The 119,650-nt window shown below is 44.9% G+C and overlaps 1 protein-coding gene across 1 annotated transcript; it reads left to right on the top strand.

The window, feature by feature from the left end:
- Positions 1 to 9,632: 9,632 nt before the first annotated feature.
- On the top strand, positions 9,633 to 111,336 carry LOC132780136 (spectrin beta chain, non-erythrocytic 4). Its single transcript, XM_067461474.1, has 37 exons — positions 9,633 to 9,906; positions 17,940 to 18,245; positions 20,336 to 20,487; positions 20,780 to 20,953; positions 21,193 to 21,284; positions 22,124 to 22,204; positions 22,901 to 23,016; positions 27,188 to 27,300; positions 28,650 to 28,837; positions 30,474 to 30,591; positions 30,761 to 30,919; positions 31,146 to 31,448; positions 33,101 to 33,251; positions 34,499 to 35,372; positions 37,942 to 38,079; positions 40,426 to 40,806; positions 42,898 to 43,273; positions 52,066 to 52,268; positions 55,936 to 56,026; positions 61,391 to 61,603; positions 80,006 to 80,269; positions 86,140 to 86,364; positions 87,805 to 87,894; positions 88,599 to 88,877; positions 90,269 to 90,399; positions 90,487 to 90,691; positions 94,124 to 94,501; positions 95,976 to 96,220; positions 97,356 to 97,494; positions 97,662 to 97,746; positions 99,677 to 99,873; positions 102,337 to 102,977; positions 103,887 to 103,974; positions 104,571 to 104,854; positions 106,147 to 106,320; positions 106,894 to 106,936; positions 108,403 to 111,336. Exons 2-37 carry the CDS (start codon positions 18,059 to 18,061, stop codon positions 108,562 to 108,564), a joined length of 7,740 nt encoding a protein of 2,579 aa, XP_067317575.1. The 5' UTR covers positions 9,633 to 9,906; positions 17,940 to 18,058; the 3' UTR covers positions 108,565 to 111,336.
- Positions 111,337 to 119,650: the final 8,314 nt, after the last annotated feature.

Below are 119,650 nucleotides of genomic sequence, written 5' to 3'. Positions count from 1 at the left end.
TGGAAGAGATATTATTATTATTTTACTGACACAAAAGCACAGTATGTCACAGCAAACGAGATCTATATGCCGGATTTCGTATAAAAAAGAAACAACAATTGAACACTTCCCAAGCATTTAGGACTGTGTGATGTATTTTCGAATGATGCATGCCGATCCAAGTAAGGTGGCCTTTTGCAGTTGACAGATTGTGATTTTGTCAATGTTTATTGTTTCCAAATGCTAGCTGAGATCTTTTGACATGGCATTGTTATTATTATTATTAGGAGCCCCCGGTGGGGCAGTGGGTTAAAGCACTGTGCCGGCAGGACTGAAGACCGACAGGTCGCAGGTTCGAATCCGGGGAGAGGCGGATAATCTCCCTCTATCAGCTCCAGCTCCTCATGCGGGGACATGAGAGAAGCCTCCCACAAGGATAATAAAAACATCAAATCATCCAGGCGTCCCCTGGGCAACGTCCTTGCAGATGGCCAGTTCTCTCACACCAGAAGCAACTTGCAGTTTCTCAAGTCGCTCCTGACACGACAAAAAATATTATTATTATTATTATTATTATTAGTCACTGAGCAACACAGTTAGAATCTTCAACATTGACATCAGTATGGAGTTCGGCATCTGCCAGCTACAGAAGGCCACCTTACTGGGATCTGCACACATTATTCACCGATACATCACACAGTCCTAGACACTTGGGAAGTGTCCGATGTGTGATGGAATACAACAGCCAGCAGAGTGATCTTGTCTGCTGTGGACTCATCTTGTTGTGTTTCGCTCTCTGGAATGGGGAGATGACCAGGGCAATAGACACGATCGCTCCAGAACGTCCCCTCTCAAGTAGCCGATCTAAACCGGCCCCTTGGTTTACTGAGGAGCTGGCGGTGTTGAAGCGAAAGAAGAGGGAACTAGAGAGCGTGTGGCGTTCGGATCCGAGCGAGTCAAACCGAACACGGTTTGTGGCCTTTTTAAGGTCATATGCCGCGGCAATAAGAGCCGCTAAGAAAACTTTCTTCGCGGCCACTATTGCGTCTGCAAAGAACCGTCCGGCTGAACTGTTCCGAGTTGTCAGAGGCCTTTTAAAACCCACCACTCAGGATGGGTGCCCTGATGACTCGGCTGCTCGCTGTGAAGCTTTTGCTCGGTTCTTTGCAGACAAAGTCGCTTTGATCCGCTCTGGACTGGACGCCGCATTAACGGCAGTCTCTGAGGATGTAACACGAGCATCTGCTTGTCCGATTTTGATGGATTCATTTCAATTGGTTCAAACTGAGGATGTGGACAAGGTGCTTGGAGGAATGAGAGCTACGACATGCATCCTAGACCCCTGCCCATCCTGGCTTCTAAAGGAGGCCAGAGGGGGATTGGCCGAGTGGGTTAAGGTGGTGGTTAATGCCTCCCTTCGGGAAGGCATTTTTCCAGCCAGCTTAAAGCAAGCTGTGATAAAACCGCTGTTGAAGAAGCCATCACTGGACCCCACTCAATTGGTAAACTATCGGCCTGTTTCCAATCTTCCCTTTTTGGGCAAAGTCATGGAACGTGTGGTGGCCTCACAACTCCAGGCATTCTTGGTAGACACGGATTATCTAGATCCGGCACAGTCTGGCTTTAGGCCGGGACATGGTACCGAGACAGCCTTGGTCGCCTTAGTGGATGATCTCCGTCGGGAGCTCGACAGGGGGAGTGTGTCCCTGTTGGTGCTACTCGACCTCTCAGCGGCCTTCGATACCGTCGACCACGGTATCCTTCTGGGACGCCTCGCGGGAATGGGTCTCGGAGGTACTGTTCTGCAGTGGCTCCGGTCATTCCTCGAGGGTCGGTCTCAGAAGGTGTCACTGGGGGACTCCTGCTCTACCCCACAACCTTTGTCTTGCGGGGTTCCTCAGGGTTCAATACTGTCCCCCATGTTGTTTAACATCTACATGAAGCCGCTGGGTGAGATCATCCGGAGTTTCGGAGTGCGGTGTCATCTGTACGCAGATGATGTCCAACTCTGTCACTCCTTCCCACCTGCTACTAAGGAGGCTGTCGAAGTCCTGAACCGGTGCTTAGCCGCTGTGACGGTCTGGATGGGGGCGAACAAATTGAAATTGAATCCAGACAAGACAGAGGTGCTCCTGGTCAGTCGCAAGGCCGAACAGGGTATAGGGTTACAGCCTGTGTTAGACGGGGTCGCACTCCCCCTGAAGACACAGGTTCGCAGTTTGGGTGTGATCCTGGACTCATCGCTGAGCCTGGAGCCCCAGGTTTCGGCGGTGACCAGGGGAGCATTCGCACAGTTAAGACTCGTGCGCCAACTGCGACCGTACCTTGGGAAGTCTGACTTGGCCACGGTAGTCCACGCTCTGGTTACATCCCGTCTTGATTACTGCAACGCTCTCTACGTGGGGTTGCCTTTGAAGACGGCCCGGAAGCTCCAACTAGTCCAACGGGCGGCAGCCATGGTATTAACAGGGGCTGGGCGCAGGGAGCACACAACTCCTCTGCTGTACCAGCTTCACTGGCTACCGATTAGCTACCGAGCCCAATTCAAAGTGCTGGTTTTGACCTTTAAAGCCCTAAACGGTTCTGGCCCTACATACCTATCCGAACGTATCTCGGCCTATCAGCCCACCAGGACCCTTAGATCTTCAGGAGAAGCCCTTCTCTCTATCCCACCTGCTTCACAGGTGCGGCTCGTGGGAACGAGAGATAGGGCCTTTTCTGTGGTGGCCCCCCGGCTTTGGAATGCCCTCCCTACTGAATTAAGATCAGCCACCTCGCTAATGGCATTTAGGAAAAAACTAAAAACCTGGATGTTTGAGCAAGTCTTCAATTGATCTTCGATGTGATGTTTTATCTGACCATGGATTAGCAATCAAGATAACGAATTGGATGACGATTTTAACTATGAGATGTCCCGATCTGTATTGGTGGCCCAATACTGTGTATGTTTTTTGTATGTATTTTTAATTTTAATTTTATATGCTTAAGTGAATTGTATATTTTAACATGTTGTAAACCGCAATGAGTCGCCGTACTGGCTGAGATATTAGCGGTATACAAGCATACCAAATAAATAAATAAATAAATAAGTAATAATAATAATAATAATAATAATAATAATAATAATAGTAATAATAAGATATTTAAGTTTCCATAGTTGGTACATCCGTTTTTGGTATCCACGTTTTTATGGTTCTGATCTATAATAGCAGTTCATGACAGTTCAGCTCTGTGGCACAGAAAATTTCTGCTGCTTCTGTACTTGTTTTGCTTCCAGTTGCCCTCCAGGCCCATTCCCTGGTTGGTAAGCAGTGGGTCCTGGTTCCAGTAGCCCACTTGTCGACGGGTGCCCAGGAGAAGCACTCGCCACGGTCCTTATTATCCTGGGCAACGACCGAGCCAGTAGAGACTTCTTTAGAGTCTGTTTTGCCATATTTAAATGGGTTGGGTGCACTTAGTTCTACTTCTCGGTTGAGACCACTCTGGCTTGGTTGAACCTACTGGTAGTTTACACTATCGCCATCACAGTTCTCAACATTATAGAAGCAGTTAAGCCCACCCCTGACAACGACAAGGTGGCACCCGATGGGGGGTGATGCCATGATTCAGATCGAGGTGATTGGCACACTGGGTGCAGTGCCTAAAGACCTTGGTCTGCACTTAAACACAACAGGCGCTGACAAAATTACCATCTGCCAGCTACAGAAGGCCATCTTATACTGGGATCTGCATGCATCATACGCCGATACATCACACAGTCCTAGACACTTAGAAAGTGTCTGATGTGTGATGGAATACAACAGCCAGCGGAGTGATCTTGTCTGCTATGGACTCATCTTGTTATGTTTCTAATAATAATAATAATAATAATAATAATAATAATAATAATAATGTGGGACTTTCGAATCCAGACTTATAATGTTTTGGAACACAGTGCACCAGACATCACGATTGTGGAAAAGAAAAAAGTTTCAATTATTGATGTTGCCATACCAGATGACAGTGACATTGAGGACAAACAACAGGGAAAACTCAGCCATTATCAGGACCTCAAAATCAAACTGCAAAGGCTCTGGCATAAACCAGTACAGGTGGTCCCAGTGGTCTTCAGCACACTGGGTGCCATGCCAAAAGATCTTAGCTGGCATTTAGAAACAATAAACATCGACAAAACCACAATCTGTCAACTGCAAAAGGCCACCTGACTTGTATCTACACGCATCTTTTGAAAATATATCACACAGTCCTAGACGCTTGGGAAGTGTTTGACTTGTGATTTTGTGATACGAAATCCAGCATATATCTCATTTGCTATGTCATATTGTGTTTTTGTGTCAGTGAAGAAATAATAATAATAATAATAATAATAATAATAATAATAATGGTAATAATAGGCAATACATCACACAGTCCTAGACACTTGGGAAGTTTCCAATGTGTGATCGAATACAAAAGCCAACAAAGTGATCTTGTTTGCTGTGTATCTAATAATAATAATAATAACAATAACAATAACAATAGGTTGTTGTGAGTTTTCTGGGCTCTCTGGCTATGTTCCAGAAGCATTCTCTCCTGACGTTTTGCCTGCATCTATGTCAGGCATCCTCAGAGGTTGTGAGGTCTGTTGGAAACTAGGAAAATTGGGTTTATATATCTGTGGAATATCCAGGGTGGGAGAAATAACTCCTGTCTGTGAGGTAGGTGTGAATGTTTCAATTGGTCACCTTGATTAGTATTTAATGGCCTAGCAGTTTCACAGTCTGGCTTCTTACTGTCTTACTATGGCAGAGGTTTGTTCAGAGGTCTGTGAGATTAAGGCAAGTGGGATGTATATATATCTCTTGAGTATCCAAGGTGCAAGAAAGAACCCTTTCTGATGTGTTGTCGAAGTTCCATCATCAACACAAAATACTGGAAGCGTTTGATGGGCATTATATCTGTAGCCTCAACTTGCTTCTGACACAATAAATAAATAGTGCTCAAACTACTACATTACGCTGGATTACACACACACACTTAACTGGTTAGTTACGGCACACTGAACACAATGAGAAATAATCTTGTTTTTGAGTAGACATCGCTCTTGCTCATGGTTAGACATGTAAAATGACTGGAAAAGTCATGCAGAGATGGGAGAAGACTTTTTTGGAGTAAAGTGGAAACTGAAATATTATTTCATAGCTTGCCATATAAAATATTAATATCTGGCAACCTGATGAAAATTAAATATACAAAGCTTTAAAGTTGTGAATTTCTAGTTTTAAAAACAAGACAAATTGGGCACATAATCTGTACCAAAGAGTGTTACAAACTGTTGTATCCCATGGTATTGAAGCACAGGTATATGCTTTAATGTTTTTTTAACATTTTTTGTGTGTATTTGTGGTATTTTTACAATGTTTTAATTATTCTGTAACCCGCCTTGAGCCACAAGGAGAGGCAGGTAAAAAATAAAATTATTATTAATGGTTTTTAACTGGGAATTTTTAAATACTGTTTATATTTAATTCTGTTTTAATGTTTGCATATTTGTATATTTTAAATTGCATGCTAATGCTTTTATGTTAAGCCACTTTGAGGCTGTGTATTGTCGAAGGCTTTCATGGCTGGAATCACTGGGTTGCTGTGAGATTTCCAGGCTGTGTGGCCATGTTCCAGAAGCATTCTCTCCTGATGTTTTGCTCGCATCTATTGTAGGCATCCTCAGAGGTTTTGAGACCTCACAACATCTGAGGATGCCTGCCATAGATGCAGGTGAAACATCAGAAGAGAATGCTTCTGGAACATGGCCATACAGCCTGGAAAACTCACAGCAACCCAGAACCCTTGTCTGTTTAAAGCAAGTGTGAATGTGGCAATTAGCAAGCTTGAAGAGTATTGAGTAGCCATGAAGCTGCAAAGTAAATCAGTGAAGGTATCAGCATAGAGGTAGCCTGGCCTCTGTTGCCTGGAGGCATCCTCTGTTTGGGAGCTGTTAACTGGCACTTGCTTGTTTGCTGTATGGAGTTCTTCTGTTTCTGAGTGGTGTTCCTTATTTACTGTGTTCATTACTAGCATTTTTTAATACTGGTGACCAGATTTTGTTCATTTCCATTTCCATTTGTTTCACTTCCAACAGAATATTTGAAGATGCCATGAGCCACAGATGCAGGCAAAACATCAAGAGAGAATACTACTGGAACATGGCCATACAGCCCGAAAAACTCACAGCAACCCATTCGTTCTTTATTTCTTCTATTTTATCTTTTTGCGTATCATCCCATTAAATTAGTAATAATAATAATAACAATAATAATAACAATAATAATAATGGTCAGACCACATCTGGAATATTGTGTCCAATTCTGGGCAACACAATTGAAGAGAGATGTTGCCAAGCGGGAATGTGTCCAGAGAAGGGTGACCAAAATGATCAAGGGTCTGGAGAACAAGCCCTATGAGGAGCGGCTTAAAGAGATGGGTATGTTTAGCCTGCAGAAGAGAAGGCTGAGAGGAGACATGATGAGGGTCATGTATAAAGATGTGAGGGGAAGTCATAGGGAGGAGGGAGGGAGCTTGCTTTCTGCTGCCCTGGAGACTAGGATACAATAGAGCAATGGCTTCAAACTAGAAAGGAGATTCCACCTGAACATTAGGAAGAACTTCAAACTAGAAAGGAGATTCCACCTGAACATTAGGAAGAACTTCCTGACTGTGAGAGCTGTTCAGCAGAGGAACTCTCTGCCCTGGAGTGTGGTGGAGGCTCCTTCTTTGGAGGCTTTTAAGCAGAGGCTGGATGGCCATCTGTCGGGAATGCTTTGAATGCTATTTTCCTCCTTCTTGGCAGTGGGTTGGACTGGATGGTCCACAAGGTCTTTTCCAATTCTATGACTATGATTCTAATAATAATATTTTAGCTTTTGCCACCTAAAAAGTAAGAAACATGAAAACAGAAACAATATATCTTTTGTAATTTATTTACTGTATAATAAAATATATCTCAGTGGTGGCTCCTTGGCTGTGGAATTCCTTCCTTAGGAAGATTAGATCAGCCCCTTCTCTCCTGACCTTCCACAAAAAGTGAAAACGTGGCTTTTTGAACAAGTCTTTGAGAACCAAGTGCAATAGATAAACACGGAACTGTATGAAACTGAATACTGGAATGGCTTAGATGATGTTTTTGGATGACAAAACTAATAGTGAAGGTAGTGGTTTTATCTATATAAATAAACACGTAATGTTCGTTTGTGGGATTAACATAACTCAAAAACCACTGGAAAAATTGACACCAAATTTTGACAGCACACACCTATTATTATTATTATTATTATTATTATTATTAACTTTATTTGTACCCCGCTAGCATCTCCCGGAGGACTCGATGCGGCTTACACAGGCCGAAGCCTCAAAACACAATACAGTAAAACAAACACAACAGTAGAAAACATAGCAAATCAATAAGTTAAGCAAGCAATAACGACAATAACAATACATCATGACACTTTAAAACTGGGCTGGCCAGCGCAATGGGGTACAGGGTTAAAAGTGCTAGAGTGGTAGGAGGAGCATGGGAATAAAATAGTACGGTGTGCAGTAATGTTAATTGTGCTAAAGTGCTTCTAGGACTTGGGTGGGGATTCCTAATCTGAGAAGGCACATTGGAACAGCCAAGTTTTTAGGTTCTTTCTGAAAGCTGCTAAAGTAGGGGCCTGGCGAAGATCTTTTGGATCTTCACCTAACAACCCAATATATGTCCTTCACTCAAAAAAAAAATAATTTTGTCATTTGGGAGTCGTAGTTGCTGGGATTTATAGTTCACCTACAATCAAAGAGCATTCTGACCTCCAACAATAATGGAATTGAACCAAACATGGCATACAGGACTCCCATGACCAACAGAAAACACTAGAAGGGTTTGGTGGTAGCTGATTTTGAGTTTGGGAGTTGTAGTTCACCTCCATCCAGAGAGCACTGTGGACTCAAACAATGATGGATCTGGACCAAACTCTACACAAATACTCAATATGCCCAAATGTGAACACTGGTGGAGTTTGGGGAAAATAGAATCTTGACATTTGGGAGTTGTAGTTGCTGGGATTGGTAGTTCACCTACAATCACAGAGCATTCTGAACCCCACCAACGATACAATTGGGCCAAACCTTCCACAAAGAACCCCCATGATTACCAGAGTGGGCCACAGCAAAGCGTGGCAGGGGACGGCTAGTCTATACAAATAAAAATGTATTTTTTTTTTGTGGGATTGACATAACTCAAAAATCACTGGGATTTTTCTGTTGGTCATGGGAGAACTGTGTGCCAGGTTTGGTCCACTTCTATTGTCGGTGAGGTTCAGAATGCTCTTTGATTGTAGATGAACTATAAATCCCAAGAACTACAATTCCCAAATGACAAAATCAAAACATTTTGAGTGAAGGCCATACATTGGATTGTCAGGTGTATTGTGTCCAAATTTGGTGTCAATTCCCCCAGTGGTTTTTGAGTTCTGTTAATCCCACAAACGAGCATTACATTTTTATTAGTATAGAGTAGCCAACCCCTGCCACGCATTGCTGTGGCCCAGTCTGCGTATATGTGTTTTTTGTGTGTATGTGTGTGTTTGCATTTATATATGTGGTTTTGCGCATGCGTTGTAATGTAATTTTTGTTTTTTGGCTTTTTAAGTCTCTTCTGTTGTGTTTTTCAGTGTTTTTATGAGTGATAGTCACTTGTTGGCCTGAGAGGTGTCTTGTGTCCAAATTTGGTGTCAATTCGTCCAGTGGTTTTTGTGTTCCTTATCTGCCTTCCTTCCTTATCTGCCTTTCTTTTTTTCTTTTTTTCTTTCTTTCTTTCTTTCTTTCTTTCCTACCTACCTTCCTTCCTTCCTTCTCTCTTTTGTTCCTTCTCTCCTTCCTTCCCTTTCACTTTTTTATTTCCTTCTCTCCTTCCTTTCTTCTCTACCTTTCTTTCTCTCCTTCCCTCCTTCTTTCCCTCTTTCTCTCTCTCCTTCCTTCCCCATTTCTGTGTATGTTTTGTGTGTGCATATATGTGGTTTTGTGCTTGTGTTGTAATGTTTTTTGTTTTGTTTTTTGGCTTCTTAATTCCCTTCTGCTGTGTTTTTCAGTGTTTTTATGAGTGATAGTCACTTGTTGGCCTGAGAGGTGTCTTGTGTCCAAATTTGGTGTCAATTCGTCCAGTGGTTTTTGAGTTATGCTAATCCCACAAACAAACATTACATTTTTATTTATATAGATTGTTGTATGATGTTTTAACTTGTATTAGTAGCATTGAATCCTTGTAAGCTGGTCTGAGTCCCTCTATAGAGGTGAGAAAATCGGGATATACAAGTTTTTAATAAATAAATAAACCTGGAGGGCTTAAGTTTGCTTATGCCTGGACTAGATGCTCTTTGGGGTGTCTTTTCCAACTCTATAATTCTGCTTGGGCAATGTTGGGAGGCACCCAAAAGGGACTGAAGGTGTTCCAAAATCATTTTCAAAAGAACTGATCCAAAAAAAAAAACCTTTGAAAGAAAGGTTGTGTTGTGTACTTTCCATAAAGAAGAGACTGTTAAGGGTGGCTGGAAGGAAGACAAAGATGTTCCCCTTAACTTCCAGGCCAGAGATGGTTAGAGCCCTCCTCCTCCTCCTGCTGCCATCCTTCCAGCATCCCTAGAGAAGAGAGGCGGTGCGCCTCGCCTGTCTCTCCTCCATCCTTCCTGGAAAGCGCGCCTCCTCCTCCTCCTCTTCCTCCTCCTCCTCCTCCTCTTCTTCCTCCTCCTCCTCCTCTTCCTCCTCTTCCTCCTCCTTCCTCCGTTCTCCGGGGCTGGGCTGGGCTAGGCGGGGATTGGCTGCCAAGGCTGCCTTAGCCGGAGCGCAAAGGACCGCTGCTCTGCCTCCTTCCTCCTCCCTTTCCTCCTGCATCTCTTGGCCAGCCTTGGAGAAGGCGAGGTGAGTGCATAAGAGGGGGGCTTTCTCCACCCTTCCTCAACCCTTTCTCCCCATAGATGTGAGTGTGTACGTGCGTGGTGGGCACCTGGCCTTGGCACCTCCCTCTCCCCTTGTGCCCCTGCCCAAAGAGAGAGGAGACCCAGCTACTAAATAAACAGGGAGGGGCAGACCTCTTCCTTCTTCCCTCTTCCCTCTCCCCTCTTGATGTCTCCAGCTTTGGAATTGGGGATTCTTGGACTTGGCACCCATCATGCCAACTGGGCATTGTTCCCTTCTGATAGACTGGGTGGCGAGTCTCAGCATTTCCCCCATTGCCAACCCTCACCAGCCGGCGCTGTCCATGGTTGTTTTCTCCCTCCCTGGAAAGGTCATTGGAGGCCTTCCTCATCCCATCTGGACCAGGCCTGCTTTGCCTTTGGGTCTCTCCTCACCCTCCTCCTTGAGCACCACCCCCAATGGGCTGATGTTCAGGTGCTTTTAGGCCATGCCAGGCCCAAAGATGGTGACCGGGTGCAGCAAGGAAGGACACATGGCATCTCCGAAAGAAGGTCTCCTTGGCCTTTCTGGAGTCGAAGGAGAATGAGAGAAGCAGGAATCGTGGGAAAGCCTTCTCCTATTTGCATATGCCGCTGTGTCTCTTTCACCTATAGTCCTAGCCGGTGATTTTATGCATCATTGCATTGACTGGTAAAGCATGAGGGGCTTATCCATGTTTTGCCAAAGCCCCCCACGAACAGAGCTGGAATGCCTGCAGTTCCTTTGTGTGTATCATCATTGCAGAAGAGATTCTCAGGGAATCGGGTCCCCAGCTTCCCTTCCCCTTAAGGGAACTATATATGAGCATGTCGGAACACAAAGTGCTGAGCTTCCCGTTCGGAACGTTCCAGTTGTTTGCAAATTAGGTTTCTGTAACGCCGGGAAAGAGAGATTGAGTACACCAAGGAGCAGCCTTGGTGTGGTGATGACTTATTGGCATCCATTGTTTAATTAACTGGGCTGGCAAATGAAGATAAGGGAAAACTAGGCCTTCTGTGGAATTCTCCCCTCTTTTCCCCTCCTGGACCCTGCCCTTGCAAATGTCTGGATTGCTTTCAATGTGCATTCACAGTCAGGGAAACTTTTGGGGGGATCTGGTCACCCCAACGTAGTGTGGACCAAAGTAAGCAAATATTTGCTCTTTTTCGTCAGGACAGAATGCTTCTGGAACATAGCCATACAGCCCAAAAAACTTACAGCAACCCATTTGCTCCTTTAATTTGGGGCTGCCGGTTAATGCGCTGAGCTGCTGAACTTCCAGACCAAACAGTCAGCAGTTCAAATCCGGGGAACAGGGTAAGCTCCCACAGTTAGCCCCAGCTTCTGCCAACCTAGCAGATCAAAAACATGCAAATGTGAGTAGATCAATAGGTACTGTTTCATCGGGAAGGTAACGGCACTCCATGCAGTCATGCCGGCCACATGACTTAGGAGGCGTCTACGGACAATGCTGGTTCTTTGGCTTAGAAATGAAGATGAGCACCATCCCCAGAGTCAGACACGACTAGATTTAATGTCAGGGGAAACCTTTACCTTCACCTTTAACCTTTTTGGCAGTAATATTGCAGTCATGCCGGCCACATGACCAAGGAGGTGTCTACAGACAATGCCAGCTCTTTGGCTTAGAAATGGAGATGAGCACCACCCCCATTGTCAGACACAACTGGATTTAATGTCAGGGGAAACCTTTACCTTTACCTTTAACATTTTTGGCACTAATATTGGAGAGTGGCTCCTGGCCAAGTGGTCCCTGGTCAAAAAAGGTTAGGAACCACTGCATTAAAACTGCTGAGCTGCTGAACTTGCTGACTGAAAGGTTGGTGGTTCGAATCCGGGGAGTGGGGTGAGCTCCCACTGTTAACCCCAGCTTCTGTCAACCTAGCAGTTTGAAAACATGTGCATGTGAGTAGATCAATAGGTACTCCTTCGGCAGGAAGGTAACAGCACTCCATGAAGTCATGCTGCCCACATGACCTTGGAGGTGTCTATGGACAATGCCGGTTCTTCAGCTTCAAAATGGAGATGAGCACCAATGCTCAGAGATAATGTTAATGATTAGACTTAATGTCAAGGGGGAATATTTACTTTTATAAGGAAAGAGCGATATTGATCCACACCTGTTCAGAAGTCTGAAGTAGGGCTTGGTGGGAAAGGGACTACAAGAAAGAAGATTCCATCTGAATATTAGGATGAACTTCCTGACTGTGAGAGCTGTTCAGCAGTGGAACTCTCTGCCCCAGAGTGTGGTGGAGGCTCCTTCTTTGGAAGCTTTTAAACAGAGGCTGGATGGCCTTCTGTTGGGGGTGCTTTGAATGCAATTTTCCTGCTTCTTGGCAGGGGGTTGGACTGGATGGCCCATGAGGTTTCTTCCAACTATGATTCTGTGACTGAGAATGTGTGTGCCTTTCTGCTTGGCATCATGGTATTTGTGGGTACTTTCCTTGGTTACATGTGGCTCTCCATAAACACAATGAACAGCAACAGTGGTGATGATGGAGAATGGTCACTTTGTGCCCTTCTTGAGAGCTTCCCAGTAGCTCCTACAATGGGAAAGCGGATATTGTTATCCTTTGGTGTGCTTCTGTAGAGCCTATGCCAAAGGTCTTCTGCTCAAGATTATCTGTAGACCGCATGGGCTGCAAAAAATAATAATAACCAGCTTCCCCAAATACATAACCAACCAGGAGGCCAGTTTCCAATACAGGCATTTGGGGGTTGTTAAGTCAATGGAAAGGTGAGCACCACAAGAGCTAAAAAATGGGTTAGCAGAATCATCCGCTTCAGAGTCAAAATCACAAGAGAATGCACAAATAAGGTATAGAGTTCCTACAAAAGAGACAAAACTTCAATTTCTGAGTATACTACAGCTATCAAATATTAGAATGTTAGGCCAGACCCTGCTTTCCTGCAGCCTGCCAACGTATAATTCCATAACACCAAAACTTCAAAACACCAAAATCTCAAAACTTCTTTGCTTAAGAACAATGCCAAGGCACAGATCTCTGTTTTCCATACAGCAGATCTGACTCCCTGCACAAAATCTAAGACTCCAAAAGCACACTTCTTCCTCTTCCCTTGAGAAAGAAGCCCCAAAGTGACCAGACTGCTCCCGTGCAAATCTGCCACTATCCATAGGTACACTATCTCTCTCCTTCCCATGGAGCAGAGCATAGTAGATGAACCAGACTCCTCAGGTCTGTCACACTTTGAGCATTATTAGACCGAGTCTTTTATAGGAATATTCTGTTGATGCAGTCCCAAAGTTGAAAATTAATAATAAACATCTTCTATCCTGGATCCATCTCAGTTTCCTGGCCAGATGTTGATCTTCTTGATTGGTGTTGACAAACACAAGGCTTGTGTTGACTTCCTTCTTAACATAAGGAATGTTGTAAACATTTCTGTTATCACTGTCCCAGTAGTTATCAGAGTTTACTATTAGCAACTTTTAATTACAGTGCAGCAAGCAGGTAGTTAGTCATTGCAAGCCTTAATATTTTGCTGGTACTTCCAAAATTATTAGCTCCATCCATACATTCATCTTCCATTCTTCCATTCATTCCCACACATCATTATTAAATTCACATTTGTCAAATATTTTCATGACATGAGGATGCCTGTCATAAATGTGGGTGAAAAGTCAGGAGAGAATGCTTCTGGAACATGTCCATACAGCCCAGAAAACTCACAGCAACTCAGTGATTCTGGCCATGAAAGTCTTCGACAACAAACCACTGAATATGTCAAAAGTCCCATCTGCTTTTGGTTATGACTGGCATTGGTTCCAGATTACCTTCCAGATTTCATAGAAGCTGCTTGACTTGAAGACATTCACCAATTCAAGGGGGTTGTTTTTTTTCTCAGTGTTGCCTTCGAGAGGGAAGTGTGGGACTTCTCAGAAAGCGGACTGGAGGTAGAACAATCCATTGGGATGTTTGTCCTGCACACATTTCATTGAAATGAGTTCCCAATTGATTGTGCTTATTGTACTGAGAGTATGAAACATTTTGCAGCCATATAAATGTCTTTCACGCTTTGATGGCCTCTTGTTCTCAATTTATATTACTAAAGCAGGTCCTTGGGTAAGTCACTGGATAAGGCAAATGGCTTTCTGTAATTCCAATCCTAAAACCATGGATTGCTTCTTCCAAACTCTATAACAGGCATTGGCCAAGTTGGGTCCTGTGGGTGCTTTGGACTTCAACTCCCACCATTCCTAACAGCCTCAGGCCCCTTCCTTTTCAGGAAAGGGCCTGAAGCTGTTAGGAATGGTGGGAGTTGAAGTCCAAAGCACCCACAGGACCCAACTTGGCCTATGTCTGTTCTACAAGAGATATGACTGATCAGGCTATTGTCTCTATTGTGAAGGAGACGCCGAGGTTCAACTCACCTGGAGTTCCTCCAGAGTTGGATTGGATCCTTTTTCGGATTTTTATTTGGTTAGGAACTGCGCTGGCTGGAGGCCAATAATGCAGTGGGTGTCTTATCAAGATCTGCGACGTGATGGACGGCCCCAGCTGGGCACTCATCACCTTATTGCAACCGTGAGCCTGGGGTGGGGTTAGGACGCTTAGATTGGGGTGAACTGCTTTCCAGACTAGGCCAGGCATGAGAAGGAATCACATTCAGTCTGGAAGAAAGCAGAAAAATGAGGTTTGCAATTGCAAGGAGCCAATGTCCTAGTGTTTTTTTTACAGAGCTAGCCCCACCCAAAGCCAAGACAAAAGCTGCATTTTGTCTTCAAGACCTGAGATACTTTCCTGGGATGCTGCCCTACATGGGTTTATCAAGGGTGGGAGGACTGGTAACATATTCCCAGGGTTCTAGATAAGGGAAAGAGCTTTCCCAGTCAGGGACTTTGTTTTCCAACTTGAGAAACTGCAAGTCGCTTCTGGCGTGAGAGAATTGGCTGTCTGCAAGAACATTGACTAAAGGAAGCCCTGATGTTTTGATGTTCTTCCATCCTTGTGGGAGGCTTCTCTCATGTCCCGACATGGGGAGCTGGAGCTGACAGAGGGAGCTCATCCACACTCTGCCCAAATTCGAATGTCCAATCTGTCAGCCTTCAGGCCGGCCAGCACAAGGGTTTAACCCAGTGGTTCTCAACCTGGGGTCTCCAGATGTTTTTGGCCTTCAACTCCCAGAAATCCTAACAGCTGGTAAACTGGCTGGGATTTCTGGGAGTTGTAGGCCAAAAACATCTGGGGACCCCAGGTTGAGAACCACTAGTTTAACCCATTGCACCGCTGGGAGCTCCAATGATTAACTGACATATTGCATGTGTGTTGTCAAAGACTTTCATGGCTGGAATCACTGCCTTGCTGTGAGTTTTCCAGGCTGTATGGCCATGTTCCAGAAGCATTCTCTCCTGATGTTTTGCCCACAACTAGCCAGGGACTGAACTTGCAAGGGATTTTTGTATGCAAAGCAGTGGCCCTTCCTTTTCTGTCTTGTTGTGATGCATGGCTTTTCCAGAGCACCAATTCTGCAAATGGATTGCAAGAATGATATAATCATGGAAGAGACTACATTGGCCATCTAGTCCAACCCCTGCCATGCAGGAAAAGCACAATCAAAGTACCTCCGACAGATGGCTATCCAGCCGCTGTTTAATATCCTCCAAGGAAGGAATTTCCACCACAGGATGACCATTTATTTTGGAACTTCCCTAGGGGTGCTTGGTAATTTACTTATGTTAGAAAGAAGGACCCTGCCCCAAGAAGGTTCCAGTCAGAAAGTAGGTAAAAGGTAAAGGTTTTCCCCTGACATTAAGTCCAGTCGTGTCCAACTCTTGGAGTTGATGCTCATCTTCATTTCTAAGCTGAAGAGCCAGTGTTGCCTGTAGACACCTCCAAGGTCATGTGGCCGAAATGACTATATGGAGAGCCGTCACCACCCCTATTGATCTACTCACATTTGCATGTTTTTGAACTGCTAGGTTGGTAGAAGCTGGGGCTAATAGTGGGAGCTCACCCCGCTCTCTGGAATTGAACCTGCAACCTTTCAGTCAGCAAGTTCAGCAGCTCAGTGGTTTAACCCACTCACCTCCAGGGACTTCAGTTAGAAAGTAGAAAGTAAACAATGGGATTTTTTTTCATGTCAGGAGCGACTTGAGAAACTGCGACTTGAGACCTGGCCATCTGCAAAGACATTGCCTGAGGATGTTTTACCAACCTGTGGGAGTCCTCTCTCATGTCCTCACATAAGAAGCTGGAGCTGAGAGACGGGAGCTCACCTGCTCCCTGGATTTAAACTGCCCACCTTTTGGTCAGCAGTCCTGCCAGCAGAAGGGTTTAACCCATTGCACCACCTGAACCAAGTAGTTGGGAGCTGAGGAAAAGTGTGTAATTGTTTGGCTCCATACATATTAAGACATAGTTCCAGGCTTCATGATATCTGTCATGTGAAGAAATGTGGGAAATGGGCCCAAGGATGAGTTTGGGGTAAGGATTGGAAGAAAGCAAAGGATGGGATGGTAAAGTCTCTGAAAATCAGGAATAGGAGTAAACATTTCTAGGCTGAGAACCATATCTAGGGAGACAGGATTGTCCATCAACAGTTGGCACATCTGGGTAGCAAACCAAGCAGGCAAGCATACAGGGCACCTTATCACAGTTTGCTCCTCCTATGCTCCTCCTAGCTGAATTATAGCAATTCTTTATACAGGTTTTCAAATCCCCACTCAACCATGAAAACTTGCCAGGTGATCTTGGGCAAGTCGTGCAGTCCTAACCTCAGAAAACCTCTTGCATTCAGCTCAGCATTAAGCCAGAAACAGCCGTGCAGGCAAACAAGAACAACAATGAATAGAACAATTTAAAATCATTAAAGACAACAAAACTGCACAGTACACCATTAAAAGCCCATCAGGTCCATTCCTAAAAGCCTGACAAAGCAGGGATGCTTCTATTTGACAATGGCAAAATAGTAATCAGGGAACCATCCTAGAATCTCTAGAGCAATGGTTCCCATCCTTTTTTTGACCAGGGATCAATTGACCAGAACCATTTGACCAGGGACCACTTTGATCAGGGACCACTTTGACCAGGGACCACTTTGATCAGGGACCACTTCACCAGGGACAGTTTTGACCAGGGAGAACTTTGACCAGGGATCACTTTGACCAGGGATCACTTGACCAGGGACCACTTGACCAGGGACCACTTGACCAGGGACCATTTTGACCAGGGACCACTTTGACCAGGGATCATTTGACCAGGAACAGTTGATCAGGGACCACTTGACCGGGGACCATTTGACCAGGGACCACTTGACCAGGGACCACTTTGACCAGGGACCCCTTGGACCAGGAACCACTTAACCAGGGACTACTTGACTAGGGACCACTTTGACCAGGGACCACTTGACCGGGGACCATTTGACCAGGGACTACTTGACCAGGGACCACTTTGACCAGAAACCACATGACCAGGGACCACTCTCAAACATTAGTACCAAAAGGATTACTAATCAGTTTTTGGTCAACTTCAGTTTGGTTATTTGGGTTGCTGATTCAGAAAATTGAATTGGATAGACCACATCAGCTCTAGTTTCTGATACACAGCATATACCATCCAGTAGTCGCCATCTCTTCACCCACAGAAAACCATATTTAATAAGTCTTGGCACTAAAAGAGAGTTTCACAGTACCAGTTGCTCTTGTTGCAATGATGTCGTAATGGTGAGACTGCAGACCATATTTTAGTTCTTGCGAACCGCTGGTGGTCCATAGATCACAGGTTGGGATCCACTGCTCTAGAGAATGAATACTAAAGTCTTGGAGCAGCCACTGAGAAGGCCCTCTCCCTTGTTTCCACCAAACAAGCTTGAAAAGCTAGTAGGGGGGAGAGAAATCTGTAGTTCTTCTGTGAGCTAGGACATTTCTGGAATCCTATGTAGATAGGAGGCTTGTTTTTGTTTTACAAGGATGTTACCTTGTTGGCTGCAACTTATAAACAAGGCTTCTCCTGAACCTTTCTTTCTCTGGTATGATTTAGTTCTCTCTGAAATCTTCAACCCAACAAGAATTTCCAGCAGTCTCTTGCAGCTTCAAGAATTCATGAAGTCCCCGCATGTGGATCTGTGACGGGATCTGCTTCTCTGCCACGACAGCAAGATGGCAAACGTTTCTCCAGCTAAGCTGGATAACATGGAAGCCCAGCAACAGCAACAGCAGCAGCAGCAACAACAAAATAACAACACTCGGTGGGAAAATACAGAGCACCACCATCCCCACCGAACCTGGGATGAGACCACTGCCACTGCCAAACTCTTCGAATGCTCTCGGATCAAAGCATTAGCTGGTAGGTCGGTGTCTTGGGTCCAGATTATGCATGGACAAACTTTGGCCCTCCAGGTGTTTTGGACTCCAACTCCTACAGTTCCTAACAGCCTCAGGCCCTTTCCTTTTCCTCCTCAGCTGCTTAAGTGCTGTTAAGGATTGTGGGAGTTGAAATCCAAAACACCTGGAGGGCCCAAGTTTGCCCATGCCTGGTCCAGACACTCATGTGCTTATCAATATCAGATCTAATTGTGGTCTTTGCCTTATGGTGAGTAGAAGGGAGAAATCCTGAATAGCAGATTGAAAACATAGCAAACCATCATTACTATTATTATTACTTCCTGCCTTTCTCTCAGTCTGAGTCTTTAGGTGGCTTATAAAAGTTGAAAGAGATGGAGCTTTGAAATTTACAAAGTAGTGGCTGGCATTCTGTTAATCAGTTATGACATTGTAGATTGGGCTCACTACTTTGTAAATGGTTCCTGTTGACATTTATGATCATGGTTATTAATTTATCATATCAGAAGTGAACCAAGGTTACAGTTGTAATGTATTCAAAAACCCAAACAAAGTTTAAAAACTTGGCAGTATACTAAATGTCCTTTGACCAGAAGTTGGCTATTTGGAGTGCCTCTGGTGTTGCTATAAGAAGGCCCTCCATTGTGCATGTGGCAGGGCTCAGGCTGCATTGGAATAGGTGGTCTGTGGTTTGGTGCCGTTACCATAATTATGAATGCCTCATTAAAATACACACAGCCACAACAATGGACAGATTTTTGCAGTGCAGGATGCTGAAGGATGATGCACCTAGTTTTCTCCTACTAGCATGATTGTCCACTTGAACAATCAACCATCAAATTCTTGCTGAAATGTAAAGGTAAAGTTCCAGTTTAAGATCTCTAGAACAGTCACCAAGAATGTCCTCTCAGACGTCCTCACCAGATGTACCTGTAAAGGTGGCATGATAGCAAGAAGGGCTTGCCTGAAAGACCTAAAAATGTGGGTGGGCTCAAAATGTGGGCAACTTAATCAATCTGTGAGATCAACAGAATCCAGGATGTATGTGACTGTAGAGGTCATAAACTATCCCTTTAAGCCACTGTTTCTCAACCTGGGAGTCAGGACCTCGGGGGGGGGGGGGGGTTGCGAGGGGGTTTCAGAGGGGTCACCAAAGACAATCACAAAACAATATTTTCTGTTGGTCATGGAGGTTCTGCATGGGAAGTTTGGCCCAATTCTGTTGTTGGTGGGGTTCAGAATGCTATTTGATTGTAGGTGAACTATAAATCCCAGCAACTACAACTTCCAAATGTCAAGGTCTATTTTTACCAAACTCCACCAGTGTTCACATTTGGGCATATTGAATATTCGTGCCAAGTTTCCTCCAGATCCATCATTGTTTGAGTCCACAGTACTCTCTGGATGTAGGTGAACTACAAATCCAAAACTCAAAGTCAATGCCCACCAAACCCTTCCAGTATTTTCTGTTGCCCATGGTAGTTCTGTGTACCAAGTTTCCATCATTGGTGAAGTTCAGAATCCTCTTTGATTGTAGGTGAACTATAAATCCCAGAAAATACAACTCCCAAATGACAAATTTATTTATTTATTTATTCCATACATTTCTATCCCGCCCTTCTCCCCACAAGGGGGACTCAAAATCAAATATTTGTGCCAAATTTCATCCAGTGAATGAAAATACATCTTGCATTACAGATATTTACAATATGATTCATAACAGTAGCAAAACTACAGTTATGAAGTAGCAACAAAAATAATTTTATGGCTGGGGGTCACCACAACATGAGGAACTGTATTAAGGAGTTGTGGCATTTGGAAGGTTGAGAAACACTGTCAACCGTGAGGCTTTATAGGTTATAACTATAAGACATCCTTCCAGGGGAAAACAAAAACCAGGAAGTAGGTGGCACTCTAATTCTCATTGGATTAGAGACAGCATTTTAATCCAGTGAGGGTTTCCGTTGTCTCCTCCGATGCATTTCAAAGGAAAGCCGTGAGTGTTTCACAAGAGAGCTGCATTCTGGACACCTGGATTCTCCCTGGTGTTCTTAAGGGTGTGGGGTGTCACCTAACAAGCTGAAATTCTGGCAGATGAACGAGATGCTGTCCAGAAGAAGACTTTCACCAAGTGGGTCAACTCTCACCTGAGCCAAGTCTCCTGTCGAATCAATGACCTCTACACAGACCTGCGGGATGGCTACATGTTGACAAAGCTGCTGGAAGTTCTGTCTGGAGAGCAGTTGGTAAGTGGTGTATGTGTTTGTGTCGTTATATACCCTTGGCTGCTGGAGAAGACATCTAGCACTTACTTCTAAGGGAGAAGGGGCCACTTCCATAAAGCCAGATACATAGCTTAGTCTGCGTAGTATTAGGAAGAACTATCCAACAATAGAGTGGACTTCTTCAGAAGGTGATAAGTTCTCCTTCATTGGAGAAGGCTGGGTGGAGTCAAGGGTAGAGTCAAGATGAGAAATTACCATGAGATATGCTTCCTTGGGTACACTTCACTCCTGTTTTTCTTGTACTTCCTGGAAGCCCAAGCCAACACGTGGCCGGATGCGTATCCACTCCCTGGAAAATGTGGACAAGGCACTGCAGTTTCTGAAGGAGCAGCGAGTCCACCTGGAGAACGTGGGCTCCCATGACATTGTTGATGGCAACCATCGTCTGACGCTGGGCCTGATCTGGACCATCATCTTGAGATTCCAGGTAAGGTTGAGAGGGACAAATGGGGAGCATGGTGTGGTGCTGCATGTGCCTTCCTGTCATTTGTTGAGCCCACAAAGAGAAACTCTGGAATGGACCAAGAGGTCCATGAGATCTGTGGCTATTATTTCCTCTCCTGGAGCCTGCACCAGTCCAGATTTTGATGGCAGGTTGTGGTGGGAAGGGAGGAGTGGTAGGCATGGACTCTTGCCATTCTGTCTTCCCCCATGGCTCCTTCTCAGATCCAGGTGATTAAAATTGAAACCGAAGACAACCGAGAGACCCGCTCAGCCAAGGATGCCTTGCTGCTCTGGTGCCAAATGAAGACAGCAGGGTAAGCAGGGGAGAGTTTTTAGGATGGTAGCGGTGACTGATTTGCCAACAGAAGCACAACTACAGATGTCTTTATTCAGTGGGCAGTTGAGTGAAACCCCTCTGGATCCCCTCTCCCATCATGATCAGAGTCACTTGCCTCTTTGTTCTATTTTACTTTATTAAAAATCCTTTCCCAGTTCATATTACAGTTTAGAAATAAAACACAAATGATACGACCAATGGTAATGGGCAGTTCCCATGTCAGTGGCATGGTAAATTCGTGCCATGTTTTCATCCAGGTTTGAAAGGAGTGCTCCAAGGTGCTGAAAAGTGGTCTTAACTAAGTTCAGAACTTTGGACAGCTCCTTTGATGGGATAGATTCACTACTTAAGAGCCACCAGCCACCATTTGGTACATCAACCTCCAAACCTTAATATTTCATGGTGAAAAGTTCTAGTTCTGCATCATACAGATTTCAGAAAACTACATCCAAAGTTGGTAAAAAGATTTTGCACTAATTCAATAAATTGGGGGCCCAGCAACAACTTTGGTGGGCATGAAAAGCAAAAGCAAAGGAATACTGATGTTTATTTATTTATATTGCACCTTTCCCCTAGTTTGGGACTCAAAATGGCTTGCCACAGGTAAAGCAAACAGAATTGAATATTAGAAGTGTTTTTGACCAAGGAACATTCTCCCATGTCAGTAGGGGCACTCATTTCCCTAAGCTCCCAATTACGTTGCTCCAAGTTACCTTTTGCCATTTGCTTTGAGTGAAATGGTGAAGGATGATCACTTCAATATAAAGTTGCAGGAATGCCTGCTTTGTTTTCTTGTAACTATCCTTCTCTTCTCAGGTACCCTGAAGTCAATATCCAGAACTTCACTACCAGTTGGAGGGACGGGCTAGCTTTCAATGCCCTCATCCACAAGCACAGGTATGAAGAAGGGCCAAGGCTGCTATGGCACAATTGAGTCAGGCTGGGTTTGGATTATCGATACTAGTAGTTCCTTAAGAACAGTGGTGCTCAACCTGTGGGTCCTAAGATGTTATGGCCTTCAACTCCCAGAAATCCTAAGAGCTGGTAAACTGGCTGGGATTTCTGGGAGTTGCAGGCCAAAACACCTAGCGACCCACAGGTTGAAAACCACTGCCTAAGAGGGACACAATATCTGCCTTTTAGCTAGTCTAGGGCAGAAACACCACTAGTGTCTTCGCAAGTAGCTCAGGTCTCCAGTTAATGGTGTGTTGGGAGTGTGGAGCAGAAATGTAACTTGTCACGTCAGTTTACCCTCTCCATAAAGTTGGTGTCATCAGAATGAGGGAGGAATTTGAAAGGCATGCATACACTAGACGCCTGGAGTTACAAACAGCAATTATACATAGTAAGATGTTTGTTTGATGCAGTTGTGACAATCATGGAACTCTCCAAATGCCATTGGAATGCATCTCCCAGCATCCCTCACTCTGTGCTACCAAGGGTCATGGGAGTTGTATTCCAGCATCTGGAAGTCCTTACCTCACCTGTGATTTAAAGTCATCCCTCTCTGTTATAACAAAGACAGAGGGAATATGGGCAGGAAGAGAACTGGGACCTTTTCTCTCAGGTATGGCCTTCTCATTCCCTCCACAGGCCGGACGTCATTGATTTCAGGAAGCTAACCAAATCCAATGCTGCCTACAACCTCCAGCAGGCCTTCAACACAGCAGAGCAACAGCTGGGCCTTGCCAAACTGCTGGATCCAGAAGGTAATGTCCTCAATTGACCTGCTGAGTGATGAACAGGAGGAGAACCTATCTATAGCTGCTTTGAGACAGGAGAACGTGTACTTGGGATGTTCCATTCTTGGCAGCAATTCCTATTTAAAGCCAGGAAGGTCCAATTCTGTTGGAGTTCCACTGCTTATAGAAATAGGATATAGTTATGAGTGAGGAAGAAATGGAGATTAACATTGGAGTATATTTTCTGTATGCTCACACCTGGAAGGCTGATATTTGAGGTCCATAAGTGTTCCAGAGGACAAGAATTGTGTTACACATGCAGGCTACTCTCTCTTCCTATAGTACAGTGTTTCTCAACCTGGGAGTCAGGACCCCTTGGGGGATTGCGAGGGGGGTGTCAGAGGGGTTGCCAAAGACCATCAGAAAACACAGTATTTTCTGTTGGTCAGGATGTTTTATGTGGGAAGTTTGGCCCAATTCTCTCATTGGTGGCGTTCAGGATGCTATTTGATTGTAGGTGAACTATAATCCCAGCAATTACAACTCCCAAATGTCAAGATCTATTTTCCCCAAACTCCACATTTGGGCATATTGAGTGTTTGTGACAAGTCTGGTCCAGATCCATTATTGTTTGAGTCCACAGTTCTCTCTGGATATAGATGAACTACAACTCCAAAACTCAAGGTCAATGCCCACCAGATCCTTCTAGCATTTTCTGTTGGTCATGGGAATTCTGTGTGCCAAGTTTAGTTCAATTCCATCATTGGAGGACTTCAGAATGCTCTTTGATTGTAGGTGAATGATAAATCCCAGCAACTACAACTCCCAAATGACAAAATCAATCCCCTCCCCTCCCACCTGCCAAACCCCACCAGTATTCCAATTTGGGCATATCGGGTATTTGTGCCAAATTTGATCCAGTGAAGGAAAATACATCCTGCAAATCAGATATTTGCATTATGATTCATAACAGTAGCAGAATTACAGTTATGAAGTAGCAATGAAAATAATATTATGGTTGGGGGTCACCACAACATGAGGAACTGTATTAAGGGGTTGCGGCATTAGGAAGGTTGAGAAACACTGCTATAGTGGTTTCTAGATGCTTTCTGTGTGACTAAGAATGGTTGCATTGGGGTCGAATTTATATTATGTGACCTAGGAAACTGTGGAAGGATCCTCAGACACATAAAGTCAAAGTGGGTCCAGAGTTTGGGAAATTTCCTCTCTCTTTTTGGACTACATGTCCCAGGGAGTGTGAATATGGTGCAGTGATTTAGATTTGGATTCCAGGAGATAAGAATTCGAATCCCTCTGCAACCACTGGGTGACCTCAAAAACGACAAATGCAAATATCAATGTATTGTCGAAGGCTTTCATGGCCGGAATCCATGGGTTGTTGTAGGTTTTTCTGGGCTATATGGCCATGTTCTGGAGGCAGTTTTTCTCCTTACGTTTCACCTGCATCTATGGCAAGCATCCTCAGAGGCACATGAAATCATTCTCAACAAAAGATTCCCCCCAGGCGCTGCCAAGCCATTGAATGCAAATCAAGGTGATCAGCTGAAACATTCACAGCTAGCCCCAGCAGACAAAAGTCCTTTGTCTCACCCTGGTCATTCCACAGATATATAAACCCATTTTTCCTAGTCCCAACAGACCTCATTACCTCTGAGGATGCTTGCCATAGATGCAGGCGAAACGTCAGGAGAAAAATTGCCTCCAGAACATGGCCATATAGCCCGGAAAAACCTACAACAACCCAAATGCAAATATCCTCTGAATACATCTTGTCAGGAAAATCCAATCATAGGTTCTCTGTAAGTCAGAGCACCGTTATAGAAATCTCCAGCACAAAAAGAGACTTTCAGATTTTGGGGAACACTCAGTTGCTTACCAAGGCTCAGTTGAGGAGTTCTCCTCTGTGTTTTCTTGCTTGCCTTTTGGCATTCTTGGTATGTTTGTGTGTATGTATGTGCGCAGCGCCTGCTGTGAGCTCCTTACTCTAATCACATCTCCCTGATCTGCCATGATCTGATTGGTTTTAATCTAATCATTCTAATCAGGCCGCCTTTTAATCTGCCTCGCTGGCTTTTAATTCCTCCTCCTGCCGCTGCCAGCCATTTCGCTCCCTCCTGCTTGCCCGCCTTGCCATCCTTTCCCTTCTTGAGCCGCCTTCTGGAATCCCTCCTTCGCTGGATGAAATGTGAGACGTGCAAACCGCCCAGCTGTGATGTGGAACTCCCTGTATCCAGGCCACGCTTTCCTCATTTGTAGGCGAGGGATTTGATCCGCTGTCTGCTGAACTAGACATCTGATAGAAAGAAACCCGCTCCTTCCACCCATCCATCTCTCTGCCTCCAGCTTCATTTTGATTTGCCACATTATCTCTACGCTTATCCACTTTTTTAAAATTTCCTGGCAGAAATCTCTAGAATCTTCACCCAAAAGTTAAGTCTAGTAAGCAACCACAGTATGACCTCTATTATTATTTATCGTGTGAGAAGCAAATTGGGAATACAGTGTTCCCTCGCTACTTCGCGGTTCGCTTTTAGCAGACTTGCAGTTTTGCGGGTTTTTGAAAAGATTAATCTATATAAATAAAAATGTAATGTTGGTTTGTGGGATTGTTGTTGTTCATTCGTTCAGTCGTCTCCAACTCTTCGTAACCTCATGGACCAGCCCACGCCAGAGCTCCCTGTCGGCCGTCACCACCCCCAGCTCCTTCAAGGTCAGTCCAGTCACTTCAAGGATGCCATCCATCCATCTTGCCCTTGGTTGGCCTCTCTTCCTTTTGCCTTCCACTTTCCCCAGCATAATTGTGGAATTAACATAACTCAAAAACCACTAGACGAATTGACACAAATGTGGGCACAATACACCTGTCAGGCCACCGAGTGACCATCACTCATAAAAACACTGAAAAACACAGCAGAAGAGACTTAAAAGGCCAAAAAACAAGAAATACATTACAATGCATGCACAAAACCACATACACATATATACAAACAAACAATAATAATAATAATAATAATAATAATAATTTGTACCCCACCACAATCTCCGCAAAGGGGACTTGGAGCGGCTAACATGAGGCCAAGCCCAAAATTACAGTTCAGCACAATAAAATACAAAGAAGCAGAAAATACCATCAAAATAAATACATGAAGTAACAAAATAAAATAAAGAATTACAAAATAACATGATAGAGAAATAGAACACAATGGGCGGGCCAAATGCACTAGGATAAAATTGATATACACATATACACAAATATATACACACACAAAACACATATACACAGACTGCGCCACAGCAACGCGTGGCAGGGGATAGCTAGTCTGTATATATAAAAATGCAATGTTCGTTTGTGGGATTAACATAACACAAAAACCACTAGATGAATTGACACCAAATTTGGGCACAATACACCTATCAGGCCAATGAGGGACCATCACTCATAAAAACATTGAAAAACACAGTAGAAGGATCTAAAAAGCCAAAAAAGCAAAAAGATGTTTCAGGGCATGTGCAGAAATGACTGCCCCAGCAAACAAAACACACAATAGCATATTCACACTCTCTTCCAGACTACTGTGCCCAGCATCTCCAGCATCCTCTTTTGAGGAGAGGAGGATGATACAAATGCACTGTTTCAAGCTGCGAGCTTTCTTCTCCTTTAATTTCTTTGAGAGCAAAGTTTGCCCATGACTGATCTATACTGTAGAATTTATGCTATTTGGCATCACTTTAGCAATCATGGCTCTAATGCTATGGACTCATGGGATTTGTAGTTTTACAAAGGTTCCTCCCCTCTCTGCCAATATGTGCTGGTGTCTCACCAACTTGCAACTCTTCTGACTCCATAGTACTGAGCCATGGCAGATAAAAAGTGGTGTTGTATTGTAATATTCTACAATGTACATGCATCCTGTGATGTGTTGCTCAGAGAGCACACTTTGCCCACCACTTCCCTCCACAAACCAAGATTCTGACCCAATAGAGAGCAGAATCGCCTTTCAAGGTAATTGGATATGCCAATCTTCTCAACTCTTTGCCTAATGTTCTCAGTCAAAAGTCTGTGGTTTCTTTCCATCTTCTACTTGACGTGCATTCCAGGGTGAACGCACCAAGCTCTCGTTTGTTGACTCCATATCTGCTCCCTTTCAAATCCTTCTCTCTCTGCCTGCAATTGCAGATGTTAACATGGAACATCCTGACGAGAAGTCCATCATCACTTATGTCGTCTCCTACTACCATTACTTCTCCAAGATGAAGGCCCTGGCTGTAGAAGGGAAGAGGATCGGAAAGGTGAGTTTCAAATGGGAGAAGAGTAGTCCCAACACTCTTTGCACAAGCAGGAGGTCTTTCTTTTTCTGTTGTTGAGAAAGCCATGCTATTTCTGCCTGGCATTATGGTGGCTCTCCAGGGTAGTTGTCTAGAACCAACAACCTGTAGGAAACTCAGCTGTCACTCAAGAAGGACCGAATGAATACAATATATGCTAATTTAGAATGCTTAGTCTAATTTATTTATTATTATTATTTACTGTATTTATATACCTCTTTTCTCACCCCAGGGGGGACTCAAAGCGGTCTACAACAAATAATGGCAAAATTCAATGCCAAATCATAAATCTAAACAAAGCATATAATAATGCATTAAAATCAATAAGACAATTAAACATAAAATAAAACAACATTTCAACACGAGGACATAAAAATTAAGGACATTTAAATTGCCTTAAGGACTCGGAGGGAGGAGGGAAAAGCAGAGCTTTAGTAACCTCAGTTTATAGTTTGCCTTTGAAGAAAGAAGGAAGGACGAGGCTCAAATGGGGGTGCGACTATTATGTGAGGAAACAAATGTATTATTTTTGGCACTCCAAAAATGCAACTATAGAATCATAGAATCAAAGAGTTGGAAGAGACCTCATGGGCCATCCAGTCCAACCCCATTCTGCCAAGAAGCAGGAATATTGCATTCAAATCACCCCTGATTATTGTTACGTGATGAAATTGGAGTTCAAAATGCACAATGGAGTATTTTTGGTTCAGATTCTGGAATTTTAGATCTTCTCATCCACCTACCGCCCCAAAAGCCCGCTCTTGATGTGTTATCTGTAAGACGCACACAAACATTTCAGTACCACCAACAGGGAAAAAAACTACTCATGATTCTATTGACTCATCCCATTTTTACAGATGTTTACATGGGGAAAATGTGTTTTAGAATTAAAGACAAACAGTATGTATGTATCCTTTGAGTCAACTTATAGCGATGCAGTAAATTTCATAGACACAGCTGAGAGAGTTGATTTCCAGCTAAAACTCATGTGGTGACAATAATATTTTTGGAAATAAATTGCTATCTTCTGTGATTAGCAGAGGAGGATTGCCATCCACCAAGGAACTGCTACTAATGGAGGAAGTTATCGTGATGTAAATAATTGAGGGAGCTTCGTTATTCCAGCTGAATGAATAAGAAGCTCAAGTTGGAGGATGCTGGGAGGATGGGTTTTGTAAGAAAAGCCTTGAGTCTATGAGCCCCTCTTTCCTTGGATCTTTCCATCCCCAACACCCCAACACCCTTAATTTTCCCATGTATGTCCCAGTCTGGCTGTGGATGTGCAACTTGCTCATGCCCTTCCTTTTATGCAGGTGCTAGATCAAGTCCTGGAGATTGAGAAGATCATTGAGCGCTATGAGTCTCTGGCCAGTGAGTTGCTGGAGTGGATCGAGCTCACCATTGCCATTATCAGCAACCAGAAGTTCGCCAACTCTCTCGCTGGGGTCCAACAGCAATTGCAAGCCTTCACCGCTTTCTGCACGTTAGAGAAGCCTGTGAAGTGAGTGGATGGGCAAGGAGTGCTGCAGCAAGACAGTGGGGAGATGCTGGCTTGGTGCTGGGAGGACTTACCTAAATGAGGCAGCAAAGAAAGTGATGAAGGGAAGATGCTTTCAGGAGTGCAAGAAGAGCATCATTGTTGTGTGCTTCCATGTTGTTTCTGATTTATTGTGGCCCTAAAGCAAAACTATGTGGAGCATAAAGTGCGTGGCTCAGCCAAGGTTACCCAGTGGATTTCTATGGCTGAGCAGTAACTTCATCTCCAGAAACATAGTCCAACATTACTTTAATATATATGTAAGCCCCCCCCCCCCCCAATGGAGAGGGGCCTCAATGGCACACTGAGCTGTTGAACTTGCTGACCAAAAGGTCAGCGGTTCGTATCCGGAGAGCACCATTAGCTCCCGTTGTTAACCTCAGCTCCTGCCAACCTAGCAGTTCAAAAACATGCAAATGTGAGTAGATCAATAGGTACTGCTGAGGTGGGAAGGTAACGGCGCTCCATGCAGTCTTGCTGGCCACATGACCTTGGAGGTGTCTACAGACAACATCGGCTTTTTGGCTTAGAAATGGAGAAGAGTACCAATCCCCAGAGTCGGACACAACTGGACTTAATGTCAGGGGAAAACCTTTACCTTTACCTTTATTTATTATAATGTAGTACAATATAACAGTACTACTAATAATACAATATAATAATTGTATATTCTATATTACATGTAATATTACTAATAATATTGCAGTATAGTGGTATATTATATAATACTAATATTGTGCCATGCCAATAATATAATATATTGTAGGTACATATAATATTGATCATAATATTATAATGTAATACAATATAATAATATAATAATTATATGTTATATAGTAAAGGTAAAGGTTTCCCCTGACATTTATTTATTTATTTATTTACAACATTTGTATCCTGCCCATATCAGCCCGAAGGCGACATTAAGTGTAGTCAGAGGCGGCCCAAGGTAATTTTCAACGGTAAGCAAACAGTATTTTGGCACCCCCTCCCCCAACCAATCATTGATATATATTTTCTGTTCGTCGTGGGAGTACTGTGTGCCATATTTGGTTCAATTCCATCATTGGTGGAGTTCAGAATGCTCTTTGATTGTAGGTGAACTATACATCCCAGTAACTACAACTCACATATGTCAAGGTCTATTTTCCGCCAAGAGCGCCCCTGGGCAAAATCAACTGTACTGCAAATGCTTACTTTTCCGTAATGGCTTGAGCCGCCCCTGAGTGTAGTCATGTCTGACTCAGGGGGTTGGTGCTCACCTCCATTTCTAAGCCGAAGAGCAGGCGTTGTTCATAGGCACTTTCAAGTTCATGTGGCCAGCATGACTGCGTGCCATGCCATTACTTTCCCAAAGAAGCACATTTGATCTACTCACATTTGCATGTTTTCAAACTGCTAGGTTGGCAGAAGCTTGCGCTAACAGCAGGAGCTCACCCTGCTCTCCAGATTCAAACCACTGACCTTTTGGTCAGCAAGTTCAACAGCTCAGCGGTTTAACCCACTGTGCCACCAGGGGCCCCCTGTATGAGTCTGATAATGGCACAAGCAGAAGCTGGCCTTCTGGAAGGCTGATCTTTTGTTCATTGCTTATTGCCTACAGGTTTCAAGAAAAGGGGAACCTGGAGGTCTTGTTGTTCTCCATCCAGAGCAAACTCCGAGCCAACAACCGCAAGCTCTACATCCCCAAGGAAGGAAGGAGCATCTCTGACATCAACAAGGTGGGAGATTGGATCAAAAGGCAGGGTTGGTATGTAGACAGTCAGCTCATCAGAGACATGAATGGAAAGCCTGCAAAGAAATGCCATAGCCTGCATTTCTCTTCCTCCCACCCCATTCCTCTCACCCCCCCCCCTCTCTCTCTTCTGCTATTCCCTCTCCTCTTGCCAGGCCTGGACCAGGCTGGAGAAGGCTGAACATGAGCGAGAGGTGGCCCTCCGCAATGAGCTGATCCGCCAAGAGAAGCTGGAGTTGCTGGCCCAGCGCTTTGACCACAAAGCTATCATGCGAGAAACCTGGCTGAATGAGAACCAGCGACTCGTCTCTCAGGTAACTGGAAGGCAAATGCTTGTTGTGCAGATGTGGAAGAAGTAAAGGAAAGAATTACAAAGGGTGGGAAGGGAACTTTGAATTCCAGCTCAGGATGAGGGTTTTTGTTGTTTTTCTAGCCAGTGAATGGAAAACAATGCAAATTCACCTGCTTCTCATCATGCTGTTACATGATCCTATCTGACAGACACGCCTCCTCACCCCTTTGTTTCACTTCGCTTCCCAGGACAACTTTGGTTATGACCTTCCTGCGGTGGAGGCCGCCATGAAGAAGCACGAGGCCATTGAGGCAGACATCTCCTCCTACCAGGAGCGCATCCAGGTGGTGGTGGAGTTGGCCCAAGAGATGGAGTCAGAGAGCTACTATGACAGCAAGCGGATCAATGCGCAGAAAGACAATGTGCTGCGCCAGTGGGGGCTCTTGACGGAGCTGGTCAGTGCCCGGCGAGCTCGGCTGGAGCAGAATTTGGCCCTTCAGAAGATCTTCCAGGAGATGGTCTACATGATTGACTGGATGGATGAAATGCAGGTGAGGGCATGGAGGGGAGTATTGGTGATCTACCCTATCCAGATCAAGGAACGCATCCCAACAATAATACACTGCAGGGTTGGTTTTTAAAAAGGTTTTTAAAATGATCATAACTCCTCAATCCCTCGCATAGCATGGTCAATGATCATGCTAGCAGTAGAATATTGGCAGTTGAAATCCAATGAGGTAACTTTCCAAAGTGTTGGTCTGGAGCAATGTTGGGACCCCTTGGGGGTGGTGGTGATGAGGGTTTGGAGGGGTCGCCAAAGACCATAAGGAAACACATATTTCTGATGGTCTTGGCTGAGAAAGCTGAAGATCTCTCCCCCTGTCCTTCTCTTCCTTTTTGGAAACAGACGGCGAATGCTCCTACCAAAAGCCCTTCTCTGCTGTGATTGGCCGGCCTTTTAGGTGGCCTCTCAGCCAATGGAAGGGCTGTTTCTGAGACTCCAAGTGGGGAGGGGAGAGCAGGCATGGCAGCGTAGTATGCATGCGTTGGCAAGGGAGAGTGTGCGAAGCTGGAGGGAGGCTCTCAGCAACGAGTCCCTTCAAGGCAGGGGAAAAAGCGCCTGCATGATGTGGTACTGAGAGTGGCCCAGCAGCATCCATTGTTGTTTGGGTTCACAGGGCTCTACAGATGTAGGTGAACTACATCTCCCCTAAATCACTGTCAATCCCTCCCAAATCCCTCCAGTATTTTCTGTTGATCATGGTGGTTCTGTGTGGGAAGTTTGGCCCAATTCTATCATTGGCGGAGTTCGAAATGCTCTTTGATTGGAGGTGAACTATAAATCCCAGCAACTACTACTCCCAGATGACAAAATCAACCCCCCCCCCCAACCCCATCAGTATTCAAATTTGGGTGTTGGGTATTTGTGCCAAATTTGGTCCATTGAATGAAAATACACCCTGCATATCAGACATTTACATTACAATTCGTAACAGTAACAAAATTACAGTTATGAAGTAGCAACGAAAATAATGTTATGGTTGGGGACACCACAACAGGAGTAACTGTATTAAGAGGTCACAGCATTAGGAAGGTTGAGAACCACTGCTCCAGTGTATGACAGAGGAAGGAGTGTGTTAGTTAGTTGGTTTAGAAACACTGGTCTGGAGGAACTTAACTAAGAGAGTTGGTCATGCCATTGTAATTTTTCTGGAACCACCTACCATGGCTGTTTGCACTGGTGTCCCTTTCAAAGGAAACCGGCTGGTTTTGCATCAACTTAACTGAGAAGTTGTATTTTCCTTCTCTTTTTGATGTTTCCAATCATAACTTCTTTCAAATAACAAAGCAGCAGACAGAAAAAGGGGGTAGATAGATACCTTCTTCACAGAAGGCCTAAACCTTTTGTTGGAAGTTCTTGGTGATGCCATATTTTAAAAGCCTGCCATTGGTCAAAAACAGTCATTTTCTTTTGTTTATTTTGACTCATTTTTTTACTGATTTTGCAAGGGTTCTTGTAATTTGGGAATCTGGGGGACAGGGAAGTAAAATGACACAGAACACATATTGAATATTCTGGGGGGGGGGGGGCATCTAGAATGCCCACACATTGCTCCTCACTGTCTCATGCCACAAGCTGCCTCTGAGAGTTGGGCGACCCTGGAAGGGTTCCTCATCCCTCTTTCTGCCCATTTCCTTCCAGGCCCAGCTGGCATCCAAGGACTTTGGGAAACACCTTCTGGAAGTGGAGGACTTGCTACAGAAGCATAGCCACCTGGAGGCTGACGTCTCTGCACAGAGTGACCGTGTGCAGGCCCTCAATGTCGCAGCCCTCAAATTCTCAGAGTTAGAAGGTAAATGTGAAGAATATGTCATCCTTTCAGCCATTTTGGCTTTACACTCCTCTGTTGCGCCAACTCCACTGGCTGCTATCGTGCACAATTCAAAGTACTGGCTTTAGCCTATAATGCCCTAAACGGTTCGTGCCCAGCTTACCTGTCCAAACGTATCTCCCCTCATGAACCATCTAGGAATTTAAAATCATCTGGGAAGGCCCTGCTTTCGATCCCGCCTTCCTCGCAAGCATGCCTGGCGGGGACGAGAGACAGGGTCTTCTCAGTGGTGGCCCCTCGGCTGTGGAACTCGCTTCTAGGGATATTAAATCAGCCCCCTCCCTATTGACCTTCAGAAAAAGAGTAAAAATATGGCTTTTTGAACAAGCATTTGGAAATGCAGCAGAACAAATAATTATGAAATTAGAAGAATGAATACGGAATGGCTAAACGATGCTGCTGGATAATGATTTTAACAGGATGACACCACCAAGTTTGGTGGTGATGATATGTTTATTTATTTATTTATTTAAAGTATTTATATTCCTTCCCTCTCACCCTGCAGGGGACTCAGGACGGATTACAATGTACATATATATGATAAACATTCAATGCCATAGACACACAACATATATAGACAGACACACAGAGGCTATTTAACTTTCCAGCTTTCATGAGGGTATTCTGGCCACCAGGGGAGCTGTTGCTTCACTGTCCATTTGAGACACTGATGGAGTACTTCCTCATTCTTTGCTTGTTTGCTTGCTGGAGATTTTTATGGCATCGTAAATGAGTTAAATTAGTAGCCTCCCTGCATAAGTGGTGCCTAAATTTTCTACCTGACAGATGCAACTGACTTTTGGGCTGCAAAGGTTGACAGAAAGCTACACAGAATGGTCGGAAGCTCACTGACTTTGAACTCATGATTTTTCGATCAGTAGTGATCTTAATGCAGCTGACTCCCAGCTAGCTGCTCCACAGTTTTTAATGTTTTTTATGGTTTTTATAATATCAGGTTGAATATTTGTAACTGTACTTTTATGAATGTATGGCATCAAATTCTGCCAATTCTGTAAGCCACCTTGAGTCGCCGTAAGGCTGAGAAAGGCGGGCTACAAATGCCGTAAATAAATAAATATGAAATCCTAGGAATGGAGGTTGTGTGTGTGTGCAAGTATAGGCTGTCCTGGGGTGTCCTTGCCTTCACCTTCTGTTATTCTCCCATTTCTGCCTCCTCCACCACCACTTTTTTCTCTCTTTCTGCCTAGGCTACCAGCCTTGTGACCCCCAGATCATCTGCAACCGGGTGAACCACGTCCAAAGCTGCCTAGAGCAGCTACAGGAGCTGGCAGCCAAGCGGCGGAAGGAGTTAGAGGCCTCCCGCCAACTGTGGTCCTTTTTCCAAGAGATGGAAGAGGCAGAAGCCTGGGCACGGGAGAAGGAGAGCATTCTGTCCTCCTCACAAGGCTACGGCAAGGACCTGAACAGTGTAGCCAAGCTGCTAAGCAAGCACAGCATCCTTTTGGGTGAGCTGGGTGGGCGGCGCTCCTTGCTACAGACGGCCATGAGGCGAGGGGAGCAGATCCTCCTGCGGAAACGCTTTGGCCCCATCAACATCCAGGAGAAGATCCGGGAGGTGCGCCTGCGCTGGAAGAAGCTGGAGGAACTCTCATCATCACACCTCCAGAAGCTGCAAGAGGCCCTGAGCTTTCACCAGTTCAGTGCCGATACTGAAGACCTAGTGGTCTGGCTGCAAGACACCTACCGCCTGGTGTCCAGCGATGACTTTGGCCATGATGAGTACTCCACCCAATCTCTGGTCAAGAAGCATAAAGGAGTGGTGGATGAGATTGACAAGCACCGAACAGCTGTCCTGGCCCTTCGCAAACAACTGGGTGCTCTGGCGCCTGAATACCATGAGTTGGTAGATGTGCAGATCCGTATTGTGGAGGTGGAGCAGTTGTATGGGGAAGTGGTTGAAGTGGCTGTGCTGCGACGCCAGTGGTTGCAAGATGCCCTGGCCGTCTACCACATGTTCAGTGAGGTTAACGCCTGCGAAGTTTGGATTGACGAAAAAGAGCAGTGGCTCAACCGGATGGACGTTCCCCAGAAATTGGAAGATGTTGAGGTGGTGCAGCACCGGTAAGTGGGCTCAGGATTCCTGGGTCCCATTCCAAGGGGATGCTATCCAGGAGGCCCTTAAGAGCAGGAACTTTAAAGTTTGGGTTGTGTACTTGACATTCTTGTAAATTGTCAGCATATAACAGTTTATGAGAACTGTGACAACCTGTGTTTTCTGTGTCTGTGTAATATGAATCTAAGGAAAAGGTAAAGGTCTCCCACTGACATTAAGTCCAACTCTGGAGGTTGGTGCTCATCTCCATTTCTAAGCTGAAGAGCCAGCGTTGTCCATAGACACCTCCGAGGTGATGTGGCCAGCATGACTGCATGGAGCACCGTTACTTTTCTGCTGGAGTGGTGGCTATTGATCTACTCAAATTTGCATGTTTTCGAACTGCTAGGTTGGCAGAAACTGGAGCCAACAGCGGGAGCTCATTCCACTCCCCAGATTTGAACCTGCGACCTTTCGGTAAGCAAGTTCAGTGGCTCAGAGCTTTAACCCACTGCGCCACAAGTAGATATGAATCTACTTTAGATTATACTGTAGATTTTAAAGGATCTATCCATGGTGCTTATCACATTTTGGCTTTAGGATTCAGCACCTTTGAGAGCGCTTTTAAAGCCAATAATAATGTGTGAAATAAAATATATTACGCTATGTTACTAAGTAGAGTCCCCAGTGACACAGTAGGTTAAAGCGCTGAGCTGCTAACTTGTTGAAAGGTCGCAGGTTCGAATCCAGGGAGAGATGTGAGCTTCCACTGTCAGCCCCAGCTTCTGCCAACCTAGCAGTTTGAAAACATGCAAATGTGAGTAGATCAATAGGTAGTGCTCCGGTGGGAAGGTAACGGCGTGCCATGCAGTCATGCTGGCCACATGACCTTGGAGGTGTCTATGGACAACCTCTTCAGCTTAGAAATGGAGATGAGCAGCACACCCCAGAGTCGGACACGACTGGACTTAATGTCAGGGGAAAACCTGTACCTTTACTATGTAACTAAGTGGCGCAGTGGGTTAGAAAGCTGAGCTGCTGAACTTGCTGACCGAAAGATCAGTCTTTCGAATCCGGGGAGCAGTGTGAGCTCCCACTGTTAGCCCCAGCTTCTGCCAACCTAGCAGTTCGAAACATGCAAATGTGAGTAGATCAATAGGTACTGCTTCAGTGGGAAGGTAACGACACTCCATGCAGTCATGCTGGCCACATGACCTTGGAGGTGTCTATAGACAACGCCGGCTCTTCGGGTTAGAATTGGAGATGAGCACCACCCTCGTAGTCAGACACAATTAGAGTTAATGTCAAAGGAAACCTTTACCATTTTATGTAAAAAAATTTAAAAGATTTCTGTTCCTAGTTTAAAAGTTTTATTTCCTGTTTAATTGTGCAGAACTTACTTTTAAAGTAGTTATTATGCCAGAAATTTTGGTTTTGTGGCTGCCACAAACTATGTCTAATTGGTTGAGACTTGATGAGATATTCATTGAAAAACTATCACAAAATGTGCTGCAGGATGTTCCACCAAACAAAGTTTTTGCAGTTGAATAAATTGATAGAACCAATTAGGAAATGGCATTTGTAACCCAGGAAGAAAAATCATGTTTCACATAGTGTTATCAGCATATTGGGTTGATAGGGCATTCAGTCTGCAGTGGATGGGGTTATATGATACTATTCATGAAATCCTAGGAACAGAGTTGAGTGTGTGTGCAGACACATGAGTCAGAAAAGGATTTCTTCTACATGAGATAAGGCTGGGCTTAACACAGCAGGTTAAATTACTGTGCTGCAGAAAAAAATCCTGCCAATCGGAAGCTTAGCAGTTCAACCGGGTTGGGGTGAACACCCATTCTTAGCCCCAGCTCACCTGCCCATCTAGCAGTTCAAAAGCAGAAATGCAAATAGATAAAATAGTAAAAGGTAAAGGTTGTCCCCTGACATTAAGTCCAGTCATGTCCAACTCTGGGATGTGGTGCTCATCTCCATTTCTAAGCCGAAGAGCCGGCATTGTCCATAGACACCTCCAAGGTGGCTGGCATGACTACATGGAGTACCGTTACCTTCCTGCCAGAGTGGTACCTCCTGATCTATTCACATTTTGTATTTTTGGAACTGCTAGGTTGGCAGAAGCTGGGGCTGACAGCAGAAGCTCACACCGCTCCCCAGATTTGAACCTGTGACCTTTCGGTCAACAAGCTTAGCAGCTCAGTGGTTTAACCCACTGTGCCACCGGGGTTCCCTGTAGATAAAACTTTTTGCAGTGAGGTATTTAAAGGCGTTCTTAAGGACATAAATCAGAGAAAAGCTCCTTGGCTTGAAAGATAGAGTGACAGCACCACCTGTGACCTGAGTTGAACACAGCCTCCAAGATGCCGGAAATATGATTGGAAAACTGCCTTTACCTCTGTTTCTGTTGTCTGTCCTTGTTAATTGTATAGTTGGCATTGAATGTATGTTCTGTAAGCTGCTCTGAGTCCCCTTTGGGGTGAGAAGGGCTGGATAGAAATACTGTAAATAAAAATAAATAACTAAATGTTGTTATTGGAGGTAAATGTAGTTGGAATGCTAACGTGCCAACATCTGCTTTCTACTCAGGTTTGAAAGTCTGGACCAAGAGATGAACAGCCTAATGGGTCGGATTTTAGATGTCAACCAGATTGTGCAGCAGTTGGTCGATGGGGGCCACCCAAGTTCTTCTGAAGTCCGGTCCTGCCAGGACCACCTGAACAGCAGGTATGGAGGGTCTGTCTAAAATCCCTTTTGATGTCTGTATTGAAGGAAGAAGGGGGTGCATTTGACCCAATGCAGGAAGTCTTTGCTTGTGCTGCTGAGCACCCCTTCAAATCAATGAGGGTCTCCTGTGGCTTTATAAACAGCAAGGTTCAGGGAATAGTAACATGGGCCTCCATACTCCCCAAGGGTCATTGCCATTTCTTGCCCCAGTGTCCCCTCTAGGAGCTTTGGGCAAATTTCATCACTTTTCTGGGATCCTCTGGCCCCACAGATCTTATTTTTTAGATTCTCACTGTGGAGCTGCTGTCCTCCAAGGGTTTCTGGTGGGCTTTTTGTGCTGGTGTCTGCTGCATTTTATATTTTACTAGCTATCCCCTACCACGCATTGCTGTGGCCCAGTCTGGTGATCTGGAAAATAAAGTAATTAGAAAACGTTGGTATCTAATATGTGTAATTTATTTATGCTTATGGGTAAACAGTATTTCTTGTTGTTTCTTTGTTAATGTTGATGTAGAGATTGTCTGGTTTGCCCACACTGGAACATGCAACATATAATTATCCTTCTTTAGGGGTCCCTTTCAAATCTATGAGACTATATCTGTGTGTGTGTGAATCATATCTATCTATCTATATCTATGGCTTGATGGCTCTTTGTCAGGAGGGCTTTGATTGCGTTTTCTTGCCCTGGTGAAGGGAGTTGGACTGGATGGCCTTAAGTATGGGAGTTCTGTGTGGGAAGTTTGCCCCACTTGTGTGAGTTCATCATGCTCTTTGATTGTAGGCGAACTATAAATCCCAGTAACTACAACTCCCAAATGTCAAGGTCTATTTCCCCCAAACTCCATCTGTGCATTTGGGCATATGGAATATTTGTGCCAAGTTTTGTGCAGATCCATCATTGTTTGAGTCCACAGTGCTCTCTGGATGTAGGTGAACTACAACTCCCAAACTCAAAGCCCACCAAACCCTTCTAGTGTTTTCTTTTGGTCATGGGAGTCCTGTGTGCCATGTTTGGTTCAATTCCATCATTGGTGGAGTTCAGAATGCTCTTTGTTTGTAAGTAAACTATAAATCCCAGCAACCACAACTCCCAAATGACAAAATCGATTTTTTTTTAGTGATGGTCACTCCGAGGGTTAATAGGTGTCTTGTGGCTAAATTTGACGGCAATTTGTCCAGTGGTTTTTGAGTTCTGTTAATCCCACAAATGATCATTACATTTTTATTTATATAGATGTATTGCATATGCATTCATTAAAATTTGATTAAAATCAGTAGGACTGGAAATGAAAAAAAAAAACCCAAAATGGATGCAAAATGAGCAGTGTGCTCAGGGCTACGTCGTTGAGAAGGGCAGGATATAAATATGGTAAACAATAATAATCCCAGGCTACAGCAAGATTGAAGAGACACAACTGGAAAAGCTGACACGATATGATTTACAGATCGAACTGCAAAGACTCTGGCATAAGCTGGTAAAGTGGTCCCAGTGGTGATCGGCACACTGTATGCAGTGTCTAAAGACCTTGGTGTGCACTTAAGCACAATCGGCGCTGACAAGATTACCATCTGCCAACTGCAAAAGGCCACCCTACTTAGAACTGCACGCATTATTCGCCAATACATCATACAGTCCTAGACACTTGCGAAGTGTCCGATGTGTGACCCAACACAACAGCCAGCATAGTGATCTTGTTTGCTGTGTACTAATGTTGTAATAATAATAATAATAATAATAATAATAATAACAACAACAACAACAATAATAATAATAATGGAGTAGAATAGAAAATTTAGATGTCACTACTTGCGGAGGAGTTCATACACATGCATATACATGCAATCAGGGAGCCCTCTTTTTGGCCTTGACCCCAGCATCATGGTACCAAATTGACCATTTGGGATCCTTGGGAAACCATCTCTCTGACTCACACTTTTTTTCTGAGTAGCCATGAGATCCCTCTGCCTCTGGCCAGGAAGGGATGGCACCCTGTTTGTGAGGAAGATGCTAAACATACTAGCTGTGAACAACTGCAGGTTCTTCCCCACTATGTATGCCATTACTTTCTTTCGGGGAGCTGAGATTGAAGTGGAACCAATGCCCAGGGTTGAGAAATCCAGAACCCAAACTCAGTAGGTTCTGCATTTCTCAACCTAGGGCAACTGAATGCTACCTGGAACAAAAGTCCTTGGAAGTGTCAAGGTGGCAAAAATGCTCAACTCTGATGGTATGTGCAGGATTTCCTGCTCTAGTTACCCCGAGGCAGGTCCAGCTTACCAGGAATAAGAGGCTGTTGGTGAACTTTACTTGACATTGTTTTGATGCGTCTTCCCATGGTTTCCTAGGTGGAACCGGGTGGTCGAGCTGGTGGAGCACAAGAAGGACCATCTCAACTCCATCCTAAAGATCCAGAACTACCTACTGGAATGCAATGAGATCAAGTCCCAGATCCGGGAGAAGCGCAAGGCTGTTGAGTCTACTCAGTACAACACCGGTGACTTGGGCAGCGTCCTCTCCCTCCAGAGACGCCTCTCCACCATGGAAGCTGCCCTGGTGGTCCTGGAGCCCCGGCTGATTGAGCTGCAACAGGAAGGAGAGCTGCTGGCAAACACACACCCGGCTCAGGCGATGGAGATCTTGATGCAGTTTGAGGAAATCAGTGAGGAATGGGACGCATTGAAGAGGACTCTGCAGGGCTGCGAGGACTCACTCACGGTAGCCAGCAGGTCAGGAGCAGGGGATGATCTGTTGCTCTCAAAAGCACCTGGACACAGGGATAGCGGGTCTAGTGCAGCATTTCTCAACCTGGGGGTCAAGACCCATGGGGGGGGGGGGGGGGGTTGTGAAGGGGTGTCAGAGGGGTTGCCAAAGACCATTCAAAAACACAGTATTTTATGTTGGTCATGGGGGTTCTGTGTGAGAAGTTTGGCTCAATACTATCATTGGTGGGATTCAGAATTCTCTTTGATTGTAGGTGAACTATAAATCCCAGTAGCTACCACTCCCAAACGTGAGGGTCTATTTTCCTCAAACTCCACCAGTGTTCACATTTGGGCATATTAAGTATTTGTGCAGTTTGGTCCAGCTCCATCATTGTTTGAGTCCACAGGGTTCTCTGGATGTAGGTGAACTACAACTCCAAAACTCAAGGTCAATGCCCACTAAACCCTTCCAGTATTTTCTGTTGGTCATGGGAGTTCTGTGTGCCAACTTTGGTTCAATTCCATCGTTGGTGGAGTTCAGAATGCTCTTTGATTGTAGATTAATTATAAATCGCAGCAACTCCGACTCCCAAAAGACAAAATCAACCCCCCCCCCCCCCCCCACAACTCCACCAGTATTGGGCGTATTGGCTATTTGTGCCAAATTTGGTCCACTGAATAAAAATACATCTTGCATATCAGATATTTACATTATTATTCATAACAGTAGCAAAATAACAGTTATGAAGTAGCAACGAAAATAATGTTATGGTTGGGGGTCACCACAGCAGAAGGAACTGTATTAAGGGGTCACCGCATTAGGAAGGTTGGGAACCACTGGTCTAGTGTATGGCAGGGGAAGGTGTGTGTTTAGTTAGCTACACATGGCCCTGCATTTATTCAATGCTAGCCATCCCCTGCCACACGTTGCTGTGGCCTAGTCTGTGTATATGTGTTTTGTGTGTATATATATTTGTGTATATGTATATATATGTGTGCATTTGCGTGTATATATGTGGTTTTGCATATGTGTTGTAATGTATTTTTTTATTTTTTGGCTTTTAAAGTCTCTTCAGCTGTGTTTTTCAGTGTTTTTATGAGTGGTGGTCACTCGATGGCTTGAAAGATGTATCGTGTCCAAATTTGGTGTCAATTCATCCAGTGGTTTTTGAGTTATGTTAATCCCACAAACAAACATTACATTTTTAATGTATTGTCGAAAGCTTTCATGGCCGGAATCACTGGGTTGTTGTAGGTTTTTTCTGGCTATATGGCCATGTTCTAGAGGCATTATCTCCTGACCAGGCATATAGCCCGGGGGGGGGGGGGGCTTGAGGGCTTCACCCCCCCCCCCACAAAATTCTCATGGTGGTTCGCGAAAAGGCCTTACTGGTGCATTATTTAAACTGTTATGTTTATTCATATCATGATCTGATCACCATACTCAATATATCCCATATGCATGGGGATATTGGGGTAACGATACAAAAGGTTTGCTAGGGTAGACCCTCTTTCACTCAGACTCAGCCCCCCCACCGAAACAAAATCCTGGCTATGGGCCTGCTCCTGACGTTTTGCCTCCATCTATGGCAAGCATCCTCACTACCTCTGAGGTTGCTTGCCATAGATGCAGGCGAAACGTCAGGAGAGAATGCCTCTAGAACATGGCCATATAGCCCGAAAAAACCTACAACAACTCATTACATTTTTATTTATTTAGATTTTGGTAACACTGATGCTCCAAGGGCAGAGCAGCAAATCCTTAGACTTCCCACATCCTTTTCTGGGCTGTGTTTTTATAACCTCACAGTGCTAACGAAATGATGGCAAAATAAAGTGGTTTTTCTTATGACCCCCTCTAAATGGCCAAAAAAAAAAAATCCAGAAAAGGAAACTAGAAGGAACATCATGTCACCTCCAGCAGTGGTTTGATATCAATTTAACTATCATGTCTTCGTCCTATGGATTTGTAATTTAGTGTGATTTTGTGAACTACAACACAAGAAGTCTTTGGCAAAGAAAGTATCCCATGAACAGTTAAATCCCAGGAATCCATAAGTCCAACTTCTGGTAGTAATGTCTCACCTTTCTGTCCCGTGTTCCTCCTCCTTCCAGGTTGCAGCAGTTCATCCAAGATCTGGACAGCTTTCTCACCTGGCTGGTGAAAACACAGGCAGCCGTGGCCTCGGACGAGCTGCCAGGGAACCTTTCTGAGGCCGAGAAGCTGCTGAACCACCACGCCTCGCTCAAGGAGGAGATCAACCGCTACGAAGAGGACTACACGAAGATCCAGGCAGTCAATGATGTACTAGCCCTGGAGGAAGCTGACCTCCCTTACCTCTCGCTCCAGCAGTGGTTGCAGAAGCTTGATGTGGGCTGGAACAAGCTTCTGGAGATGTGGGAGAACAGGCGAGAAGTCTTGGTCCAGGCTCATATCTTCTTCCTCTTCCTTCGAGACGCCAAGCAAGCTGAAGCTTGCCTGTACAACCAGGTAATAAAAGCTGCCCCTCGAATGGTTGAAGTTTGGTTCTTGCTATTAGCCAGTAGACAAGCAGTTGCTAGTTGGAAGCCACAATCATGATACAATGTACCAGCAAAAAATGTACCAGATTCATTCAAAGGAGGTTCATCATTGCCTGTCTTTAAAGCTGAGAGAGTTTGACTTGCCCAAGGTCACCTACTGGGTTTCCATGACCAATCAGTGATTCAAACTCTTGTTTCCTAGAGCCTGTAAGTGCATCTACACTGTATTGCAGAAGGCTTTCATGGCTGGAATCACTGGGTTGTTGTAGGTTTTTCGGGCTATATGGCCATGTTCTAGAAGCATTCTCTCCTGACGTTTCACCTGCATCTATAGCAAGCATCCCAGAGGTTGTGAGGTCCTCACAACCTCTGAGGATGCTTGCTATAGATGCAGGCGAAACATCAGTAGAGAATGCTTCTAGAACATGGCCATATCGACCAAAAAACCTACAATAACCCTGCATCTACACTGTCAAATTGAAGCAGTTTGGCACCACTTTAACTGTCGTGGCTCAGTGCTATAGAATCCCCGGAGTTGTAGTTTGGTGATCTAGTAAAACAACAGCTCCCATGATTCTATAGCATTGAGCCATAGCAGTTAAGGTAAAAGTAAAGGTATTTTATTTATCATGTCATCAGCAACCAGACATTTGTATTACATTTTTAACAAAAACAAACAAACAAGCAGACAAAACATAGAATTTGCAAGCTTGGTAGTTGATTAAATGTCCTTTGACCAGTAGCTGGCCACTTGGAGTGCTTCTGGTGTTGCTGCAAGAAGGTCCTCCATTGTGCATGTGGCAGGGCTCAGGTTGCATCGCAGCAGATGGTCAGTGGTTTGCTCTTCTCCACACTCGCATGTCGAGGATTCCACTTTGTAGTCCCATTTCTTAAGGTTGGCTCTGCATCTCGTGGTGCCAGAGCGCAGTCTGTTCAGCGCCTTCCAAGTCGCCCAGTCTTCTGTGTGCCCAGGGGGGAGTCTCTCATTTGTTATCAGCCATTGATTGAGATTCTGGGTTTGAGCCTGCCACTTTTGGACTCTCGCTTGCTGGGGTGTTCCAGCGAGTGTCTCTGTAGATCTTAGAAAACTATTTCTTGATTTAAGTCGTTGACGTGCTGGCTGATACCCAAACAAGGGATGGGCTAGAGATGTCTCTGCCTTGGTCCTTTCACTATTGGCTGCTACTTCCCAGCAGATGTCAGGTGGTGCAATACCAGCTAGACAGTGTAATTTTTTCAGTGGTGTAGGGCGCAGACACCCTGTGATAATGCGGCATGTCTCATTAAAAGTAAAGGTTTCCCCTTGACATTAAGTCCAGTCATGTCTGACTCTGTGGGTGGGTGTTCATCTCAATTTCTAAATCAAAGAGTCAGTATTGTCCATAGACGCCTCCAAGGTCATGTGGCCAGCATGACTGCATGGAGCGCCATTACCTTCCCACCGGAGCGGTACCTATTGATCTACTCACATTTGCATATTTCGAACTGCTAGACTGGCAGAAGCTGGGGCTAACAGCGGGCGCTCACCCCGCTCCTTGATTTGAACTGCCAATCTATTTGTCAGCAAGTTCAGCAGCTCAGCGGTTTAACCCACTTCGCCACTGAGAGCTCCGTTAGCAATTAAAATTGTGCTGAATTTTATTAATTGTACCATGTAGATGTATGCTTGGTTGAGCATTCAAACTGCCACACTGACTACACCGAGATGAATAGCCACTGAAGCTTGAAAGTGTGATGTTTGTTTTTCTCTCCAGAAAGCCCCCAGCCAGAATAATGATGTTGTTTGCCACAGGATGCTTTGTGCTCCAGAGAAAGGATGCAGTGACCCTTGCAGCGCTTGCTTATTGTTGCTTCTTCACTGAGCTTTATTGATGGGTAGCAGCTGATCATCAACAGGCAATCCCTGGCTTGATGCTAATCTGCAGCTGGTTAACAGTGACTAATAACAACTTATTAGCAATAGGAAATGGCTTGTGTGTGTCTAATGAAAAGGAATATGCACATATCGGGGTGCCAAACTATCTCAATATATCCTGCCTCTGTTCCGCTTCCATTTTGGAGGAACATATTTCTCTGTTTTCTTGACAAAATAAAGGATTGACTCAGTATGGAACGAAGAAGTCCATAAAGACTGCACTATAAAGAAGATTCCATCTGAACATTAGGAAGAACTTCCTGACTGTGAGAGCCATTCAGCAGTGGAACTCTCTGCCCCGGAGTGTGGTGGAGGCTTCTTCTTTGGTAGCTTTTAAACAGAGGCTGGATGGCCATCTGTCAGGGGTGCTTTGAATGCAATATTCCTGCTTCTTGGCAGGGGGTTGGACTGGATGGCCCATGAGGTCTCTTCCAGCTCTATGAGTCTATTCTGGTTTAGTTTTCAATGGTCTGGTTTATTTGTTGTGTCAGAACAACCAGTCAAATTATATTACATTTCTAACAGAACAAAGCAAACAAGCAGATTACAAAATTTGTGAGTATGAGAGTTGATTAAATGTCCTTTGACCAGTATCTGGCCACTTGGAGTGCTTCTGGTGTTGCTGCAAGAAGGTCCTCCCTTGTGCATGTGGCAGGGCTCAGGGTGCATTGCAGCAGGTGGTCAGTGGTTTGCTCTTCTCCACACTCGCATGTCGAGGATTCCACTTTGTAGCCCCATTTCTGAAGGTTGGCTCTGCATCTCGTGGTGCCAGAGCACAGTCTGTTCAGTGCCTTCCAGGTCGCCCAGTCCTCTGTGTGCCCAGGAGGGAGTCTCTCGTTTGGTATCAGCCATTGGTTGAGGTTCTGGGTTTGAGCCTGCCACTTTTGGACTCTCGCTTGCTGAGGTGTTCCAGCGAGTGTCTCTGTAGATCTTAGAAAACTATTTCTAGATTTAAGTCGTTGATGTGCTGGCTGATACCCGAACAGGGGATGAGCTGGAGATGTCTCTGCCTTGGTCCTTTCACTATTGGCTGCTACTTCCCGGCGGATGTCAGGTGGTGCAATATTTATTTATTTATTTACAGTTCTTATATTCCGCCCTTCTCACCCCGCAGGGGACTCAGGGCGGATTACAGTAAACATATATATGGCAAACATTCAATGCCAGTTTGACAAACAACATTTAACACACAAATACACCGAGGCTATTTAACTTTTTTTTTTCTGGCCGCCAGGGGAGCTGCTGCTTTTCATCGTCCATCAATGACACCGATGAAGTTCTTCCGCATTCCACATTCCCCGGAATCTTTTTTCTTTATGGCCTCATAAATTAGTTAAATTTAGCCTCCCACACAAGGTGGTCCCTTATTTTCCTACTTGACAGATGCAACTGTCTTTCGGGTTGCAAAGGTCGACAACGGGCTACACAATGGCTGGACACCCACTCCAGCCCGGGCTGGCTTCGAACTCATGACCTTTTGGTCAGAGTGATCTTAATGCAGCTGACACTCAGCCAGCTGCGCCACAATCCCGGTGCTAAAGCAGTGGATGTGGCTAGACAGTGTAATTTTTCCAGTGGTGTAGGGCGCAGGCACCCCGTGATAATGCGGCATGTCTCATTAAGAGCCACATCCACTGCTTTAGTGTGGTGAGATGTGTTCCACACTGGGCATGCATACTCAGCAGCAGAGTAGCATAGCGCAAGGGCAGATGTCTTCACTGTATTTGGTTGTGATCCCCAGGTTGTGCCAGTCAGCTTTCGTATGATATTGTTTCTAGCACCCACTTTTTGCTTGATGTTCAGGCAGTGCTTCTTGTAGGTCAGAGCACGGTCCAGAGTGACTCCCAGGTATTTGGGTGCGCTGCAATGCTCCAGTGGGATTCCTTCCCAGGTGATCTTCAGAGCTCGGGATGCTTGTCTGTTCTTGAGATGAAAGGCACATGTCTGTGTTTTAGATGGGTTGGGGATCAGCTGGTTTTCCCTGTAATAGGTCTGGTGAAAGCATTGGAATATGATTCTGGAGACCAAGTTTTAAATCACTTGGTAAATAAAGAACAACACTAAAAAAAAAAAAAAAACAGGGGAATTCCAGACAAGAATAAATCTGGGCCAACTAACATTCCCCCCTGGCATCAATCAGCCAGGCTTTGAAGCTACAAGGCCATTAAATGATAATCAAGGTGGCCAATTGCAATATTCACACTTGCTTTAAACAGGCAAGGGTTCTGAGTTGCTGTATGGCCATGTTCTGGAAGCATTCTCTCCTGACGTTTCGCCCATATCTATGGCAAGCATCATCAGAGGTTGTGAGGTCTGTTGGAAACTAGGCAAGTGAGGTTTATAAATCTGTGGATTGTCCAGGGTGGAAAAAAAGAACTCTTGTCTGATTGAGGCAAGTGTGAATGTTGCAATGGGCCACCTTGATTAGTATTGAATGGCTAATCTTTGAAGCTGCATCCTGGACATTTTATTTATTTATTTATTTATTAGCAGTATTTATATTCCGCCCTTCTCACCCCGCAGGGGGCTCAGGGTGGATTACAATGTACATATACATGGCAAACATTCAATACCATAGACACACAACATATATAGACAGACGCACAGACCCTATTTAATATTCCAGCTTGTTTCATGAGAGTATTCTGGCCACCAGGGGAGCTGTCGCTTCACCATTTGTGACACTGATGAAGTACTTCCTCATTCTTTGCATACTTGCTGGAGATTTTTATGGCTTGTAAATTAGTCTCCCCGCATAAGTGGTACCTAAATTTCCTACTTGACAGATGCAACTGTCTTTTGGGCTGCAAAGGTTGACAGCAAGCTACACAAATTGGTCGGAAGCTCACCCTGACCCAGGTTGGCTTCAAACTCATGAGGGTTTGGTCAGTAGTGATCTTAATGCAGCTGATTCCCAGTGAGCTGCTCCACAGTCCTGTTGCTATAAATTCTACAGATATATAAACCTCACTTGCCCAGGGTTGTTGTAGGTTTTTTCGGGCCATATGGCCATGTTCTAGAAGCATTCTCTCTTGACATTTCGCCTGCATCTATGGTAAGCATCCTCAGAGGTAGTGAGGTCTGTTGGAACTAGGAAAATGGGTTTATATATCTGTGGAAAGACCAGGGTGGGACAAAGGACTCTTGTCTGCTGGAGCTAGGTGTGAATGTTTCATCTGACCACCTTGATTAGCATTTGATAGCCTGACAGTGCCTGAAGCAATCTTTTGTTGAGTGGTTATTAGATGTCCTTGTTTGTTTCCTCTCTGTTGTTTTGCTGTTGTAATTTTTGAGTTTTTTAAATACTGGTAGCCATATTTTGTTCATCTTCATGGTTTCCACAGATATATAAACCAATTTTCCTAGTTCCAACAGACCTCACTACCTCTGAGGATGCAGGCAAAACGTCAGGAGAGAATGCCTCTAGAACATGGCCACATAGCCCAAAAAAACGTACAACAACCCAGTGATTCCAGCCATGAAAGCCTTCGACAATACACTCACTTGCCCAGTTTCCAACAAACTTCACAACCTCAGAGGATGGCTGCCATAGATGTGGGCAAAACGTCAGGAGAGAATGCTTCTGGAACATGACCATACAGCCCAGAAAACTCACAGCAACCCAGTTTTAAATCACTGTATGGCAATGCAAAGCTACTGGGTGATCTTAGGCAATTTACACTCCCTCGGCCTCAGAGAATGGCAAATGAGCAAATCTTGTAAGAAAACCCATGATAGATTCATTTAAGGATTGACATAAGTCAGAAATTACTTGCAGCAGGTGCACAACAACTCTGTTGGATTGTGACTCATGGTTACTAAAAAAAAGGCCGCTATTATACCTCACACAGGTAGAAATCAAGTAAGTGCTTTAGAAATTGCATGGCTTATGCAAAATAATAATTGTTGCTTAGCATTTTTGTAGAAGCAGGGAGGTATTTGCCTCATTCGGTTGCCAGAAGCAATACTACGTTAAATGTGCAGCTATTTAAAAAGCTCCCCAAATTGCCTTTTAAGCATTGTGATGGTGGCGGGGATGAAGAAGAAAAAAATAAGGGTTATCTTCCTATTCTGCAGCAAAGCAAGCAAGCAAAAGTAATCGATCAGCGACTGGGCAGAGTCCTCAAATATAATGCAAAGAAGCCTCTCCGTATTTTGTTTTCTTTTTTCGTCGTGCTGTTCAGAATGGGTCTTGCAGTGTCTCGTTTTGCCTGGCGATGGCTCTGCAGTAGAGGCGGTGTTTGTGTGTGTTCGGGTTTACTTTCCAGGTTGATCCTTGTCAACACACACATGCACACACCGTACCCTTGGAGTTTCTGCCTCTTGGCCCTTTGTGGCTTCACAAAACAGAGCTAAAGTGCCAATCATTCCGCCTTAGCAGATGTCAAAGGGTTTCGGGAGAGTGTGCGCAACTCCAGCGCTTGGCTGCACATGGAATCATGCCCCATTTAATCGGTCTGGTTAGCGCTTTGCAGCTGGGGCTTAAACTGAGCCAGCGCTGAAAGCTACGCATGAGTCCAGGGAGATGGGAAATAATAGCAGAGAAGTAGAGAGCCTCTCAGTACCTTTGGGCACCTAGCAAGTAACAGCAGCCTTCCATCCCAAGAGATCTGGGACTTAGGAACGGGAACTCCGCCTTCCGCTACACATAACATACATACCACCATCTGGCTTTAGCCCAGATACCTTATGATGAACCGTGCTGCCTGTTTTATCATTAGCTGCATGGCTGTGCTATTCTGACACGGCATTATTGAGTCTCTGTTCTTTGAGCCTGTAGCATCGGCTGGATCTACGCTACTGTTTCTCAACCTTCCTAATGCCGCAACCCCTTAATACAGTTCCTTATGTTGGTGGTGGCCCCCAACCATTAAATTATTGGGTTGTTGTAGGTTTTTTCAGGCTAAATAGTCATGGCCTAGAGGCATTCTCTCCTGACGTTTCGCCTGCATCTATGGCAAGCATCCTCAGAGGTAGTGAGGTCTGTTGGAACTAGGAAAATGGGTTTATATATCTGTGGAATGACCCTGGTGGGACAAAGGACTCTTGTCTGCTGGAGCTAGGTGTGAATGTTTCAACTGACCACCTTGATTAGCATATAATGGCCTGACAGTGCCTGGAGCAAACCTTTGTTGAGAGGTGATTAGATGTCCTTGTTCATTTCCTCTCTGTTGTGCTGTTGTAATTTTAGAGTTTTTTAAATATTAAATTAAATTATTTTTAATTTAATATTAAAAACATTAAATTATTTTAATGCTATTTCATAATTGTAATTTTGCTACTGTTATGAATTGTAATGTAAATATCTGATATGCTGAATGTATTTTCATTCACTAGACCAAATTTGGCACAAATACCCGATACGCCCAAATTTGAATACTGGTAGGGTTGGGGAAGATTGATTTTACCATTTGGGAGTTGTAGTTGCTGGGATTTATAGTTCACCTACAATCAAAGAGCATTCTGAACTTCACCAGTGATAGAATTGAACCAAACTTAGCACACAGTACCAACAGAAAATACTAGCAGGATCTCTGGGGATTGACCTTAGGTTTTGGAGTTGTAGTTCACCTATATCTAGAGAGCACTGTGGACTTAAACAATGATGGATCTGGACCAAACTTGACATGAATACTCAATATGCCCAAATGTGAACACCGGTCGAGTTTAGGGAAAATAGACCTTGAGATTTGGGAGTTGTAGTTGCTGGGATTTATAGTTCACCTACAATCAAAGAGCATTCTGAACCCCACCAATGATAGAATTGAACCAAACTTGGCACACAGAACTCCCATGACCAACAGAAAATACTAGCAGGATCTGGTGGGCATTGACCTCGAGTTTTGGAGATGTAGTTCACCTACATCAAGAGTACCTTGTGGACTCAAACAATAATGGATCTGGACCAAACTTGGCACAAATACTCAATATGTCCAAATGTGAACACCGGTGGAGTTTGATATTTGGGAGTTGTTGCTGCTGGGATTCATAGTTCATCTACAATCAAAGAACATTCTGAACCCCACCAATGATGGAATTGAACCAAACTTGGCACACAAAACTCCCAAGACTAACAGAAAATACTAGCAGGATCTGGTGGGCATTGACCTTGATTTTTGGAGTTGTAGTTCACCTCCATCCAGAGAGCACTGTGGACTCAAACAATGATGGATCTGGATCAAACTTGGCACGAATACTCAATATGCCCAAATGTGAACACCGGTGGAGTTTGGGGAAAATAGACTTTGACATTTGAGAGTTGTAGTTGCTGGGATTTATAGTTCACCTACAATCAAAGAACATTCTGAGCCCCACCAATGATAGGGAACCTTGGACTACAGAGTCATAGGATGCATCTACACCAGGCATGGGCAGACTTGGGTCCTCCAGGGGTTTTGGACTTCAACTCCCACAATTCCTAACAGCCTCAGACCCCTTACTTAAGTGGCTGAGGGGGAAAGGAGGGGGCCTGAGGCTGTTAGCAATTGTGGGGGTTGAAGTCCAAAGCACCTGGAAGACCCAAGTTTGTCCATGCCTAACCTACACTATTGAATGAAGACATCCTGTCACTCATTTAACTGTAATTTTTTTCATGTCAGGAGCAACATGAGAAACTGCAATGTCCCAATGCTGTAGAATCTTGGGAGCTATAGTATAGTGAGCCATCACCACTCATTTGCAGAGAAGGCTAAGGACTTTGTAAAACTACAGCTCCCGGGTTCATTGAGCTGTGGCCGTGAAACTGGATTAATTTTACAATGTAGATACTTTTGCTGGCTCTCACAAAACATTTCCTTCTTGTTTCACAACACCAGCAGTCAACTCTTTTTGGAACTGTCTTTCAGGAAACCACGTTGGCACATGCCAAGGTGCCCACAACGGTGGAAGCGGCGGAGAAGGCCATCAAAAAGCACAGGGACTTCATGACAACCATGGAGCTCAACTTGCAGAAGACCACAACGGCCTTAAATGCCGGGAAGAGCCTGATCCGACAGGGTAACATCTACAGCGAGCAGGTGAAGGAGAAGATGGAAGCTCTGCAGGCAAAGTAAGGAGACTGAGCCTTCCTTTCATGCACCGAGATCCAAAATTGGTCGCAAAAGAGCATAGTAGGCAATGCCTTCCATCACATATCATCACGGGCCATACTTTCACCCATTAAGGGTCACCTATTCAGCATTTATTTATTTGTTTATTTATTTATTTACTGTATTTGTATACTGCCCTTCTCAGCTCTCAGGCGACTCAGGGCATTAGAGATTTCCATAAACCTGGAACAATCTGTGGTCACATCATTGAATTGCATTGTGCATTAAATATAGTCCCTAGTTCAGCGTTTCTCAACTTGGGGTCGGGACCCTTGGGGGGGGGGGCGTTGTGAGAGGGTTTCAGAGGGATCACCAAAGACCATCAGTAAACACATATTTCTGATGGTCTTAGGAACCCCTTTGGCAGAGAAAGCTGACGATCTCCCCGCCTGTCATTCTCTTCCTTTTTGGAAACAGATGAGTAATCCTCCCACCAAAAACCCTCCTCCACTGAGATTGGCCAAACTCTCAGAAGTCCTCTCGGCCAAGGGGAGGGCTGTTTCTGGGACTCTCAAACAGGAAGAGGAGAGCAGGCATGCTCGGCGCATGGCAGCGTGGTGCGCATGTGTGGATGCGCACCACGTACAAGGCGGGAGGGAGGCTTGTGCCAGTGAGTCCCTTCAAGGCAGGGGGGTTCTGTGTGTGAAGTTTGATTCAATTCTATCATTGATGGGGTTCAGAATTCACTTTGATTGTAGGTGAACTATAAATCCCAGCAACGACGACTCTCAAATGTCAAGGTCTATTTTCTCCAAACTCCTCATTTGGGCATATTGAGTATTCGTACCAAGTTTGAGTCCACTTGACAGTGCTCTCTGGATGTAGGTGAACTACAACTCCAAAACTCAAGGTCAATGCCCACAAAACCCTTCCATTATTTTATCTTGGTCATGAAAGTTCTGTGTGCCAAATTTGGTTCAATTCCATCGTTGGTAGAGTTCAGAATGCTCTCTTGCTGAACTATAAATCTCAGCAAGTATAACTCCCAAATGACAAAATCAACACACACACACCCAACCCTACCAATGTTTAAATTCGGCCGTATTGGGTATTGTACCAAATTTGGTCCAGTGAATGGAAATACATCGTGTAGATCAGATATTTCCATTATGATTCACAACAGTAGCAAAATTACAGTTATGAAGTAGCAACGAAAATAATGTTATGCTTTGCAAAATAGCAGGCCTGCTCATTGTATACACTTCTAATATTGGAGTGCAACTCCCAGAATTTGCTCATGGGTGAGGATTTCTCGGAGTTGCAACAACCAAAGGGCCACGCAATTCCCATCACAGATGCTCATGAGAATGAGCCATGCAAAACATGTTCAACCGAAGCTAAACTTTGCCTAACCTAAGTAGCGATTGGCTTCGGTGCTACTGCTTGACAGATTGCACACAAACTAAGGAGAAGGTAGATGCTACAAGTAAACAAGAAAAGCAAGGAAGAGCAAGGAAGAGACAGCTGAAGTGTCATGAGACTCCTTCCTGGATTCAACCCACAGCATATCTTCAGGAATACGCCCTAAATTGATTTGAAAATGCTTTTACTATCTGCCCGGTTTTCTTTGCTGTGTTTTGTTCATTACTAGCTTGGGTACCAAGCATTGTCTGGGTTATTTGGGAAAGTCAGTTTTTAATTGTAGAAAATGCATAAGGTTGTGGCTGAACTACAACTCCCATCATGCCAAGTTAACCCCAAGAAACTCCATCAGTACTTAAAGTTTGTTACGTTGGGCAAGTTTGCTTTAGATCAGTGGTTCTCAACCTGGAGTCCCCAGATGTTTGTGGCCTGCAACTCCCAGAAATCCCAGCCAGTTGACGAGCTGTTAAGATTTCTGAGAGTTGAAGGTAAAAAACATCTGGGGACCCCAGTTGAGAACCACTGCTCTAGATGCCTCGTTGCTGGGGTTCAGCATGCTCTCTGGCTGTAGGGTAAACTACAACTCCCACTATGATGAGTCAGTCTCCTCAAACCCCTCCAGTAGGTTGAGTTAGTCATGGGGGTTCTGTGTGCCAAGTTTGGTCCAGGCACATCATCAGTGGAGGTCACTGTTTCTCTGGTTGTGGGTGAACTACAACTCCCAGAAAGGAAGGTTAGTTTTCCCCAAACTCCTCCAGTAATCAAATTTTGGCATATCAGTATGTGTGCCAAGTTTGGTCCAGATCCATCAGTGTTTGGGCTCATAATGCTGTCTAGATGTGGGTGAACTACAACTCCCCCAAATCAACGTGAATTTTCCCCAAAGACCTTCAGTACTTTTTTTTACAGGTCATAGGGGCTCTGCATGCCATGTTTGGTCCAATTCCATCTTTGGTGGAGTTTAGAGTGCTCATTGATTGTAGGTGAACTATAAATCACAGTACATACAACTCCAAAATGTCCAGGCCAATCCCACTCAAAACCCATCAGTATTCAAATTTGGGCATATCAGGTTATGCATGCCAAGTTTGGTCCAGATTCATCATTGTTTGGGTTCATAGTGCGCTCTGGATATAGGTGAACTACAACTCCTATAAATCCACCCAAAGACCTCCAGTATTTTTGTTGGTCATGGGGGTTCTGTGTGCCAAGTTAGTTCCAGGTCCATCATTTGTGGAGTTCAGAATGCTTTTAGATTGCAGGTGAACTATACATCCCAGGACCTACAACTCCTATTAATCATGGTGAATTCTCCCCAAACCTCTCTAGTATGTTCAGTTGCTGATCATTTCCTCAGCTTGTTGTGTGCCATAGAAAAGAATAGAAAAGGGTTAAGAGAGGGACAGTGGGTGAGGTCATGCAAATTCCACACCAATGGAGAGAGTCAGAAGCACTGGGATGTCTGTGGTGGAGGAAAAACAGAAAATCTAGGATGAAATTGTCCCCGTATGAAAGCCTTTCCTTGGGTGGGGTGCAGGATTGTGTTGGTGGAGGACGTTGGCAGGGCTCTTGTTCATGGCGTTCACTATAATTCGCATCGTAAATGGAGGGAAGGAGATTGGTGTCTCCTGAGTAGTGGGAGTTATAGATATTTGTGGAAGTGGGAGCTTGCCTGTGGAAGTGGAGACCCCAACCACACACACATACATATTTTCACTTTTATTATGTGTATAGATAGATGGGGCAGCAACTACCACCTCCACCATAAACAGCTGGGCAGAAACAGCATTTGCCCTTGCTTGCCCTGATGCCAGGTGCCATCCTACTATGACGAAAAATGAATCTGGAAAGCTGAGAACCACTTTGTGTGTGTCCTCAGGAGGAGCAATGAGAATGATATAGTCTTTCAGATGTTATTGAATTTCCAGCATCCTTCAACATTGGCTGCGGTGGCAGCTGGTGGCTCTCGTCTTGTGGGCGGCTGAATCCATTCCTGTTCTGCACTGGCTTTAAAGGCGCTATCCGTGGTGCTGAAGCTATTTAGGAGTGGCATTCAGCACATGGGAGAGCTTCTCTTTAGCCTGGATGAAACTCCAGATTCACCATTCTTCCCGCCATGGGAGCCAATAGCTATTATTATAGATTGAATAGACTTGCTCTCTGGGAAACCACACTCTGATCATCCTAACCAAACTAAATCTCATACCCCTTCAGGTTTGCTGACAGCCCCTTACCCTGACAAGTTGGTCTCTTACTTTTTTTTAGGAGTGAAAGAAATGTGCACCGGGCCCAAGCCTGGATGCAGCACCTCTGCGACCACTTGGAGCTGCAGCGCTTTTTGCAGAACTGCCATGAGGTAGGTTGCAACTTCCACTGCCAATGGGAATTGGGGAGGATTGTTGTAGGTTTTTCGGGCTATATAGCCATGTTCTAGAGCAGTGGTTCTCAACCTATGGGTCCCTAGGTGTTTTTGCCTACAACTCCCAGAAATCCCAGCCAGTTTACCAGCTGTTAGGATTTCTGGGAGTTGAAGGCCAAAACATCTGGGGACCCACAGGTTGAGAACCACTATTCTAGAGGCATAATCTCCTGACATTTCGCCTGCAGCTATGGCAAGCATCCTCAGAGGTAGTGAGGTCTGGTGTAACTAGGAAAATGGGTTTATATATCTGTGGAATGACCAGGGTGGGACAAAGAACTATTGTCTTCTGGAGCTAGGTGTGAATGTTTCAACTGACCACCTTGATTAACATTTGATGGCCTGGCAGTTGTTTGGTGTGGCTTGTTGGTGCCTGGGGCAATATTTGGTTGAGAGGCAATTAGATGTCCCTGATTGTTTCCCCTCTGTTGTTTTGCTGTTGTAATTTTAGAGGTTTTTAATACTGGTAGTCAGATTTTGTTCATTTTCATGGTTTCCTCCTTTCTGTTGAAATTGTCCACATACTTGTGGATTTCAGTGGCTTCTCTGTGTAGTATGACATGGTGGTTGAGAGTGGTCCAGCATTTCTGTGTTCTCAAATAATATGCTGTGCCCAGGTTGGTTCATCAGGTGCTCTGCTATGGCTGACTTCTCTGGTTGTAGTTGTCTGCAGTGCCTTTCATGTTCCTTGATTCAGAGGGGAAACAATCAAGGACATCTAATCACCTCTCAACAAAAGATTGCCCCAGGCACCAACAAGCCACACCAAACAACTGCCAGGCCATCAAATGCTAATCAAGGTGGTCAGTTGAAACATTCACAACTAGCTCCAGCAGACAAGAGTTCTTTGCCCCACCCTGATCATTCCACAGATATATAAACCCTTTCCCCTAGTTCCAACAGACCTCACTACCTCTGAGGATGCTTGCCATAGATGCAGGCGAAACGTCAGGAGAGAATGCCTCTAGAACATGGCCATATAGCCCGAAAAAACCTACAACAACCCAGTGATTCTGGCTATGAAAGCCTTTGACAATAAATTGGGGAGGAATTTATCAGCACTTTGGCTATCTGTCTTCTAAAATACATAGACTAACTGGGACATATTGGTAGCAGGGGATTAAGGTACAGTACAGTCTCGCTTATCCGACCTTTGCTCATCCAACGTTCTGTATTATCCAACGCAGTCTGCCTCCTGCCCGTATCCGCAGCTGTTTCAATACATTGCGATGTTTTGGTGCTAAATTCGTAAATAGAATAATTACTACATAACGTTACCATGTATTGAAATGCTTTTTCCTGTCAATTTGTTGTAAAACATGGTGTTTTGGTGCTTAATTTGTAAAATCATAACATATTTTGATGTTTAATGGGCTTTTCCTTAATCTCTCCTTATTATCTGTCATTTTTACTTATCCAACGTTCTCCTGGCCCATTTATGTTGGATAAGAGAGACTCTACTGTATGTTCAGATGGGACTTATACAAACATGCCTTACTGTTTATGCTGCTTATATTGCTGTTTTATTATATTGTTGTTAAATTGTATATTCATGTTTTGATGTGGGCGCCATGGGTGCCAATTTGTTAGCCGTCTTGAGTCCCTCTGCGGAGGTTGAGATAGGACAGGATATAAAAGCCCTAAATAAATAAAATAAATTATTATTATTATTATTATTATTATTATTATTATTTTACTGACAGAAAAACACAGTATGACACAGTAAACAAGATATATATGCAGGATTTTGTATCACAAATTCACAAGTCGAACACTTCCCAAGCGTTCAGGACTGTGTGATATTATTATTATTATGATGATGATGATTATTATTATTATTTGAAACACAACAAGATTAGCACACAGCAAACAAGATCATTCTGCTGGCTGTTGTACTGGATGACACACCGGACACTTCCCAAGTGTCTAGGATTGTGTGATGTATCGGTGAATAATGCACGCAGATCTGAGTATGGTGGCCTTTTAATTTTGTCAGTGCTGATTGTGTTTAAGTGCAGGCCAATGTCTGGATGATCGGCACCCAGTGTGCTGATCATCACTGGGACCACCTTTACTAGCTTGTGCCAGAGTTATCATCATCATCATCATTATTAGAAACACAACAATGCACAGCAAACAAGATCATTATGCTAGCTATTGTATTGTGTCCTAAGTGTCTAGAACTGTGTGATGTATAGGTGAATAATGAGTGCAGATCTGAGTAGGGTGGCCTTTTGCAGCTGACAGATGGTAATTTTGTCAGTGCCAATTGTGTTTAAGTGCAGGCCAAGGTCTTTAGGCACTGCACCCAGTGTGCTGATCATCACTGGGACCACCTTTACTGGCTTGTGCCAGTCATTATTATTATTATTATTATTATTATTATTATTATTATTATTATTTGAAACACAACATGGTTAATACACAGCAAACAAGATCATTATGCTGGCTATTGTATCGTGTCCTAAGTATCTAGAACTATGTGATGTATTGGTGAATAATGAGTGCAGATCTGAGTAGGGTGGCCTTTTGCAGCTCACAGATGGTAATTTTGTCTGTGCCGATTGTGTAAGTGCAGGCCAAGGTCTTTAGGCACTGCACCCAGTGTGCCGATGACCACTGGGACCACCTTTACTGGCTTGTTTCAGACTCTTTTGTATTATTATTTGAAACACAATAAGATTAGTACACAGCAAATAAGATCACTATGCTGGCTGTTGTATTGGATCACACGCCGGACACTTCCGAAGCATCTAGGACTGTGTGATGTATCAGTGAATAATGAGTGCAGATCCGAGTAAGGTGGCCTTTTGCAGTTGACAGATGGTAATTTTGTCAATGCTGATTGTTTTTAAGTGCAGGCCAAGGTCTTTAGGCACTGTATCCAGAGTGCCGATCACCACTGGGATCACCTTTACTAGCTTGTGCCAGAGTCTTAGTAGTTATTATCATTATCATTATTATTATTGCATGAGGAACAAGCATGCAACTCCTCTTCGTAATCTACAGTAACATAATCCAGGGACAGCTCCACTGCTCAGCCCTGCTGAATGAATACATCTGATTTGACTTAGAGGTATTTGTGAATGTCGGAAGAAGGATGAAGGACCCAAGGGGCCTCGGTCCTGTGGACATCAAAAAGATGCCCTCCTCCCATGCCACTCTCGGGAATGAATGCAGCTTCCTTTCCTCCAGTGATTCTCCTTGAATTTGCATTTTTGGCCCCACCCAGGAAGACATTTTCCATTTCTCCTTAATTAGGGTAGCATGTATATTTCCAAGCTGTTCCTCGGTTATGCTAATGAACCCTTTGCTGGGCGTATATGTGCCAGTTCTTTCTCCCCCACACATCCCACAGTTTTTCTAGCACATCCACCTTCCTGTTTTATGGTGCATGTGGATTGCAATGGTCCCAGTAAGCCCCATTTGGGACCGGAATATGGCTCGATGCCCCTGCATTGCAAAGAAAGGGGGCTCCTGCAAACATGATGAGGGGCACTCTTGGCTTTAAGGGGATGGTAGGCAGCCAAGAGAGGCCTGGATAGGGCACAATATGAGAATTATCTGAGCAGCTAGAGTTGGGGATGCAAAAAAGACAGTTGTTATGGGCCCCAGTGTCTATAATGGGGTACTACTTTAATTCTGCCCACTGAAAAGGGGAACAACATTGGGTGCAAGTTGCATCCCTATATTTTCCATTCTAACCTATCCTTGCTAGTGTTCCCTCTGTTCCAGGCATGGGCAAACTTCGGCCCTCTGGGTGTTTTGGACTTCAGCTCCCACAATTCCTAACTGCCTTAGGAAGCAGGAAAGCACTCTGCAGATGCTCAGAGGCACTCCCTCCACTGGCTTTTACTGGGAAAGGACACTTAGGAAGCAGGAAAGCACTCTGGAGATGCTCAGAGGCACTCCCTCCACTGGCTCTTACTGAGAAAAAACACTTAGGAAGAAGGAAGGTGCTCTGCAGATGTTCAAAGGCACACACTCCATTGGTTGATACTGAAAAACGACACGAAGCAGGAGGTCACTCTGCAGAGGCTCAGAGGCACTCTTTCCACTGTCTCTTACTGGGAAAGGACACTTAGGAAGCAGAAAGTCACTGCGGAGGCTCGGAGGCACTCTCTCCCTGTCTCTTACTGGGAAAGGACACTTAGGAAGCAGGAAAGCACTCTGCAGATGCTCAGAAGGACCCTCTCCACTGTCTGTTATTGAGAAAGGACACTTTCAGTGCCTCTGAGCATCTGAGCTCAGAAAAGGAAATGACTTGGGCTGTTAGGAATTGTGTGCCACGTTTGGTTCAATTCCATCGTTGGTGGAGTTCAGAATGCTCTTTGATTGTAGGTGAACTATAAACCCCAGCAACTACAACTCCTAAATGACAAAATCTCTTTTTTTTTAAGTGATGGTCATTCCTTGGGTTAGTAGGTGTCTTGTGGCCTTATTTGGCGGCGGTTCATCCAGTGGTTTTTGAGTTATGTTAATCCCACAAACAAACATTACATTTTTATTTATATAGATATCGTACTATACCACTATACAGTAATATTATTAGTAATATTACATGTAATATAAAATATATACTTCTTATGTTGTATTATTATTAGTATTATATTGTATTACATTATGATATTATTATCAATATTATATTAAACAGAGGCTGGATGGCCATCTCTCAGGGGTGATTTGAATGCAATATTCCTGCTTCTTGGCAGGGGGTTGGACTGGATGGCCCAGGAGGTCTCTTCCAACTCTTTGATTCTATGATTCTATGTGTATAATTTGGGTCTCCTGGTTCTCACAGTTTCACCTGGAAAGGGGGAGCAATGTGTGCCTGCCTTTCCTGATGGAGAGCCCAGAGCAGAGCAGAGGGACATAATTTTGTGTCCCTAAATAGGGCACTATTTTGGTCTCCCCCTCCTAAACATCCCCCCTGAGAGCCATATGGGCTTCCCCGTCCTCATGGAGAGGTCAGCTGAGGTGAGGCCGACACGTGAGAGCCTGTATTGGAAGGGGGGGGCACCAAGGCGCCTTTGAAACCCCCTCCTTGCCGTCTGTTGACGCGCCGCTTGGGGAAAAGGAGCGAGAGCGCCTCCCCCTCTTTTTCCCCTCCTCAGTGGTTTCGCCCGCTGCCGCAGCAGCCAGTGAAGGAGCAGAGCGGAGCGAACCAAAGCGCCTCTTCCGCCTGGGGGGGAGTTGTTGTTGTTGCTCTTTGCTGCGGGAGACGCGGGGTTCTAGAGGAAAGGGCTGACGCGCGTCTTCTTCTTCTTCCTCCTCTTTCTAATCCGTCTCTGCTCGCTGAAGCTCGATGGCTGGGTGGCCGAGAAGGAGGCTCTGATGGCCGGCGAGGGCTCTTCTTGGAAGCAGCAGCATCCGCAGCAGCACCCGCAGCAGGAGCAGCATCCGCAGCATCCGCAGCAGCCGCCTTTGCAGCGGGCTCCCAAGCGATGGCTCCGGCACCGCGCCTTCATGGCTGAGCTGGCCCAGAACAAGGAGTGGCTGCGCAAGATTGAGAAGGTGAGCGAGCTTCAGCACCTGGGACAGCGGGGGGAGGGAGGGCGGGGGGACTGATGCGCGTCTCCTCTCCCCGTGTCACCCTTGGCACGTGTGAGTGCTCCCTTGGGTCTGCGTGTTTACCTCTTTGCACCCTCATGGTTCTGCTCCAGGTCTCTTTGGAAGCCCAATGACACCCGAAAATTATGATGACACGCGTCTCACCCTTTGCACGTGTGAATGCTCCCCTGGGTCTGTGTGCAACTGCGTGTTTACCTCTTTGCACTCTCATGGTTCGGCTCCAGGTCTCTTTGGAAGCCCAATGACACCCGAAAATTATGATGACACGTGTCTCACTCTTTGCACGTGTGAATGCTCCCCTGGGTCTGCGTGCAACTGCGTGTTTACCTCTTTGCACTCTCATGGTTCGGCTCCAGGTCTCTTTGGAAGCCCAATGACACCCGAAAATTATGATGACACGTGTCTCACCCTTTGCACGTGTGAATGCACCCCTGGGTCTGTGTGTATCTGCGTGTTTATCTCCTTTGCACCTTAATGGTTCTGCTCCAGGCCTCTTTGGAAGCCCAATGGCACTCGGAAATTGTGATGACACGTGTCACCCTGTGCACGTGTAAATATGCCCTTGGGTCTGCATGTATCTGTGTGTTTACCTCTTTGCACTCTCATAGTTCTGCTCCAGGTCTCTTTGGAAGCCCAATGACACCCGAAAATTATGATGACACGTGTCTCACCCTTTGCACGTGTGAATGTTCCCCTGGGTCTGCGTGTATCTGAGTGTTTACCTCTTTTACACCTTAATGGTTCTGCTCCAGGCCTCTTTGGAAGCCCATTGGTACCCAAGAATTGTAATGACATGTGTCCCCCTTTGCACGTGTGAATGCTCCCCTGGGTTTGTGTGTATCTGCGTGTTTATCTCTTTTACACTTTAATGGTTCTGCTCCAGGCCTCTTTGGAAGCCCAGTGGCACCCAAGAATTGTAATGACACATGTCTCAACCTTTAAACATGTGAACGCTCCCCTGGATTTGCATGTATGTGCATGTTTACCTCTTTTGCACCTTAATGATTCTGCTTCAGGCCTCTTTGGAAGCCCAATGGCACCCAAGAATTGTGATGATGCGTGTCACCCTTTGCACTTTGCCCTTAAGTCGGTGTGTATCTACATGTTTACCTCTTTGCACCTTAATGATTCTGCTCCAGGTCTCTCTGGAAGTTTCCCTTTGGGGCCCAGTGACACCCAATAATTATAATGATATGATTCCTCTCCCGTGTCCCCCTTTGCATGTGTGAATGCTCCCTTGGGTCTGCGCGTATCTGCGTGTTTCCCTCTTTGCACCCTCATGGTTCTGCTCCAGGTCTCCTTGGAAGCCCAATGACGCCCGAGAATTATAGTGACATGATTCCTCTCCCATGTCACCCTTTCCACGTGTGAACACTCCCTTGGGCCTGCGTGTAGCTGCATGTTTGCATCCTAATGGTTCTGTTCCAGGTCCCTTTGGAAGCTCCCCCTGGCCCAATGACACCCAAGAACTGTAATGACACGATTCCTCTCCCGTGTCACGGTTTGCATGTGTGAATGTCCTCTTGGGTCTGCGAGTATCATCGTGTTTACCTCTTTGCACCCTCGTGGTTCTGCTCCAGGTTTCTTTGGACCCGAGAACTGTAATGACACATGTCACCCTTTGCATGTGTGGATGCGCCCTAGGGCCTGCATGTATCTGCGTGTATTTACCTCTTTACACCCTAATGGTTCTGCTCCAGGTCTCTTTGGAAGCCCAATGATAGCCGAGAATTATAATGACACAATTCCTTTCCTGTGTCACCCTTTGCTCGTGTCAGTGCTCCCTTGGGTCTGTGTGCATCTGCTTGTTTGCATCTGAATGGTTCTGCTCCAGGTCTCTTTGGAAGCTTCCCCTTGGGGGTCAAATGACACCCAAGAACTTTAATGGCACGATTTGTCTCCCGTGTCCCCCTTTGCATGTGTGAATGCTCTCTTGGGTCTGCGCATGTCTGCGTGTTTACTCTTTCCACCCTAATGGTTCTGCTCCAGGTCTCTTTGGAAGCCCAATGGCACCCAAGAATTGTAATGGTTGTGCTCCAGGCCTCTTTGGAAGCCTATTGGCACCTGAGAACTGTAATGACATGTGTACCCCTTTGCACGTGTGAATGCTCCCTTAGGTCTGTGTGTATCTGTGTGTTTACCTCTTTGCACCCTAATGGTTCTGCTTCAGGCCTCTTTGGAAGCCCAATGACACCCGAGAATTAGAATGACACGATTCCGTTTTAGCTGCCATGACAACATGTTATAGAATCGTGGGATTTGCAGTTTAGAAGAGGGTGGATTTGAATTCTCATCCAAAATAAAATCCCTTTGGGTCTGATATGCTTGGGTCATGGATTATAGGATTCTAATAGACCCCAGGTCTCAGATCCAAGTGCCTTTGGACTGGTTGGAAGTAGAGCAGGCATGGGCAAACGTGGGCCCTCCAGGTGTTTTGGTCTTCAACTCCCACAATTCCTAACAGCCTCCGGCCCTTGACTTTTCCCCCTCAGCTGCTTAATCTGAGTGGGAAAAGGAAGAGGCGGTTAGGAATTGTGGGAGCTAAAGTCCAAAACACCTGGAGGGCTCAAGTTTTCCCATACCTGGTATAGGCCATGTTTCCCCTCCAGATCACCGTATGGCTTGGAGAGAGGACTTCCATAGTAAAGCCCCACATCACTTGGGGTCACATGATTGATTCAAGCTCCCCCCACCCAATTTCATCAGGCGTTCTGGAGCTCTCTCACGTGACCCTGCTGAGAAACAGATCAGGTTGCACCTTCTGCATGTGTATCTTTTATGTGTGTGGGTGGCAAATTTGGGAGAGGAACAAGTGCTTTGCACGTCGAAAACTCTCATATGCCATTCCCTGGCAGCATTTTCCAGGCATCTTGGAGTTTGCATTTGACAAAGGGACATTTATCATTCTCAGTCAAAGTGAGGATGCCATTAGACGGATATTAGTACCATAATTCTGTAGTGTGAATGGGCTCAGGCTGGATTAAGTGGCTCAAAAGATGTCAACTTCTGTTGTCAAAGGCTTTCATGGCCAGAATCATTGAGTTGTTGTGTGTATTCCGGACTGTATGACCATGTTCCAGAAGCATTCTCTACTGACGTTTCGCCTGCATCTATGGCAGGTATCCTCAGAGGTTGTGAGGTCTGTGAGACCTCATAACCTCTGAGGATGCTTGCCATAGATGTAGGAAAAGGTCAGGAGAGAATGCTTCTGGAGCATGGCCATACAGCCCTGAAAACACACAACAACCTGATGTCAACTTCTGTTGTTTACAAAAGCCCTGTCTTGAAAGTAGTGTGTGTCTGCTTTGGGTCTTGTCCAAACAGCAAGGGATTCCCTCATGTGTTGAGTAAAGTTTCATGAAACTGCAGGGCAGATCCTTTTTGGTGGTGGCATTTTTCATGTGGAATGTTCTTGCTGAGGAAAGGTTCACTTGCTGACACCTCTGACTGTTTATGCTTCATTCTGGTTAAGAATACTTTTCTCTGATTCCAAAGGCTTGCTACTGCTTCTAGTTTCTGGGATTTATTGACTTTGTAAGGTTTTTTTAAAGCCGGTTGTTGCCTTGTGTATGTGTCTGCCTTCAACTTGCCTGATGACTTATGAATTTTGTAGGGTTTTCTTAGACAAGTGCTATAGAGCCACGGTGGTAAAGCGGATTAAACCGCCAAGCTGCAGAACTTGCTGATTGGAAGATTGGTGGTTCAGATCTGTGGATGCGATGAGCTCTCATTGTTAGCCCCAGTTTCCGCCAACCTAGCAGTTTAAAAATATGCAAATATGAGCAGATCAATAGGTATCACTCTGACAGGGAAGTTAACAGCACTCCATGCAGTCATCCTGGCCACATGACCTTGGAGGTGTCTATGGACAATGCTGGCTCTTTGGCTTAGACATGGAGATGAGAACCACCTTCCAGAGTTGGACACTAGACTTAATGTCCAGGGGAAGCTTTTACCTTTACTTTTTATCCAAGTACTAATCAGACACCCCTTCTACATTTCTATATAATCCAGATTATCAAAGCAGATAATCCACATTATTTGGTTGGAACTGGATTATATGAATCTACACTGACATATAATTCAGTACAACGCAGATAATCTTTATTTTATATGGCGGTGTCGAAGGAGCCAGAGTTGAGCATCTTATCTTCCGAATTCAGATTGGATCTGGTGTTTTTAGTTGTTGTTGTTGTTGTTGTTGTTGTTGTTGTTGTTGTTGTTTTGAGTGCATTCAAGTTGTTAAGTCCCTCCTACACTGCCATATAAACTCCATATTAGCTGCTTTGAACTGGATTATATGGCAATGTAGACTCAGATCATCCAGTTCATATCAAATAATATGGATTATCCTGCTTCTCTGGAAAATAACCTACAGCACCTGCTATTCATTGATGCTGTGGTGGAGGCTCCTTCTTTGGAAGCTTTTAAACAGAGGCTGGATGGCCATCTGTCAGGGGTGATTTGAATGCAATATTCCTGCTTCTTGGCAGAATGGGGTTGGACTGGATGGCCCATGAGGTCTCTTCCAACTCTTTGATTCTATGATTCTATGATTCAATCTTATCCAAGTACTATAGAGCCACGGTGGTTCAGCAGGTTAAACCACTAAGCTGCAGAACTTGCCGATTGGAAGGTTGGTGGTTTGAATCTGTGAACGGGCTGAGCTCCTGCTGTTAGCCTCAGCTTTTGCCAACCTAGCAGTTCGATAGCATGCAAATGTGAGTAGATCAATAGGTACTGCTGCTGTGGGAAAGTAAAGGTGGTCCATGCAGTCATGCCGGCCACATGACCTTGGAGGTGTCTACGGACAACGCCAGCTCTTCAGCTTAGAAATGGAGATGATCACCAACCCCCAGAGTTGGACACAATTAGACTTAATGTCAGGGGAAACCTTTACCTTTACTTTTTACTGCTTTGATAATCTGGATTATTTGGAAAGGTAGAAGGACCCTTAGTATAACAGTGTTTGTTTGTTTGTTTTTGCAAGAGGTGCTCCAGATTTAGCCTCCCACTGAAGCTGAGAGAGTATGATTTGCCTATTAGGTTTACAGGCTAAAATTGAGTACAAACCCTGCTCTCGAAGGCTTGCAGTCCAATCCTCAAACGCTGCACCATGCTGGCTTTGCCCAAAAGGAAACATGCCTGTGCTGTGACTTGCTGTGAATATATTTCTGGAAAAAGCTATGCACATGTTCCTATCTGTGTAAACAAGGCACTGTTTTGTCAGCCAGGAGGGATCCAGCAATGAGGACAGACTCCTGCAATATTTGGGGCCTGCTGTGTATTTTTGTTGGCACGGTTCCACCCTGTGATCTCTCGCAGTGGCAGATGGCATCGTCTTCGGAGGTCCATGCTCCAAAATGCAGGAGACCCCGCACAAAGCCAGCGGATGGGGACAGGGAAGGAGCAGGAAGGGAAAGGGACAGCAACGGATTGGGAATTAAATGTGGGGAAGGCATTTCTTTTATAAAGCAATAGCCATCCAGTTGTCTGCATGTGTGTGCGTTTTCGTCTTCTTCTGCAGAATTCAGGCAGATGGTTTGGATCTGTCCCAAGTCTTTGAAAACCCTCAGGTCTCCTAGAAATGCATGAACGCCAAGGTTGACCCATTTCCTTCCTTTCAACTAGAAAGAGTCACAGTCCACTGCTGGAGAGAAATGCTGATTCAAGGCATTTTTAAGATAAATGGTTAAGGACTGAGTATCCCTTATCCGGAATATCGAAACATGAAAAACTCCAAAATGGGAAACTGTCCCCAAGGGTGGCTGTGAGAGCGAAACTTTTGCTTTCTGATGGTTCAAAGAAACCAAAATTTGTTTCATACCTAAAATTATTAAACTTATTACAGTAGATCCTTGCTTATCCAACCTTCGCTCATCCAACATTCTGTATTATCCAACGCAGTCTGCCTCCTGCCCTGATCCATAGCAGTTTCAATACATTGTGATGTTTTGGTGCTAAATTTGTAAATACAGTAATTACTACATAACTTTATCATGTATTGAACTACTTTTTTCTGTCGGTTTGTTGTAAAACGTGATGTTTTGGTGCTTAGTTTGTAAAATCATAACATAATTTGATGTTTAATAGGCTTTTCCTTAATCATTCCTTATTATCCAACATTTTCACTTATCCAACGTTCTCCGGGCCCATTTATGTTGGATAAGAGAGACTCTACTGTATGTTCAGATGGGACTTATACAAACATGGCTTCTCCATACCTCCTTGATGCCTGAGTAAGTCCAATCGGTGCATACCCTAATCCCCTGCTACCAATATCCTCCACGTAGTCTGTGTATGTTCAGTAGAAAACAAGAGGAACTTTGATGTCATCCAAAGAACCCTCTCTAGTTGACTTTGGCTCCCTGAGTAGCTAGCTTTCTACAAGCAAGGTATTTTCATTATTATTATTATTATTATTATTATTATTATTATTTGAAACACAAGGAGATGAGTCCACAGCAGACACTCTGCTGGCTGTTGAATTGGATCACATGTTGGACACTTCCGAAGTGTCTATATTATTATTATTATTATTATTATTATTATTATTATTATTATTATTTGAAACACAACAAGGTTAGTCCACAGCAAATAAAATCATTATGCTGGCTATTGTATTGGATCACACATTGGACAGTGTCTAGGACTGTGTGATGTATCAGCAAATAATGAGCACCGATGAGCCTTTTGCAGCTGACAGATGGTAATTTTGTCAGCGCCTATTGTGTTTAAGTGCAGGCTGAGGTCTTTAGGCACTGCACCCAGTGTGGTGATCACCACTGGGACCACTTTGACTGGCTTGTGCCAGAGTCTTTTGTATTATTATTTGAAACACAACCAGATTAGTACACAGTAAACAAGATCGCTATGCTGATTGTTGTATTGGATCACACGTCGGACACTTCCCAAGTGTCTAGGACTGTGTGATGTATCGGCGAATAATGTGTGAGGTAGGGTGGTCTTTTGCAGCTGGCAGATGGTAATTTTGTCAGCACCGATTGTGTTTAAGTGCAGGCCAAGGTTTTTAGGCACTGCATCCAGTATGCCAATGACCACTGGGACCACCTTGACTGGCTTGTGCCACAGTCTTTGCAGTTTGATCTTTAAATCCTCATATCGTGTCAGCTTTTCCAGTTGTTTCTCTTTAATCTTGCTGTCACATAATGTTACCATGTATTGAACTGCTTTTTTCTGTCGATTTGTTGTAAAACATGATGTTTTGGTGCTTAATTTGTAAAATCATATCATATTTTGATGTTTAACAATCATAACGTATTTTAATGTTTAGTAGGCTTTTCCTTAATCCCTCCTTATTATCCAATATTTATTTATTTATTTCAAACATTTATACCTCGTTCTTCTCGACCTCCGTGGAGGTTACTCAGAATGGCTTCCAAACAGGCAACAATTCAATGCCAAACATAATATAAAACACATCATAAATACATCCACAATTTTAAAATAATTCTAAAAATGCATTAGGAACCTGCTCGCCAGATTACAATCACCAGAATTAAAATAGTCATCCAAAGCTGTCCAAGTCCGGTCCAATAAAACTTGTCTTTCCCAATAAACAAACTATTCTATAAATGCCTGATGCCTTAACCAGGATTTAAGCTTCTTCCAGAAGGTCAGGAGGGAGTGGGCAGATCTAACCTCATGTTTGCTTATACAACATTCTGCCGGCCCCAGGCCCGTAGCCAGCAGAAGCCCCTCAAGCCCGCCCCCCTCCCTGGCTACATGCCTGGTCAGCCCGTTTATGTTGGATAAGCGAGACTCTCCTGTATGTATAAAACTATCTTCAAGCTATGTATATGTTGTACCTGAGCCCTCAGGCACTTCACCCAGCACCACACTAGAGGTCAATAGTCCAATAATCAGGAGTTTATTGAATAAGGAATTATAAAGGGGGGGGGGGGGATTATATCCAAAAGTAGCAGTCAGGATATAAACAGCAATACACAAAAAGCAGTCAGAGTTCAATAAAACTCCTTAAGAAACCCCTGGAAACTTCACAAGAACAAGAAATCCAAGACCATAGAAATAATCCAAGGTAAAATGCAGGAACATGAACACAGGAAACGTAATCCAAGCAAAAACTTCCAAGGTATATAGGGAAAGGCATGAACATAAAACAAGAATCTTGACTTTACAACAGTGGTTCTCAACCTTCCTAATGCCGCGACCCCTTAATACAGTTCCTCATGTTGTGGTGAACCCCAACCATAACATTATTTTGTTGCTACTTCATAACTGTATTTTGAATTGTAATGTAAATATCTGATAGGCAGGATGTGTTTTCATTCATGTACAATCAAAAAGCATTCTGAACTCCACCAACGATGGAATTGAACCAAATTTGGCACACAGAACTCCCATGACCAACAGAAAATACTGGGAGGGTTTGGTGGGCATTGACCTTGAGTTTGGGAGTTGTAGTTCACCTACATCCAGAGAGAACTTTGGACTCAAACAATGATGGATCTGGACCAAACTCAATACACCCAAATGTGAATTTGAGGGGAAATAGACCTCGACATTTGGGAGTTGTAATTGCTGGGATTTAGAGTTCACCTACAATCAAAGAGCATTCCAAACCCCACCAACGATGGAATTGAACCAAACTTCCCACACAGAACTCCCATAACCAACAGAAAATACAGGAATGGTCTGGTAGGCATTGACCTTGAGTTTTGATATTGTAGTTCACCTACATCCAGAGAGCACTGTGGACTCAAGCAATGATGGATCTGGACCAAACTTGGCACGAATACTCAGTATACCCCAATGTGAATAATGGTGGAGTTTTGAGGAAAATAGACCTTGACATGTGGGAGTTAATAGTTTCTAGGATTTATATTTCATCTACAATCAAAGAGCATTCTGAACTCTGCCAACGATGGAATTGAACCAAACTTGGCTCACCGAACTCCCATGACCAACAGAAAATACTGGGAGGGTTTGATGGGCATGCCATTCACCTTGAGTTTTGGAGTTGTAGTTCACCTACACCCAGAGAGAACTTTGGATTCAAACAGTAATGGATCTGGACCAAACTGTGCGTGGATACCCAATATGCTCAAATGTGAATTTGGGGAAAATAGACCTTGACATTTGGGAGTTGTAATTGCTGGGATTTAGAGTTCACCTACAATCAAAGAGCATTCTGAACCCCACTAGTGATAAAGTTGGGCAAAACTTTCCACATAGAACCCCCATGACCAACAGAGAATACTGTGTTTTCTGATGGTCATTGGCGACCCTTCCAGGGGTCCCAACCCCCAGGTTGAGAAACGCTGCATTACAAGAACCAAAGACTACAAAACTTGGCAAAATGAACAGAAGACAGTTTCCACACAGCAAAGTTGTCTTCTCTGAAATGCTAAGAATCAAACATCTAATTTAAATCCACCGGGACACTCATGACATCACCCTTTCCACATCTGGATCTGAAACTCCTATTTCTAATTATCTGGGAATGTCTTAATTGCCTGATTTTCGGACCTTGAGTCCTGAAATCTAATCTACACTCCCTCGAGACCTCTGCACTCTCTGAGTCTTCCCAAGGCCTATTCTCCAGAGAAAGGTCAGTTTCATTTCCCAGGTATGCACAATATCTCTGGTTCAGGGTCAAGCTGACCTTTCTTAGACTGGCCTGTCTGCACATCTCCCTGAATGCTCTCAGACACTTCATTTTAAAACCCATCACCTTCATCAGAATCGTCTGGCCCTTGCCTGGCTACAACAGTGTATAAGGCTTATAAGAAGACCAAATGAATGTTGTGTTTACATCTCTGAGATATCTCATTATCTATATGCAAGTGTTCCAAAATCTGAAACGATCCAAAATATGGATTGTTTCTACTTCCAGGCATATGAGATAAAGGATGCTCAACCTGTGCCGGGTGTCCATGTTGTCAAATGTTTTTCGAGTGTTGGCTTCTATGTTACATACAATCCTTCAATTTGACTTGAGCAAAAAGTGATTAAAAAAGAAATTTTAAATGTATTTATAACATACGATGTCTAGCATGAATCAGTGGAGGTTCTGATCTGAACTGGATTAAATCGTATTGTGTCCATTTGCTTCCATTAGGTGTCCAAAAGTTAGGACGAGGTGTCCATTTGGAAACATATCATATATACTTATGTGTAAGCTGAGTTTTCAGCCCTTTATAAGGCTGAAATAGCCACCCTTGCCTTATACTCAATTCAAAGTTATTTATTATTTTACTCTGTTATTATTATTATTACATGTATCATTTTACTCTCATTATTATTATTATTATTATTGCATTGTACTCTATTATTATTTTATTACATCTATTATTTTTCTCTATTATTGTTATTACATTTATTATTTTACTCTATTTATTATTATTATTACTTTTATTACATTACTTTATTATTGTTATTACATTTATTGTTTTACACTATTATTATTACATTTATTGTTTTACTCTGTTTATTATTATTATTAGATTTATTAATTTACTCTATTATTACTGTTATTATTTTGCTGTATTATTTTATTGCATCTATTATTTTTCTCTATTATTGTTATTACATTTATTATTTTACTCTATTTATTACTATTACATTTATTACTTTACTTTATTGTTGTTATTATTAGATTATTATTTTAATCTATTTATTATTATTATTACATTTATGACGTAACTTTATTATTGTTATTACATTTAATAATTTACACTATATTATTACATATATTGTTTTACTGTTTATTATTTTTATTACATTTATTAATTTACTCTATTATTACTGTTATTATTATTTTACTGTATTATTTTATTACATCTATTATTTTTCTCTATTTCTTATTATTATTACATTTATTATTTTACTCTATTTATTATTATTATTACATTTATTACATTACTTTATTATTGTTATTACATTTATTAATTTACACTATTTATTATTATTACGTTTATTGTTTCACTCTATTTATTATTATTATTATTAGATTATTAATTTACTCTATTATTGCTGTTATTATTATTTTATTCTGTTATTATTTTTATTACATTTATTATTTTACTCTATTATTATTGGAAGGATACGTAAGCACATTTACATTGAAAAAGGTCACAATAATGGTTTAATCAGAGATGGACAGTTTTTATCTTAAATTACAGTTTTATCTAAATATTCAAAAACATTTAACCTAAGTAATTCTTGCTTTGGGGGGAAAATGTCTTGCAGTGATGTAAAAAAAGCTATTCAGATGCCCTTTCTTCCAGCTTGGGTTGAGTAGCAAGTGGATTTTATTTCCCAGTTAAGGGCTGAGGATGCTTTTGAGCATCTATGTAAATAGGATATGAGGCTTTTTCTCCATAAGAGAGAGACAAGAGGAAGATAGAGAGACAAGGATAGTATTTTGAGGAGTGTGCCACTCCCCCCACCACCCCTGCATCCACACAGAGAGTGGAATCATATTGGTTAATAGGAATGAGGTCAGTTTGTGAGGCAGCATTTTAGCAGAAGTTGCGTAATGCTGTTGTTAGTCAGAGTTGTGTAATGTTTGCTCTTCCCAGGATTGACAATCCTCTGGCCTTCCAGATGTTTGAGAGTGCAGCTGTCATTGGCCTTGCACTTGCGCTGTGCTGGTTGTGGGTTATGGGAATTATAGTCCCAGACATTGGTGAAAGAGACGCGTTGCTTAGAAGATCTTTAAAAAATCCTGTAGCTTCTCTGAGACTGGTTGCAAAAAAAGACAACCGAAGTTTACTTTCTGAGATGCTGTCGTGTAATATGATGCATGGCAGACTCTTTAAGAAAATTAAAAATTCCCTGAAACTTTTTTTTATTGTGTCAGAAGCGAATTGAGAATATGTGTTGTTGAAGGCTTTCATGGCTGGAATCACTATGAGTTTTCAGGGCTTTATGGGCATGTTCCAGAAGCATTCTCTCCTGGTGTTTTGCTCACATCTATGACAGGCATCCTTGGAGGTTGTGAGGTTTGAGAATTGAGAATATACTGCAAGTCGCTTCTGGTATGAGATAATTAGCCATCTGCAAGGATGTTGCCCAGAGGATATCTGGATGTGTTACCATCCTGTGGGAGGCTTTTCTCATGTCCCCGTATGGGAAGCTGGAGCTGACAGACAGGAGCTCACCCCATCTTGTGGATCCACAGCAGTTCAGCTGGCACAAGGGTTTAACCCATTGTGTCACCTCGGCTCCATTCCCTGAAACTGAAACAGATGAAAGCAGGACTAATAGAGAGACCTATACCACCTTGGATGCAAAAGCAATATATAACCAACCTCACTAGCCTTAACCTCCATGAATTCCTATGATGAACTCTTAAAGCAGTGTTTCTCAACCTGGGGGTCAGGACTCCTGGGGCCCCGCTAAGAGGTGTCAGAGGGGTTACCAAAGACCCTCAGAAAACACCGAATTTTCTCTTGTGCCATGGAGGTTCTCTGTGGGGAGTTTAGGTCAATTCTATCATTGTTGGGGTTCGGAATGGTCTTTGATTGTTGGTGAACTATAAATCCCAGCAACTACAACTCCCACATGTCAAGGTATATTTCCCCCAAACTCTACCAGCGTTCATATTTGGGAATATTGAGTATTCATGCCAAGTTTCATCCAGATCCATAATTGAGTCCACAGGGCTCTCTGGATGTAGGTGAACTACAACTCCCAAACTCAAGGTCAATGTCCACCAAACCCTTCCAGTATTTTCTGTTAGTCATGGGAGTTCTATGTTCCAAGTCTGGTTCAATTCCATCATCGATAGAGTTCAGAATGCTCTTTGATTGTAGGTGAACTATAAATCCCAGCAACTACAACTCCCAAATGACAAAATCAATCCCCCGCCCAACCTCACCAGTATTCAAAGTGCTGGCTTTAGCCTATAAAGTCGTAAACAGTTCTGGCCCAACTTACCTGTCTGAACACATCTCCTCCTATGAACAAGCTAGGAAGTTAAGATTGTCTGGGGAGGCCCTGCTCTCGGTCCCGCCTGCATCACAAGTACGTTTGGCGGGGACGAGAGACAGGGCCTTCTCAGTGGTGGCCCCTCGGCTGTGGAACACCCTTCCTACAGAAATTAGCCCTCCCTGTTAGCATTTCGGAGGAAAGTGAAGACCTGGTTGTTCGAGCAGGCATTTGAATAGGCAGTGTAACGAATATAGGAATATGGAACAATTGGATGATGGGACTGGATCTTGGTTTTAACTATGAGACGATAATGAGATGTTCTGATGTTTAATTGATTGTTATAATGTTATTGTTTTAATTGTTTTTAACTGTTTTATAATGTTTTAAGCATTGAATTTTGCTATTGCAAACTGCTCTGAATCGCCCGAGGGCTGAGAAGAGCGGTATACAAATATAGTAAACAATAAATAAAATAATAATATTCCAATTTGGACATTGAATCAAAGGGTTGGAAGAGACCTCGTGGGCCATCCAGTCCAACCCCCTGCCAAGAAGCAGGAATATTGCATTCAAATCACCCCTGACAGATGGCCATCCAGCCTCTGTTTAAAAGCTTCCAAAAAAGGAGCCTCCACCACACTCCGGGGCAGAGAGTTCCACTGCTGAACGGCTCTCACAGTCAGGAAGTTCTTCCTCATGTTCAGGTGGAATCTCTTTTCTTGTAGTTTGAAGCCATTGTTCCTTGTCCTAATTTCCATGGAAGCAGTAAACAAGCTTGCTCCCTCCTCCCTGTGGCTTCCACTCACATATTGGGTATTTGTACCAAATTTGGGTATAGTGAATGAAAATACATCTTGCATATCAGATATTTACAATACGATTAATAACAGTAGCAAAATAACAGTTATGAAGTAGCAACGAAAATAATTTTATGGTTAGCATGAGGAACTGTATTATGAAGGTTGAGAAACACTGCCTTAAAGTAATTCAAGCTGGCAGCCATATCTATATCTTGCAGCAGCAAATTCTATAATCTGGCTTTCGGAATACAAGCGGAATATATTTTAATTGCTACTAAGCAGTAATCGGTTTCTTTGCACAACGTTCAGCCACAGAAAGAGAATAACTACAGCTTTTACAATAAGCTGAAATCACGAAAATCGGATCTCATAATCTAATAAGGATAAATCCAGACAGATGTCAATTTTTAAACAAACTCGTATACATTTCAAATCTTCTAATCATGTTAAGCGCTTTATGAAATACAAATACTCATAACATGTTTCCTAGGCAGTGTGTAATAATGGCTTGAACATATGTATTTCCAGGTCTTTGGAAGGCCAGGGCTTGGCCATTGCAGCTCATTAAGTGACCTTGGCCAGGTCGGACTCTGTCGTCTGTAGAGGAAAATAGTCTGATTCTCTCCGACTAAATTTTTCTAGGGCCATCATAAGTCAGAGGTGACTTGAAGGCATCTAACCAGAAGGCTAGAAAAGTCTGCCGCTGCCCTGTCAAATGGATAAGGCCTTCAGGAATACACAAATCTTTCCTCCCTGAGGAAATATAGAAAAAGAGAAAAAAAAGTCTTGTTTGTTGTTAGTTGATGTAGATAGAAATGTTAGGGATCCTTGTTTTGAAACCCTGTTAGTTCAGAATGCTCTTTGATTGTAGGTGAACTATAAATCCCAGCAACTACAACTCCCACGTGTCAAGGTATATTTTCCCCAAACTCCACCAGCATTCACATTTGGGCATATTGAGTATTCATGCCAAGTTTCATCCAGATCCATTATTGAGTCTACAGGACCTTCTGGATGTAGATGAACTACAACTCCAAAACTCAAGGTCAATGCCTACCAAACCCTTCCTGTATTTTCTGTTGGTTATGGGAGTTCTGTGTGCCAAGTTTGGTTGAATTTAATCACTGGTGGAGTTCACAAAGCTCTTTGATTGTAGGTGAACTATAAATCCCAGCAACTACAACTCCCAAATGACAAAATCAATCCCAGCCCCATCCCCAACAGTATGCAAATTTGGGAACATCGGGTATTTGTGCCACATTTGGCCCAGTGAATGTGAATACATCCTGCATATCAGATATTTACATTATGGGTTGTTGTAGGTTTTTTTGGGCTATATGGCCATGTTCTAGTGGCATTTCCTCCTGACATTTCACCTGCATCTATGGCAAGCATCCTCACTACCTCTGTGGCAAGCAGCCTCACTACCACAAACCAGTGATTCCGGCCATGAAAGCCTTCGACAATACAGTTTACATTATGATTCATAACAGTATCAAAATTACAGTTACGAAGTAGCAACGAAAATAATTTGATGGTTGGGGGTCACCATGACATGAGGAACTGTTTTAAGGTGTCATGGTATTAGGAAGGTTGAGAAACACTGCCTTAGATTAAACACTTTCAACCATGATAGCCAGATATTTGCTTTGCAAAACATGAAACTCTCAGGAATCTATATCCAGTAACATAATTTATTTTTTCAAAAACTTTTAAAATGTCAATACAACAACAAAAAGCTGATATTTCACTTCTCTTCATGCATCTCAAACATTTGATTTAGTTACCTCCATAGGTGGTATCCTTTTGAGGAATAGACATGAATGAATTGATTTTTTTTTCCTTAGCAGTCACTGAATTTGTTAGATTATATGTGTTCTTTAATCAATTATGCTCGCATCTTGGAAATTAATTTTCAATCAGAGGAAGCAGTTTTTAGTACATTTTAGGGTGATGACAGACTTCCTTTGTAGGACAAAAAATTTTAAATGCTCAGTTTCTTTTATTCCATGGCACCATAATCTCAAAGCCCTTTCGACAGTCCAATGTGTGGTGTACAGACATCAACTCTTCATAGACTTCATCAACTCTTATCTAGAAAAGATAACCCACTATCCAAATTAATTAATAGGCACTCATTTGGAGAGTGGGTTATCTTTTCTAAAACTTTCTGTGTTATTCTCTCTGTGCATATTCTTTTGAATTAAGTTTTCTTTCTTTCTCCTCTGTTATCATATAACTTTGGCACAATTATAAAGAGATGTGCAATTATAAAGAGACTTTAGTAGAGTGGTGGGAAACATAGGCAGGTTTTCCAGAGCCACTTATTTGCAAACATGCTTTCTTTATTTCTTGATTGTCTTTGCTATTTCTTCATACCACAGTTTATTCATTTATTTATTTATTATTTACAGTATTTATATTCCGCCCTTCTCACCCCGCACGGGACTTAGGGCGGCTTACAATGTACATATACATGGCAAACATTCAATACCATACACACACAACATTTCTAGACAGACACACAGAGGCCATTTAATATGCCAGTTTCATGAGGGTATTTTGGCCACCAGAGGAGCTGTTGCTTCACTGTCCATTTGTGACACTGATGGAGTACTTCCTCATTCTTTGCATGCTTGCCGGAGATTTTTATGGTTATTTTTATTAGTTAAGTTAGCCTCCCCACATAAGTGGTACCTAAATTTCCTACTTGACAGATGCAACTTTCTTTCGGGCTGCAAAGCTACACAAGCTACACAATGGTTGGAAGCTCACTCTGACCCGAACTAGCTTTGAACTCAGTAGTGATCGAATGCTGCTGATTCCCAGACAGCTGTGCTACAGTCCCAGTCGTATCAAGAGCAAAACAAAAAGTTGTATTGTATTTTTTAAAAAAACACAAAGTTTGCAAACTTGGCATTGGATTAAATATCCTTTGACCAGTAGCTGGCCATTTGGAGTGTTTCTGGTATTGTTATAAGAAGATTCTCCATTGCGCATAAGGCAGGGCTCAGGCTGCATTGTAATAGGTGGTCTGTGGTTTACTCTTCTCCACACTCACATGTTGTGAACTCCACTTTGTAGCCCCATACTTGTAGCATACCATGGTGACAAGAATTTAGACTGCTGGAAAACTATTATCCTCAGCCTTCAAAATGCCCTCCTAAATTCCAGCTGTTCTCTTCCTATCTGGTTGTGTTTACTCATCTTGATATAATCATGAACTTATTATTATTATTATTATTACTAGTGCTTTTACCCCGCACTTCTAAACCCCTGGAGGGGGACTCAGGGCGGCTTACAAAAAAGGCAGAATTCGATGCCTATACATAATAATACAAAGTATACAAAAATATAAAAGAACGATATACAAAATGTAATTAAAACGATTATCACAATAAAACATCCGCACTGGTACCTAAGACATTGTATAAACATCATATAAACATCGTATAAAGTCATTCTTATAATCAGCGTTTCGATTCCAGAGTTCCACATAACCAATCCGTTAGTCATTTCCTAGCCATCAGTGAAGTTCTTCTTTATTTACCCGCTTGTCCAAATGCCTGGTCCCAGATCCATGTTTTTAGTTTTTTCCTGAAAGAAAGGAGCGTAGCTGCAGATCTGATTTCCCCTGGGAGAGAATTCCATAGGCGGGGGGCCACCACTGAGAAGGCCCTGCTCCCCGTCCCCGCCAATCTCACCTGTGATAGAGGCGGGGTCGAGAGCAGGACCTCCCCAGAAGATCTTAAGCTCCGGGGTGGGACGTAGAGGGAAATCCGTTCGGACAGATACACTGGGCCGGAACCGTATAGGGTTTTATAGGTCAAAACCAGCTCCCTGTATGACGCCCCGGTGAGCAATCTGGCTGCCTCTCGCTGGACTAGTTGGAGCTTCCGAGCAGTCTTCAAAGGCAACCCCACGTAGAGTGCGTTGCAGTAATCTAATCGGGATGTGACAAGAGCGTGGACCACCGTGGCCAAGTCCGACTTCCCAAGGTACGGGCGCAGCTGGCGCACAAGTTTTAATTGTGCAAAAGCTCTCCCGGCCACCGCTGAGACCTGGGCTTCCAGGCTCAGCGATGAGTCCAGGATCACTCCCAAGCTGCGAACCTGCGTCTTCAGGGGGAGTGTAACCCCGTCTAACACAGGCTGTAACCCTATGCCCTGTTCGGCCTTACGACTGTGTTCGGCCTTACGACTTCAGCAGTATGTTTCTCTGGAGGCTCTAGGCTTTGTGTCCTCGGAAGAACTTCATCCAGATCTATGAAGAATCCCTTCTAGCAGTAGATGATCTCCTTTGTATTAGGTTTGGAGGGAAGGAAAGGGAGGTCATGGTTGAGGATGTCTAGGGAGCTGCCAAGACCTAAACAGGGGACTCTGGCTGTGAAACTCAGGTGCAGCTTTAAATAGGCACAGGCCTGTATTCTGTGCCTCCTTCCCACCCAGCATCAAGATCTTTTTTTACACATACTGCTGTCGAGCCAGGCATCCCCCATTCTGTAACTTTGCATTTCATTTTTTCTGCCTAAGTGGAGTATCTTGCATTTGTCCCTGTTGAACTTCATTTTGTTAGTTTTGGCCCATCTCTCTAATATGGGCAACTATCTCTCCCTTTCGCTCTGCAGGAGGGCCAGCAACTAATCGAAGAGAAGCCGGAGCTTGCGGAAACTGTTCGGAAGAAACTGGGCGAGATCCGGCAGTGCTGGGCAGAGCTGGAGTCCACCACGCAAGCCAAAGCCCGGCAGCTGCTGGAAGCCACCAAGGCTGACCAACTGGTGCAGAACTACACTGACCTCGACAAGCGGCTGCTCCGAATGGAGAGCCAGGTGCATATGATTGATCCTGGGCCAGACTTGACCAGTGTCAACAGCAACCTCAAAAAGCTACAGGTAAGTTTGGGAGCTGGAGACTGGGAGTGCATTGATGTGGCCATCCTCGCAGGACATCAAGAAGAGAGATGGTTGTTAGCATCTAGGACAGTGGTTCTCAACCTGGGGTCCCCAGATGTTTTTGGCCTTCAACTCCCAGAAATCCTGACAGCTGGTAAACTGGCTGGGATTTCTGGGAGTTGTAGGCCAAAACACATGGGGACCCACAGGTTGAGAACCACTAATCTAGGATGTAGGACTGTAGCTTTGGAGAGAAATGTGGAGTATAGATGGCACAACTATACAAATGATATCCTGGGTTGTGTTTGGGTCCCTGGCAGCTGTTCCTGTATACAACCAGGAATCAGAAGGATGCTCTGTGCTAGTGATTCCCCATCTTGTAGTAGAAAATAGTGAGTTGCTGCTCTTTTAACTGGGCTGAGGGGAGGGAAGTGCCATCTTTAAGTTGTCACATTTCCTACTAGGTGCAAATTCCCTTGTGATGGTGGTGGGACTGAGAGGAGGGCCTCTCCTGATAATTGTGGGCTGGTAGGAGGAGATGCGGTCCCTCAAGTAGGTTGGACCCAAACCGTTTTGGACTTTATAGGCTTGAGCGCTCTAACTGGAGGTCAGCTGGGACTAGCAGTGCTGTAGAATTTGAAGAGGCATGAATGGAGGGCGAAAGAGAGAAACATGCCAAGAGGAAGGTGTGTCAAGCCAACCCCGACCGGGACCGCCTTCCACCTGGAAACGGATGCCCTCACTGCAGGAGAACATGCACTTGGGACAAAGAAAAGATAGAGATCTTGGATGCAAATCTGAGTGCTGGCTCTAGCCTATAACTTACTTACTTACTTACTTAGATGATCCCTCATTGTCCGAGGAAGATTGGCCTCCAAGTGCAGTGTCCTGGCGGTGGGTACATAGGTGACTGTGGAGCCCTATTCTTGATCTGCATGTTTTCCCACAGTGAGGCATCGGTTTCCAGGTGGAAGGCGGTCCCGGTTGGGGTTGGCTTGATGCGCCTTCCTCTTGGCATGTTTCTCTCTTTCACCCACCATTCGTGCCTCTTCAGATTCTACAGCACTGCTGGTCACAGCTGACCTCCAGCTAGAGCACTCAAGCCTATAAAGTCCAAAATGGTTCGGGTCCAACCTACTTGAGGAACCGCATGTCCTCCCACCAGCCCACAATTATTAGGATTACTTTCTTACTTAGACAATCCCTCGTTGTCCGTGTAAGATTGTCCTCCAAGTGTGGTGTCCTTGCAGTGGGTACGTAGGTGACTGTGGAGCCCTATTCTTGACCCGCATGTTCTCCTGCAGTGAGGGCATCGGTTTCCAGGTGGAAGGCAGTCCCAGTCGGGGTTGGCTTGGCACGCCTTCCTCTTGGCACGTTTTTCTCTTTTGCCCTCCATTCATGCCTCTTCATATTCTACAGCACTGCTGGTTACATCTGACCTCCAGCTAGAGCGTTCAAGCTTATAAAGTCCAAAATGGTTGGGGCCAACCTACTTAAGGGACTGCATCTCCTCCTACCAGCCCACAATTATCAGGAGAGGCCCTCCTCTCGGTCCCACCACAGTCACAAGTATGAACTCCAGCAACAGCGAGTTATGTAGGAAGGGCTGGAGCTGAAGCTGCAGCCAGTGGAAATAGAGTGTCTTGCAGCCATTAAAGTTGCACCAGGAGAGGTAGGACTCAGCTTCTCTAATGACGAAAGAACTGCTAGCCTCTTGAAGGCCACGGGCGACTGCTAGATGATTAGTTAAGGGGAGCTGAGGGGAGCGGGCTATGCTTTTATTATCCGCTCACAAGGAGCATCAGATCCTGCCTGCTGTCCCTGGTTGGCTGATTCTCCCAGCGGTCCATACCATTTCCTTTCAAGGGGATCTTCATGAGAGGCTAGGAAGAACGTGATGGTATCTTGTTTTGTTTTCCAATGCTTTCTCTCTGAATTCTGGGATACGCGGTCACAGGACCTGACTCCATAGGCGGGAACGCTTCGTCAGCATTCTGCCAAGTCAAGCCTTTGGTCCTTCTGGAAGAACTGTTTCTAAATTTATCCTTTTAAAAGAAATTCATAGACTATTCTAATTCCACACATTGGTTTTGTTCAGACCTGTCTGGGAAGGAGCAAGGGAAGCATTTCAAGAGGCTCACAAAGACATTCTAGAACTGGGGCTTTTCCATGTAATTTGCCATACAGGGTCTCAATCCAGTAATTTTGTTGGGTTTTTTTTTCTGTGTGAGCAGCGACTTGAGAAACTGCAAGTTGCTTCTGGTGAGAAAGAATTGGCCGTCTGCAAGGACGTTGCCCAGGGGACACCCAGATGTTTTGATGTTTTACCATCCTTGTGGGAGGCTTCTACTATTTGTAACATCCAAGGTTGGGTCAGAGAAGAGTTCTACATGGTGACCAGGTTACAACAAGGTATCCCAGGTGTAGTTTCTTGTTTCGGTGTTGGTGATTAAAACACCTTCTTCAGGTAATGAATGGATGCTTGGATGCTACAAATAGTCCTTCAAAACATCTACAAGTGACGCTTTAAATCATCCAACAGATTGGACTATTACGTTTATCTACATGAATATGGACATTTATCCATGACAAAGAGAAATTGTTTATATTGTGTATATAAGTAATAAACCTGTCATATGACATCATATTTGAAGTTTCAACAACAATAACATAATACTTTGTGTATCTCCCATATGATCAGTCATGGAGGGCAGGTGGCATTCGCTTGCTTCTCCTCCTTTTGGCCCCTGCCGCCCTGTATCCGCACGCCTCTCCTTGGCAGGGGCAACAGACCTGGTCCTCTGGGGATGAAGGCGCCCCAGCTGCTTGGCCAGCTTCTCACACCAACCTCTCCGTTTTCCATCCTCAGCAGCCCGAGGCAGTTCAGATCCCGCCTTTGCTCATCACATCCTAGTGCGGTTTGTCTCATCACGCTGCATGGCGGTACAGTAGCCCTTTTCTTTTAATCCATCTGTGTTGCATTCTGCTTTTTCTTTCCTTATTCCTCTCTTTTTCTCGTTGCCTCAATTAGATGTGGGGGCGGAGGCACCTTCCCCTCCGGCGATTCCTTTTCCCACGTTATGTTCCACCATCCCGTTTTTTGTGTTAATGGTTCTTACATTTCCCATGAACTCTTGTCAGTTGCCAAGTAATTTCTGCTGCCAGCTGTTTGCCTCCTCCACGCCACGGAGCCCCCTTCCAAACATGCCTTGCAGGTTAGCTGGGGAAGGAGGAAGAGAAAGACTAGGGGTGGGTCCAGACAGGCTTTTATCCCAGGAGAATCCATGTTTAAAAAACACGGATTTTCCTGGGGTCCTGTTCACACACACCACAGAAAGTGCGTGCATTCTCCTGGGACTAGCCTAGGAGAACACCTGGAGGCCCTACCCCTCTTCCCCTGAAGCCCCCAGACCCCTTTGAAAAGTAATAAAAACTTACCTGGCCTCCATTACAGGCTTCGAGCAGCTCTCCTGGTGCATAGAAATTACACGCCAGAAGTGTGTGTGCGTGTGTGTGTGTGTGTGTGGGGGGGGGGGTGATTTTCCTCCCTCCCCCCCAAACTCCTGGTGCATAATTTCTACGCACCAGGAGAGCTGCTCGAAGCCTGTAATGAGGCTGGGTAAGTTTCATTATTTTTAGAAGGGGTCTGGGGGCTTCGGGGGAATGGGTGTGTATTCCCACAGTTTGCTGGGTTTATTTATCCTGGTAAACTTTGGGAATGGTGTCTGGACTGTAGTGCAGAAACCGAAAGTAGTAGGTTTATCTCATGCCTTCCAAAAAGACGTGGAATAAACCCACTATCTAGTTAATTCGCTAAAAACCAAGGTTTTCCTGGTTTGTAGCGAATTAATTCAGGACTGTCCAGAACATTGTCTGGACAGCCTGTCCTTTATTGCGGTAGATACCGCAATAAAGGTACTATCTGGACAGGCCCTGGGAGAGTCTAAGGGTTGGTGGTTCGGTTCTGTGCAGCTCCTGATCACTGCATGGCCTTGAACAAGCAGCTGGAAATGGACAATGACCGCTGCCTTCCTGAGCGGGCTGTCCTTTTGCAAGTGGAAGAAGAAAATGCCCTGGGAGATGCACATGCTCCCATCTGTAGCACTCAGCTTCTCCACATTGATGGTATTTAGCAAGTGAAGAACATTACATGAGCTTTTGCTGTTGTGAGGAGGTGAGCCGGGGAAGGGAATGGTTCAGGCTGATCTAGTTTTAGGCCAGGAGCTTGTTTACACTGATGAGAAGAATCTGTTTGGCACCACATTGTTATGTTCTTCCTTGGTTGTGCAGTGACCCCATTAACTCCACACACATTACACATGTCCTAGTGATTTCGCTATAACTAGCCACTCTTTTCCCCTGGCAAACTCCGTATTTTCAGTCCTTCACATTCTGTCACGTACCTATGACTCTCCCATTTTTTGAGTATTTTATTTTGAGTAGAGGCACACTAATGCTAGTATGTGAGCATCCATACACATTAACACGTTTTTTGAAAAATTCAACTCAGGAAAAAGAAACTTCTTGACTGAATGCTCACTCCCATCACCAGTTTTGCCCCCTACTATCTCCTCCATCCAGCAATGCTGCCTGGAGGAATGGCTACACACCTGAACATTCAGATTTTCTGTAAATTCCTAGGGTAAAAGGCAAGCTTTTTTGAAATGGTTTCAAGCCTGATGAAACTCATGGCACACAAATTGTCAGGGTTGTCGTTTATTGGGATCAGAACCTCAATAGCAGGTATGGGCAGACTCTGACCCTCCAGGTTTTTTGGACTTCAACTCTCACAACTCTACTGGCTGTTAGGAATTGTGGGAGTTGAAGTCCAAAAGACCTGGACGGCTGAAGTCTGCCCATGCCTACTATATAGATTCATGTCATTCTATATGAATATGAAATGAATACATTTTTTAGGTTTTATTGACAAGTACCAAGACACCTCTAAGCTGTGAAAACTTAACAAAGTATGCATACTAATGTCCTGTTCCATTCCACTCCCAAGATATTAAAGGTAGAAAAAGAAGAAGGTATGGGCAAATAGCCAATGGGGTTGTTCCTGGTGCTGGAAGGGAACATGGCATGGAGGGGAGCTAGCCCTGGAAAGGGGCTCCGTGATTGCAATTTCCGCTTCCCAATTCTCTGTCTCAAGTGCATCTGCTGGGAATTACTTGTGTGTTCCATAATACATCTCTTAAGGTGGTTTGTTTCTACTTTTCACAGGGACTGCATTCCATGGTTTCTGTGGCCCTTTCATAATAGGGACACGGTTCGTGCAATAAGGGAAGGAGAACCCTAGGGCGAACTTCAGGACTTCAAAGCCAGTGGAAACCCTCTGGAATTAGAATACCCATTTTGCCACCCATCTCCTTCTTATGGATACCTGCACTTGCTTTCAGTTATTGCTTCCCACTTCCAAACCATCACAGAAATGGTTATGGAAGGCCACATCAAAGCTGCCCTCCATTCCACCCAAATCCAGTGACTGCAAAAGTTATTAAACTTTGCAAAGACCAAAATGCCATTTGTGTCTGTTTATTCCCAAATGCCATATGATGACAAGGGGAAACAGACAAATTGTCTACACAGTCTCCACTGTTTATGGTGCAGACAAGAAACAACTTGGGCATGGGGTCATTCATCATGGGATCTGCCTAGGATGGAGAAATGTATGCAGTTGGATGCTGCTAACCGTGGGATTGAACCCTGAATCGAAACTTTCTGCCCAGGATTCCTCCTGGGCAGAAGATAGCAGGCTACTCAGCCATGCCACACTGCCAGGAGAGCTGGGCCTGGGAAGTTTGCTTTACACAGGCTTTCTCATTCTTCTCCTTCTCCTCCTGTTCCTCTTCCTCCTTGCTGTCTTGCAGAGCATGGAGTCACAGGTGGAAGAGTGGTACAAAGAAGTGGGGGAGCTGCAGGCCCAGGTGGCTAATCTCCCCCTAGAAGCCACCAGCATGGAAATGGTAGAGGAGAGGCAGAACACGGTTGGGACGCGCATCGTGCGCCTCATTGAGCCACTCAAGGAACGCCGGAGAATCCTGCTGGCCTCCAAGGAAGTGCACCAAGTCAGCCACGACCTGGAGGATGAGATTGTAAGTAGTGTGTGGGGAGGGTCCTCAAATTGGGATGGAAAGAAGTGTGTCGAACATGGGGTGAAACATGGGGAAGGAAGGTACAAGCCCGTAGTCAGAGGGGACAAAGAACTGCAATTCTTGATAGAGCTCCTAGAGCAGTGTTTCTCAACCTTCCTAATGCTCTGACCCCTTAATACTGTTCCTCATGTTGTGGTGACCCTCAACCATAAAAATACTTTCATTGGTGTTTCATAACTGGTGGGGGGAGGGGGAGGATAATTTTGTCATTTGGGAGTTGTAGTTGCTGGGATTTATAGTTAACCTACAATTCCACCAATTATGGAATTGAACCAAACTTGGCACACAGAACTCCCAAGATCAACAGAAAATACTGGAAGGGTTTGGAGGGCATTGACCTTGAGTTTTGGAGTTGTAGTTCTACATCCAGAGAGAACTGAGGACTCAAACAATGATGGATCTGGACCAAACTTGGCACGAATACTCAAAATGCTCAAATGTGAACACTGGTGGAGTTTGGGGGAAATTGACCTTGACATTTGGGAGTTGTAGTTGCTGGTATTTATAGTTCGCCTACAATCAAAGAACATTCTGAACTCCACCAACAATAGAATTGGGCCAAACTTCCCACAGAGAACCTCCATGCCTTGAAGGGACTCGCATGATTTCCCTCGCCCACACATGCGCATGACGCTGCCATGCTCCAAGTATGCCTGCTCTCCTCACCTAGAGTCTCAGAAACAGCCCTCCTCTTGGCTGAGAGGCCAGCTGAGAGGCTGGCCAATCACAGCAGAGGAGGACTTTTGGTGGGAGGATTCACCATCTGTTTCCAAAAAGGAAGAGAAGGACAGGTGGAGAGATCTTCAGCCTTCTCTGCCAAAGAGGTTCCTAAGACCATCAGAAATATATGTTTTCCGATGGTTTTCCAATGGTCTTTGGCGACCCCTATGAAACACTCATGCGACCTCCCTCCCCAGGGGTCCTGACCCTCAGGTTAAGAAACACTGTCCTAGAGCAATGGGGTCAATGGCAAACCCACCTTTCTGGCAGTTTTGGAATCCAGATTAAGAAAAAATGATAAGGGAAGACAGTCTCAGGAGCTGCTCTCCCACAAATAACAATAACAAAGATGTGCAGTGGTTGCCCATCTGGCAAGCTTTCATTCTAAAAAGGTTTTTTTCCCACAACTAGTGGCCTAGGGTCATAATTGACCAAGAGGTAAAAAAAGAATTCTGGGATCTGAAGTCCAAAGCACCCAGAGAACCAATGTAGGATCGTTGTTACCCCTTCCTACTCTATGACTTTATGAATTTCATCTGTGCAGAGTTGTTGCCCATGCACACAACTGCAATGGCGTAGGGAAAGTACTATTGCTCAACTGTATTTTGGGAAGCGGGTGGCTTCCCACTCATTCCATCTGCCACTCTCTCTCCCATTCAGCTCTGGGTACAGGACCGCCTGCCACTAGCCACACTGAAGGACCATGGGAGCAACCTGCAAACAGTCCAACAGTTCATCAAAAAGAACCAGGTAAGGAGACAGTGCTGGGAGAACCTCTCAATCTAGTGGCAATCATTGTTTACAAAGTGTCCTGCTTCGTTCTGATCCAGTGCTGCCATAAATCCAGTCAATAATAATAATAATAATAATAATAATAATAATAATAATAATAACAACAACAACAACAACAACAACTTTATTTATATACCACTCTATCTCCCCGAGGGGACTCAAGGCGGTTTCCAAGTAACAACACCAAAACATACAGAGTAATCAACATAAGCATAAAATTAACAAAACAACATAAGCACGAAATATCACAACACACATATATATTAAAAATAATCCTGCCTGTTCTTCGTGGCTGTTTGTCAGGGCAAGGAAAAGGGTCAAGGCAATTAAAAAGGACGGGCCAACGTTAGTGCAAAATCAGAGTATAGGGGCCAGGGAATTGGGTAAAGTGCTATAACTTCAAGGACATCCCCACGTAGGGTGCATTGCAGTAGTCCAGTCTGGATGTAACCAAGGCATGGACCACCCTGGTGCAGAACTTAGTTGAACTTTAGTCATTCTAGACCATTAATCTTAAACCCCATCACAAATGTGGTGTAAGAGCTTATCTTTGGAGTTATCAATACTACATTTTTTAAGCTGTACCTTCTCCCAATCTCTAAGGTTGAGCCCTAACCTCTTCAACTAAATGAAAGTTCTTCTTTCCTGCCTCCACATGCCAGAATCTGCGTCGAGAGATCCAGGTGCACAAACCCCGGATGGATGACGTCCTGGAGCGTGCCACCAGCATTGCCACCATCAAGAGCCCCGAGGTTGATCCTGTCCGTCTCCTGCTGGAGAAGCTCTCAGAGTTGTGGATAACCCTCCAGGAGGAGACGGAGCGGCGGCAGCATCTCCTGGATGCAACCTACCAGGTGGAGCAGTACTACTTTGATGTGGCCGAGGTCGAATCCTGGCTGAGTGAACAAGAGCTCTTTATGATGAATGACGAGAAAGGCAAGGTGAGTGGCTGGTCAGGGGGAATGGAAAGAACAACTAAAACTCGTGCGCCAGCTGTGACCGTACCTCGTGAAGTCTGATTTGGCCACAGTGGTCCACACTTTAGTTACCTCTTGATTGGACTATTTCAATGCGCTCTATGCGGGGCTACCCTTGAAGACAGCCCAGAAACTTCAAATGGTCCAACAATCGGCAGCCAGACTTCTAACTGGAGCAATTACAGGGCTCCACTAGCTGCAATTTATTTTCCAGTCCCAATTCAGGGTGCAGGTTATCACCTACAAAGCCCTGAATGGTTTGGGACCTGCCTACCTTCATGACCACATTTCCTTCTATGAACCTGCACGATCCCTTCGATCTTCTGGGGAGGCCCTCCTCTTGCTCCCACCTCAGTCTCAAGTGTGACTTGTGGGGATGAGGGAGAGGCCCTTCTCTGTGGTGGCCCCTTGACTCTGGAACTCGCTACCCAGAGAGATTAGGCAAGCCCCCACCCTGGCAGCCTTTAGGAAAAGCCTAAAAACCTGGCTGTTCCGGTATGCCTTTGAGGAATGAACAACAAATCCCCATACCACCTCAGTACAAAATGCCCTTCGATGCGCTTTATCTCATCCTTTAGTGAAATTAAACCCCATCGCTTGTCCCATCTGAATCTCCACCAGATACACTACCCTACTCATCCATCTCACCCAGGGTTTTTATAATTTTATCCCTTGCAATTAGCCCAGTCCACTGTGCTCAACTTTTTATTATTTTATTCCATACCCAGTGTTTACCTTGTATTATTTTGTTTTGTTTACATTTTATTTGATGTTATTATTTCTTGTATATATTCTATTTTTCTTTGTTGTAATTGTTGGGCTTGGCCACATGTTAACCGCCCCGAGTCCCTTCGGGAAGATGGTGGCGGGGTATAAATAAAGTTTTATTTTTTGTATTAAAGAACTTCCTGATGGTGAACCTGTCATGAAGTCTTCTGAGAATGACATGGTGCGAGTCTCCAAGATCACAAAATAAATGGGGAATTGACTCCTGGTCTCCATAGTTATAATCCAAAGCCCCCAGTGGCACAATATATTAAAACCTTGTGCCAGCAGGACTGCTGACCAAGAGGTCAGCAGTTCGAATCTGGGGAGAGTAGGTTGAGCTCGCTCTATTAGCTCCATCTCTCATGCGGGGACATGAAAGTAGCCTTCCATAAGTATGGTAAAACATCAAATATCCTGGTGTTCCTGGGCAACGTTCTCACAGACGGCCAATTCTCTCACACCAGAAGTAACTTGCAGTTTCTCAAGTCGCTCCTGATATTTTTTAAAATCCAGTGCTCATACTACTACACCTATTGACTCCTGCCTTTATATTGATCCCTGTGCCTGCTTTCCTTCCCTGCTTTCAGGATGAACAAAGCACCCTCCAGCTGCTGAAGAAGCACCTGATGACAGAACAGACTGTGGAGAATTACGCAGAGACTATTGCCCAATTGTCACGGCAATGCCGAGCTTTGCTAGAGTTGGGCCACCCTGACAGGTAGGGTGGTTGCTTTCCTTTTCCTCATTTCCCCTCTCTGCCATGAGATTCCCCCTCCACCAACAACTGGGCTTTGTCCCCCATCAGCGAACAGATCAGTAGGCGGCAATCCCAAGTCGACCGGCTCTATGTCTCGCTGAAGGACTTGGTGGAGGAGCGCAAGGCCAAGTTGGAGCAGCAGTATTGGCTTTACCAGCTCAACCGTGAAGTGGACGAGCTGGAGCACTGGATCGCAGAGAAGGAGGTGGTGGCAGGGTCACCTGAGCTGGGGCAGGACTATGAGCATGTGACGGTGAGTGGGGGGAAAATGAGGACCATCCAGGGGAAGGCGGATGGCACATTGGTCACATCAAAACACGTTTGAAAATAGTTAGGATAGGCAACACCACTTAGAATCATAGAACCATTGAGTTGGAAGAGACTTCGTGGGCCATCCAGTCCAACCCCCTGCCAAGAAGCAGGAAAATTGCAATCAAAGCACCCCCGACAGATGGCCATCCAGCCTCTGTTTAAAAGCCTCCAAAGAAGGAGCCTCCACCACACTCCACGGCAGAGAGTTCCACTGCTGAATAGCTCTCACAGTTAGGAAGTTCTTCTTAATATTCAGGTGGAATCTCCTTTCCTGTAGTTTAAAGCCATTGTTCAGTATCCTAGTCTCCAGGGCTGCAGAAAACAAGTCTGCTCCCTCCTCCCTATGACTTCCCCTCCCATATTGATAGAATCATAGAATCATAGAGTTGGAAGTGACATTGTGGGCCATCCAGTCCAACCCCCTGCCAAGAAGCAGGAAAATCGCATTCAAATCACCCCCGACAGATAGCCATCCAGCCTCTCTTTAAAAGCCTCCAAAGAAGGAGCTTCCACCATACTCCGGGGCAGAGAGTTCCACTGCTGAACAGCTCTCACAGCCAGGAAGTTCTTCCTAATGTTCAGGTGGAATCTCCTTTCCTGTAGTTTGAAACCATTGTACCACGTCCTAGTCTCCAGGGAAGCAGAAAACCAGCTTGCTCCCCCCTCCCTATGACTTCTCCTCACATACTTATACATGGCTCTCATCATGTCTCCTCTCAGCCTTTTTTTCTGCAGGCTAAACATGTCCAACTCTTTAAGCCACTTCTCATAGGGCTTGTTCTCCAGACTCTTGATTATTTTAGTCGCCGTCTTCTATACACATTCTAGCTTGTCAACATTTCCCTTCAGTTATGGTCCCCAGAATTGGACACAATATTCCAGGTGTGGTCTAACCAAAGCAGAATAGAAGGGTAGCATGACGTCTCTAGATCTAGGTACTGGACTCCTATTTATACAGGCCAAAATCCCATTGACTTTTTTAGCTGCCGCATGATATTGTTGCCTTATGTTTAACTTGTTGCCCATGAGGACTTGAGTAAAAAAAAAGTTGGTAGTGAATGCAGTAGACATTTCATATCAAAGAAAGCTTCCCACTCCTATCACAGAAGGCCTCACAGCATGGGAACGACATCTTCGGGGATCGCCATAGCCTCAATTCCTGAGAGAAGGCAAACCAAAGACGTGGCTGTACAGCACAGACATTTATGTATATGCTCAAACAGATACATGAAAAGGGCACATATACAGAGCTAGACAGAGAAGGAATGGGTACCAAAGCTTACTAGTTCCCAATTTACAAGTGTGTGAAGTGATTAGTTCTCTGTTTTTCTTATCTTTTGGAAACCCATGCCAAGGTAACCAGGCTCAGTCTAACTATTGTGTTGACTATTCTATATGCAAGGCAACTCTTTCTTATTCAGCATGAGCTGTATACAGTTCATATTTATGATCATACATAGACTACATTCATACAGACCTCCGTTCATTATATGTTCTTTCTGTTTACTTTACTAGTTCAGTTGTTTTCCATATCTGTTTACAGTTTTTTGCTGAACGATGATCACTTGTTGGCCTGATACGTATATTGTGTCCAAATTTCATGTCAATTTGTCCAGTGGTTTTTGAGTTATGTTAATCCCACAAACGAACATTACATTTTTATTTATATAGACTAGCTGTACCCACCATGCGTTGCTGTAGCCAATCTTCCCTCCCTCTTTCTCTCCTTCCTTCCTTCCTTCCTTCCTTCTTTTTCTTTCCCTTCTTCATTCTTCCTTTTTTATTTGTTTCTTTTCTTACTTCCTTTGCTCTTTGGTTCCATCCTTCCTTGTCTCTTTCCTTCCTTCCCTCCATCTTTCTTTTAGAATCATAGAATCATAGAATCATAGAATCAAAGAGTTGGAAGAGACCTCTTGGGCCATCCAGTCCAACCCCATTCTGCCAAGAAGCAGGAATATTGCATTCAAATCACCCCTGACAGATGGCCATCCAGCCTCTGTTTAAAAGCTTCCAAAGAAGGAGCCTCCACCACACTCCGGGGCAGAGAGTTCCACTGCTGAACGGCTCTCACAGTCAGGAAGTTCTTCCTCATGTTCAGATGGAATCTCCTCTCTTGTAGTTTGAAGCCATTGTTCCGCATCCTAGTCTCCAGGGAAGCAGAAAACAAGCTTGCCTCCCTCCTCCCTGTGGCTTCCTCTCACATATTTATACATGGCTATCATATCCCCTTTTTCGTTCCTTCTCTCCTTCCTTGTCTCTTTCACTTTTTTATTTCCTTCTTTCCTTCCTTCCTTCTCTACCTTTCTTTCTTTCCTTCCTTCCTTCCCTCCCTCTTCCTCTCTTTCGTTTCTTCTCTCCTTCCTTCCCTCTTTCACTTTTTTATTTCCTTCTTTCCTTCCTTCCTTCTCCACCTTTCTTTCTTTTCTTCCTTCCTTCCCTCCCTCTTTCTCTCTTTCGTTCCTTCTCTCCTTCCTTCCTTCCCTCTTTCACTTTTTTATTTCCTTCTCTCCTTCCTTCCTTCTCTACCTTTCTTTATTTCCTTCTCCCCTTCCCTCCTTCTTTCCCTCTTTCTCTCTCTCCTTCCTTCCCCATTTCTGTGTATGTTTTGTGTGTGCATATATGTGGTTTTGTGCTTGTGTTGTAATGTATTTTTTTTGTTTTTTGGCTTCTTAAGTCCCTTCTGCTGTGTTTTTCAGTGTTTTTATGAGTGATGGTAACTCGTTGGCCTGATCGGTGTCTTGTGTCCAAATTTGGTGTCAATTCGTCCAGTGCTTTTTGAGTTATATTAATCCCACAAACAAAATATTACATTTTTATTTATATAGATTGTTGCCATCATTTGGTTTAGGTATTCTCCTTAGTTGTGATCTTAGTTCATATGTTTGCCTTTTACATTCCAGTTTTTGCCCTTTATGGGGTTATTACCTGGAGATTGCCAGCATTATTATGGCTGGGCCAGTGCCCTGTGGTCCCTGCCACATTTACTAAGAGAGAGGTCAGTAGAAGTATCACCTTGTGGCTAAGGGTCCCTTGTGTGGGGTTAGGAGGGGATGCTCTGCACATGCCCCCAGTTGCTGTGTCATCTTATGATTTCACAAGCTGCCAGGCGGAAATATCAGTAAGGATAGAGAGGAGGTTGACATTTAGCGTAAGAATTAAGTATTCATTAAGGTAGGCTTCTGCAGAATGCCTTTTCCTCTCAGCTGAACGCCTCTGACAAAGAGCTTCCAGGGTAGAGAAAGTCGCTGGAATTGCCGCAAAGTCAGCACCTCTGCCTATTAATGTTCCCTCTGAAGTCTGCTGCCTGTGTTCACTTCTCCTAATTTCTGACATACTACCCTCTGGCATATTCCCTCCCTCCCACATCCTTCAGCTCCTGCAAGAGAAGTTCACTGAGTTTGCCAGCGAGACGGGCAGCATCGGCAACGAGAGGATCTCAGCCGTCAACCAGATGGTGGATGAGCTCATCGACTATGGGCACGCGGATGCTGCCACCATCGCCGAGTGGAAAGACGGAGTGAACGAGGCCTGGGCTGACCTGCTGGAGCTGATGGAGACGCGGGCACAGATGCTGGCGGCCTCCCATGAATTGCACAAGTTCTTCAATGACTGCAGGGAGGTGCACTCCCAGATTGAGGAGAAGAAGCAGCGTCTGCCGGAAATCACATCCCGGGAGTCCAAGACCTCGGCTGGCACTTTGCAGAGGATGCTGAACTCTTTTGAACATGACGTCCAGATCCTGGTGTCTCAGGTGAGGGGAAGCAGGTATAGCTTCAACGCTTCTTCAGAAAGAGCCCATCCTAAAGCACAGTTCATTAAAAATATATATTCCTTGAATATTCTCCCATCAAAGCATGCAATGGTAATGGGACCAAGAAAAAGGCCTTCTTGATGGTCTTAGAACTTAGAGCAGCTCATACAGTCATTGAAATAGTCCATTTTTAAGGTGGGCAGTTCTTTAGAGCCCCCGGTGGCACACTGAATTAAAGCGCTGGGCTGCTGAACTTGCTGACCAAAAGGTCACAGGTTCGAATCCCAGGAGTGGGGAGAGCTCCCGCTGTTAGCTCCAGCTTCTGCCAACCTAGCAGTTTGAAAACATGCAAATGTGAGTAGATCAATAGGTATCGCTCCAACGGGAAGGTAATGGCACTCCATGCAGTCATGCTGGCCACATGACCTTGGAGGTGTCTGCAGGCAATGCCGGCTCTTTAGCTTAGAAATGGAGATGAGCACCAACCCCCAAAGTCAGACACGACTGGACTTAATGTCAAGGGGAAACCTTTACCTATACCTTTAGATGAAAACCATAACTTTGAATTGTACCATTAACCAGTGAAGCTGTTTCTATAGGGGAGTGACTTGGTCCCTGTAAGCACCCCCATCCTAGTTTCAGCATTTTGGATCTGCTGAAGTTTGGAAATATTGTATTTCACCTCATAATAGTCACCACTACATAATGGCCACACCTCAATTCTTTGGGTGCCAAAAATGGTATTTTAGTTTCCCTTGCATCATAGTCACACTTCCATTAGGGACTGATCCTTCCTTCCTTCCTTCCTTCCTTCCTTCCTTCCTTCCTTCCTTCCTTCTTCTTTCTCCAAAGGTAAGAAAGTTAAATATATATATAAAATGGAGGACTCTGAAGCTCCACTATTCTCCCCTCCCTCCTTCTTTGAAGGCAAGGCAATTTACAAAACCTGGAGCTTTTTGGAGGAAGGAGGAAGGAGGGAAGAGACCTCCATTTCAGGCTTTTTAAAAACTGCCTTGTCCTGGAGGAAAGAGGGAAGAATAGAACTCCAAAGACCTGCATGTCATAGTTTTTAAACTGCCTTAGCTTTGAAAAGGGAGGAAAAATCAGACCACCATTCCTCATCTTCCTCCTCCTCCCCTTTCAGAGATAAACATTCTATTTTAAACCAAAAATAACAGAAACCAGAGAATTCCTCACATAATAGTCGCACCCCCCTTTTTAAATGAAAAAGGGGGAAAGTGCAACTATTATGTGATGAAATCTGGTAGTTTCCTAGAGGTGTCCCATGTAGAGTGCATTCCAATAATCCAAATGGGATGTAATGAAGGTATGTGTTGTCATCGACTTGCAGTCATCTTTTTGTATAGGATGAAAGAGCCCTAAGCAAGCAAGGTGATTGTCATGCAGGGACACTTATCTTCTTGCTATCTTCTGCCAGTGTTGGGCAATAGTGTGATACTGGTGTATTTGGCAGGTGCGGCAGCTTCAGGAGGTGGCAGCCCAGCTGCGGACTGTGTATGCAGGTGAGAATGCCGAGGCCATTGCCACCAAGGAGCAGGAGATGATGCGTTCCTGGAAGGAGCTGCTGACATCATGTGAAGACTGCCGGCTGCAGATCACCACCACCACTGACAAGATGCGCTTCACCAGCATGGTCAGGGACCTCATTTCCTGGATGGACACCATTATCTGCCAGATTGGCACTGGCGAGAAACCCAGGTACAGTGTGGGTGGGGAATGGGACACAGATTTGTGTCACACAATCTAACAACGCTGTCAGGCAGATTTTATTAATTTGGTCCATTTGCAGAGGAGGTCAAATTCCTTTCCCCATTCATTGTGATAGAAATATCCTGAAATATAAAGACACTTGCAAGCAGAATCTGTTCATAAAAATCCCCTCCATATATTCAATTACTCCCAAGTAAGTGTCCCATAGTCAATGCCAACAACCTTCATTGGTCCTGTCCTGCCCTGCCTTGTACCTGTCCTTGGCTTGTGCTGAAAACCAGCAGTGTTGGGCAGCTTGCCATTCAGGCAGAAGATACCAGAATAGGACTCTCAACCGATCAGATTTCATCTGACCAATTCACAATCTGAGGCCCCTGGTGGCCAAAGCAAGGGATCCATCTGCTGGGCAATTGCCCAAAAGCCCTAGTTCAGAGCATCTTTTGGGGGGATTTCCTAAAATGCACTAGAATCTATGAATAACACTAGCTATCTGCAGTAACAAGTGTGGAGTGATACAATCAGTGGATCATCAAGCTGACCATAGATTACACAGGGTCCAAGGCCTATCTGAAGAGCCATGTTTTTAAACTCGCCCAAAAGCATATAGAGCTGGAAGAGCCTAATCTAATATCTTTAGGGAGGGTTTTCCAGAGCTGTGGAAGCCCTACCGAGAAGGCAAGTGTATCTCGTCCCCACCAACCATAATTGAGACGGTGGTGGGACCGAGAGAAAGGCCTCCCTAGCAGATCTCAATGCCCATGCCAGTTCATGGAAAGAGATGTGGTTTCAAAGATAGGTTGGATCCGAAGCATATATAGCTTTATAGGTAATCATCTGCACTTTGAATTGGGCCCAGAAACTTGTTGGAAGCCATTGGAGATGCTTTAAAAGGAGAGTGGTGTGCTCTCTAAAGTTAGAAATTGCTGACCAGTTTCTGAGTTGTCTTCAAAAGCAGCCCCATGTAGACTGCATTACAGTAGTCCATTCTGGATGTAACTAAGGTGTGGACCTCTGTGACCAAGTCATGGTGGATTGCACTGGAGGCAAAGGGATGGATCTGGGGCCCTGTGTGTCTGCTCCTGACCACAATACATAGATTGCTCTCTTCCCAATGTCCTTGCAGGGATGTGTCCTCAGTGGAAGTCCTGATGAATTACCACCAGGGCCTCAAGAGCGAGATTGAGACCCGCAACAAGAACATTGCTGCCTGTGTGGACCTGGGCAAGACACTGGTGCTGAACAAGAGCCCAGCCTCTGAAGAAGTGAGTGCCCAATCCTTACAGCCCTGGAGTTATGGAAAAGGGTTGGAAGGAGGGAGGCATGCATTCTGGCAGTACCCACAATCTGGTATTCCTCGGTGTTGAAGGACAGGGACTTTCCTCCCCTTCCCACCCATTTCAGCCAGGACTATCTCTTTGTTCTCTTACAGATTAAGCTGCACCTGGAAAGACTGATGACGAAGAAGAAGGAGATGGTGGACAAATGGGACCGGCATTGGGAGTGGCTGCAGCAAAGTAAGCCTTGGTCCTTGGCTATCCCAGCAAACCAGGGACATGTGATCGCAGAAGTGTCTGAGAGAGCAAATGCTGCCATATTTGGGGGGGGGGGGGGGGGGGTCACAAGTTTGTTTCAGAGGGGTTGCCATAGAACTTCAGAAAACATATATTTATGATAGTCTTAGGAACCAAATTTGGCAGAGAAAGGTGGAGATCTCTCCACCTATCCTACTCTTCCTTTTTGGAAACAGATGGTGAATCCTTCCACCAAAGGCTCTCCTTCATTGTGACCTCTTAGCCAAGGGTAGGGCTGTTTCTGAGACTCAAAGCACAGAGGGGAGAGCAGGCATGCTTGCTGTGTGGCAGCATGGTGCACATGCACGGGCAAGGGAGAGCATGTGAGGGAGGCTTGCACCAGGGAGTCCTTCATAGGCATGGGTTAGGGTTAGACCCTCCTCCACTGTAACTAGACGGGCTTTCAGCTGGCCTCTCAGCCAGTGGGAGGGTGAGACTATTTCTGAGACTCCAAGTGGGGAGGGAAGAGTAGGCGTGCTTGGCACATGACAGTGTAGTGTGCATGTTTGGGCAAGGAAGAGCATGTGAGGCTAGAGGGAGGCTTGTGCCAGTGAGTCCCTTCAAGGCATGGGGGTTCTGTGTGGGAAGTTCGGTGCTATTCTATCATTGGTGTGGTTCAGAATGCTCTTTGATTGTAGGTGAATTATAAATCCCAGCAACTACAACTCGGAATTGTCAAGGTCTATTTTCCCCAAACTCCACCAGTGTTTACATTTGGGCATATTGAGTATTCGTGCCAAGTTTGGCCCAGATCTATCATTGTTTGAGTCCACAGTGCTCTCTGGATGTAGGTGAACTACAACTTCAAAACTCAAGGTCAATGCCCACCAAACCCTTCTAGTGTTTTCTGTTGGTCATTGGAGTTCTGTGTGCCAAGTTTGGTTCAATTCCATCATTGGTGGAGTTCAGAATGCTCTGTGATTGTATGTAGGTGATATGTAGGTGAACTGTAAATCCCAGCAACTACAACTCCCAAATGACTAAACCAACTCCCTCCCCAACCCCACCATTATTCAAATGTGGACGTATCGGCTATATGAAGTAGCAACAAAAATAATTTTATGGTTGCGGGTCACCACAACATGAGGAACCGTATTAAGGTGTCGCAGCATTAGGATGGTTGAGAAACACTGTCCTAATACTTCATCGCACTGGAGAATGAAACCACTTTAAATCCGGTTGCTGCCACCTGCTTACTTACTTACTTAGGCGATCCCTCGTTTTCCGAGGAGGATTGTCTTTCAGTATTCTTGTGAGTCCGTATGTGGCTGTGGAGCCCTATTCTTGCTCTGCATCTTCTTCCGCAGTAAGAGCATTAGTTTCCAGGTGGAAGGCAGTCTCGGTCAGTGTTGGCTTGACGCGCCTTCCTCTTGGCACGCTTCTCCCTTTCGCCCCCCATTCGTGCCTCTTCAAATTCTGCAGCACTGCTGGTCACAGCTGACCTCCAGCTGGAGCAGTCAAGGGCCAGGGCTTCCCAGTTCTCAGTGTCTATGCCAGAGTTTTTAGGATTGCAGAATTCTGGGGTTTGTGGTTTAGGGGGCACCTTTAACAGCCTCACTAAACTACAAACCCCAGAATTCTGCAGGAGGCACAAACTGGATTTAAAGTGGATTTGTTCGGTAGCATGATAAATTACCTAGAGTCAGGAAAAAGAGTAGACTCATGGCCTCAACCTTTGGGATTTAACTGAAAGATGACCTTGACTGTTACGTGTCATACGGCCTTTTACTTCATTTCTGTGGCCAAAACCACTCAATGGAGTTAAATACTGACCATGCCAGCATAAGCTGGGTTGGGAGTGAGAGTGGCAGGGGCTGTATGTCCTTCAATGGTCAGTCTTGCAACACCAAGTTGCTTTTATTTATCCCAACAGTGCTGGAAGTCCACCAATTTGCCCAGGAAGCTGTTGTGGCGGATGCTTGGCTGACAGCCCAGGAGCCATTGCTGAAGAGCCGGGAGCTGGGGAACAGTGTGGATGAGGTGGAGCAGCTCATTCGGCGCCACGAGGCCTTCCGCAAAGCAGCTGCGGCTTGGGAGGAGCGCTTCAGCTCCCTGCGGCGTCTCACTACGGTACAAGCTAAAAAGAAAAAAGCACATGGGGAGGGAAATGGGGTGGAGGGGTAGCTATGGCATGATGTGATGAAGCCTAGGGTTAAATCCTGAGGATGACCTGATGAGTTTGCCCACGTGGGTTTGGGACACGAGGACTGACACCAAAAAGATGATGCACTAGAGGTGTGCAATTTTTCATTAATCCTTGTAAGTCGGATCAAATTTGTTAGATTCGTACTTACGAGGTGACATCCGACACATGGGCATGGCGGTCGCCAACAACTTAAGAATTGAAACTTACCCAATACTTTTTCATTTGCATTTTGTAAATCTCGGAAGCCTCCCAAAGTCAGTGTCATTTTCAGTGCAAGGAAGCAAAGCCAAGCCAAAAAGGCTGCCTTTCCTCTTTAAATTAATGGCCTCGTGCCATTAAGAGAGGGAAAGCAGGGAGCAGAGTTTGCTGGGAAAGTAAGCACAGAACTCTGGGAAATGTAGTTTGGGAAGGCGAGGAGCCCTATGCCAGAAAATTCAAAAGTCTCTGCCCTAAACTACATTTCCCAGAATTCTGCTCCCATCAGAAACCCCCAATCAGGATAGGGCAATGCAAGCAAGCAAGCAAAGTTTATTGAATAGTCTATTGACCGCATCAACATTAAAAACAAAAACAGAAACGTGCACAAACAGACAACAATCACCATCCCAAGACCCCCCACAACAGCGAACCAACACACATTCAAACCTGATTAGGTTAAAAGATAACTAAAAATATAATCATTAAAATGTCAAGATAAAATTTCATACCACAAAAATTAAAACAAAGGTTAAAATGAAAGTTAAAATAGACCAGCTATTACATAATCCCAAGCCACTTCAAATCAGGATAGGGGTGAGATTTGTCCCTCCATTGTAGCATTGTTTAATCTGCAAAGAGGGGGACTAACTGATACTTCTAGTAAGTAAATCTCTGTCCTGGGCTGAGAAGAAATCCCTAAATGGATGGCCCTTGGTGATCCCTTCCAACTCAATAGGAGAAGCATATTAATTAGTTTAGAGGCTGGATGGCCATCTGTCAGGAGAGTTTTAATGGTATCCTTCACCCTGGAAGAAGGGGGTTGGACTAGATGGTCCTTGTGGGTCCCCTCCAACTCTAGGACGAAAATGTAGAATTTGTTAATATTGGTTTCTATTGGCTAATATGAGAGATAGAGATAGCTGTTGTGGCCTTTAAAAAATGTTTTTGTCAAAACTTTAAAAAGTTCCCTACAATCAGGAGATGTATGAATATTTCTATAAGTTGGGGGAAATGATCTCCTGTTATCTTTAGTCATTGTATAAAAAATTTAAAAAGATAGCTCTTGCTTTTTATAAAATAAAAATGTTGTTTACAAAAATTTAGAAAATTCTCCAAAAATCAATGGATAAGTGAAACGTTCTGAAACTTGATGGGCTAACAGTGGTAAATGTGTACTAGCATTGGAGCAAATTTCACCTCAATAGCTGTAAAAGTGAATGAGAAAAGAGACTCTGAAGTTTCCCCTATTATAGTAATTATGTGCAATTACTATAATGAAAATGTAACAAAATTTAGTTACTCTCATTACAGTAACTAAATTTTCACTAACTACACTTCAGAAACACTTTAGAAACAAAACGCTAGCCCCTCCTAATTTTCTAAAGCTTTCTGAAACTTTTTTAATTGATGGGTTGTTGCATGTTTCAGAATCATTCTCTTCTGACATTTCAACCACATCTATGCCTGCCATAGATGTGATGAAACATCAGGAGAGAATGCTTCTGGAACATAGCCTTACAACCTGGAAAACGCACAGCAACTGAGTGATTCCGGCCATGAAAGCCTCCGACAACACATTTTTTTTATCCATTGCACGTGCCTAGTGTGACCTCACCATATATCCATATACTATATTTCCAGAAGCACATGTCATTAAAGTTGGTATGGGTAAAACCTATATTCATGTGTAGCAAAAGCAATGAGATGTTGCAACCATTTGAGAACGTATGGTCAATGTTTATCTTTCTAGTCTTGGAATACAAGTATTTTAATGTATTATCGAAGGCTTTCATGGCTGTAATCATTGGGTTGTTGTAGGTTTTTCAGGCTATATGGCCATGTTGTAGAAGCATTCTCTCCTGACGTTCCGCCTGCATCTATGGCAAGTATTTTAGCTACAGTAAAAGTGTACCATTTCCAGCCATCAGCTAAATTCCATGCTGAACCTATCACAGACTTTTTCTCAGCAAGATTTGTTCAGATGGGTTTGTCTTTGCTTTCCTGTGAGGCTGAGCGGGAATCTAAGCAGTTTTCTTGGAATCTTAATCCAACATTCAAACCATTTGCTGGTTCTCGATGCTTGTGATTTGTTTTTCCAAGAATATAATGACTGTTCCAATGAAGCAGGTCATTCAGGCTCACATACTAGGGGAAAGGAAGATGACTTTTCTCTCTGCCTTCATCCCCAGATTGAGAAGCTGAAGGCTGAGCAGAGCAAGCAGCCTCCCACTCCGCTCCTGGGCCGCAAGATCTTTGCTGACCCTTCCGAGCACAGCAACAAGGCCTCCACGCTCTTGCGCCAGGACGCCCTGCGGGGTCGTATAGAGGTCCAGCCACTCCTCAATGGGGTCAAGCCGGAGCCCTTGGAGCGGGTGGAAGCCAAGGTGGCATATGTACGCCAGGAGCTGAAGCCAGAGCGTCTGCAGCCTAAAATTGACCGCCTGCAAGAGGGGCTAGTAACCGTTGCAGAGGTCAAAGTCCAGGAGAAAGCAGGGGAGATCAAGGCCGTGGTGGAGGACGCGATCAAGGCCCCAGTCAGTGCAGTCAGTGCGTTAACGGAGCAACTGGGGACGAAGGTGAGCCGGGTGGAGACGCATGTGGAGAGGCACCGGGAGCGTTATGAACGCCGGCTGGAGAGGCAAGAGTCTACCGAGCAGGACGGTCCGCGTCATGAGCAGTCGGAGCGCCGGAGGGAGAGGCGGGAGCGTCGGCTGGAGCGTCAGGAGTCCAGCGAGCAGGAGACCCCACGGCGGGAGAGGCATGAGCGTCGGCTGGAGCGGCAAGAGTCCAGCGAGCAGGAAGTGCTGCGCAATGACCCCAAAGGAGGCGGGTGAGCTTCCAGAGGAAGGAGCTTAGCTGTGCCAAGCAAGAGTCCCATATAGCCCATTAGTTAGGAAAACCAGGTGGTCAGGGTTGTTGAAATCCTCCAAAGAAACGCCCTCATCTCCAAGCTTGGAAAACTGGAATATATATCAGAGGGCCTTTCACATTGCATAATTGTAGAATTATGATTCCACTGCAACTTCCATGGGTATGTCTATGGCAGTGGTTCCCAACCTTTTTTGACCAGGGATCATTTGACCAGGGAACACTCTCCAACATTAGTACCAAAGGGGTTACAAATCAGTTTTTGGTCAACTTTAGATTCAGTTTGGTTATTTGGGGTGCTGATTTAGAAAATTGCATTGGATAGATCACATCAGCTCTAGTTTCTGAAACAGAACATATGCCATCCAGTAGTCACCACAGAAAATGATATTTAAATAAGCCTCGGCACTATAAGAAGGCTTTGCGAGACCAATCACTCTCATTGCAACACTGTAGTAACGGTGAGGCCGCAGACCATATTTTAGTACTTGCAGGCCACTGGTGGTCCACGGACCACAGGTTGGGAACCACTAGTCTATGGAATCACAATATTTCTTATTTGGTTTGGTTTTTTTCATGTCAGGAGCAACTTGAGAAACTGCAAGTCGCTTCTGTTGTGAGAGAATTAGCCGTCGGCAAGGACATTGCCCGGGGACACCCAGATGTTTCTAATGTTTTATCATCCTTGTGAGAGATTTCTCTCATTTCCCCGCATGGGGAGCTGGAGCTGACAGAGGGAGCTCATCCTCACTCTCCCTAGAGTCAAACCTCTGACCTGTCAGTCTTTAGTCTTGCCGGCACAAGGGTTAAGAGCAGGAATAGTTACAGGGATGATTTCTCTACTAACAGTCTTTCTCTTTCTGACTCGCAGCAAGGCTACCCTTGCGGACATTGTAGAGCAGCTCCAGGAGAAAGAGTCCACGGTGCCGGCCCCGTCTGCAACACCACCTCCAACCACAGTGAGTAGCTCAACAACAACAACAACAACAACAACAAAACTTTATTTATATACCACTCTATCTCCCCAAGGGGACTCAGAGCAGTTTCCAAGTAACATAATCAATACATACAAGAAAAAAATGGCATAAACATAAAATTAACAAGACAATATAGGCATTAAAATCACAATAGCACATATATTTAAAATAATAATGCCTGATCAAGGCAGTCATGCTGTTCCTCAGCAGACCAGACAATGGTGGTGCCAGTGGACTAGAGCACTTGAGCTGGGCACAGTTATTTAGGGTTTCATCTCATTGGGGAAACCAATAATTGCACATTAAAGGTAAAGGTAAAGGTTTCCCTTGACATTAAGTGTAGTCTTGTCCAACTCTGGGGGGTGGTACTCATCTCCATTTCTAAGCTGAAGAGCCAGTGTTGTCCGTAGACACCTCCTAAGTCATGTGGCCAGCATGACTGCATGGAGCACCATTATTGGGTAAATTATGGCTGCACCCATGGCATCATCATGTTCCAGAGAGACCTAGTGGACTGCCTCTTGCTCCCAATCACTCTGGGATATCTGTAGCACTGCCTTCTTCTCTCTGACTACCAGTCTCGCGACCGGGAATCCCCTGCCCGCCTGCCCAACGGCCTTGACATGTTGCCAGAGAGGACGCCTCGACCGGACCGGCCCCGCGCTCGCGACAGGCCCAAGCCCCGCCGGAGGCCACGGCCCAAGGACCCCAATGCGGCGCCAGGGGAAGGCCGCCGATCCCGTTCAGCCCCTGCCCAGAGCAGTGCGCCACCTCCGCCTCCCCCAACGCACACGATCCAGCAGGAGGGATACCTTCTCCGCAAGCTGGAACTGGATGGGCAAAACAAGAAAGCCTCCAACAGGTAAGCATTGATCAAGGGCAACGCAATGGTATGCAATATTTACTACTGCATTCCTTGATGCATGTCTCCCCAACATGACTTGAAAGATGAGAACAGTTAATCTGAAGCATTGGACAGTGGTGGAAATTCAGAATAATAAAGCCTCCATCTAACAGACTGTATCTCCCTGTACAATAATACACAAACAAACAAACAAAATATTTGTATTGTCAAAGGCTTTCATAGCCAGAATCAATGGGTTGTTGTAGGTTTTTCAGGCTCACAACCTCTGAGGGTGCAGGCGAAACGTCAGGAGACAATGCTTCTGGAACATGGCCAAACAGCCTGAAAAACCTACAACAACCCAAATAAATCTTTATTTATATCCCAAAGTGGCTTCCAGCGTGTTAAAAATACAGTAAAAATACAATTCAAAAGCAGCAGAATCAAACCACAAATATAGAACGTAATAGTAAAGGTAGAGGTTTCCCCTGACATTAAGTCTAGTTGTGTCTGACTCTGGGGGGTGGTGCTCATCTCCATTTCTAAGCCTAAGAGCTGGTGTTGTCCATAGACACCTCCAAGGTCATGTGGCCAGCATCACTGCATGGGGCGCCATTACCTTCCTGCAGAAGTGGTACCTATTGATCTACTCACATTTGCATGTTTTCGAACTGCTAGATTGGCAGAAGCTGGGACTAACAGCAGGAGCTCATCCCGCTTCTCAGATTTGAACCACCAACCTTTCGGTCAGCAAATTCAGCAACTCAGTGGCTTAACCCACTGCACCACCAGGTGCATAGAACATAATAAGTAATTACTAAAACATAAACATAAATAAACATGCAAAACTGAAAACATTTTCATGGTGTCTTGTTAAATCGAGTTTTATTGCACTTCGTACAGCTCAAGGGTTATTAACCTTCTTGACTTCAGCCTAGATTTATTTGCTGAAGGCTTGTTTGGAAGGCCTTTGACAATACAATGTTTTGGTTGTTCAGGGAAGCAAGAAACTATAGTACCATTGAGGATAATAGAAAATTGACAAGTGATGAAAGATGCTCCAAAAACCTTTTTTCTCCAAGTTTGTTGTGCTGCTGATCATGACAAAATTTGCTATAATCCAATCTGGTTTCCTACTCTGTGTCTCACTACATTTCCCCAAATACTCCGAAAGAATGTGAATGCACTGCCAAAAAATCTGGGTGTCTTGTCTCAAGTACACATAAAAGGGGCTTTTGGGGACGCTTGCTGTAACCAAGCACTGATTGGGTGTGGATTTATCTTCCTCTGCCACTTGTTTGCCATGCCAGGTCTTGGATCAACCTCTACTGTGTCATTAGCAAAGGGGAACTGGGTTTCTACAAGGATTCCAAAGGACGCGAATCCGGCAGCACACACAGCAACGAGCCCCTCCTGAACCTGCACAACGCCACCAGCGAGGTGGCCAATGACTACAAAAAGAAGAAGAACGTGCTCAAGATCAAGTGAGAGCTTTGCCTGGGTTGGTGGGATGGAGGGCTCTCCCCTTTCCTTCCAAAGAGGCAAGCTTAAGACACTCAGGTCCAGTTTCAGGCCAGGAGGAGCCTGAGTTGAGGTTCTGGAACTGCAGAGGAAATTCTTCCCTCATCTGTCTTTGTATAGGTTGTACATCTTATTTGGAACCCAAAATTGTCCACATGAATGGCTTTGTATTGAAACATGTTTTATTTAACTGTTGCCTATGAAATTACCCAAAGTTATGTGTATAAGGCATGATTGAAATATAAATTAATTACATGTTTAGACGTGGGTCCTATCTCCAAGATAGCACCTTATGCATATGCAGGTATTCCAAAATCCAAAAAATCTAAAATACGGAGCACTTCTGCTCCCAAGCATTTCAGATAAGGGATGTGCAACCTGTACTGAGATTCTTCAGTTTCTTCAAGATCAAAACAGGAGTGGGAATCCTTTGGTAAAGAGGACAGCAAGAGGGTAGAAGTGTCATGGGAGGTGTACATGAAGCTAGGAGCTCCCAGCGAGGAGGAGCAGAGCTGACAAGTGCTTGTGTCTTGCAGGATCAATGATGGGGGCGAATTCCTCTTGCAAGCCAAGGATGAGGTAAGGAGATTCCTGAGAGCAGTGTTTCTCAACCTGGGGGATGGGACCACTGAAGGGGGTCACAAGAGGGGTTTCAGAGGGGTCTCCAAAGAACATTAGTAAATACATATTTCTGATGATCTAAAAGTCATTATCATCATCATCATCATCATCATCTTTATTTATACCCCGCCACCATCTCCCCAAAGGGGACTCGGGGCAGCTAACATGAGGCCAAGCCCAAAATTACAACAAAATACAAAAAGCAAAAATACTATCAAAATAAATATGTAACATAATAAAATAAACAGTTCCAAAATGACATGATAAAGAAATGGGACACAGTGGGTGGGCCAAATGTACTGGAAGTAAAATTGATAGAATTGATAAAACCCTAGATGAGATAGGTAGAATGTGTTTCTGAGGGAGAATGTGCTTCTGAGTGGGGGGAACTCAAAAGACTGAACAGTGGGATTAAACCTTCAATTAAGGGCGGAGGGACAGTGCATCATGAGGATGGAGCTGTAATTGAGACAGACCAAAATGGAATATATATTCACTCGCCAAAGGCACGCACACTGGAAGAGTCTTTGGCGAGTGAATATATCTTAGGAATCCTTTCGGCAGAGAAGGCTGAAGATCTTTCTGCCTGTCCTTCTCTTCCTTTTTGGTGTTGGTGAACTACCAAAATTCAAAAACAGCCCCCCCCCCCCCCAATCCCACTAGTATTCAGTGTTGGTCATGTAGGTAGTCTGCTAAGTATGGTGCAGATCAATTGAAGGGTGGGTTCAGAATGCTCTTTGATTGCAGATGAACTATAAATCCCAGCAACGACAACTCCCAAATGTCAAGGTCTGTTTCCCCCAAACTCCACCAGTGTTCACATTTGGGCATATTTAGTATTCATGCCAAGTTTGATCCAGATCTATCATTGTTTTACTCCACAGCGCTCTATGGATGTAGGTGAACGACAACTCCCAAAATCAAAGTCAATGCCCACCAAACCCTTCCAGTATTTTCTGTTGGGCATGAAAGCTCTGTGTGCCAAGTTTGGTTCAATTCCATTGTTGGTGGAGTTTGGAATGCTCTTTGATTGTAGGTGAACTATAAATCCCAGCAACTATAACTCCCAAATGACACAATCAATTCTAACCCTGCCAGTATTCAAATTTTGGCATATCGGGTCTTTGTGCCAATTTTGATCCAGTGAATGAAAATACATCCTGCATATCAGATGTTTATATTATGATTCAAATCAGTAACAAAATTACAGTTAGAGAATAGCAACAAAAATTCATAACAGCAGCAATATTACAGCTATGAAGTAGCAATGAAAGTAATGTTATGGTTGGGAGTCACCACAACATGAGGAACTGTATTAAAGGGTCGTGGCATTAGGAAGGCTGAGAAACACTGCCTTAGATGTAGGAGGGCAAGGGATTGCATTGTGTGTTGCTTTGATGCCACCAAGCCCTTTCCTTCTGCAGGAGGAGATGAAGACTTGGCTGACGGCTCTGACCAGCTCAATTGCGGAACATGCTGAGATTGCTCGGTGGGGCCAGGCCCTGCTCACGACCTCCTCGACGGACGAAGGCAACCCAAAACGGGACCCTGACCGCCGGGCCAGTACCTCAGGCAGGAAGAAGTGAGAGGCAGTGGCTGCTCCTCCTCCTCGGGGCCTGGAGGCTGCAAGACGTTGCCCCAGTGTCCAAGCCAGCCACTCTGTGCCCACAGAGGCCTGTGACTGTGGGAACTGCCTTTGCCAGACTTGAGATCATTTCAGAGCACAGGGAGGACTTTGGGAAGGGGGCAGGTGAGGCCTGGCTTCTGTCATCCTGGAAAGCCAAAGCTCCCAAAGAGAAGATGGGAGCCAAGCTGACCCTGAAGATGGAGCTGCCTTGTCAGCTCCTTGCTTTAAATCTGGTGCCTGGTTGAACCAGTCAAAGCTGTGCAATCAGAGAACAGGGTGCGGTGGGTGTGGGGAAGGGACAAGAAGACCCACGCTTCCCATTTGCCAAGATCAACAGGGAGCGAGAACCAAGAGTGTAGCCTTCTTTGCTCAGTCTTGGTTGCCAAGAACAACCTGGCACTCTTTTTGGGTCTTGTTTCCTGGTGTCACACCCAGTGGTGCATTGTCATCCGAACCTCAGCACCTGAGCCAAAAGCATCCATGGGCTCTTTCACTCCATCCCTTCTCTGAAATGTCTGCATCTCCCTTGCACTCGGCAGCCTCTGCCCGATCCCTTGAGATGGTGGGGGGCACCAGCTTAAGGGGTGGCAGAGGAAGGCTACACCTTTGGTCTCTTCTGCCTTTTCTGGGGATGCCAAGGGGAAGCCTTGGAGAGCTCTTCAGAGCAGTCCCCTCCTTTCTTCTTTCCAGCTTCATGTCTTCCGATCAGTTGCAGAACCTGCACGAAACGGTGCTGCTGTGGGTGCAAAGTACTCCTTGAGCAGTGAGCGGAGTAGCTGGGCATATTTGCGAGCGCTCGCTTGGGCACTGCCCCGAATTGCTCTGCCTGTGTGTCCTGCTCTCCATCTGTCTGTCTGCATCCATAGGCACTTCCTTTGACAAGATGCATTGCTCCAAAGCAAAATGCTCACAAAGCCCCCTCACTGCTATCCCCACTACATGCAGATAGGAAGAGGAAGGGTCTGCTGTGGGCTGTGCATAGGTGGAGGAGGGAGTGCCAACCCAGTTCCCTTTCATTCATGTCCAGGTCTGGTTTAGCTGCTGATTCTGCTTTGCAGCCATCTGTCTGTGTCTCTGACGCCCCTCTCCCTGTGTCCTCCCTCCATAGTAGCCTTGCAACAGTCCAGCGCTTTGAGTCAATCTACTTTTATGACCCCCTCAGGGATGGACTGCAAACATCGAAAGGGGAAGAGGGTGCCTGGGATGAGTATCTTTCTCCACAGGCCTCCCAAACATCAGGGAGACTCAAGGGTTCTGCTGCCCGCAGGGAGTGGCATCTTTGAGCTTGACCTGGAGCTTGGGACAAAGTGACATCCAGAAGCCAGGGATGCCTCTTCTCAAGGCTGGGCAGCACACAGACAGCACAAGGTCACATAACAGCAGCACAAGAGAGGGGTGACCAGGTAGACGCAGCTTTGCCACTGTTCTTAACAAGCCATAATCCCCTGCGACAAGGGAGGGGCTCGCCTCTTTCGGCACAGAGATGTATTTTTATGCAATAAGATGGCAGGCGAGCTGGAGATGACAAAGGAGCACGGCAAAGTAGAGAACTTGCACCTGGATATGTGACAAGGCACCAGCTGCCTCCTGTCATGAGCTCCACCAAGGCCCGGGTCATTTAGCTGGGAGGCCTAGGGAGAGATTTGGTGTGCCTTTTGTCAACTGCCCAAACCCTTGAGGTTGTGGCAGTGAAGAGAGCACATGTTGAGCAACCTGATCCAGGTGGGACAAAGCCCAAAGCAGCCCAGGATAGTCGGGGTGTCATTTGGGGATGGGAAGTTCCTATATCCTTTCAGGTTTGATCCAGTGTAACAAGATGTATGACCTCAGCTCTGCTGATCTTTCTCCTACTACCAGAGAGGAAATGAGAATGCAACAGTGAGGTTTGATGACCCGCAACAAAGTTCAAATACGAAACCTCATGCCATTCTCGACGATCCTTTTCCATGAGAGGCAAAACATATCTTTCACAGCTTTGTTACGATGGGTCATGGCTGGGTAAGTTCAGCACCCTTGTGTGTTGAAGCCACACATTTCTGGCACTGAAAGTGATCAGTAGCTATACTTGCAAATCCACCTGCTTCTACCACACGCTGGTGCCTCTCAGCAAATGTGAACGACAGACTTGCAGATCTTGAACGTGGTCTTGGGTGATCTTGCAAATAAAACGAACCATGTTGAGAGTCCGGGTGCTGTTGAGGCTCACTGTTGGCTTTGCCCTAAAACCTCACCCCCCAGGATGTGGTTTGGAGTCGGTTCCCACTCCCGAATCCAGCTGCATGCTTGATCAGTGTGGGACCCATGAATTAGCTATAAAGCCTGGTGGAGCTCAGGTTGTTGAATCCTTGATCCTGTGATCTGAGAAGTCGAGAGCAGCTTCTTCCAGCAGTATTACGTGTATCCAAAATGGGACCTGACTTGATCCGGCCTCCCTTGTTCCAGGTGTAGTTCCCACCTTGCTCCCCTGAAGCCGGGGCAGATTCATCTGTTAATGCTTCCGCTCCCCTCGCCTTCCTTGATTGTTCAGAAGCCTGTAAAATATTGTAATTGCTTTAAATAAGGGTTTCTTTCTTTTCTTCTTTTTTTGTCTTGTATAGAAAAAGAATCACCAAAATTGGAGCATTTGGGGTTGCATTTTTCTCTTTTCTCTTTGGCTGTAAATCTTTCTGAAGACTTGTGTTTTTCAAAACAGAGACCAATTTGTAAAGATTTCAGATTTTTGGTTGCATGAGATCGAAAGATCGGCCCTTCGGGCTTGCGTGCTTCTTCGTGCCCCTGGCAGTCTCATCAACATCTTCAAAAGTGGTTTTTCGAGAGGTTATCCTGCCCCCAGAAATATAGGATGAATGAATGTCCCACAAAAGAGTTGGTAGGTTACAAAGTCCAGACTGAGCCCCCTTCCACACTGCCATATAAAATCCAGATTATCTGCTTTAAATATAGCAGTGTAGACTCAAATCTGCTTTGATAATCTGGATTATTTGATAATCTGGATTATATGACAACGTAGAAGGTGTGGCATAATTAAAATCACACTTAGTTAATGTTCTATCAGTCCACACACTGTCTTGCCAGAGAAAAATATATATACCATGCAGATTATGACTAAAGAACAAGTAGTTTACTCTTCGTAATGCAGAGCAACATATATATATATATATATATATATATATATATATATATATATATATAATCATGTGAACAGTTGCATTAACTCACACAGTGTCCTTTGAGAGAGATTCAAATGTGTCCATGTGGAAAATCTTCTTCCAGCAGCTCATGAAGCAAAAACAGTTTCTCTCTCTCTCTCTCTCTCTCTCTCTCTCTGCAAGCTCCTGCACAGCTCAAATCTAAACATGTAACCGTTGCCAAAACTCCCAGGCTCAGCTAGCTCCCCCACTTTAACTGCCATGGCACAAGGCTGTGGGATTTGTAGTTGTGTGAAACACCAGCACTCTTGGACAAAGAAGGCTGTATACCAGTGGTTCTCAACCTGTAGTAAAGGTAAAGGTTTCCCCCTGACATTAAGTCTTATCATGTCCGACTGGGTGTTGGTGCTCATTTCCATTTCTAAGCCGAAGAGCTGGCGTCTGTAGACACCTCCAAGGTCAGCATGACTTCATGGAGCGCAATTACCTTCCCACCAGAGTGTTACCTATTAACCTACTCGCATTTGCATGTTTTCAAACTGCTAGGTTGGCAGAAGCTGGGGCTAACAGCGGGAGCTCATGCCGTTCTCCAGATTCAAACCTGTGACCTTTCAATCAGCAAGTTCAGCAGCTCAGTGGTTTAAGCCAGTGTGCTACCGGGGCTCCTCTCAACCTGTGGACCCCCAGATGTTTTGGCCTTCAACTCCAAGAAATCCTAACTGGCTGAGATTTCTGGGAGTTGTAGGCCAAAACATCTGGCGACCCACAGATTGACAACCACTGCTGACAACCACTGTTGTATACCTTGTAAAACTGCAACTCCCGGGATTCCATAGCATTGAGCATGGCAGTTAAACTAGTGTCAAACCACATTAATTCTTTGGTGGAGATGCATCCTGAATGTACTTCTTAAGATGCATGAAGTTCTTAGATATTTATAGGCAGACTGTGGGAATAGCCATAGCTATGCAAAACCTGTGGCGATGATGGTATGTGTTGGGAGACAAAGAAAGAAAGATCTTGTCTAAAGCCAAGATGAGTGGATAAATATATTGATGGTGGGGTGAGTACTGGAATGTAATGGGATGCTGGCTGGGAACCAGAACCAGATGTGATAAACTGGGCAAGAGAGTCTTGGGATTGGGTGGTTGATTAGTGTTGTGTTTGGCTCTATGTCCAATACTTCCTCCGTCAACACAATGGCCTGTCATAAGATTCTGCAAAACCCACTAAGGAAGCAAGCCCAGAATCCTGATTAGGAGAGAGAAGACTCCGTTAGCCATCATGGGTCAATATCACCTACATCTCCATATTCCCCAACACCTCACAGGTGAAAACTAGGAACCACATAGCCAAGCAACATGAGACAGCAATCAAGATGCCAAAAGAATAAAAGTTTGGCCACAATATGTTGCTCATGTATGAAGCCACAAATTGGGAGGCTGTAGCGGTTTATTTTTGCCCAAGCCTACTGGGAAGGGCCAATTGCAAGCCCCACTCAGGGCCCGTCCACACAGCCGCATATCCCAGAATATCAAGGCAGAAAATCCCACAATATCTGCTTTGAACTGTCCAAAGTGTGGACTCAGATAATGTAGGATTTTCCGCCTTGATATTCCCCAGAATATAGGGCTATGTGGAAGGACCCTTAACCAGTACTGGATCTACACTGCCATATAATCCAGTATCTGATCCCTGATTATGCGCTTTGAACTGAATTATATGCGACTGGATCGACACTGCTATATAATCCAGATCATCAAAGCAGATAATCCAAATTATCTGCACTGAACTGAATTATGTAAGGCCCTATTCTATGGGCGCTTTCACACAGCCATATAACCCAGAATATCATGGCTGAAAATCCCACAATATCTGCTCTGAAGTGGGATATCTGAGACCACACTGCCACATATTCCAGTTCAAAGCAGGTAATGTGGGATATTATTCAGCTGTGTGGAAGAGGCCTACATTGCCATAAGGTAAAGATAAAGGTTTTCCCCTGACATTAAGTCCAGTTCTGTCTGACTCTGGGGTGTGGTGCTCATCTCCATTTCTAAGCCGAAGAGCCGGCGTTGTCCGTAGACACCTCCAAGGTCATGTGGCCAACATGACTGCATGGAGTGCCGTTACCTTCCCGCCAGAGCGGTACCTATTGATCTACTCACATTTGCATGTTACGAAGTACTAGGTTGGCAGAAGCTGGTGCTGATGGTGGAAGCTCATGCTGCTCCCCTGATTTGAACCTGTGACCTTTTGGTCAACAAGCTTAGCAGCTCAGTGCTTTAACCCACTGTGCCACCGGGGGCTCCTTACATTGACATATAAAATCCATATTATCTGCTTTGAACTGGATTATATGGCCGTGTAGACTCATATAATCTAGTTCAAAGCAGATAATGTGAATTATCCACTTTGATAATCTTAATTATATGGCAGTGTGGATCCAGCTTCAGTTCCAAAGCAGACAATCTGGATTTTATATGGCAGTGTCAATGGCTCTGGGTGTACACTGCTATATAATCCAGTTCAAATCAGATCAGATACTGGATTATATGGTAGTGTAGATGGGGCCTGAATGTGGATTACTTCTCCATCTGTGGAAGGCTGGATTATCCGGCAGTGTGAACTCATATAATCCAGTTCAAAGCAGATAATCTGGGATCAGATCCTAGGGTATAGGGCAGTATAGATCCTGTCTAAGGCCCCTTCTACACAGCCATATAAAATTCAGATTATCAAATTCAATAATCCACATTATATGAGTCTACACTGACATACAATCCAGTTTAAATCAGATAATCTGGACTTTATATTGCAGTGTAGAAGGGGGCCAAAGTAAATTGAGGACATGGGAGGAGTGGGAGGAGGGAAACGGAATATTTTAAAAAGAGCCGAAAGGCAGAAGATAAATCCAGACCAACCAAATTGGGACAGTTAAAGAAGCACTGCCTGAACATCAAGCAAAAAGTGGGTGCTAGAAACAATATCATACGAAAGCTGACTGGCACAACCTGGGGATCACAACCAGACACAGTGAAGACATCTGCCCTTGCGCTGTGCTACTCTGCTGCTGAGTATGCATGCCCAGTGTGGAACAGATCTCACCACACTAAAACAGTGGATGTGGCTCTTAATGAGACATGCCGCATTATCACGGGGTGTCTGTGCCCTACACCACTGGAGAAATTACACTGCTTAGCCAGTATTGCACTACCTGAAGTAGCAACCAATTGTGAAAGAACCAAGGCAGAGACGTCTCCAGTTCATCCCTTGTTTGGGTATCAGCCAGCACGTCAACGACTTAAATCAAGAAATAGTTTTCTAAGATCTACAGAGACACTCGCTGGAACACCTCAGCAAGCGAGAGTCCAAAAGTGGCAGGCTCAAACCCAGAACCTCAACCAATGGCTGATACCAAATGAGAGACTCCCCCCTGGGCACACAGAGGACTGGGCGACTTGGATGGCGCTGAACAGACTGCGCCCTGGCACCACAAGATGCAGAGCCAACCTTCAGAAATGGGGCTACAAAGTGGAATCCACGACATGCGAGTGTGGAGAGGAGCAAACCACAGACCACCTGCTGCAATGCAACCTGAGCCCTGCCACATGCACCATGGAGGACTTTCTTGCAGCAACACCAGAGGCACTTCAAGTGGCCAGCTACTGGTTATTGTTGTTCATTCATTCAGTTGTCTCCGACTCTTCGTGACCTCATGGACCAGCCCACACCAGAGCTCCCTGTCGGCAGTCACCACCCCAGCTCCTTCAAGGTCAGTCCAGTCACTTCAAGAATGCCATCCATCCATCTTGCCCTTGGTCGGCCCCTCTTCCTTTTGCCTTCCACTTTCCCCAACATAATTGTCTTCTCTAGGCTTTGCTGTCTCCTCATGATGTGGCCAAAGTCCTTCAACTTTGTCTCTAGTATCCTTCCCTCCAGTGAGCAGCCGGGCTTTACTTCCTGGAGGATGGACTGGTTGGATCTTCTCGCAGTCCAAGGCACTCTCAGAACTTTCCTCCAACACCAGAGCTCAAAAGCATCGATCTTCCTTCGCTCAGCCTTCCCTAAGGTCCAGCTCTCACATCTGGGGGACATGAGAGAAGCCTCCTCGCAGGATTGCAAGACATCCGGGCGTCCCCTGGGCAACGTCTTCGTAGACGGCAGATTCTCTCGCCACAGAAGCGACCAGCATGCAAGCAAGCAAGCAAAACAACCAACGGTCCTTTTCAGGACCAACCATGACAATAATCTCAATCAATATCGAAGGCATGTCAGCTGCCAAAGAGCAACTGCTCTATGAACTGTGCCAAGATAAGAAATGCGATGTGCTGTGTGTCCAAGAAACACACAGGGATGAACAACAGAAACGACCCAAAGTTCCAGGAATGGTCTTAGCAGCAGAAAGACCACATGCGCAGTATGGAAGCGCCATCTTCATCAAACCAGGCCTCCAAGTCAGCAGTGCCCACAACACTGAAGAAAACAATATCGAGGTTCTAACAGTAGAGCTTAATAACATCACCATCACCTCTGTGTACAAGCCCCCAAATGAAGAGTTCTGCTTCTCCTCCCCCGAGAACTTTGACAGGCACCAAAGGGCGGTAGTAATTGGTGACTTCAACAGCCATAGCCACGTATGGGGCTATGCCCAAGAGGACAGAAATGGAGAGGCTGTCCTGTCCTGGTCTGAACTGCACAAACTATCACTCATCCATGATAGCAAGCTTCCACCATCCTACAACAGCGGGAGATGGCACCGAGGTTATAACCCAGACCTCTTATTTGTGAGCGACAGCATCGTACAGCAATGCACCAAATCAGTGGGACCACCAATCCCAAACACACAGCACCGACCAATAATATGCCAACTGTTCCCAACAATAAGGCCTCAGGAAGTTCGATTTAAACGAAGATACAACTTCAGAAAGGCAGATTGGACTAAATTCTCAGACATGTTAGACGACATGATCACATCAGTCGCACCAATCCCTGAGGAATATGAACATTTTATTGAAATAGTGAAAACCTGCTCACGGGCCTCTATACCGAGAGGCTGCAGAACCCACTACCGCCAGGGTATTACTCCTGAAACAGCTGCCTTGTTGGAAAACTATTACAGGCTCCACAACGAAGACCCATTTAGTGAGCAGACTCTTCAGGCAGCGCAGAGCATTGTGTCCTCCATCTCTGAAGCCAAGAAAGATCAGTGGATCAAGTTGATCACAGAGGTCGACATGGGCAGGAGCAGCCAGAAGGCGTGGAGGCTGCTGAGACGGCTGAGCAACGATCCCTCACAAACTAATACCCATGCCAACATAAAGGCAGATCAGATAGCACACCAACTCTTGAAGAATGGGAAACCCAACCTTGCCACCAAAGTAGGAAAGAAACCAATAGCCAGACAACCAGAGATTGAGAACAATAACCTCCATGAACCTTTTACATCTACTGAATTGGACATGGCTCTCAACAAATGTAAGAATGGCAAAACAGCTGGCTTGGATGATCTATGGATGGAACAAATCAAGAACTTTGGCCCAAAAGCAAGGCGCTGGCTGCTGGAGCTGATGAACAACTGCACTGCATCCTGTCAGATCCCCAAAATCTGGAGGAAAGCAAGAGTCATCGCCATCTTGAAGCCAGGCAAAGACCGTAATGACCCAAAAAGCTACAGACCAATCTCCCTGTTGTGCCACCTCTACAAAGTTCTGGAGAGACTTATTTTGCATAGAATTATGGAAAATATAGACCCCTGTTTGATCCCACAGCAAGCTGGCTTCAGAAAAGGCAAAAGCTGCACATCGCAAGTGCTGAACCTGACTCAGCACATAGAAGATGGCTTTGAAAGGCAGCAGATCACAGGAGCTGTCTTCATAGACTTGTCAGCAGCCTATGATACTGTGAACCACCGCCTCCTCCTGAGAAAAATGTATAATATCACAAAGGACTACCACCTCACCCGCCTCATAGGAAACCTGCTACAAAACAGGAGCTTTTTTGTTGAGTTCCAGGGCCAGAGAAGCAGATGGCGGAAACAGAAGAATGGCCTGCCTCAGGGGAGCGTGCTTGCTCCATCCATGTTCAACATCTACACAAATGACCAGCCACTGCCAGAAGGGACAGAGAGTTTCATCTATGCTGATGATCGTGCCATTACTGCTCAAGCAGGGAGCTTTGAGATGGTAGAACAGAAGCTCTCCGAAGCTCTAGGCGCTCTTACTGCCTATTACAGGGAAAACCATCTGATCCCTAATCCATCTAAAACACAGACATGCGCCTTTCACCTTAAGAACAGACAAGCATCCCGAGCTCTGAGGATTACCTGGGAAGGAATCTCACTGGAGCATTGCAGCACACCCAAATACCTGGGAGTCACTTTGGACCGTGCTCTGACCTACAAGAAGCATTGCCTGAACATCAAACAAAAAGTGGGCGCTAGAAACAACATCATACGAAAGCTGACTGGCACAACCTGGGGATCACAACCAGACACAGTGAAGACATCTGCCCTTGCGCTATGCTACTCTGCTGCTGAGTATGCATGCCCAGTGTGGAACACATCTCACCACACTAAAACAGTAGATGTGGCTCTTAACGAGACATGCCGCATTATCACAGGGTGTCTGCGACCCACACCACTGGAGAAATTACACTGCTTAGCCGGTATTGCACCACCTGACATCCGCCGGGAAGTAGCAGCCAATAGTGAAAGGACCAAGGCAGAGACATCTCCAGCTCATCCCCTGTTTGGGTATCAGCCAGCACGCCAACGACTTAAATCAAGACATAGTTTTCTTAGATCTACAGAGACACTCGCTGGAACACCCCAGCAAGCGAGAGTCCAAAAGTGGCAGGCCCAAACCCAGCACCTCAATTCATGGGTGATACCAGATGAGAGACTCCCCCCTGGGCACTCAGAAGACTGGGCGACTTGGAAGGCGCTGAACAGATTGCGCTCTGGCACCACGAGATGCAGAGCCAATCTTAAGAAATGGGGCTACAGGGTGGAATCCTCGGCATGCGAGTGCGGAGAAGAACAAACCACTGACCACCTGCTGCAATGCACCCTGAGCCCTGCCACATGCACGATGGAGGACCTTCTTGCGGCAACCCCAGAGGCACTCCAAGTGGCCAGATACTGGTCAAAGGACATTTAACCAAATACCAAATTTTGCAAAATCTGTATGGTTTTTTTTCTCTTTCTTTCTTCTTTTTCCTTTTCTTTTTAATCTCTGTGTTTGTTTTGCTCTGTTAGAATTGTAATACAATGGTTGCTGATGACACGATAAATAAATAAATAAAGCTCTCACATCCGTAGGTGACTACGGGGAATACCATGGCTTTGACTAGGCGGATCTTTGTTGCCAGTCTGATGTCTCTACTCTTTACTATTTTATCGAGATTGGACATTGCTCTCCTCCCAAGAAGTAAGCGTCTCCTGATTTCCTGGCCACAGTCTGCATCTGCAGTCATCTTTGCGCCTAGAAATACAAAGTCTGTCATGGCCTCCACATTTTCTCCCTCTATTTTCCAGTTGTCAATCATTCTTGTTGCCATAATCTTGGGTTTTTTGACATTTAGCTGCAACCCGGCTTTTGCGCTTTCTTCTTTCACCTTGATTAGAAGGCTCCTCAGCTCCTCCTCGCTTTCGGCCATCAGAGTGGTGTCATCTGCATATCTGAGGTTGTTAATGTTTCTTCCAGCAATTTTCACCCCAGCTTTGCATTCATCAAGCCCCGCACATCCTCGCATGATGTGTTCTGCATACAAGTTAAAAAGGTTGGGTGAGAGGATGCAGCCTTGCCGTATGCCTTTCCCAATCTTGAACCAGTCTGTTGTTCCGTGGTCAGTTCTGACTGTTGCTACTTGGTCCTTGTGCAGATTCCTCAGGAG

The sequence above is a fragment of the Anolis sagrei genome, chromosome Y (assembly GCF_037176765.1).
Source record: "Anolis sagrei isolate rAnoSag1 chromosome Y, rAnoSag1.mat, whole genome shotgun sequence".
NCBI lineage: Eukaryota > Metazoa > Chordata > Lepidosauria > Squamata > Dactyloidae > Anolis > Anolis sagrei.
Note: the sequence above shows the minus strand (reverse complement) of the source record. Positions and strands in the feature narration are given on the sequence as shown.

Excerpts from the sequence above, each read along its gene's own strand:
- LOC132780136 (XM_067461474.1), top strand. The coding sequence starts at position 18,059 with ATGGCAAACGTTTCTCCAGCTAAGCTGGATAACATGGAAGCCCAGCAA. Across the intron at positions 22,205-22,900 it reads GCCCTCATCCACAAGCACAG|GCCGGACGTCATTGATTTCA; the intron begins GTATGAAGAAGG and ends TTCCCTCCACAG. Across the intron at positions 97,495-97,661 it reads AGAGCCCAGCCTCTGAAGAA|ATTAAGCTGCACCTGGAAAG; the intron begins GTGAGTGCCCAA and ends GTTCTCTTACAG.